Source organism: Salvelinus alpinus, chromosome 35 (assembly GCF_045679555.1).
Source record: "Salvelinus alpinus chromosome 35, SLU_Salpinus.1, whole genome shotgun sequence".
Lineage (NCBI taxonomy): Eukaryota > Metazoa > Chordata > Actinopteri > Salmoniformes > Salmonidae > Salvelinus > Salvelinus alpinus.
The window spans coordinates 12,858,145-13,002,323 of record NC_092120.1 but is presented as its reverse complement, the minus strand read 5'-3'; the positions used below and the strand labels follow the sequence as shown (position 1 = coordinate 13,002,323).

The following is a 144,179-nucleotide window of genomic DNA, read 5'->3' as shown; positions in this document are numbered from 1 at the left end:
GGAGTTCAGCAAACAAAAAAAGACACGCAACTACAGAGGACAAACATGGTGGGCATTTCCTTTTTTCTTTTTTTAAAGTATTGAATCGATATAATCGGAGCTAGATTCCACAAAGCCTGGTCTCGGGGGAAGTTCATCAGAAATTGAATTCACCATGTAATGGAGTTCAGTATGCTAAGCATACTACAAATACAGAGGTTGTGAGTTCAAATTGAAGTGATCATGTCAAATGTATTTACATTGATTAAAGATGTTTTCACAATTTTAGCTGAACAGCGTACCACTTACCGTAAAACCCCCGGTGGTGTAAAGTACTTAAGTAAAATACTTTAAAGTACTACTTACGTAGTTTTTTAGGTATCTGTACTTTACTTTACTATTTATAGTTTTGCCAACTTTTACTTTTACTTCACTACATTCCTAAATAATATACTTTTTACTCCATACATTTTCCCTGACACCCAAAAGTACTTTTGACAGGAAAATAGTCCAATTCACACACTTATCAAGAGAACATCCCTGGTCATCCCTACTGCCTCTGATCTGGCAGACTCACTAAACACAAATGCTTAGTTTGTAAATTATGTCTGAGTGTTGGAGTGTGCCCCTAGCTACAGTTGAAGTCGGAAGTTTACATACACTTAGGTTGGAGTCATTTAAACTAGTTTTTCAACCACTCCACAAATTTCTTGTTAACAAACTATAGTTTTGGCAAGTCAGTTAGGACATCTACTTTGTGCATGACACAAGTAATTTTTCCAACAATTGTTTACAGACAGATTATTTCACTTATAATTCACTGTATCACAATTCCAGTGAGTCAGAAGTTTACATACACTAAGTTGACTGTGCCTTTAAACAGCTTGGAAAATTCCAGAAAATTATGTCATGGCTTTAGAAGCTTCTGATAGGCTAATTGACATCATTTGAGTCAATTGGAGGTGTACCTGTGGATGTATTTCATGGCCTACCTTCAAACTCAGTGCCTCTTTGCTTGACATCATTGGAAAATCAAAAGAAATCAGCCAAGACCTCCACACGTTGGTTCATCCTTGCGAGCAATTTCCAAACGCCTAAAGGTACCACGTTCATCTGTACAAACAATAGTACACAAGTATAAACACCATGGGATGAAAGTACTTTGGTGTGAAAAGTGCAAATCAATTCCAGAACAACAGCAAAGGACCTTGTGAAGATGCTGGAGGAAACAGGTACAAAAGTATCTGTATCCACAGTAAAACGAGTCCTATATCAACATAACCTGAAAGGCTGCTCTGCAAGGAAGAAGCCACTGCTCCAAAACCGCCATAAAAAAGCCAGACTACGGTTTTCAACTGCACATGGGGACAAAGATTAACATGGGGACAGAGAAATGTCCTCTGGTCTGATGAAACAAAAATAGAACTGTTTGGCCATAATGACCATCATTATGTTTGGAGGAAAAAGGGGGAGGCTTGCAAGCCAAAGAACACCATCCCAACCGTGAAGCATGGGGGTGGCAATATCATGTTGTGGGGGTGCTTTGCTGCAGGAGGGACTGGTGCACTTCACAAAATAGATGGCATCATGAGGAAAGAAAATGATGTGGATATATTGAAGCAACATCTCAAGACATCAGTCAGGAAGTTAAAGCTTGGTCGCAAATGTTTCTTCCAAATGGACAATGACCCGAAGCATACTTCCAAAGTTGTGGCAAAATGGCTTAAGGACAACAAAGTAAAGGTATTGGAGTGGCCATCACAAAGCCTTGACCTCAATCCTTTAGAAAATGTGTGGGCAGAACTAAAAAAGCATTGGCGAGCAAGGAGGCCTACAAACCTGACTCAGTTACACCAGTTCTGTCAGGAGGAATGGGCCAAAATTCACCCAACTTATTGTGGGAAGCCTGTGGAAGGCTACCCAAAACGTTTGACCCAAGTTAAGCAATTGAAAGGCAATGCTACCAAATACTAAATGAGTGTATGTAAACTTCTGACCCACTGGGAATGTGATGAAAGAAATAAAAGCTGAAATAAATCATTCTCTCTACTATTATTCTGACATTTCACATTCTTAATTTTAAAGTGGTGTTCCTGACTGACCTAAAACAGAGAATTTTTACTAGGATTAAATTTCAGGAATTGTGAAAAACTGAGTTTAAATGTATTTGGCTAAGGTGTATGTAAACTTCCAACTTTAACTGTATATGTCAATAAAAAATAAAAAATAAATAATGTGCCGTCTGGTTTGCTTAATATAAGGATTTTGAAATGATTTCTACTTTTACTTTTGATACTTAAGTACATTTTAGCAATTCCATTTACTTTTGATACCTACGTATATTTAAAACCAAATACTTTTACTCAAGTAGTATTTTCTGGGTGATTTTCACTTTTACTTGAGTCATTTTCTATTAAGGTATCTTTACTTAAGTATGACAATTGAGTACTTCATCCACCACTGAAAACCCCCACACCATTTCATTACTTCCCTTAAAAAACATGTCAAATGTGAAATTTCACATCTGAAATCGCATTTTCACATGTTAAACTGAAATTGTCACATGAAAACAAGAGACACATGAGGTCAGTTGTTCACGTGAAACCAAATTTTCACATGCGTTAAACATGTTAACCTCACCTTTTCACATGAGGAGAATAACATGTTTTCACCTGACATGTGAATTGCAGATTGACATGAAATTTGCAGTTTTACATGGGAAAATCTAATTCTCACATCAAATTAGCATTTTTACATACAAAACTTTCAAATGTTGGTACGCGTAGTTTGATGGTATCACATGTTGAAATTTTGACATTTATTTCACATGCAGTCTTGTTTTTACATGTGTAGTTTCGTCACTGGTGCCTTTGGTATCTCTATTCTCAGATTGACTCCTTCTTACAAACCAATCTCCAAACATTACTAGACTGAACAAGTTTATCTGGAACTGCCTCAAAGACATTTCCCACAATGGAATATTAGTGTGTATTAAAGTAAGCATTGGTTTAAAAAAAAAGATACCCTGAGGCTTATTTCAGTGGCTTTCATACTTACAGCCTTTCACATTCAGTGCAAACACTACGCATTGAATGTTGTCAGTCTATTGTATCCTAGCTACAAGGGCGGCTCAATAATCTTCAGCTCATGAAAGCACAAACATCTGAAAGTGACCATGACTGCACTAAAACGCAATATACTGTCCTTCCTTGATAGCTTTGACTCAATGCTAAGGTATTTTTCTTAGAAATGCATGTAACCCCCCACAGCCTCACTGTGAGAGGTTGAACACAGAGGCAGACAAATTTCACATTTGGGGACTGGTACTTTATGATTTTAATCCCTCCAGATAATTGTGGCTGAAGAATAAAGAAGACAAACCGTTCCTTGAATAAGTTCTTGAGACACACAGACATACTTGTGGTCACGCCTAAAGCCACACTCAAACTGTCTTATTATAAATGTATTGTCTTTGGATTTTCCACCTACAACACTGGAGCCAATGCAGGCACCTGTTACAGACACACTAGATTCATTTGAAGGTGTGTGAAGAAATTTGCTCCAGATTGTGCAATTCATGACAGGTGTGTCTGACACATTCAGGTTTGTTGGTTACATTTTTAGGAGAAATATGGGCCTGAATTGTTGTTTTGCTGTCAGGAGTTTGGTGCATAATATATCTTAACAGACTTGAGTTTTATGATACATTTTACTGTTTATATAACTGAGCGGACATGCAATGTTTCTCAACATTGGTTGTCAGCCATATCTGAATAATTTCAGACTACATTATTGCTGGTAACAGAACAGAAAAAATGGAGACAGATGTTGTAACTGCAGGCAACAGATATTAGTGAGTGTGGTGGCCTTTTAATTTGGGTTTGGTTTAGGGGTTAAAACTGAAAAATGAAAACTGAACTAAAATATAAACGTTACAGTTCATATAAGGAATTCAGTCAACTGAACTAAACTAATTAGCCACTAATCTATGGATTTCACATGACTGGGAATACAGATATGCACCTGTTGGTCACAGATAGCTTCTAGGGGCGTGGATCAGAAAACCCGTCAGTATATGGTGTGACCAGATGCAGCGCGACATATCTCATTCACATAGAGTTGATCAGGCCGTTGATTGTGGCCTGTGGAATGTTGTCCCACTCCTCTTCAATGGCTGTGTGAAGTTTCTGGATATTGGCAGGAACTGGAACATGCTGTTGTACACGTCGATCCAGAGCATCCCAAATGTACTGAATGGGTGATATGTCTGGTGAGTGTGCAGGCCATGGAAGAACTGGGACATGTTCAGCTTCCAGGTATTGTGTACAGATCCTTGTGACATGGGGCCATGTATTATTATGCTGAAACATGAGGGGATGGCAGTGGATGAATGGCACGACAATGGGCCTCAGGATCTCGTCACGGTATCTCTGTGCATTCAAATTGCCATCGATAAAGTACAATTGTGTTAATTGTCCGTAGCTTATGCCTGGCCATACCATAACCCCACCTCCACCATAGGGCACTCTGTTCACAACATTGACATCAGTAAACTGTTCGCCCGCACGATGCCATACACGTGGTCTGCCAAATTCTCTGAAACAGCCTCGTCTTATGTTAGAGAAATGAACAATAAATTCTCTGGCAACAGCTCTGGTGGACATTCCTGCAGTCACCATGCCAATTGCACGCTCACTCAAAACTTGAGACATCTGTGGCATTGTGTTGTGTGACAAAAATGCAAATCTTAGAGTGGCCTTTTATTGTCCCGAGCATAAGGTGCACTTGTGTAATGATTATGCTGTTTAATAAGCTTCTTGATATTCCACACCTGTCAGGAGGATGGATTATCTTGGCAAAGGAGAAATGCTCATTGCTAACAGGGATGTGAACAAATTTGTGCACCAAATTTGAGAGAAATAAGCTTCAGAAAAATAGTAGAGAGAATGATTTATTTCAGCTTTTATTTCTTTCATCACGTTCCCAGTGTGTCAGAAGTTTGCATACACTCGATTAGTATTTGGTAGCATTGACTTTAAATTGTTTAACGTGGGTCAAACGTTTTGGGTAGTCTTCCACAAGCATCCCACAATAAGTTGGGTGAATTTTGGCCCATTCCTCCTGACAGAGCTGGTGTAACTGAGTCAGGATCTAGGCCTCTTTGCTTGTACACGCTTTTTCAATTCTGCCCACAAATTTTCTATGGGATTGAGGTCAGGGCTTTGTGATGGCCACTCCAATACCTTTACTTTGTTGTCCTTAAGCCATTTTGCCACAACTTTGGAAGTATGCTTAGGGTCATTGTTCATTTGGAAGACCCATTTGCGACCAAGCTTTAACTTCCTGACTGATGTCTTGAGATGCTGCTTCAAAATATCCACATAATTTTCCTGCCTCATGATGCCATCAATTTTGTGAAGTGCACCAGTCCCTCCTGTAGAAAAGCACCCCCACAACATGATGCTGTTACCCCCGTGCTTCACGGTTGGGATGGTGTTCTTCGGCTTGCAAGCCTCCCCCTTTTTCCTCCAAACATAACGATGGTCATTATGGCCAAACAGTTATATTTTTGTTTCATCAGACCAGAGGACATTTCTCCAAAAAGTACAATCTTTGTCCCCATGTACAGTTGCAAACCGTAGTCTGGCTTTTTTATGGCGCTTCTTTGTTGAGCAGCCTTTCAGGTTATGTCTATATAGGACTCGTTTTACTGTGAATATAGAAACTTTTGTATCTGTTTCCTCCAGCATCTTCACCAGGTCCTTTGCTGTTGATTTGCACTTTTCAAAGTACGTTCATCTCTAGGAGACAGAACGCGTCTCCTTCCTGAACAGTATGACGGCTGCATGGTCCCATGGTGTTTATACTTGCATACTATTGTTTGTACAGATGAACGTGGTACCTTAAGGCGTTTGGAAATTGCTCCCAAGGATGAACCAGACTTGTGGAGGTCTATCATTTTTTTCTGAGGTCTTGGCTGATTTCTTTTGATTTTCCCATGATGTCAAGCAAAGAGGCAGTGAGTTTGAAGGTAGGCTTTGAAATACATCCACAGGTACACCTCTAATTGACCAAATGATGTCAATTAGCCTATCAGAAGCTTCTAAAGCCATGACATAATTTTCCGGAATTTCCCAAGCTGTTTAAAGGCCCTGTCAACTTAGTGTATGTAAACTTCTGACCCACTGGAAAATTGTGATACAGTGAATTATAAGTGAAATAATCTGTCTGTAAACAATTGTTGGAAAAATGACTTGTGTCATGCACAAAGTAGATGTCCTAACTGACTTGCCAAAACTATAGTTTGTTAACAAGAAATTTGTGGAGTGGTTGAAAAACTAGTTTAAATGACTCCAACCTAAGTGTATGTAAACTTCCGACTTCAACTGCATATGCATTATGGTTGTTTAAACAGTTGATGTTTTGTACAGTACAATACTGTACAATACAGTACTGAGTGATAGGCTGTATGAGTACATGTGATTTAATGTGAGTGCGTTCGATTTACCGGAGGGGAAGTATATGGAGCGGAGTGAGGAGGAACATTTATTTTTTTATTTAACTTATACAAAGATCAGCTCTGTGCTAAAAAATATATGAGACAACAAACTCTGATCTCCACTGTATTTGAATAAGTCTGGTCTAGGCCTTCTGGGAGGAATGGGTTTACCTTAATCTTAAACTCAACTCAAACAAATGAAAGCTGGAATTATTTGAAAGAAATAGCTTCCTGACATCCATTTGTTTACATTCATACTGTGTCTTATCCATGGTTATTTTTCATTTGGTTTTCAAGGTGTAATGTTCAAGGCACATGGAAGGTTTATTTATGTACAGGTGTAGGATCTTAATTTGACCAGTATTGTCTTCGCAAAATAATCCTGCAGCAACAGGATTTGAACGTTCAATCCATAATGTTGCTTGGTCGGTAGTTAGGCTATTAGCTGGACAAAAATTGGGTACATGAATGTGCAATACTGTTAATATAACCGTGAGTTAGTGTGGTTTATCAGTAAATGTTCCTACGGCATAGGAACATTCTCAGCAATAAAAGAGTGATCAAATTAAGATCCAACATCTGTATGAACTAGTTAGATATAGTACCATTGTGCACATTTTGCACATATGCGTTTCACTTGAATGTGGGAGGCATCTACCAAATCTGTTGTTGGATTTTGTGTTTATCATTCCTTAAATGTTTAACTAGGCTTTACTCAACTGTCTTTTACACAAACTGTTATGCAGTTTATTCAAATTGAAGCAAGTTAAGAATGATGATATTAATATTGATATTATATCAATTTCCTCTCCTTTAACTTCCTCTTCTCTTCAAAATACGATATTTATCATAGATCCTGCTGTACCCTCTGTTCTGGAATTGTAAACAATGTGCAGAATGGCAATAACATTTATAGAACCCAAGGTGTCATTTAATTCCTGGCATCCATCTGTTGTCATAACTTCAATCTTTGTTGCCTTGCTTGATTTCACTGTTATTCTGTAATGGTCATGGTTACTTTTGTAATGAGGGCCTTTTCAAAATAATTTGAATTCCTTAGTCACACGACTGCAAAGTGGTGTATGTACAGGTAACTGACAAAATAAAGGAAACACTTGAGTAAATGAGGGATACAAAGTAAACTCAGCAAAAAAAGAAACGTCCCTTTTTCAGGACCCTGTCTTTCAAAGATAATTCGTAAAAATCCAAATAACTTCACAGATCTTCACTGTAAAGGTTTTAAAGACTGTTTCCCATGCTTGTTCAATGAACCATAAACAATTCATGAACATGCACCTGTGGAACGGTCGGTAAGACACTAACAGCTTACAGACGGTAGGCAATTAAGGTCACAGTTATGAAAACTTAGGACACTGAAGAGGCCTTTCTACTGACTCTGCAAAACACCAAAAGAAAGATGCCCAGGGTCCCTGCGTGAATGTGCCTTAGGCATGCTGCAAGGAGGCATGAGGACTGCAGATGTGGCCATGGCAATACATTTAAATGTCTGTACTGTGAGACGCCTAAGACAGCGCTACAGGGAGACAGGACCTCGCAGTGGCAGACCACGTGTAACAACACCTGCACAGGATCGATACATCCGAACATCACACCTGCGGGACAGGTACAGGATGGCAACAACAACTGCCCGAGTTACACCAGGAATGCACAATCCCTCCATCAGTGCTCAGACTGTCCGCAATAGGCTGAGAGAGGCTGGGCTGAGGGCTTGTGGGCCTGTTGTAAGGCAGGTCCTCACCAGACATCACCGGCAACAACGTCGCCTATGGGCACAAACCCCCCGTCGCTGGACCAGACAGGACTGCCAAAAAAGTGCTCTTCATTGATGAGTCGCGGTTTTGGCTCACCAGGGGTGATGGTCGGATTCACATTTATCGTCGAAGGAATGAGCATTACACCGAGGCCTGTACTCTGGAGCGGGATCGATTTGGAGGTGGAGGGTCCGTCATGGTCTGGGGCGGTGTGTCACAGCATCATCGGACTGAGCTTGTTGTCATTGCAGGCAATCTCAACGCTGTGCGTTACAGGGAAGACATCCTCCTCCCTCATGTAGTACCCTTCCTGCAGGCTCATCCTGACATGACCCTCCAGCATGACAATGCCACCAGCCATACTGCTCGTTCTGTGCGTGATTTCCTGCAAGACAGGAATGTCAGTATTCTGCCATGACCAGCGAAGAGCCCGGATCTCAATCCCATTGACCACGTCTGGGACCTGTTGGATCAGAGGGTGAGGGCTAGGGTCATTCGACCCAGAAATGTCTGGGAACTTGCAGGTGCCTTGGTGGAAGAGTGGGGTAACATCTCACAGCAAGAACTGGCAAATCTGGTGCAATCCATGAGGAGGAGATGCACTGCAGTACTTAATGCAGCTGGTGGCCACACCAGATACTGACTGTTACTTTTGATTTTGACCCCCCCACCCCCCTTTTGTTCAGGGACACATTATTCCATTTATGTTAGTCACATGTCTGTGGAACTTGTTAGGGTTATGTATAGAAATCCCCAGTTTCCCATTATTTTGGCTACCATGGTTAGAAGTGACTGAAATGGCGTGAGTGGCGCAGTGGTCTAAGGCACTGCATCGCAGTGTTAGCTGTGCCACTAGAGATCCTGGTTCGAGTCCAGGATCTGTCGCAGCCGGTCATGACCGGGAGACCCAAGGGGCAGCGCACAATTGACCCAGCGTTGTCAAGGTTAAGGGAGGGTTTGGCTGGCAGGGATGTTCTTGTCCCATCTCGCACTAGCAACTTCTGTGGCGGTGCAGTGCACACTTACATAGTAGCCAGGTGTAAGGTGTTTTCTCCGACACATTGGTGCGGCTGGTTAAGCGGGCATTGTGTCAAGAAGCAGTACAGCTTAGCTGGGTTGTGTTTCAGGGGACGCACGGCTCTCGACCTTTGCCTCTCCCGAGTCCATATGGGACTACCAATTGAATACCACAAAAAAAGGGTATTTTATTTAATATAAAAGAAGTGACTGAAATATGGGTCTTACGCAGTGTTTTCCACCATCATCATCAAAACACCAAATTATGTAATTTATTGTGGAAGAATGGTGTCACATCCCTCTAATAGAGTCCCAGACACAATAGAATCAATGTTGGCATTGAAGCTGTTCTGGCTGCTCGTGAAGGCCCAACACCCTATTAGAGTTGATTGACGCACCCATGCATCACAAGGTGACATCATTTTAAATATTGAATAACTCCCTGTGTGTTTATGCTAGAGACTTAGTTTATTGTAGTGGCTGCAGCTCAATCCCCTCTTTCTGCCGATATAAATTATGCGCTTATTCCAAATCATGGGGCTTGTGAAAGTGGTCTTTTTCTACACATGAGATGATCCGGACAAGAAAATCGTCACAAAATCGTGTGTAAAACCCGAACCATTGAAACACGACAGTGTCGGTTGTTTGGCTCTATGACATTCACAGGCTTTATGTCTGAACTCTCTGTCTTCTCACAAAACCGACTGTCCAAACTAAAATGTCACCAAAGAGGAGACTCTCATGAACACAAAGGTGTTGGCTATTCTGCTCTATGAGCCACACAAGTTTCAGGGGAGTCATTTGAAGTTTCAGGGGAGTCATTTGAAGGTAACCCTGTACCGTAGTGTAAAAATGGCAAAAAGTGCATAGGGGGTAAAATGTGCCACGAATAACATGACCAAACATGAGTCTAGATTATTTTATTTATTTGTTTTCTTATATTTCTCAGATATAGTACCTCTGGCGTACCGGACACTCCACAGTTACAGGGATGGTTAAAAACAGCTTTATTGCCTTAGCAACATCAGGGAAACTGGGCAGAAGGGAGTGGTTCTTCAAATCTAGCAGTTCTGCAACATCTTTAATAGAGCCTCTTATTCTCTTTAATTGTGTCTTCAAAACATTACAGAAAGAGATGAACTGTATAGGAAGCTCTGTGACATGTCATCTGGATACTGGAGAACCAATAAATTGGCAGATGCAAACAGATTATCATCTTCAGCGGACAACAGTCGTTGAGGGCACCAAAAATTGGTTTGCGATTTTCTTCATACTGGTGAACCGGTGTTTGAGTTGTGTGGTTGCAATATCAACAGTCCTTTATCTCTGGTATGTCTCGGCATGCATCATTCAAGACTAAGTTTCAATTGTGTGCAGCGCAATGGACATACAGTATAATGCACAACGTCTCAGGAAGACTTTAGAAGACCAGAGGAGTCTCTCAAGCTGGATTTCATCTAATCGACTTTGATTGCAGCCCATTTGTGTATGCTATTAGCCAGACAAAACCTGCTGAGTTCAACAATAAATAATGGCTACATTTATCCTCGAGCTGAATACTTTTTTCCTCATTGTTGGGCTATTTGATGTGTAATTTTTATTAAAAGTTTATAATAGCAGCGAAATGGCAGCTAAATAATGTATATAGTGTCGTGGTAATTTCCTGTATTACTCAATAAAGAGAGAGAGAGAGCCAACCACACACAAGTCAGAGTTATATTATAAAGTACATTTTTAATATATATATAAGCTTCACCAAAGCCCTTTTTTGACTCTCAGATCAATTCAGTGTCTATAAATGAATTCTCTGAGAGTGCTTACAAAACAATTCTTAGTTTCATTTATAGCCAAGATACACCCCTCTCAACTTACAAAGAATCCTGTCCCCGAAAGAGGAGTATCCTATCGCTAGACAGCATCAGCTATAAATCATTGTTCAGTTTGATCTCCCAAGACAAGGTTTCAATCTCATGCTTGGTACTTCACTGTCTACCAAAACCTTACCTCATCCAATGGCATATATCAATTGTCATTTGAGATACTCCCATCTCAAATACACCCCCTCCTGGATAAGCTCAGAAAAGACAGTGAGCCTCTTAGGTCATATACTAGATCAAGATAAGGGCAACCTCAGAGGGGAAATACAATGGTTCCAAACACTGCCAAACTCCTTCCCCCTTTGAGAAAAGTAGGGAGTGACTGGCGTACAGACATTGTATGAGATAACTAACTGGTTCCCCATTAATAACGCCATCCCGTCACATGGTTTAAGATTATAGTTACAGACACATTCATAAGAAAACAACGTTCCATTCTGTCCTCCTCCCCTTCTGATATTCTACATAGCACCACATGGTTTAACAGATACATTGACTTATGAAGACAAGCCTGACCTCTCCCCTCTCTGGCCCCAAGTTACTAAGCCCTATCACAGAAGGGGAAAATGCACTGCCAATCCTATAGTCCAAAGGGCCCCATTCTAATGACAAGTATCTCACAAGCATATGATGAAAATAACATCTTATCTATGTTACTTAGCTAAATCTGATTCTGCCACGACAATAGCTATAGATAGTAGCCTACACTGCAAAATGAAACAATCCATAGTAAACTAGTGCTTTGAGGGTGGACTGACTTATTTGGCATTAATAGACTGGTTTAACACCCAACAACTTTCTATCCAAGCTGGGAGAGAGCACGAGGACTGCTCATGTCATGCAGGTTCAGGTAGGCTGTACAAGACAGTTGTTTTTTTATAAATCGGTTGCAGATTAGTATTCTGTTGTATCAAAAATACATTTTACAATCTGCAATGTTTAAATTTCCAACTTTAATTACTGAACCAGTGATTATATTATTGCCACCAGACAGCATTTTTAATGATGGCAGACTTGCGGCACTGTGTACAGCTTCGTGAAATGTTAAGCTTAACATGAGAAAATGACGACCAAATAGGCCTACCAATAAACATGTATCCGTTTGCTAAAGCAAAGCTATAGGCTACATGCCCTGTCACCACAGAAAGCCTATCATCGTTCTGATAGGCAGCCGCATAGATATGTCCTAATTTCAGCACCATGGAGAGTGGTTGGTAGTCTAAACTTTGTGAGTGACTCTCTGGCTGACACATTCTGTGTTTATTTTAGGGTCCAGAGAAACTGCGTTACGCCAGTGTATAGGACAGACACTTCAAAACCTTAATCCTTACAATTTATTTTTGGAATGTCTGTTTTGCCATATACAAATGTGTTAATTAATTTGTTTCTATGGGTTATAGCAGTAAAGGCCAAATTCAGTGTTTCATCAAATATATGCATATATATAAAAAATTATATACCTACAGGGGTCCTCAAATTCAAATGGCGAACAATTCCATATCTTAACTTAGTAGATACTGCGACCTATGGGCTTAGACCTAAAGACACTTTATGTTGGCGTTTTCGTTATTTTGGCAGTTACCTGTATATACCTCCAAGAAAACCTATGAGCAACCAATGGTGTATGTTTGTATGGGAATGACTGCCACCTGATGGCAATGTTAAGGAAAACAGTTTTGAAACTGTTGAGCTAAGACAGTTTATTTATTTTTTAAATTGGGGTGGGGGGGTTAATATACAGTAAGAAAATATCAAAATACAAAAAAGAAATCATATACAACAACCAATTCAGTAATTAACTTGATATAGTCCCCTTTAACTGTCCTTTCAGTTTTGTAAAAATGACAAATACAAAAACCATGACTCAAACTGCATGAAGACATACTTAATTTACTGTGAGTTGACACTGTATGTTAACTATATGTACTACATACTGTACGTATGAAACAAAAAATGTGTGGGGGGGGGGGGGGGGGGGGTGTATGATGCTGATGTTCCATCTATGTAGAATACATTTGATTCTATGTATTTCATGTGGAAGCAGCACCACTCTAAATCATCCATGACAAAATGTACCCTCGTGGACAATAAAGTATATCAGATCAGTGCTGTTTAAGCTGCAGGGTTAGTGGTGACCTCCTCGAGCAGAGGCTTATACTGCTCCAGGTCCTGGATGTTCTGCAACATATCAAAGCAAAGTTACACATTACTTGGGAGGACACAACAAACACTACCTTGGTTGTGTGTGTGTGTGTGTGTTTGTGTGTGTCTACAAATCCGTATTCTACTTCCATTTGTATGGCCGTTGTATTCGCTCTGTTCAAGGGTTCTCTGTTCATACCTCTTTTCCCTCCTTTCCATTCTTGTACAAAGCCTTGAGACCCAACACAGCAGAGCTGATGGTGACACAAAGCTGAAGGACTGCAAGCACGATGAGCATGATGTCCAAGGTATCTAATGGTAGAACAAACACATGGAGGAGGATTTGAACATATTGACTGGATTGTTTAGCAAGATAGCGGTGTTGGTGAACACTGGAAAATACAGAAACAGACTGGCATACCAGCTATTAGAATGTGCTTTAAACATGGAACCCACCATCTCTGTTTAAGAACACACATGTTCATTACTAAATTAAGCAGTTTGATCCATCTAATCAAATGTTAATATATTTGACTTAGAACAGACAAGGGACACCTTCCTTCCAGTTTACAATTGGCTCATTCATCCCCCTCCTCTCCCCTGTAACTGTTCCCCAGGTCGTTGCTGCAAATGAGAACGTGTTCTCAGTCAACTTACCTGGTAAAATAACGGTAAAATAAAAAATAAAAATAAACATGATGGATATCATTAAAAAACTTCATTCAAAAGCACTCACCTGTGCAATCTGCTTGGCATCTTTGCATTTCGCCAAGAGTCTATCCCTCTGCGGATGACTTGGTGGTTGTCTCACCTGGCCGCCATAGTAGTCATCTCGCCAGATGTAGTCATCATCATTGCAACTCCACCAGAAATGGCCGTTTGCCAGGTCTACAGAATACAGCACAATTCCAGAAATGGCCAGAGAAGCACCTGACACATTCATCAACATATTGATGCCCACCTAAAACACAATCAGAGAATATAAAACCAGTTTGACTCAATTGAGTAAACCACGGAGTACTAGTTGTCTCAAATATTCAGTTGATGATTATAATTCAACTGGATCAGATTGAATGATTGTTCAATGGATGAAGGGAATGAGGCTTAGGAATGACAGGAAAGAGTTAAGGTCAATGAACAACTCACCAAGCAGGGACTGGGGAACTTCTCAGCCAATATACACATGATGCCAACTGCTATAAACTAAGAAGGCACAGAAATATCAAAATCAAATACGCACAACCTACACATTATTTGTCCTGATAAAATAACAAAAAATTCACAAGAAAATACACAGACATTTGACTTCAACCCTTAATTTTATTTAAAAAAATACTACTTAAGTAGGCAGGCCGAAATTAAAAAATAAATAAAGTTACTTATATGTTTCCTGGTTTGTTTACTGTGGTTATAACTCCAAGTGAAATCATGTGCTTTCATACTAAACATGATAACATGGTAAATGATAACAAAATAAAGTAAGCTTACCACACCACCAAGCCAATAAGGAACCCTATACCCTGCCAGTGTAATAATCAGTGCTAACAAGGATTGCTCCCAAGCCAATGTTGAGTACTCCCACCATGATCTGTATAGTCTGTGAAAGAAGAAAATAATCATTTTAGATAACTCCCTCTCCCTTCTGATGACAATTGTGACCCAGTGGTGATAGACATGTATGTTGTGGTGTGTGTGTGTGTGTGTGTGTGTGTGTGTGTGTGTGTGTGTGTGTGTGTGTGTGTGTGTGTGTGTGTGTGTGTGTGTGTGTGTGTGTGTGTGTGTGTGTGTGTGTGTGTATTTTAGTTCACCCACCCCCAGAGCTGACTGGGAACTGGCTTGGAACCTCCTCTGTCCCTGGGACACAGAGCTTCCTGGGCTGTAGCACAGGGTCCCAAGTATTTGACACAGCAGGGGCCAACTGCTTCCTTCTTTAGAGTTCACGGTAAATACAGTCACCCCTTTGCCTTTGGTCACAGTCACTGACATGCTGGCCACTCTTGGTTACACAGCTCTAAAACAAAAGGAAGGCAGAACAATAATCTTAATATTAAAATAAGTGTGTATGCATTATAAGTAATCATGTTAAAAGGTGCACATTCATTCCAATAACATCTGATAATGTCTGTGTTGCATCTGAAGGACACACGTTTTTTTAAAGGACTAACTATTCATTTTGTTAGAGAATTTCTGGCATTGTACAGCTCTGAATCTGCTATAAATAAGGGCTCTCTTACTGACACTGCTACTGTGTTTATTGGGTCATAGTGGCAAACAGGTTCCATCCCATGTAGACAACATTAAAGTTAATCTACCCATTATTTTGTTGCTTTGCTTTCCTTCATTGCGGTAATCTCTTGCCTCATTGAAAGATGATATGGCATGTCATAAAGTGTGGTGATGAGTGGGTGTAGAGCCTCTGCTATGCCTGAGCAGGAAGTGCACATCATAAAACCCCCTCTTCTGGGAAATGACTTGAAACAGCAATTGTATGACCATGTTGCTCAATTAACTTATGAATTCAATCAATTCAGTACAGCTCAAATTTCTGCAGCACTTTACGGTAAAGAATTTAGGCTACCGATTGTTTACTTAGATATGTGGGGGAAACTCACATCATCCACATACAATGTATAGCACCCAACTGGGCAGCCATTTTGCATTAGAAAGTGCTCCACCCACTTTGTACCAAGCACGCTACAGGTATTTACAAATAGTGTTTAATTATTTTTAGTTAGCAGCAGAAAGTACCCATACCATATAATCTCCCAGTAAACCAGCTTAAACAGTACTGTAAAATAAACTACTATCCAGGAGTTACACATGCGTCTGTCAGTGGTGGAGTTGGTTTTGCATGTCCCGGTGCCCCAGGTGGGTGGAGATTTCACTTAAGGACCAATGGAATGGTCTAAAATGAGCATATCCATCCCGCTGACTCACGAGAGAATGTAAACCATGACAAATGTTTGCATAGATTTTATAACTGTTGAACTTCAATTTGCAGTATGAACTGTTCAATATAATCAATTTATTTACTATTTTGTAATTACATTTGATTACATCATTTATTTTTGAGACCATGAAACAACTACAAACCCATTTCAAATTCACTCAAAACATATCATTCAACAACAAATGCATATTTTAGAGAAAGTGAGCTCATCCGTTCCTGGCAATTGAGATGGACACCTCTATAGGTCATATGTGATCAGTGGCAGACCAGTCTGCTTGATGCACAGTTTGGTTTCATTACAGGGAAGTAGCTGATAGGGAGGGCTCAACCAGTCTCAGCTAGTTCCCAATAGTACCTCCTCAGTTTAGAGGAACTGAGAGGTTAACCCTTCCCTCAATTAATAATAAACATACAATGAATTCCTGTCATTTCCTGACAAACTGAAGAACCCTTGCTGTCTGTTTCCAAGAGAGTAATGCCCAGCTTAAAGCTGGATTTCTGTACAAATATCCTCTTTCCACTTGTCTCAGCCATAGTTGGCAGGTCAGACTTCACCCATATATCTTTATAATTTTTCCAACCAGCTCCTCAACATTCCCCCCTTAAGGCCCTTCTACTAGCCTGCTAGCCCTGGCCCGTTAGCTGTCTGGATTGCCGTGTCTCCAGCTCGCCTAACCTCCCACTGGTCCCTATGATCACTCGGCTACGAAAGCCTCTCCCTAATGTCAATATGTCTTGTTCACTGCTGTTTTGGTTAGTGATTATTGTCTTATTTCAATGTAGAGACTCCAGCCTTGCTCAATATGCCTTAGCTAGCCCTTTTGTTTCACCTCCCACACATGCGGTGACCTCACCTGGTCTAAATGATGTCTCGAGAGACAAAACCTCTCATCGTCACGCAATGCCTAGGTTTACGTCCACTGTATTCACATCCTACCATACCCTTGTCTGCACATTATGCCTTGAATCTATTCTTCCACACCCAGAAACCTGTTCATTTTACTCTCTGTTCTGAACGCACTAGACGACCAGTGCTTATAGCCTTTAGCCATACCCTTATCCTACTCCTACTCTGTTGACGTAGAGGTTAATCCAGGCCCTGCAGCGCCTAGCTCCACTCCCATTCCCCAGACACTCTCATTTGTTGATTTCTGTAACCGTAAAAGCCTTGGTTTCATGCATGTTAACATTAGAAGCCTCCTCCCCAAGTTTGTTTTACTCACTGCTTTAGCACTCTGCCAACCCGGATGTTCTAGCCGTGTCTGAATCCTGGTTTAGGAAGACCACCAAAAATCCTGAATTTTTCATCCCTAACTATAACATTTTACGACAAGATAGAACTGCCAAAGGGGGTGGAGTTGCAATCTACTGCAGAGATAGCCTGCAAAGTTCTGTCATACTATCCAGGTCTGTGCCAAAACAATTTGAGCTTCTACTTCTAAAAATCCATCTTTCCAGAAACAAGTCTCTCATCGTTGCCGCTTATTATTGACCACCTTCTGCCCCCAGCTGTGCCCTGGACACCATATGTGAATTGATTGCCCCCCATCTATCTTCAGATTTCGTACTGTTAGGTGACCTAAACTGGGACATGCTTAACACCCCGGCCGTCCTACAATCTAAACTAGATGCCCTCAATCTCACACAAATTATCAATGAACCTACCAGGTACAACTCCAAATCTGTAAACACAGGCACCGTCATAGATATCATCCTGACCAACCTCCCCTCTAAATACACCTCTGCTGTCTTCAATCAGGATCTCAGCGATCACTGCCTCATTGCCTGCGTCCGTAATGGGTCTGCGGACAAACGACCACCCCTCATCACTGTCAAACGCTCCCTAATCGACCTGGCCGGGGTATCCTGGAAGGATATTGACCTCATTCCGTCAGTAGAGGATGCCTGGTTATTCTTTAAAAGTGCATTCCTCATCATCTTAAATAAGCATGCCCCATTCAAAAAAATGTAGAACCAGGAACAGATATAGCCCTTGGTTCACTCCAGACCTGACTGCCCTTGACCAGCACAAAAACATCTTGATGCAAATGCAGTACGCCACGAATAACCCCCGCGATATGCAACTTTTCAGAGAAGTTAGGAACCAATATACACAGGCAGTTAGGAAAGCAAAGGCTAGCTTTTTCAAACAAAAATTTTCATCCTGTAGCACAAACTCCAAAAAGTTCTGGGACACTAAAGTCCATGGAGAATAAGAGCACCTCCTTCCAGCTGCCCACTACACTGAGGCTAGGAAACACTATCACCACCGACAAATCCACAATAATTGAGAATTTCAATAAGCATTTTTTCTACGGCTGGCCATGCTTTTGTAACAGGGTTATATTGGTGATTCCCCTTGCCACTTTATTGTTAAGCCAATGGGTCTTTGGTTTTAGTTTTGTCTTGCCTTCACCTACTCAACATGGCATCTTATTGGCTGGTTTGCGTAGCTTGCTTACGAGGGAGGATGTTTCAGTTAGAATCGTCCCAGTGAACAAGCACCAAACCAGCGGTAAGTTGTTGGTTGCAAAGCACTGTACATCAAAAGTGATTTTTATACTCCCAAGTGATGATTTAAGTGTACAATTTATATAAATGTGTTTGTAAATGTTATTCGAACATCACACATAAGATGCAGTGTTTTTTGGAGAATATTGGTTGTGCATTTTGGTTGTAAAGAATTCCCGCCAGTACTAGCTAGCAACTTACTGTGTCTGGTGGGGGGGGGTTCATATATTTTGTACAGTGCTTTGCAACCAACAACTTACCGCTGGTTTGGTGCTTGTTCACTGGGACGATTCTAACTGAAACATCCTCCCTCGTAAGCAAGCTACGCAAACCAGCCAATAAGATGCCATGTTGAGTAGGTGAAGGCAAGACAAAACTAAAACCAAAGACCCATTGGCTTAACAATAAAGTGGCAAGGGGAATCACCAATATAACCCTGTTACACTTTCCACCTGGCTACTCCTACCCCGGTCAACAGCCCTGCACCCCCCACAGCAACTTGCCCAAACCTCCCCCATTTCTCCTTCACCCAAATCCAGATAGCTGATGTTCTGAAAGAGTTGCAAAATCTGGACCCCTACAAATCAGCTGGGCTAGACAACCTGGACCCTCTCTTTCTAAAATCATCTGCCGTAATTGTTGCAACCCCCATTACTAGCCTGTTCAACCTCTCTTTCGTATCGTCTGAGATCCCCAAAGATTGGAAAGCTGCCGCGGTCATCCCCACTCTAGACCAAAACTGTTACAGACCTATATCTAATCTACACAGATCACCGACCATTTCGAATCCCACCGTACCTTCTCCGCTATGCAATCTGGTTTTCGAGCTGGTCATGGGTGCACCTCAGCCACGCTCAAGGTCCTAAACGATATCATAACCGTCATCGATAAAAGACAATACTGTGCAGCCGTATCCATTGACCTGACCAAGGCTTTCGACTCTGTCAATCACCACATTCTTATCGGCAGACTCAACAGCCTTGGTTTCTCAAACGACTGCCTCGCCTGGTTCACCAACTACTTCTCAGACAGAGTTCAGTGTGTCAAATCGGAAGGCCTGTTGTCCAGACCTCTGGCAGTCTCTTTGGGGGTGCCACAGGGTTCAATTCTCGGGCCAACTATTTTCTCTGTATACATCAATGATGTCGCTCTTGCTGCTTGGTGATTCGCTGATCCACCTCTACGCAGACGACACCATTCTGTATACTTCTGGCCCTTCTTTGGACACTGTGTTAACTAACCTCCAGACGAGCTTCAATGCCATACAACTCTCCTTCCGTGGTCTCCAACTGCTCTTAAATGCAAGTAAAACTAAATGCATGCTCTTCAACCGATCGCTGCCTGCACCTGCCCGCCCGTCCAGCATCACTACTCTAGACGGTTCTGACTTAGAATTTCTGGACAATGACAAATACCTAGATGTCTGGTTAGACTAAACTCTCCTTCCAGACTCACATTAAGCATCTCCAATCCAAAATCAAATCTACAATCCGATACTTCTGTACCGGTTTCCTCCAGCATCTTCACAAGGTCCCTTGCGGTTGTTCTGGGATTGATTTGCACTTTTCGCACCAAAGTACGTTCCACTCTAGGAGACAGAACGCGTCTCCTTCCTCAGCGGTATGATGGCTGTGTGGTCCCATGGTGTACAGATGAACGTGGTACCTTCAGACGTTTGGAAATTGCTCCCAAGGATGAACCAGACTTGTGGAGGTCTATAATTTTTTTCTGAGGTCTTGGCTGATTTCTTTTGATTTTCCCATGATGTCAAGCAAGGAGGCACTGAGTTTGAAGGTAGGCCTTGAAATACATCCACAGGTACACCTCCAATTGACTAAAATTATGTCAATTAGCCTATCAGAAGCTTCTAAAGCCATGACATCATTTTCAGGAATTTTCCAAGCTGTTTAAAGTCACAGTCAAGATAGTGTATGTAAACTTCTGACCCACTGGAATTGTGATACAGTGAATTATAAATTAAATAATCTGTCTGTAAACAATTTTTGGAAAAATGACTTGCATCATGCACAAAGTAGATGTCCGAACCGACTTTCCAAAACTATAGTTTGTTAACAAGACATTTGTGGAGTGGTTGAAAAACGATTTTCAATGACTACAACCTAAGTGTATGTAAACTTCCGACTTCAACTGTATATACACACACACATACATACATACATACATACATACATACATACATACATACATACATACATACATACATACATACATACATATATATATATATGAATTGACTCACAGCATTTTGCTCACTTTTCAAAAACTTTCTTTCCCCCCATTAGGTTTAAAGGAAGAAATGTTAGGTTCAATTTAGAGTGGACAATGTAAACCTCTATAATATCTGTTCTGGAATTAATGGGGACTTATTTTAAATACCTGTAGCCATACTTACACAAAAAGCAGTAACATGTACTGTAGAGGTGGCACAACAGACCTTTCTACTTTTCTAGATGGCTTTCCTATACCAAGACTGAAATGGAATGTTTCACCTATCTAAAGACTGGGATAATCACATACAGCTCCGGCCTAAGGAGTTTCACACAAGTCTGACCGCTGCAGATTGCCAACTAAATTATAGCATACTGATAAAGGATAGGCTGGTCTTATAGTGTTTACCTAGTGTTTTTCTTCGTCTTTGAGAAAGGTTAATCACACCTTTTTTTTATTTTATCAAATGGTACATTCTCAGCCTTGATCTGCAGTCGCAAATGTGAGACGAGCCTTGTTAAGAATGTCATTAGCTTTATTTCCAGCCAATTGGCGACAGATTTTCATATGGACATTCTCAAATCCACATAAAGAAAAAGATGCACATTTTCCACGTCGGTAGGTTTCCAGCCAATTGGATACAGACTGTCATGCGACTATTCTAAAATCTGCATAAAGAAAAATGATTTCCCCACCAAACAGACTTGTTGCGGATAAAAGTCCATGCGTGAGGATGTAGTGTACACAAAATGTACTTTTTCGCTTAAAGCTGCAATAGTTAACTTGTTTCTGTCATTCTCATTGAAAGTAAGTCTAAGATGTTTTACATGTTAGTCATTTAGCATACGCTCTTATCAGAGCGATTTACAGTAGTGAGTGCATTCTTTTCATACTAAGAAACGGTAGAACTGTTTTATGTGGGCTATGGCTCCCGGGTTTTATGGTTAGTTTTTGCGTCTTTTACTTTCGGTTTTGTAGGCTACACCAGCTTCAAACAGCTGACAATTCTATATTTTTGGTTATGGAAAATGTATTTCACAGCAGTTTAGATCACGTGTCAAACTCATTCCGCCGAGGACAGATTGTCGCCCGACTTTCGCTCCACCCATGTACTTGATTGACTAATTAAGGTTAGTAGTTAGTATGAAACTCCCCTCACCTGGTTGTCTAGGTCTTTATTGAAAGAAAAAAAACTAATACCTGCAGACACTCTGCCCTTCATGGAATGAGTTTGACACCCCTGGTGGGCCTACAATGATTATCTACACCAGGGGATCCCAAACTTTTTAACTCAGGACACACTGCGCGCACGCCACATCCAAATGTACTTTTATATGACAATTATTATATCAAATCAATTTTTGCGCATAAAGGCGTTTTCCATGCACCGCCATTTCTCGCATATTTTAACGACACAAAAAGATCCCACCATGTCCAATGAACAAATTATCTGTTGGCATTTATAAAATTGAAGCCTACCGAAACTTCCTGTTTCCGTAACAGCTTTCATTAACAATTTTTTATATGATATTACTTTAGGAAAAATTAGGGTCGCATTAGGTTTGATTGAGTTATTAGGCATAATAGGCTGTTATTCACCTTCAAACCTTAATTTTCATGTCATTAAAGAATTAAATGAATGCATGTGGGATTTTATGCTCATTACCGCACAAAAAAACTACAATACTTTAAAGGGACAATCTGCAGTTAAAACAATAACAAGGTATACGCCCCAACTCTGTTATGGTATGGTAAAAAGTTGAGGGATGGGCCTGGAGAAATGTAACCACTCTCATATTCATAAACATAATGGTGCAAGGACTGACCATCCATGATATTAACATTTTATTTTTAACCAAGTTTTTAGGATGCAGTGTTTGTTTACATTTACATTGTTTACAAACAAATATAATATTTAATATATAAAGTATTTGCCCACTTTTTTTCTCAGCATTACAATTTTAGATTTGACAGTGATTTAGATCTTGGTTTATATACATAATTGAGTAGCACACATACATTTTGGCCAAATGCAATGACACCCCCACACCACTAGACTTCAACGTTGCAAAAACCTAAGGTAATACTGCTTTCATCTCAGCTTGAGAATTTTGTTAGCTAGTTTTGTGATGTAGCAAAGATTGTTTATTATATTGACAAGATAGTAAAGTGACCGCTATAACAATGGAAATACATGTCCTCAAAGATGGAAGGCGGGCGATGCTAGAGCACGTGGCGCCATTCTAGCCAATGAGAGGGCCGATACAAGTGTCAACAATAGGCCATAGAGATAGATAGAAGACTCATCTTTGTGTATGTCCTATTATAGCGTCTGTAACAGCATTGGCAGCGCATTTGAGGCTAACTCCATTTTAAAGTAGTAAATTACCTTCATCGGTTGAAAACTCCCAACTCATAGGAATCCCCACCTAGTTGACCACTTTAACGGTAGAAGCCCTCAATGGCAATGTCCATACTTGAACGTGTTATATGATGAGTCCTCTATCTACCTCTATGACAACAGGCACAACTCCGATATAAAGTCGTTTTTTTCAAACTTGGCGAAATGCCACGTCTGGTACACCATTACGAAACTTCTATTTGATCAAATAATCCTCACATAGCAAATAAAATATAGACGTTTTTGTTGACCAAATTCGACCCTTAATGACCATACAAACAAATCTTATTTCCGTGGACAGATTTTGGGCTGAGTAAAACCTCTCGCTTCGCCTCTTCCTCTCTGGATGTAGTGAATTCGAAGAGGAGTAAATATGGCGGAGAACAGCGGCACAGATCCCACTGTGGATTCCAACGTTGTTGAAAATGCTGCCTCAGACGGGACCATGATCGTGGTCACGGTAAAAACTCCGAAAGATAAAGAGGAGATAGCGATCTCGGAGGATTCTTCTGTCGCACAGGTATTCGCATTTATTTACACAGTCAGTTATGCAAGTCATGCTGTGGCTAACAAGCATAAATCGAAGTTAGCCAACTATTACCTAGCTGGTTTACGATGTTAATTGGGAAGAATTATCTAATGTTCCTGACTAGTAATATTTATTTTCAACTTGTCCATTTCCTTGAAAATCGGTTCCTAATAGTAGATTGACTCGTGTTTTGCACAATCGGCACTGTGTAAAGACATGTATAGCAAGCATGAGCTAGCTAACTACGCAACTAGCTAACGTTAGCTTGTGAGTAAGCTAGCCAACTACGTCTCTGTCAGGCTCATCTAGCTAGCTAACTTTAGCTGCGATCAGGCTAGCTGATAACCGGCTAGCCAACGGAGGACCCGGCCATTGCAAAAGCCAATCGGGAAACGGGTGGGTATAATTTGTGTAACGTTCCAACAGGAATCTGTTCCAAAAACTTCGTAAAGTACAAGGTTGCCAACAAACAACGCATACAAAGTGGCAGGATCAATTCACCTAGTTGCCGAATAGGCATGCATCACCTCACCACGTAGCTTATTCTTAATGTTTGTCCATAGGCTACCAAAGTGAAGACAGACATTTTTCGGACTAAACGTGGTGAGTGAAAATTTGAATGAAATAGCCCGCTCCCTACCCGGTGTCTTATTCTGCCGCTATACAACTTTGTATGCGTTGTTTGTTGGCAACCTTGTTATTTACGAAGTTTTTGGAACAGATTCCTATTGGAACGTCCCACAAATGATACCCTCCCTCGGGAAACTGATTGTTAAGTTCACGGCTGCCGACATGGGTAATGCTGTATTTGGTGATTTCCTAAACCATTAACATTTGACCTCATTGTTCTTTATAAAACTTAAAGGACAACTAGCAGATTCACATAGTTAGCTAACGTTAGCTAGCTAGGCCAAGATAACTTTTTTTACCAACACTGAATGATTTGGGTGTGTACCTATCCTCTTTATTCCCATTTGTCTTCACCGGCCACTTCATTCTGTCTCTTGCATACAGTTTAAAGAGGAGATATCCAAAAGGTTTAATGCCAAGCAGGACCAGCTGGTGTTGATTTTTGCTGGCAAAATCTTAAAGGATGGAGACACACTGAACCAACACGGCATCAAGGATGGACTCACTGTTCACCTTGTCATCAAGACTGCTCCCAAGTAAGAAGATTTTCTTGCCCACTATTCTAGTGACACTATTTTGTGTGTGTGAGATAATGGGAACATTTAGGTTGATAATGACCATGCTTTTTCTCCAGGGCTACAGTTGGTGGCACATCCCAGTCCTCAGCGTCCAGCTCTGGGACCCCCCAGGCCAACAGCAGCGTCAACCCCAGCGCAGCGCCCAATGACAGCACAACACCAGGCACTGGGCCTACCCCAGCCTCTACACAGCCACCCAACTTACTGAGTTAGTGACCCAGTCCCCACCAAACCATCTCACAGAAAGATGGCCATATCGCCATACAACTACTAAACATCCACACAACTAGGCACTAACCTATATCCTTCCAGTAATCCACCGCCCCCTTGTGTCTGCATAGGTGGGTTTGGTGACCTATCTAGCCTGTCAGGCATGGGCATGGGCTCGGCCAACTTCATGGAGATGCAGCAGCAAATGCAGAGACAGCTGATGTCCAACCCGGAGATGCTGTCTCAGATCATGGACAACCCTCTGGTGCAGAACATGATGTCCAACCCAGACCTGATGAGGCAGATGATTGTGACAAACCCTCAGATGCAGCAGCTGATGGAACGCAACCCTGAGATCTCCCACATGCTCAACAACCCTGAACTTATGAGACAGGTTAGGTCTGGAGCTCAGATGGGTCCTTTGCTCGAGGTGTCATAGACTTGGTTTTGGGGAGTCATAGTGTGTCTTGGCTTTATTTGAATCCCTCTAAAGAAGCTACGCTTGAAGAGCATATTACTCAAACCATTTTGCTTGTTTATGTAGTTAGCTTGCAATGTACTTTAAATGTAAAAAGGGTCTATGTAACAGTACAAATTTACATAGGCCCAAACCCTTAAACTAGACCGCACCACTCTCAGAATGGTGGGAGGAATGGATGTGAGGTGGATCATGCACAGATGCATAATGTTAACTCCCTTCCTCTCTTCAGACCATGGAGTTGGCAAGGAACCCAGCCATGATGCAAGAGATGATGCGTAACCAGGACCGGGCGCTTAGCAACCTGGAGAGCATCCCTGGGGGCTACAACGCCCTCCGGAGGATGTACACAGACATCCAGGAGCCTATGTTCAGTGCCGCTAGAGAGCAGGTAGCTATTATTCCTGCAAATGCCATATGTAGACATACAATTGTCTTGAATCTTTTTTCCATCCATAGTTTGGAAACAATCCCTTCTCTGCTTTGGGGGGCAACTTGGACTCTGGCGTGCAACCCTCCAGAACAGAGAACAGGGAGCCCTTACCAAACCCCTGGGGACCCCCAGGAACGACCCCCTCAGAGATCAGGGGGACTGGCGCCTCCACGACAACAACCTCCTCCGCTGGCGGGACTGCACCTAGTGCCTCCAACCCCCTGGGCATCAACGCCGCTGGGCTGGGCAACGGTAACACCACTACATCAGAAGAAGCACTTTCACCTTTTAGTCAATCTGCAAAACTATATTTCCCCTTACACCTGTATTAACATACCACCCTTGAGTATAACCCTTGTTTTGCTGCTTAGCTGATCCGTCTGTTTCTCTCATTCCACTCCCTATAATCTGTCCAGGTGTGTTTGGTAGCCCTGGCATGCAGAGTCTGATGCAGCAGATCTCTGAGAACCCCCAGCTGATGCAGAACATGCTGTCTGCGCCCTACATGCGCAGTATGATGCAGTCGCTGGCGCAGAACCCTGACCTCGCCTCGCAGGTCTGCACAGCTTCAGCCCTCTCTGCAGTAGGATTCAGAAGTCCTGATGAATATTCTAGGCTATTTTGTGTGGAGAGTAGAGTCATTGCTTAATCCTTTACTAATTCCCTCAGGCAATGCTGAACAACCCCCTCTTTGCTGGAAACCCCCAGTTACAGGAACAGTTGAGACATCAGATGCCAGTCTTTCTCCAACAGGTCAGATTTCTGTCTCCAGTTATACACTTTAGTTCCATATACTGACAACAACAACAAAAAAGACGACAGAGTGTTATGGAAGGTGCTGAGTTTCTGACTGAGTAAATGGAACATCATTTGGGTTGACCAACTAAATGGTTATTTTACAGATGCAGAATCCTGAGTCACTGTCTGTGATGACTAACCCCCGGGCCATGCAGGCTCTCATGCAGATCCAGCAGGGCCTGCAGACCCTACAGACGGAAGCCCCCGGACTCATGCCCAGGTACTGTACCATCTATTATCCAGTAGATGCTTACTGGACATACTCGTGCTTTATACATTTTATTTTATTGATGATGCCACTTAAACTATGGTTCTTCTCCTAGTTTGGCTCCTGGTGGGATCCCAGTGATTCCTCCAACCACAGGAGGCAGTGTGGCCCCAGAAAACCTTCCTCCCCCAACACAGGGCTCAAATCCCACCGCTGCCACTAACCCATCCCAACAACAGCAGCAGCTCATGCAGCAGATGTTACAGATGTTTGCTGGAGGAGGAGGCGGCTCATCGGTATGTCATTGAGCTGCAAACATAATTTCTGACTTTCTACTTGGTAACTATATTTTGCTATTATCCAGTGGGTTAGCATTAGCTTTGTGTTTCTACTGGCCTCATTGACCTAAAACCAATTAATACTGACACTGAGACTTGTATCCTAACATTCACTCAAATAGGACCCCAGCAACATTTTCCATGTAGGCTCATATAAAAATTGACTTTGGTTATGCTCCCCTTTGCAGACCCAGACCGTAACCCCAGAGGTGCGGTTTCAGCAGCAGCTGGACCAGCTCAGTGCCATGGGCTTCATCAACCGTGAGGCCAACCTGCAGGCCCTCATCGCCACGGGGGGAGACATCAACGCTGCCATTGAGAGACTGCTGGGCTCCCAGCCCTCCTAACTCCCTTAGCCCCCTGAGATTACCGGGAGAGAAGGGTTAGGGGGGGGGCTGGAGTGGGAGATTACAAATGAACACAGTCCATCACAGTCTGACAAGCCCCTCAGATAGACTCAATTGAATTCCAATTACTATTCATCTCTTTGGCTGATCTGTGAATCGTAGGAAAGATATGGGGGCAGGAAGTGGGTGTTCAGATTCAAGTTTCTATTGGAGAGATCTCATATCAACCCTGTGGAATGATGACATCGCTGCAAAATGACGCCACCACTAACATGACTACTTCCTCTGTTGACTATGGGAGATTATTTCTGAAATGACTGTGCCCATTTGCTGGACATGCATGAGGTTGCCGACTTAACCCATCTTAATGGATTGTGTTTAGCCGGTAACGAGTTGAAATTTGGAGGAATATGAGTGTTGAAATCATAGGTCAGAGGAATCCCTCATTCTTTCATTGTCATGGGAACCTGCTTGTTTTTACTTAATTTCACACTATCATGCCTGATTGACTAGTATTTATTACAGGAGCTGTAGAAGTTACCTTCTCTTTTCTTTACCACTCACCTTCAATTTACCTTCTGCTTTAAGAATTTCTTGACATCCTTCAAAACTGATACAGGCTGTTGGATTCTCTGTTTGAGCACTATAGTGCTCCTGGTTCAGCTGTTTGCTTACACTTTCAGCTTTTTTGGAAGGGATGATTTTCAGATTGGAAGGTCAAGCAAGGTAGCTGGTGAGCTCTGCAATCAATGCTACATTGAGTCAATGAATGCTATTGAGTGTAAATTATTCAACAGTTTAGGCTCTGATTATGGGTTGTGATAAGACCTCAATGTTTTAATCTGAGCAATGATAAAAATGCAGGCACCTTTTACGTTAACCATTTTGTGTATTTTCATACAAGCAGCGGTTTAGTGCCTGATAAAAATGTATGTATTGGGTTCAGCAATATATTCAAAAATAATTTGTGAAATCTATAATGACAAAGTGTACTAATAGCATAGAGAATAGTTTTTCTTAAACCCATACATATTAGTTGCAATACCTACAGTTAATGAACATCTGTTCAGCTCTGCCTTTTTCTTGGAGTCACTCTGTTATCTATTCTAATAATACCTTTCAAGAAACATGATCAAGTGTGTGGTGGTGATTCATTTAGTTCAGAAGCATGGTCTACACCAGTAGTCTTCACTCCTGATCCTGGAGGGGTGCACCCTATGTTGAATGCAGATTCTCAATCCTCAAAATGCACACTTGTTCACCCCACCTCAGATTTAAAAGCACTGGACTGGACTGCAGTGAGAAATGTGGTGGAAACTCCATTTAGCCCGAGCTTATGCCAACCCTTTTGGCAAAGTAAAATTGGAATTGAGTGCAAGCCCAGCGCAAACACATGTGATTCAGCTATTCATTATCTTGATGAGTAGTTAATGTTGTAGACTTAGCCTGTTCACACTGACTGCAACCCCCTAGGACCAGGTGTGATTAACACAAGTCTACATTGTGTATGTTATGAAATTATATGAACTTGATATGGATGATTTGTCAACTTGTATGGGAATTGTTGTGTGTAGTCTGAGAGGTGGGAAAGTTATAGTGGTGACCATGCATATTTGGTAGATCATTAAAGGACCAAGCTTGAAAATATAAATTGTGAACTGTAATAAACATTGAAATATCTTAATGGCAATTAAGCATTAAGCTGTTTTAACATTCACCAGAGAGGAGTTTGGATTTGTTTATTTTCCTCCATGATGACAAAATGTATAAAAGCATGGATTTCTTAGAACATCAATTTATGATAATTTCATATAACTTTGAAGATCCTGGTCTAAAATGGTGGCTAAAGGAAAGCTGTGTACAAGTTATAAACAAATGACTGGGGCTAGTTCAATCTCATCAATTATGCTTGGGCTGTGAAGTTGGAAGCAATGCAATTGTTAGACTCATCCAGCCTCACCGCAAAGAGGTTACTCGGGGTAGCTATTCTTTTTTGTTTAACTGATTGGAATCTCATGTCTGAAAATATGATGGGGATATATGCCATTTTGTGCCCTTGATATACCATATTGTGCCTTTATTCAATAACTGCAATTAGCCCCAGTCAGGATACTGTAGCTAACTCTGTTCTTCTAATACAGATTCTCCCCCAGTACCCTTACTTGGACAAGTGTTTAACATCTCAGGAGCAACATGAAAAGGATATCAATTCTATAATTGGGGCAGATCTGAGCTGAATTGGTGCAATTGAATATATTATTCCAGTGAACGGTTTCAATCGTCTGGAACGCACCCAGTGCCATTCCCATAATGCCTTACGATTTGTATCAGGAAGTTGAAGGGGTCAGCTGACTGGATTGTGTTGTTATTGAAGAAGTCACTGAACTGGATGATAATATACATTTCATAATAATTTCGCCTAAATTAATCGAGTTGCTGCGAAGTATTGCTCACCCAACCATGTTGCGGCCAAAAGCATTGACGCAAGTTCTCAGCCAGGCAAATACAAGCGGAGTACAAAGCACACTGTAAGTATTGAGTGGCAGAGGCACGTGAATATAGCGTTCTTTTCTGCTATCTAGCTAAATTGGCTATATATATATTTTTAAAGATTACTTTTAACGACAGCTAGCTACATGTAGGTAAGTCTTACCTAACACTCTCCTTGGCTAACGTATTTACATGTTCTCCCCGCAGATTGTTAAACAATGAAGGGTCTCTTTTGGCTTACTCTGGCTATGGGGACACTGACGCTCGAGTGACCGCTGCCATCGCAAGCAACATATGGTCGGCCTATGACAAGAATGGGCTTCAAGCTTTCAACGAAGATAAACTCAAATTCATTCTGATGGATTGCATGGTTAGAGTTTGAACCATATGGTCTAGTTACTATGCATGAACCAAATTTATTTTTGTTCCATAATTCTGCCTTGTTTTGATTATCCATTGACTATCACAGTCAGAGGCTCCAGAGAAAATCTGTTGTATGCCCTATAACGTTAGTTAAATAGTGGTAGAAAATGATGACCTAGGCTAGTTGGCAGCTTGGGAGGTAGTATCACCATCAAAGGTCAATTGAAATTTAATGTGCATGCATTTTTATCTATTCCTTTCTGGTCTTCTCTTTGCAGGAAGGCAGGGTGGCCATTACACGGGTAGCTAACCTACTGCTGTGCATGTATGCCAAAGAGACTGTGGGCTTTGGAATGCTTAAAGCCAAGGTGAGGAAGAATACTTTGAGTGTGAATGACATTGGTATGTGAATTGTGTTGTATTTGAAATTACAAAACACTAATGACTTATTCCTGAAGAGAACAAGTATGTACAGTTGAAGTCGGAAGTTTACATAAACAAGTTATGACGCCAACCTAAGTGTTTCAATCACTCCACTAATTTCTTGTTAACAAACTATAGTTTTGGCAAGTCGGTTAGGACATTTACTTTGTGCATGACACAAGTAATTTTTCCAACAATTGTTTACAGACAGATTATTTCACTTATAATTCACTGTATCACAATTCCAGTGGGTCAGAAGTTTACATACACTAAGTTGACTGTGCCTTTAAACAGCTTGGAAAATTCCAAGAAAAGTGTCATGGCTTTAGTAAGCTTCTGATAGGCTAATTGACATCATTTGAGTCAATTGGAGGTGTACCTGTGGATATATTTCAAGGCCTACCTTCAAACTCGGTGCTTCTTTGCTTGGCAGCATGGGAAAATCAAAAGAAATCAGCCAAGACCTCAGAAAAAAAACTGTAGACCTCCAAGTCTGGTTCATCCTTTGGAGCAATTTGCAAATGCCTGAAGATACCACGTTCATCTGTACAAATAATAGTACACAAGTATAAACACCATGGGACCACGCAGCCGTCATACCGCTGAGGAAGGAGACGCGTTCTGTGTCCTAGAGATAAACGTACTTTGGTGCGAAAGTGCAAATCAATCCCAGAACAACAGCAAAGGACCGTGTGAAGATGCTGGAGGAAACGGGTACAAAAGTATCTATATCCACAGTAAAACGAGTCCTATATCGACATAACCTGAAAGGGCGCACAGCAAGGAAGAAGCCACTGCTCCAAAACCGCCATAAAAAAGCCAGGCTACGGTTTGCAACTGCACATGGGGACAAGATCGTACTTTTTGGAGAAATGTCCTCAACAATAAAAACAAAAATAGAACTGTTTGGCCATAATGACCATTATGTTTGGAGGAAAAAGGGGGAGGCTTACAAGCCAAAGAACACAATCCCAACCGTGAAGCACGGAAGTGGCAGCATCATTTTGTGGGGGTGCTTTTGCTGCATTAGGGACTGGTGCACTTCACAAAATAGATGGCATCATGAGGGCGGAGAATTATGCGGATATATTGAAGCGACAACTTCCTGACTGATGTCTTGAGATAAAGCTTGGTCGCAAATGGGTCTTCCAAATGGACAATGACCCTCAGCATACTTCCAAAGTTGTGGCAAAATGGCTTAAGGACAATAAAGTCAAGGTTTTGGAGTGGCCATCACAAAGCCCTGAACTTAATCCTATATAAAAAATATGTGGACAGAACTGAGATGGCGTGTGTGAGCAAGGAAGCCTAGAAACCTGACTCAGTTACACCAGCTCTGTCTGGAGGAATGGGCCAAAATTCACCCAACTTATTGTGGGAAGACTATCCAAAACATTTGACCCAAGTTAAACAATTTAAAGGCAATGCTACCAAATACTAATTGAGTGTATGTGAACTTCTGACCCACTGGGAATGTGATGAATGAAATAAAAGCTGAAATAAATTATTCTCTCCACTATTATTCTGACATTTCACATTCTTGAAATAAAGTGGTGATCCTAACTGACCTAAGACAGGGAATTTTTACTCTGATTAAATGTCAGGAATTGTGAAAAACTGAGTTTAAATGTATTTGGCTATGGTGTATGTAAACTTCCGACTTCAACTGTATGTCATTTAAAGAGCACAGATCATGAGCACAGATCATGTCTGCATACCATACTAAGCATATTTCTCCTGTATGTGTGGTATTTTTAGGCTGAAGCGCTGGTACTGTACCTGGAGGAACCTTTAACCCAAGTTGCTGCATCATAGGGGAAGTCTGGCTGGAGCGTTGTCTTCAATTTTGTCTCCCCTGAAAATACATGAACTTGCTGATGTGAATGCTTCACCTGGTCTTCATGAACCACTGCAATCTGTGTATGAATGAACTGAGTATTTATCTTCTGATTACTATATTTATACTCAATATGCTCTAACTTAATGCTTGAGTTTTTAGTAATTTGTCCTTTTGTGGCATGCAGTTCAAAAGTCAAGCTCATACATTGTGTAAGGCTGGCTATGTAAGTCTTTGAGATTCAAGAGGACTGCTGAACATGCTGACACATTAACTTTAAGGCATTCACTGTTTACCCTAGTCAGAATCTTACATTTGTCTGTTGCTGCCACGCAATAAAATGTATGATATCCCTTTGTAACAGGCTATCCATATACTATTGTTTTTTTTCAATGGAAACATAAATGGTTTTATGTGTTTGATTTATATGTTTGATTTTTAGTTCCAGGGGTACCAAGTTGTTTTTTTGCGTTACAGGTTTGCTGAACAGACCTAAGATTGCATCACCTTGTCAATTGTTTGACAGTATTGTTCTTACTGATATATTTCTGTTTGACAATTCAGACCATTATCAACACTGTTTCTAGGTCCCTTTTACTGTTGCTTTGTGTTCCTGGTTTGAAATGAACAGAACCAGGGGTTGGTTTATTCATTAGTTGCATACTGTAGCAAAATGTTTTGCAATGGAAACAGTTTTGCAACAATTAGGTTCTATTTGGCAGGTAGGTCCCTCCCTGTTTCGTTTGCTTCCGTTTGGTTCATAGTGAATACACCTCAGAGGAAGCTATGATTTTCTCTCACCATGAAAAAGGGATAGGGAAACAGTAATTTCCTGAAGACAATAATTTGGTTTGTCCAGCAGGTGGCATGTAGCAATTGTTTTCATACAGTTGCTCATGCTGTTCTACCTGTTCAACCTGCCATAGACTTACACCAAGCCACTCCCCCAACCCCCATCATTCCTCAGCAGAACTACCTTATGACACAGCGGAGCAAGTTCCTTATAAACAATCTAAGTTTATATTAAACATAGAGGGGGACAGGTGACTTGCAAAGTATTTGTGCAGCTCTTTTAAATCTGAAGATTAGGGTGAGTGGCTTCTGGGCCAGTGTCATCTTTCCTTTCTCCCCTCACACTTTGAGAGCTGGACTTGAAGACAAGGCTTCACATTGTGGCACCACTGAAGGGGTACATCATGGGTTCAGATGAGGCCTACAACTTTGTCTTTAAGGGTGAGTCCATGTTCTTTCACATTTAACAGATTGATGTCCTTTACATAATGTAGCAGACACTCTTATTCAGTAGTGATTGCATGCATTGTCAGACTTTTTTTGCTTACTGGTCCTCTATGGGAATCAAACTCCTAACCCTGGCATTGCAGGTGCCATGCTCTACTAACTGAGCCACAATAATGATATAGTGTATATGTCAACAGAGTGACTCTGAAACCTACTTTTTCTGTAGTTAGAGCTAGTGCAGTGTTGTTCAGTACAGACAACCATTGGGTTCTGTCACTTACTGTGTGTATGCTAAGGCTAGAAGCTAAGTGCCAGCACAGTATCAAAAGCACACAGTAGATTGTTAGTAACACATCTACCACACAGATAGGATGCAGGTCACTCTCACCTGTGTTGAAATTACAGAAAAAGTCTAGGACACACCCTGTTTCAGAAGCAAGTTGTCTTGCATAGTGCATGCACTCAATAAATATTGGCAATTATGTTTACGCCAGTCCTGTAGTGCAGGGCGTCTCAGAGTAGGAGTGCTGATCTAGGATTGGTTTAGCATTTTAGGTCATGATGAATAATCCTGTATGGACAGATCTTAGATCAGCACTCCCACTCTGGGACAGTTTGTGGATACAGGCCCAGGTCTAGGAGTTTTATCCAGTACTTTGAAGAATGCTTCTAACCTTGAGGTTCATTAATAAGCTACTGTATTTTACAAGTCAAGACAGTGCTACTTCAAGAATGTTGCTATTTCTATGAACTTGAATGCTATTTCTCTTTAACTGAATACATTCTCGACCCCCAACTGATATTGTGGTGAGTTTCACAAGCTTGTCAATGTCATTCCAGGAAAACACGTTCCTGAATGTTTGAGCCTATCACTCTTTCCATTATGTCTATAGTCACACTAGAGAAACATGTGTACTGTTACACTAAATGACCTACTAAGTCCTATACGCTGCAGGCATGGTAGAGAAGGTGATGTTGTGCATGATGAGGTGAAGTGATTTGTCGGTAGGGAAACAAGAAAACCCAGTTGGTTGGGCCAGGGGGAAGGTGACGAAGTCAAATTTTGTGTGTTTTCACTGATCCACATGTAAGTTTCTGCCATTCATTCTACTATAACTTTTTATTTTTGAAACCATCCAGACATAATGAAGTAAAATCTAAATGATTCCCTGCTTTGATTGTCTAAAAGTAAATGCAGCTTTTGTATCTAAATAAGCTGAGGGAACTGCTCAGTCATAAATCAATTGAAGTAAAACTGAATTATTACATGAGGAGGAGTTTTTTCTGCAATTTACATAATCCCCTTTTTCCTCAGAATAAAGTCAAACCAGGCCAGTAGAGTGCTTCAAGGCCTCTTGTCCTATTTGCCATGGAAACCAGGGGTTTTGTTTGCATAAGAGGTTACTGAGTATGGGAGGGGAAATGGCCACATTTTCATCTCACCTACTAAAAACTAAAAGCAGAACAATGATCTGCCAATGGAGTGAACAATTAGCCAAAACAAACCAAAGTAGAACATCTCGCAAACATTCTTTCCTGCTGCCTGTTTTACACCTCAGGTTAAATCTAACTTAGGTTCAGAGACCAGAAACCGGATAGTTGCTTTATAATGTAAATCTGGGAACATGAACAGGAATGACCCCAACATTTTTGCTTTTGAAAAATAACGTATTGCCTGTTAAAAGCTCTGTAGCATAAATCAGCATGCTGGGAAGAGAATCAATACTTGCATATACTTGCATATTTGGGGCAGCAGGTAGCCTAGTGGTTAGAGCGTTGGGCCAGTAACCAAAAGGTTGCTAAATTGAATCCCAGAGCTGACAAGGTAAGAATCTGTCGTTCTGCCTCTGGACAAGGCAGTTAACCCACTGTTCCTAGGCTGTCATTGTAAATAAGATTTTGTTCTTAACTGACCTGCCTAGTTAAATAAAAGTTACAAAATCTTATCCCCACTTGTGGTTTGGAGGGCAATAAATATAATATGTATTAGGTGACTGTACTAAATAAACATGTCACTTTTTTTTAACCTTCTGCACACTGCTCTTTTTCACATTCTTGGTTTCCTGGGTACTTACTACTTAGATCTTCCTTACTGGTGCGTCATGGAACTTGGATGCCTATCTTGGTTCAGCTCACATTCTCATGGTTGAGATTAAAGCAGGAATTGGTGTTTGGCTCAGCTCAGTCGGCTGTGTTGAAATCATGGTGTTATTGTGTGTTGTGGTCATATTTTCCTATATGTTTGTCAAGTAAGCCAAGGCTGGCTTTCTGAGTCAGCTGCTCACACTCTATAAGCAAACACATGAGTCACTGAAACATACAAGGGGGCTTCATTGTTCCTTGTACCTCTTCTGTTTGGACTCAGTAGACTGATTGCTCACAGCAAGATAGATATAGGGAAGTATCAGCGTAAACTGTACCACCAGATTTTTTTAGTCGTTTCCTCTTTTGAAGGCCTGTTTCATTACAGGAAATTCCCCAAGAGCAATGCAATAAATCCCATCCTCGCTGGTTCTCCTTTGGTTCTCTTCAACAACTGACCCATCACTATATATACTACATATCTCTTAACCTACACAGCATAATAATAACATATTAGCTCCCATTTCCTGGATTATAATTAATACGAACAAGCATGATAATTCATTTTAAAGACACCTGAGCCATGATTTTGATGCTACTTCTCAGATGGTTTGTTCTACATTCCTCACTTAACATAATTAGCCCAGTAACCATTTGCACGGGTGTGGTGCTGTTTCTGTCATAGAACATCATTGTGAAGAGAGTCCTAATGATATAATGGGAACAATGAGCAGCAGACTAAGACTGAGGGTTTAGGGTAGGGTTAGTGAAATTGAGTGGGCTGTTTGAGGACACACCTAGGCCTCACCTAAGAGTTACACTATGTGCATGAAGTTCAGGGAGCAGCCTTATTGTAATTATGAGTTGGTATTAATCAATGGGATGACATGAGTGAGATTATAACAGTAAAGAAAGAGATACATTGAAGAATCATTGTTTTGTGTGTAAAAACCATTACTTACTCTCATTATTGTAATTCCATATGTGTTGTGCCCTGAAATGGCACCTTGAGGTTCTACGCCTGATACTATTGTGCGTCTGCACTATGGCAAAATAAAGTGTTCTATGTCTAGGATGAAACACGCCTAGTCCCCTTTCTAGATGATAGACATACCATTCATTCACATAATAGGGAGTCACTGGGGATGTAAAGCACATATTCAAACATCTTTCTGGTGCACTAGAACTCATTCCCTCCTCTCGCTCCCCCTTCTTTCTTCTCCAGTGGTTCTGATAGGTGAGTCCGGCGTTGGCAAGAGCAACCTGCTCTCCCGCTTCACCAAGAACGAGTTCAACCACGACAGCCGCACCACCATCGGGGTGGAGTTCAGCACACGCACAATTGAACTGAAAAGTCTCATCATCAAGGCTCAAATCTGGGACACGGCTGGGCTGGAGCGGTACAGGGCCATCACCTCCGCGTGAGTACTCTGGGTGAAACTGTGGACCCACGTACACACACAAAGGGACCATTTCTCACTATTGTGTGGGTATCTTGGGTGGTATTATAGGCCCAAACACGCCACGTGGACAGGCACTGGTTTCACATTTTTCCCAGATAGCCTGGAGGAACAAACAGCAGGTTCACTGTTCCAGTCATTTACTACTTGTGCATTTTGGTCTAAATATCCATTTGGCTGGACATACTCAATAAACATCCAGACTCAAACATGTTTCTTCTCTGACTTCTTCTCTGACTTTTGTAAAGATTCTGGAAGGGTTAATGGCATGGAAACACGTTTCAAAACAATAAAACTGTGTCCATTCAATTTAATGACAAGACAAATCTGAGGATATGCTATACCACTGCAGGATTAGTTCTTCTCTGTCCAGAGTTTAGTAATTACTTTACTGAATAATTCCCTCATGTACATTTCCTTCCCTAGAAATGTCTTTCTGTAATCAAAAAACAAGTCTATTAGAATATTATAAATCTTTCGTCGGTTCAATCATGTATCATACTATGGAGGCCTACATGGCATTTCAAGAGAAACATGGGATATGGATACTCAGAGGCATCACCCATCACATACTGTATCAATATGAATAAAAACATCAGGTTATTGGTAAGGTGTTGACTTATCTCATCACCTCTTTTGCTTTCATATTTTCTACCTAGTTATTATAGAGGAGCTGTCGGAGCGCTACTGGTCTATGACATCACCAAGCATCTGACCTATGAGAGTGTGGAGCGCTGGCTTAAGGAGCTCTATGATCATGCAGACCCTCACATCGTAGTCATGCTGGTGGGCAACAAAACTGATCTGGGGTCAGAGCGATCAGTGCCCACTGAGGAGGCCAAGGACTTTGCGGGTACAGCTGCCAGGCACAATGAATATATCCTAGGATAAACACAAAGCATTTAACTTCAAAATGTTGTTCCCTTATATAGTGAATTGTGGTTTTGCATTGCTAATATATTAATATTCACAACAGCCAATCGGCCAATAGACTTTATTGGTCCAAACTTATTGGTCCAAGGCTTGAGCAGTGCTTGACTTGGGAGCTGAATACCGGCACCTCAAATGTTCTACTGCTTGAGCTCCTGTTCCTCAAATAGAATATTAGTTCAAAGGTATTGTTGAGCTCCTGCACCTACTGTAAATATAAACAGTACCGGCACCCAAAATGAGTACCAGAGTCTATTTTAGTCCATGTCAAGCACTGGGCTTGAGTCACTAGTTCACCCCAAATTTGACAAACCTAAATTATGAGAAAATACTCTGTAATTCTTGCTCTTTGCAGAAAAGAATGGCCTATTGTTCTTAGAGACATCAGCCTTGGAGTCCACAAACGTTGAGACGGCATTCCAAAATGTCCTTGGAGGTAATTTACTTTATATATTTACAGTACCAACCCTATTATCGATTTGTTTGTTTTTAGCTCTCTAGCTAACCTTGTTTTTTTGGTGTAATAGTAGCGCAATCAATGCTCAGTAATTCATCCGTAAAACTGAGTGGAAAGTTGGCATTGCAGAACAAAATGCTTGTGCCACATTTGTTTTGTGTAAGCAGTTGTGTCACTGGCAGTTTGTGGTCAATGTTTTTTTGTCACTGTTTGTTGCACCAGAATTCATACTGTATCCCTGTGCCTATTCCATCAGAGATCCACAGGAAGGTGAGCAGTAAAGAGGTGACCCGGGGGTCCATTAGTGCCGTGTCTCTGGCCAGCCCTGTCCCCAGAGCTGCAGGCGACCCTGAAGAGAAGAAGCCCTGCTGTACGAACCTCTGATGGGACAAACCACCCAGTGTGGGGGGGTGGCTAAAAGGGGTGACTGTCGAGCAGTATGGAGCTGCCTGACCCACCCACCCCTATTACGACCTCATGTGGTATAGAGCACTCCATCTTCCTCTAGTTATTGTGCCAAAAGTGTGCACATCTGATTGAAAAGAATGATGCCGAGCAAGACCACTTTGATGTGACACATTTACATGGTGGCAGACAGAATGAGTTTTCCATTCCTAAAGATGATGTAATGTGTATGTATGTACATGGCTGGATGTCCATGATACATTTCCCCAAAGAATCCAGAAATCATTTGAATATAAAAAATGTCTCAAACAAAGATTTTGTGTAAACTTTTAAGATTCAACTTTGCTTGGAAGGATACACATTTTTTTGAAAAAAAGGTAGTCAACTGATGTACAGAATATTTGTATTTTTAGTGACTGTGAGGTTTGACAACAGGTGCCAAAACCATGTTTATAATTTTACACAAAGCTTGATTAATTAAATTTGCTGTCACTGTTGTTTGTGCTCTGTTTACTTAATGTACAGTAACATGTCATTGTTTTATTTTATGCTTAAATTGTTCCAAAACGGCTTATTCTTATTGTGAGGTGATTTTACAACAATACAGGAATATTTTTTTGCACTCAAATGCTAGGTTCATTATTGCTTGCCTTTTAATTATCACTTTTTACATTTGATTTCCTTCACAATAATAGCCAATCCATCATACACACATTCCATTATAATACATCTAAAAATGCATATGCCAATAAGTATAATACACAAACAGCAACTGATAGATGAGAATATAATGGAATAGCCTACATTTTCCATCTGTGGGGATCACTTTTGAATCTAATGAAGTTATCCCATTAATGATCAGACATTGACCATATTGATCTCATAAGTAGCCCTTGGCTAAACCTATAATAATCATAATACATTTAATTTGTAGTGCTTTTTTCAGACCCAAGGTGCAAAAAATACAATAAATAGGCTGATAGGCCAACATCCAGATTGACAAAGAAGTATATATTAATTGCATATATTTAGCTGCATAAGCATAGCCTACAGTTCACGTGGCGTCATTATGATACCGTGCCAAGGATCAATTAAACCTGAGGCTCATGGTGCTTTCAAGACAACTGGGAACCCGGAAAAAATTTGTTCAAATCCTGACGTCAGTGATCTTCAGGTCGAAAGTCGGAGCTGTAAAAAGAGGCCCGAGTTCCCGACCTGGAATTTCGAGTTGGATGACCGTTCAAAAATATTTTTCCCAGTCGGAACTCGTTTTTTCCGAGTTTTGTATTTGTATTTATTATGATTCCACATTAGCTAGTTATACATTTTAAAAACATTACAATACATTCATAACATATTAAGTGTGTTCCCTCAGGCCTCTACTACCACATATATATAACACAAAATCCATGTGTACAGGGTTTGTATGTTATCGTGTGTTTGTACGCATGTGTCTATATGTGTGTTGCTTCACATGCTGTTCCATAAGATGTATTTTATCTGTTTTTTTAAATCAAATTTTACTGCTGGCATGAGTACTTGATGTGGACTAGAGTTCATTGTAGTGATGGCTCTACGTAGTGGCCTCACATAGTCTGTTTTGGACTTGGGGACTGTGAAGAGACCTCTGGTGGCATGTCTTGTGGGGTATGCATGGGTGTCCGAGCTGTGTGCAGTAGTTCCCAGTTGTCTTGAACGCACTGGAGTCCGAAGTCGGAGATTTCCGAGGTCCCAGGTGTTTTGAACGCGGCATCAGCATACCTGGGAAAGCTTGAGACTGAAGACGTCACCCAAGAAGCGATGAGTAGGATCAGTGGAGGCAAATCATGAATGACAACAATGTAGACCAATCACAGGAAAGTCAGTGACAGGTATCAGTCGTCGATTGGCCAGTCGAAACTGGGTAAAGGGCGGGGCTAGAGACTCGACGTTACGTCGCTCGGAAATGGCACAGTACAAGTGGTGGGGAAGAGGAGTCGAAAGTTTGTGAAAGATAGTTTGTTGTCTTTAAAAATTTCTGTCAAATAGGTTACATATAGTCGAATAATATATTAGAGGTGTTGACATAGTGCGAATGTACCTTTTTGATTCGGTTGTTCGTTCTAAGGAAGCGGTCGGTCGCGAGATAAATGGTCAAGAAGTTTTGTCGAATTGAACAGAGAAACCACCACGGGAGGGTTTGAACATTTCACATTTATATAGGTAGAAACGTTGAAGAAATGACGAATAGAGAAGACGAATATGACTATCTTTTTAAAGGTGAGTGTGTTTACGATACTTTACTAGGACATTGCCATTTTTTTGAGTGTAGGGATTTCGACCTACAGTTGGTTCAGAGCTACACCGCTTTCAATGTAATACATTTCTTTTGTCGCCGCTTCCGCCCTGTCATAATTATTCGGAGTGTTTTGCTGCAACTATGTAACGAGCGCTGCCAAAATCAGTTCTCAATGACACGAGGAAATGAGTAGCAGTACCAGTTACAGTAACAACTTCACTCTGAATTGCTGAAACTATTGTTTCCATTCAGTAGAAATATGGCTACAATTGTGTAGTAGGCTAGTTGATTGCAACGGCACTAAACACTGTCAGTTAATAAGCACCAAGTAACTATCCATTAAGTGGCATCTGTTTAGTCATCTTGTGGTGGGCCTATGACGCAATCATCAGGAGAGGAAGTATTGGTCAACAGGAGTCATATAGCCCACTGACTATGGCAGGATGACACCTCAAAATACTACATTTACTCAAACAGATTGCCCTAAGGTGACCAGTGACCACATGGTTTAGTACCATTCTGTTTGTAGGGATTCCATTGACCTGGTGTGGTGGGTCACTCTGGGTTTAGAGAAAGCAGTCATCTCCACGATCTGTTTACATCTGAATGAAGTGGAGTAAAGATGACCGTGGCCTAATTCATCTAACAGATAGCACAGAGTGAAATCTTATTGGCCCCTACTCAACATGACTTGTCTCGACCTTATGTTCTATGTTGTTTAGTCGTACCTTTCCCAGACTTTTCTGTGCACATGCACTGTAGCCTATTGTTAGGCCTACATATGAGAATGTGTAGGCCTACATTTGTAAGAATACAACAACAGTTGGTATGTTACAATAATAGTGGATACTTACTGCTCCCCTGTACTCACTTACACTAACTACTTCCCTCGTGGGTTGTTTTGTCCTGCACAAGGGAAATAAAGTGCACGGGGTCCTTTGTTCAAATGTAGAACCCCAAACAAACATGTTGTCAAACTGGAAAGACCTGCATGAATCGTGTGTGTGTGTGTGTGTCTGTCCCTATACAGAAGGCCTCTGACCATAGTGAAGATAGATTAGATTACACAGCTAGAATGCACTGCCCCATAGAGCCTAAAGTGAGGACTGTCAGTAGGTCACATAACCAGTAGGTTCCTCCCCCTCCAGTTTCCTGCTTTTAATTGCTTTCTTTACTGCACCCTCAGTGTTTAGGCATGAGTCAGTCAGGTGAGTGGTTGAATCACTGCTCCCGACTAGGAGCTTGTAAGTGTTGCACAGCAAGTTGACCAGCTTTCTTGTTTAAAGGACTCCTACTGAGTGCTCTTTTTACAAATAACATATGCTCTCTTGTTGATTTGACTTCCAGATAAGATAGGCCTACTTAAAATAACTTCCTTATACTGTATTGGGAAATAGAATTTGGATTTTTAAGGAAGCTAGACTACACTGTTTAGGCCTATGCTATGTAGTGATGGCGTCCAAGAATAGAACAATGGTTGTATCTTTAGAACTCTGGAATGCAGCCTACACAATACCGTAGCCTAAATTGGTGATATTATGTTTCTGGTGACAAGTACACTGAAAGTTGCATAATGCTGCTGTTAGTTCCTCTGCCACCGTATTATCACTGTTACCAGATAGCGTGACCTGAAGATAGGCTAGTCTAATGGAATTGTAGTTCAGAGTCCTTCTTGAAAATGACAAGGATGTTCTTGGAACTACTTAGTAACATGGGAACTGGGACTAACTGATGTGAAAGGAGCAATGAATTTCCTGTGCAACAAGTTTACTTTTGTTAGGTTCTCCTAGCTTGAGTCAGTCAGCACAATCGTCAATTGGTAGGCACGTTTCTAACTGTCTTTTGCTCCACTGTAGCATTTTCATGTGATGAGGTTCCATGCTTAGCTTGTATGATTAACATAGCCTACATTCTGTGGGAGTAGGACATTTGTCAATAAGGCCTCATCAACACACAACCAGTTCCTATTTCTTAATAACAGGGTGGTGAGTTTGAGTTAGGATTTTCCTCCTGACTCACCTGGATTTCAGTCATTGTAAAATCCTCTTTCCCAACACCCCGCCTTGTGTTTGGAAATGAATGGGTGTCAACGGGAACAGGTGCCAAATGTTTAATTGGCCCATAAGGGCATGGTTCAGTGGTGGTGCTAAGTGAATAGGCTGAACTACACAAGGCATCATCTTCTTGGTCAATTAAATCAAACTTTGGTCATTCATGACAATAGCCTAGGCGCTACCTCACAAAGGTCGAAACTTCACGTCATGGGGCTTAGTGTATAGTAAAAACACATATTGTTTATTGAACTACAGTCAAGTATAGTCAGGCCCTCTCAGTAGACCATTAATCACTAACAGAACAGCAGACACATGGTGCGACCCAATCAGGAGCTGTCATATCTTCTACCACAATTTTTTTTGTCAGACATGTTTTATCCCTACTGAGTGTTCCTGTTCCTACATCGTAGAAAATAAGTTGTTTGTCGACCCCTGTACAGTGGGTAGCGTAATGTATTGTTATTCTGGTGGTGTCTGTCTGACTCATGCCCTCGATCCTCTCTGCGTGCTTCAGTGGTGCTGATTGGGGACTCTGGAGTGGGGAAGAGTAACCTGCTGTCCCGCTTCACCCGCAACGAGTTCAACCTGGAGAGCAAGAGCACCATTGGGGTGGAGTTTGCCACGCGCAGCATCCATGTGGAGGGCAAGACTGTCAAGGCCCAGATCTGGGACACGGCAGGACAGGAGCGCTACAGAGCCATCACCTCAGCGTGAGTATTAACACTGCTCACACACATAGAGATTTGTTTGTTTTTCGTCTGTCTGCCAGGCAGGCACCTTTTGACATATTTGCAGTGTTTAGACAGCCCAATTCGGGTCTTTATTTAACTAATTGGTCATTTGACCAATCCCGTCAGATCCTTTTCACAAATGAGCTCTGAAAGATCTGATGTGTAAAGAGCTGATGGGATTGGTCAAATGACAATCAATGTAAAAAAAAATATCAGACTTGGGCTTCCTGTGTAAACCCAGCCATTGAGGATATTTGTGCGTACTGCACATTCCAGCCTACTTCTGCTAATTTTCAAATGTTCTCATCTTGTTGACAACTTTGAGTCCTTTGCTTATGATGTATGCAATAGCATTTCATGTAGGGAACGACAAACTATATCTACCACTCCATTGACTCAGCCAATGCTCAGCTGTTCTGTCTACCACTGCTCCCAGTAAAACTTATTTCCCTCCTCCTGTCCTCTGTGTAGGTACTACCGTGGGGCAGTGGGGGCTCTGCTGGTGTACGACATCGCCAAGCACCTGACGTATGAAAACGCTGAACGCTGGCTGAAGGAGCTGCAGGACCACGCTGACAGCAACATTGTCATCATGCTGGTGGGAAACAAGAGTGACCTGCGCCACCTCAGGGCCGTGCCCACGGATGAGGCCAAGGCCTTGGCAGGTATCCTCACATCAACTAGTTTTTTATAGCCATCTTGTTAATCTGTTTGTGCTGATTCTTCCACAGCATTACAAGCCAAGGGGACAGTACAGGAGAGTTGTTTCTCCCTCAATCATTTTAGCTTTTTTATTCACAATAGCAGTAGACATAGAGATACGGCAATCTGAACAACACAATACCAATGTTTTGGTAAATATGTCCATAATCTAGCTTTCAAAATTGGAATAAGGGCATTTTAAACACATTTCAAAAATAATCTGGGGAAAGTGATGCACTTGAGCCTCGCAGTGGACAAGGGAATACCTTCCACTGTCTACTTTCCCCTTAGGGGCTGCTCTTTGATGTGGAGACAAGAGTGCCCATCAGGCTGCCTCTGTCAGTGGTTAACAGCCCATGGTTCTGAATTCACATACCCAGCAATAGAAAAAAAGCCAGTCAAGTTGACTCCATTGTGATTTTAGCTTCTCTCCACACTCCAATGTGACATTTCCAGCTTATCACACTTCTTCTTTGTAGCTCTGCATAATGTTTCAAGTGTTTACTTATGACCTTGAGTCTTATTTCATGCATGGAATACACTTTGACTTGTAAATTGCTCTTGATAAGAGTGTCTGATAAATATATATATAATTGAATGAAATTGTTCTAGAAGACGTCATTGTGTAGAGTAAACAAGCATGCCATGTGAAACCACAGGCTCTCGTTCAATTTCTGCTATTGATTTGTCACTAGGGTTGGCTCATGCAGCACGACTACAAAGGGTCACCGACATCATGCCATTTTTATTTGCTCTATCAGTTAGCTTACACTGTGGTGGCTGTTGCAAATTATTTATTTATTTATTTTTCTCAATTTTCACAGAGAAGCATGGACTGTCTTTCCTGGAGACCTCGGCGTTAGACTCCTCTAATGTGGAGCTGGCTTTCCAGACTATTCTCACAGGTTAGTGTACATTATAAACTGGGTAGTTCAGTCCCTGAATGCGGATTGGCTGACAGCCGTGGTATATCAGACCGTATACCATGGGTATGACAACATGTATTTTTACTGCTCTAATTACATTGGTAACCAGTTTATAATAGCAATAAGGCACCTCAGGGGGTTGTGGTATCTGGCCAGTATACCACGGCTAAGGGCTGTGTCCAGGCACTCTGCATTGTGTCGTGCTTAAGAACAGCCCTTAGCCGTGATATATTGGCCAGATACCACACCCGCTCGGACCTTATTGCTTAAATATACCATGCAACACTGCCGTTGCATGGTATATTTGGACTGCCGTTGCATGGTATGCATGGACGTTTGGCATTTGCCAGAGAACACCAAGATTGGCAAATTCGCCACTGGCGCCCTGTGCTCTTCACAGATGAAAGCAGGTTCACACTGAGCACATGTGACAGACGTGACAGTCTGGAGACGCCGTGGAGAACGTTCTGCTGCCTGCAACATCCTCCAGCGTGACCGGTTTGGCGGTGGGTCAGTCATGGTGTGGGGTGGCATTTCTTTGGGGGGGCCGCACAGCCCTCCATGTGCTCGCCAGAGGTAGACTGACTGCCATTAGGTACCGAGATGAGGTCCTCAGACCCCTTGTGAGACCATATGCTGGTGCGGTTGGCCCTGGGTTCCTCCTAATGCAAGACAATGCTAGACCTCATGTGGCTGGAGTGTGTCAGCAGTCCCTGCAAGAGGAAGGCATTGATGCTATGGACTGGCCCGCCTGTTCCCCAGACCTGAATCCAATTGAGCACATCTGGGACATCATGTCTTGCTCCATCCACCAACGCCACGTTGCACCACAGACTGTCCAGGAGTTGTCGGATGCTTTAGTCCAGGTCTGGGAGGAGATCCCTCAGGAGACCATCCGCCACCTCATCAGGAGCATGCCCAGGCGTTGTAGGGAGGTCATACAGGCACGTGGAGGCCACACACACTACTGATCCTCATTTTGACTTGTTTTAAGGACATTACATCAAAGTTGGATCAGCCTGTAGTGTGGTTTTCCACTTTAATTTTGAGTGTGACTCCAAATCCAGACCTCCATGGGTTGATAAAATTTGATTTACATTGATCGTTTTTGTGTGATTTTGTTGTCAGCACATTCAACTATGTAAAGAAAAAAGTATTTAATAAGAATATTTCATTCATTCAGATCTAGGATGTTATTTTAGTGTTCCCTTTATTTTTTTGAGCAGTATATATATCTCAATTCTTTGTACTCTGAGAGCTTTGTAGTCCATTTGTTCAGTGGTGACTCATCTTCCACCAATAGATGGCAGCAAAATCCAGGTTATTACGAGGCCTCTACTGTAAGATTACTCTGCAGTAAATTGAACAGTACCTGACATTTAAGGTCAAAAGCATCTGTAATTGGCACACTCAGACAATGACACTTTGTGTGAGCCTCAATCAGATCTGCTGTTTGCCATGAAATGACTAAAGCATTTTTTGTCTTGTCGCAATATGTACATTGAAATACAAATGTGAGCTATCAAATTTTATTAGTTACATGCGCCGTCTACAACAGATGTAGACCTTACAGTGAAATGCTTACTTACAAGCCCCTAACCAACAATGCAGTTTAAAAAAATGAATAATAAATAAAAGTAACAAGTAGTTAAAGAGCAGCAGTAAAATAACAATAGCGAGACTATATACAGGGGCTATCGGTACAGAGTTGATGTGTGGGGGCACCGGTTAGTCGAGGTAATATGTATATGTAGGTGGATTTATTAAAGTTACTATGCATAGATAATAACAGAGTAGCAGTGGTGTAAAAGAGAGGGGGGGGGGGGGCAATGCAAATAGTCTGGGTAGCCATTTGATTAGATGTTCAGGAGTCTTATGGCTTGGGGATAGAAGCTGTTTAGAAGCGTCTTGGACCTAGACTTGGCGATCTGGTACCGCGTGCCGTAGCAGAGAGAACAGTCTATGACTAGGGTGGCTTGAGTCTTTGACCATTTTTAGGGAATTCCTCTGACACCACCTGGTATAGAGGTCCTGGATGGCAGGAAGCTTGGCCCCAGTGATGTACTGGGCCGTACGCACTACCCTCTAGTGCCTTGCGGTCGGAGGCCGAGCAGTTGCCATACCAGGCAGTGACGCAACCAGTCAGGATGCCCTCAATGGTGCAGCTGTATAACATTTTGAGGATCTGAGGACCCATGACATCTTCTCAGTCTCCCGAGGGGGGAATAGGTTTTGTCGTGCCCTCTTCATGACTGTCTTGATGTGCTTGGACCATGTTAGTTTGTTGAAGTGGACACCAAGGAATTTGAAGCTCTCAACCTGCTCCACTACAGCCCCGTCGATGAGAATAGGGGCGTGCTCGGTCCTCCTTTTCCTGTCGTCCACAATCATCTCCTTTGTCTTGATCATGTTGAGGGAGAGGTTGTTGTCCTGGCACCACACGGTCAGGTCTCTGACCTCCCTATAGGCTGTCTTGTCGGTGTTCAGGCCTACCACTGTTGTCATCGCCAAACTTGGGCCCCTGGGTTGAGGATCAGCATGGCGCATGTGTTGTTACCTATCCTTACCACCTGGGGGCTGTCAGGAAGTCCAGGATCCAGTTGCAGAGGGAGGTGTTTAGTCCCAAGGTCCTTTGATGAGCTTTGAGGGCACTATGGTGTTGAACGCTGGGCTGTAGTCAATGAATAGCATTCTCACCATAGGTGTTCCTTTTGTCCAGGTAGGAAAGGGCAGTGTGGAGTGCAATAGAGATTGCATCATCTGTGGATCTGTTTGGGCGGTATGAAAATTGGACTGGGTCTAGGGTTTCTGGGATAATGGTGTTGATGTGAGTCATGACCAGCCTTTCAAAGCACTTCATGGCTACAGATGTGAGTGCTACGGGTCGGTAGTCATTTAGGAAGGTTACCTTAGTCCCTGGGCCCAAGAACACTATGGTGGTCTGCTTAAAACATGTTGGTTATACAGACTCGGACAGGGAGAGACTTGCCAGTTGATCAGTGCATGCTCGCAGTACACGTCCTGGTAATCCGTCTGGACCTGCGACCTTGTGAATGTTGATCTGTTTTAAGGTCTTACTCACATCGGCTGCGGAGAGCGTGATCACACAGTCATCCGGAACTGACTTTGGTTGAGGTCATCTTGTCTGCTCTTTTCAATCTCTTGCTGATTTAGAGGCAGGGAACTGACTTTGGGATTCACCAGCCAGTCAGTGGCATGTATGGGTCAGTCTGAAGTTAGTTTTGCGTGCCAGACTCAAGAGTAATCCTAGGGAAGGTGCAGAAGTTCAATCCCCAGGAGCCACGGGGTGCTGCTGGTTTCTATGATAGCTTGTCTCCATTTCATGTTTGTTTTGTTATTTATTTACACAACCCTGTAAAGTCAAATGCTGTTAGGTCCCAATTGCATGACCATCTTGTTCTCAGTTTTGTATCCACTGTAATCTTTGATGAAACTCTCCCTTTCTCATCACCCAACAACCCAACAGCAACTGTTGTGTCCTCACCTGTCTGTCTGTCCGTCTCCTGCAGCCATCTACAACATCGTGTCCCAGAGGCAAATGACGGGCCGCAGCGACGCCGACTTCTCCCCCAACTCCAATGTGGTGCCGATCACGGTGCAGCCCACGCAGAACGCTGCCAAGTCGAGTGCCTGCTGCCAGAACAACTGAGGCCTCACCACCGTCAGGGACAGACGGGTAGACGGGGCGGGAGGACTGGGAGACGAGGAGGAGAAACCTGGAGACAAGGATACAGGCAGACAGAAACAAGTGGAGAGATGCATAGGGAGACAGAAGGACAGGGAGACCAAGGGGGGCAACCAAGTGTTTCCATAGCCTCAATGCATTGTTTCCTCTGAGAAGTCTGTCCCCATCTAATTCAATAAGCTTTATGGTTACGCCTTGGCTTGATTGGTTTTAAATATGAAAGAGGACATGAATTGAATTAATTTACATGAATTGAGAAATTTAGCATGTTAGGGTATGGTCCGCCATATCTTTCCAGTTTTTGTCTCACTCATTGTGAACTGATTCCCCCCCCCCCCCCCATTGTCAGCTCAATTTAATAAGCCTGTGAACACACCCAATTCCCCAGCACAGAAAAAGGGCAATAAGATTCGGCAGTGAAGACCTGACTTCACTGAAGTGTAACCCCCCCCACCTCTCCATTGTCAGGCAGCTCCTCCCAAACGTATTTGCGTTTGTCCCAATGATATTTATTTAACACTATATTGAGGTCTTGTTTGTGCTAACATGCAACACTGGGTGGGTTTGATCTTAAGCTGCTTACTATATATGACGGGTGTCCTCTCTTTTTGTTCTTGATTTCACTGGTAATCAAATCCTTTTATGATGGAGTTATTAAATGTAACTACTCTTGGCTAATGGGGAAACGAGGAGTTAAGCCATCTCATCCCAAATGTTCCTGGTCGAATGTCAGGCCAATCTAAACTGCACAAAATGGGGGTCCTTGGAGAACTTTTCATGTCCATTTTATCAGTGCTCTTCGACTTCCCTATTCGTCTTTACACAGAATAAAGTTTGCTCTTCAGATTTTTTTGTGATCAACATTTTCCTCCTCCCTGTTGAAACCCATTACAAAGTACTTTGTGCACAGCAATATTTCTCACATAGGCCTATGTCTTTTTTGCTAACAAAGCAGTCTTGCTCTTTTGGGTGTTATCCTTTATCACCGTGAACCATCCTTTTCCGGTTTAACTGATTTGCTGTCGCTTTCTCCGTGACTGGAGATATGTGAGGGTGATGAGGGGATATTGGTTGGAGGAGTGGTCATATACCATGGTCTCTGAGTTGAGCCCTCCCTGCGGCCTGCTGTCCTAGATGGATGGACAGCTCATGTTGCAAGAGATGGGTAGCAAGGGCACTCAGCCTTGCCCGCTGCTGCGTCTCTGATGTACACAAGTTGGCTTGTTTTACTGTAAATTAACTCCTCCACCCCTTATCCACTGTATGTAACTGGAACCGTATCATGCCTTCTGGGATATCCCTTAAGAGTTTCCCAGGTCTCTTTGTATGGTTATATTTTCTCTCTTTTCTGGGTGTGTGTAGTTCTGTCAGTAGGTTGGTAAGAGTAAGCACTAGGGAGGATACTAGCCCTTATAGATCTGCTAGTTTGGCTAGAGGGGAGGTGTGGGGAAAGTTTCAGGGTGCCATTACCACAGCCGAAGGTCAACAGTGTAAACAGTCATTATCCTGCTGAGTTTTTTTCCTTGTAGCATTCCCAATAGTAAATTGGGTGGTGAAGGTTAGGTTTTTAAAATGTTAATTCTCATGTGTACATTTAGATTGCATATGTATAAATGTAATTTCTTAAGTCTTGCTTCTTATTTAATGCCTTAACCATGTGCCTACTTTTCAATGAAAAATGACTTACTGTGGAGTTACTGTATGGTACTTCACTTATGGTACATGTTTGCCATTTCACAACTGCAACTTTATAAAATACTCAAGACAAAGCAAAGAGCATCCATCGGAAATGATTTCATTTTTGTTTTATTAGAAACATTTACAATACATCTTGAATCTTTGAAAAAATAACAGAAACCAAAACTAATATGGTGCAGATACAATAATAAAATGTCAAAAATTATTCACAAAAACATGTGCTAAGAAATAAACCTGCAATATCACATGCCTCTTGCGGGCATGACACACTGTAACAGTTCAAAGAATACTTTTTTAAATTTTATCAAAGTGACGGCCAGCCACATGGCAAACCCTCTCTCGCTGATCACAGAGAAACCAGAAACTAAAGCCAGGAGATGCTGACCCAAAACTAATGCACAAAGACCACTATAAGACCGGTATGAAACACTTCTACGTTGCCGGGAGAATCTGAAGAAACACTACCAAAGACAAACTGTCAGACTGTGGTGGCCCCTTCAGAAGAGGACAACGTGAAGGCTGGAAGGTCATTTCAGTCCCCGTGCTTCAGTCAGTTGTGGCGGAAAATATACCGTCCTGACATGTTGAATTGTACGACAAATGTTCACTTTTAACTACCTAGTTTTGGGATTGAAATAAATAAATTTTAGGTTCATCCATACGTGATGGAATGACAACCAAGCTTTCCTCCCCTTTTATAGAACTGTGATGAGAAAATGAAAAGGACAAAATACTGACAGTGTCACATGGGGACTGAAACGGCCTCTCTTCGCTTCACCTGAAATACTTGTCCTTTTTTTCTGTTTCTGAAGGGGCGCCAACTATGAAAATCTACAAGGAACAACCAGCCCCAGACCCCTTGTGTTAAAACCAAACACATAGGATCTGTGGTGTTTATCCAGTCTAGGTGACCATACAAGATACATGCAAACTAGTACGGATATGAATGTGTTGGTGTGTGTGTGGCTGGTTACCATAGATCTACTACACAGTGTGCCTATGTGCTAAACTATTGATCACTCAGCTCAGCTCTCACCCTGTCATGTTTTCACGAAACTTAAGCCCAATTTTAAGGTAATCATTCATTAAGGCTTTGATGATGTCCTCTCTTGCCTTACCAATCACAAAGGGTCCCAAGTAGTAGACATATGAATGTGTGTGTATCTGTATACGTTACATGTGCCCTTGCGGGACACCTGAATCACTCGTTCTCAGCATTGCAATCACAACTGAAGCTGTGTTAGCATAAAAAGTTAGAGATTAATAAAAGCAAGTTAAGACTCCAGAGGAAATGTGTAATGGGGCCAGTCAGTATGGGGTTAGTCAAAGGGGAAAAGGTAAGCAAGCAGCATAGAGAAAGAGTGCTGATGCAAGAAATAAATGTGTAATTGAGGCACGGAATTGATGCTCAGTGACTAAAATACCTCCAAATCCTAAAAATATTATATTATTTTCTGTCATAATTCCAATGTGAATGCACTGGTGTCCTTTGAAATAGTGCATATCGGAAGTTAAAATATAAGCTATGGGGAACCCACATCAACTCTTATTTCATTTACAATGAAATACAGTGGAGGTGAGTCCATAACTTTCATAAATAAAACATTTTTTTTTTCTTTACCGTTAGCAGAAACCAACTTTCCTGTGTTTAGAAATATATTAACTTCTTGTATTTTTAACTAAAAAACACATTTCTTGAGGTTACTCATGTTTTCTTCATTTTGAGATTTTCATAAATAACATCCAGAAACTGACTTATTCCCCGTCTTTCTATGAAATAATAACCCATGTTAGCAAAATAGATTTAAGAAACTGTAATAATATTTTTTTTTTAAAGTTGCTTTCTATAAATGTATGTGGAAGAACTCAAATATAGACTGCGGTGAAACCTTCTCACAAATTCTTTCCAGCTCACTTTAAAATGTATAAACCAATAGGTAAAAGGAGTGCACTGGTAATTTATTTTACATTTAAATGCATTACTTGCTCATCTTGCGATTATGATAGATCGGAATAATTGCTTAAGTGCATCAATTTAAAGGATTTCCTATCACTCCTTGAAAGGGGTGCTATTATTGTTATACATAATGCATAAAGAGTTGTACATTTAAAGAGAAGAAAACTGTTCAGAGTTTCTATGGTTACTTTAATATATTGTAAAGAACACTAACAATTGAAAAAAATAGTTAATGAAATAGACATCCCCCTAAGAGTTATCTCACCGCCATCTTTGTTTCTCCACTAAAGGAAGTGGAGTACTTCATATACTGGGTGCATATATCAAGCTACACCTCATCTTATAAGACAGTCATTATTTAAATTTCTATATCAATTACACCTCAAGGTAAATATATGGAATTAAATATATGTCCATTTGAATTTCTTTAAAGCTTTTTTATATACCTTGTGGTTATGTTGATGAAATATGTTAATGCCATGGGATCTTAATTTTACTGTTACTCTTATGTACTGTACTAAACTTCAGCTATCATACTTCGACATGGAGAATAGAGTTAACTAGAAACAATATTAAATTAAAACCGCAGTATTATTTTTGAACTCTAACAAAGGTACTGCAGGGTATTTGTGTAATCTTAACAACTTTCTTATGCATTATTCAACTATTGTTCAGTCGGGGGTCTTTGAGACGAATCTAGCCCTTCAGCTGCAATTCAACATGAATTTGAACAGAATTGTAAACAAATACAAATCTCTACCTGTTCTTTTTCTAATTTAGTATGTGTTCCTGCCCCATTCTGAAGAAACATAAACTTCCCAAGACAAGTCCAGCCTTTTCACATTAACAGCTGTGATGATAAAACAAAACTTATTGACATAATTATTTATAAATCTAAGTTGGCAATAATACCAATATAAATACAATGTAAGAGGGATTGGTGTCTTTGGGCAGTGATTGGGTAGTTGATCACTGAAGCTACTGTAGCATAAAAAAAGACCAAACTGAAACAGGATGTCTTTATTGAGACAAGGTCCATTTCAATATTGACTGAAGCTTGTATGCTGTATGACTTTTGACAAAACTATCACGAGTGGGTTATTAAAAACAAAAGCTGATTATTATTGTATTGACCTCAGCCACCTTCATCAATAAATCCAAACTATGATAAGGGCGAAATGTGTTAACATTTGTAGAATTGTAAGCTTATGATCAGCAATATCATTCCTATAGATGTCCTCGAACCTCTTCCAAGGTTTTGTTCTTTGGCTACCTTTTGACCTTTTATTTTAAATCAGCTAAAAGCTGGATAATGACAACTACTTATAACAGACAGCATAAAGAAATAATTAAATTGTGCCATCAAATCAGTTACAAAACATGTTTTGGAACCAATCTAAAAACTGAAATATATTCTCATGATATGCTTATGGTAACTATAAACGTTTCTCCCTAAACATGAATAAATACAGAGTAATACATGTTAAATAAATGCTACTTTGTCAAGTGATGAAAATGTTTGGCTCAATGCATTGGGCATCAGAATATGTTCATATGGTCTTCGACAGATCCTATGGAAATAATCCAACCTTCTGTTTTACCATTGCGTCTACTTTAGTGTGTGATTTAAGTTGTCACTTAAACACCAATCTATCACCATAGGAGTTATGAGTTCCTGCTTTCGACAGACAGGAAATGCCTCAATTGTTCATGTTATGTTCCTGAAAAGCATTGTATGTTTACACTGAAAAGCTTACTTTTACAATGCAATTGGTTTCTTCCAAATAATAGGTATTGTGTTCTCAAAATTCCACAGATACTAAGAGAAGGAAATCTTGAGGTTGCACTGGTGGTGGCACACCCTGTATTTGAGGTATGCTTGCAGTCTTATTAATATTCAATGTGAAAAAGACGGGATTAAGCAGTCAAAAATTACTAAAAGCAAGACGTAGGAAGGCAACAAAAACATGCTCTTGTGCCTGAAACCGATACTAATTAATTACATTTCTCGTCCTACATTGGCATAAATCCATATGCATTTTTAGAAGATAGACAAAAATGGAGTAATATTCAAATGAATCAAGGTTGTGTTATGGATGGCGCTGAATTCTTTGAACTTACTAAACTGGCTCTTTTGTTTACTGTTGCAGTATTGACATTATTGCTTTTCATCCTAATGTACATAAAACCTGATTCATCCAAAAGGATCTAGGAATATTTTAGAACACGTCTTTACATATTTGAGAGAATGTATCGGTATCTGTCAGTGGAAACATCAATACAGCCCTGTATTCATCATTACAGTATGTGGTATTGTGGTATTCTTATCTATATATTTGACTTGATGAAATGCTTAAGTTTATTAGATCCACACATATAAGTAGCCTATCAATATATGTCTTTATGTTTAAGGATGAGGGGACATTATATATATATATATATAAATCAAAGTGATCTTCAAAGTCCATAAACAAACAAATTCAAAGGGATATTTTCACCTTGTAAAAATAATCAAAATCCCACTTATATAGCAGGCATTTGACTGGACGTAAATTACTGATATATATATACACAGATGCGCAGAATCCTTTCTCATAAAGCACAATGCAAATTTCTCCCACAGCCTCTAAAACAGTGAGACTCTCTAAAAAGCCCTCTACATTAAACCAGTGCAAACTCAACCAAGTCATCAGTACTGACTGAATGGATGAGAGGTCTCCCATAATACCACTACTACAAGGAATAACAATAATTATATTATAAAAACATGATAGGGAAACCTTATGTGCATGTCTTTCAAAATCTATGAAGAAATATTCACCATCAGCGGTCAGTTTGGTATTAATTATATGCGTTTTCTCATAAGGTGCTTTACTCTATATTTTAATGTAAAGTCTTTATGAGCCTAATTTCCCAATTCCATTTAATCCCACCCAACCAGGTTGATTCACATTATTTTCTGACAAATAGTTTCGTGAAAGTTTTTTTTTAAGGGGCAATACTATTGAAGGCCTACTGTATGTCACTAAACTTTCATGCCAAAGTGAAAGAAATATTAATACAAAATATTAAGGCTTAAAACAAAATAAAAAAGAATAGAAAATACTATATTCATTTGACAGCGTTATACTGCCTTGAAATTGTCATTGAAAGTTCAGACCAAACCACAGTTCTCCCCATTCATAAATATTCAATTCATTTCTATATATGTAATAGAATTTAGATACTCTGAAAGTACAATTTCTTCACAGTCCACGGACAGCAGGAGTGGTCTGCTGACAATACAATGGGGGAAATGGGGGCTCTGTTGCTGCCTAGACTTGGGACAACAGTCTATTGTAACTATTCATCATATTTTGATGGACAGAAGTTGAGCAAAAGTGTTCTCCTGAAAAAACGCAATAGAGCGATCTGATGCAGTGTTAGTGGGAGACCAGCTGAATCACCAGCATGTCCTTGTTCACCTGCCACCACCAGCAAACATGAGGCAGCAGCCTTCTAACTACCCCTTCACTGAAGACACACAAATGACCCCTCACAAAGACTAGATCTGCAGGTTCTCTTTTCTTTGGGAGCAGCCTTCTCTCTCTCCACCCCAAAAAGCCCCCCTCTTATCCTCCAACGGCTCTAATCCCCCCTCCCTCCCTCTGAAATCCCCAGGCTGGGGCTAAGGCAGAGGCAAAGGGTGTGTAATTTGATTCAGCATGAGTGGTGGCTAAATGGGGCGTTTCCTCCGCTTTCCTGTCAATTACAATCGTCTGATTTCATTCTGAAAGCCCAGTGCTAGCCTGCCATTGGCTAAGCCTGTGTGTTTGTGGTGAGTGGGCAGCTGCAGGATGTCCCATACAGACGGGAGATAAAGAGGGGGGCTCTCTATGGAAACTTCGATCTGCACTCACTCTCTGTCACAAAGGCCTCCATCCAAATTGTGGTGGGGTGATGAACTCCAAGTGATCAGACTCCTCGTACTCTTAAATTATATATGTCTGCATGTTTTCACACCCTTATCGTATTGAGAACACATGGAGACATCTAGTTCAGTGGGAAATTTCAAAGAATTGGATCTCTGTGTCAGAATTTTACACTAGGTAATTACTGTATCTACTGACACTGTTGATATCCTTTCTTTCTCCAAAGTCCCCTCACTCTCATTTCAGAGCTGGCAGCCTGTTCAGTTGGTCTCTTTCTTTCATATGCTGCTTTTTTCCTGAGTGTTGGGACAAAGGAGGCCCCTCTCCCCAGTAGGGATAGCTCAGAGGAGCAGAGAAGGAGGGGGATATGGAAGGAGGGGTCCCATTCGCCCAGCTGCACCCAGACTGGACCTTCTGTGCCTGTGACAGAGGGATGGGGCGGTCAGCACCAGGGTCCCCCGCACGGTCCGCACCTGGACCGGACAATTTGCCTAATTATCAATGAGTCTCTCCGGGCCGTGTCCGAGCACTCCGGGCCCACGCCACCACTGGGCATAGACAATACGCCCAACACAGGGAGGCAATGCATTGTGGGTCGGCAGTCATTACTACCTTCAATAGCCAACGATCGAACAGTAAGCGGGGGGGGGGGGGCACTCCCAAAGAAAATAGAAAAAGAGGGGGCTAAAAAAGACCTCCAAGTTGAGGTCACACCCACAGTGCGCTATTAAACACCTGCTCCTGCACAGCTCTGATAATTATAGGCCTCTGAGCTAAAATACAAAGCTGCTGGACTGGGATGGCGAGGGAGCTCTGTGGATGGTGGTACTGTATTCTAGGAGCTTTTCGCCCATTTAGGCACACTCTATTACCAATTCAGAGAACAGCTCAGTGTTTTCCTCAGCTTCTGTCCACTCTAATTGCTGACGCTCTAACTGCGCAAACCTCAGAGAGATGCCTGTCAAAAGTGGCTCTCGTTTTTGTCCTACATCGTTCAGATAACAGCTAAATTACCACATAAGACAATAAAGTGGGTATTAGTTGGCTTTGAAACTAGTCCGTCGGGGAGACGGATCTCCCAAATTAGCCAACTGGAAGAATTCCAAGGCTTTTGGCCTCACAAATGAAATCAGTGCTTAACACCGGCGAAAGAAACATGCTTTTCAAGTGCCACGAGGAACAGGCATCGCTGAAACTTTTCACCAAACTGCAGTGATATTCAAGGTGTAACAGAAGTGAACATTTCAGCAATACAATGTGTAGCATTCATTCACCTCTTTGTGAAAAATGAAATCTATAAAACATATGTGCATAAAGAAAGGCGTTTGTCTGCTATTCTGTCCTATATTGTTACCATTCTTACAGGTGTTTAGGGAGGACTACCAGGTATAACAACGAGCTTGTAAAGGGATACAAATGTCAGAAAGGTGACAATGATGGAATAGTCTGTCTTTCAATTGGAACAAATTTAGACTTTCAATGACAATATCACAGTTTGTTCCATTTATTTTTTTGCCACATTGGGGGATTTACCTTTTCATCAGTTACGTCATTTTTCTGGATGATTGACAATCATTAATCTGACTATCCAAAACTAAGACGATTGTAAGGTGCAATGAAAGATTAAATATTTTTCCTTCTGTTTGATTTTGACTTCCTATATCATTCAGGTACAGATAAGATACCAGGGAGTTAAACTGAACCTCAATGATCACCTCCTTCCATTCCTCCATATAAAACAACTTCATGGTAAAATAAATCTGAATCGTAAAATGTTCACGTTCCTATCTACTCCGCCCACACTGTGATTCGTGAATGAAAAACAGCAGCAGTAAAAAAAAAAAAAAAAATGCTAGGTACTATACTTTTCTTATAAACAAAACTTTTATAAAATATATATGTATATATATATATATATAAAAGAAAAAATTCAAAATATTTCTTATACTTTTTAGTAAAGCAAGCAGTGCCTTCTAAAATATCTGCTTGTTTGTTTAAAATTTTCTGAGAAAAGTATAATAATAATAATCATAATAATAATAGTAAATAAATGTCAAACAAACACTGTGATAAAACGAATGATAAAAACTGACGTGGTGTTTTTTAGGAGAATATTCGGATAGCCTGAGAGACCAGGGTGTGGCACACCGGGCACTCTGGATGGTTGAGCTCACAAATGCGGATGGCACACTCCATGCAGAAGAGGTTGTGGCCGCAGGGCACCAGGGCGGCCGTCACTTTGCTCTCGAAGCAGGTCATGCAGTCCCGGAGGATGGCCGGTGGCGAGTCCGGTACAGGGAGGCGTCCAGGGAACCCCACGCCCGAGGTTGGCTCGCTGTGGGCACGGCGGGCCTGGGCATGAGGCGAGCCAGACAGAATAGTGATGCTGGTGCCCGAGGAGTTGCCGTTGTTCCCTCCACAGGGGTCAGAAAGGCCTGGAGAGAGTCTGGTTAGGGGCAGGGGCAGGCCTCCAAAGCTCTTGGAGCGCTGCTGGGCATAGAAGGCCACCTGTTTTGGGTAGTCTGGGTCTCCCCAACTCTGGGTGCCCTCTGAGCCAAAGTAGGAGCAGGGCTTCTCTCCAGGGCTGTTGAAGTTGCCCTTGCTGAAGATTACCCCACCTCCTTCCCCTCCTCCAACCATGGCATCTGAGAAGTTCTGGCGGAAGCTACTGGTCAATGGCTTGCGCTGGCCCCCCTGCAGACCCCACACCTGCTGCAGGCGACTCTCCAGACCCCCGGAGCCTACTGGGCTGCCGCCATCCGGCCCCAAGCAGTCATTCTCGTTGTTGTGGTCGTGCAGACCTCCCGTTCGGAATGCGATGTGCGCCTCGATCTCCTCACGGGCCCTCTCGGCGTTGCTGGGTGATCCCGTGATCTCGAAGACAGGGTCACGGTCTCGGCTAGGGGTGACGATGTAGGTGCAGGTTTGCTGTTGGATGCGTTTGATGGTGGAACCCTTGGGCCCCACCACCAGCCCCACCACGCGGTAGGGCACCCTCACCTGGATGGTGGTCTGGCCTGGCAGGGGCGCAGGCGGGGAACCGCTGAATGACACACCAAGCTTGTTCCGGGACGCTCGGAGCATGGAGAAGTGCTCGGCGGCAGAGATGATCTCGCGCCGGGCCAGGGCCACATCCTCCTTTCGGCCCGTGATGAGAAACACAGGCTCCTCGCCCCTCACGGGGGTCTTGATGTAGGTGTTGGTCTTGGCCCGCAGGGCTTTGATCTTGCAACCTGCAGAAACAAAAAGGCAAAGTTTGAAAATGGCCAAGGTCACAATGATTTCATTTTTCTGTTACACTCATCAAATATAAGGAGTTTGAAATAGCTAAGATTGTTACTACTACATGGTTTTATGTTTTCCTCTTCTATGGAAACAAAGACTGAATTGATAGTTGACCTTTGACATACCTTTTTAAAAGATGGCAAATTTTGGTCTAAAATGCCCGCAACTTCAGAGTTTTTAGACAGTCCAGAAATGGTCACCAGTCTTTATCCCCTTTACAACATTTTACAGTATGACACTTTTTTTCCCATTTCTGCCAAGATTATCATTACTAAGTCACATGTTTTCACATGACATCAAGTCTCAATCTGCTGTAAAATCTGAAATAATTGAAGAGACTGTAGACATCAAAGTATTTTTAGAACACCCCATTATTTGATTTCCTATGTACAAACATTGATAAACAGATGAGTTATTGTACCTGTTTCCAAAGGACATCAGAACTATTCTGTGCTATGGCTACAGTTATGGATGCATTCAACAGTGTTGCCACGAACAACCAGCCCCTCTCCTTGAACTGATAAGTCTGGTACCTCCGGCCCACACAAACATCATTTTTGGGTCGTTTATTGCAGTGCATTTGCTCTGTTTTTGATCAGTGTGTAAAAGCTGACTATATTAAGTGCTTTTAGCGAGATCCTAGATGTGAGAGAGTACAGGCTAATGCTATTTCATGTCAAATTACCTTAGTCTCTAATACTGAGACGTTGTAATAATGCAGAGGGGAATAAAAAATGAGTAATTGTAGAGTAGGGTTGTTAAGAGCACTTGAGGTCAAGAGGGATATGGTAAACACAGTCGTACTCTGTATATTACGCCTAACAGGAAACGGTATGCAATGCCCCACTAAAGCAGCCAGTGGTGTCATATATACGCAGGTGTGCAGCTACAGTTCTCATTCTGAAATGCAAGTTTATGTTCCACCCCTAAGAATCCCAGAGTGTCTCCCCTTAGCAGGGTCTTTAAGAGGCGTATGTATGTCCGTGGTCTGGTAACAATAACTAGCAATTTATTCAATGGTCAGGTCTCAGCTCGTCTTTCTGAGTAGCACTACAAATCACAGCACACCATTACATCAGTAGCCTAAATACACTTTACTTTACTTACTTTATTAAATGTCGTTTTTTCAGGGACAGTGCACATTAATCAACATTACTGTAAAAGTGCCAGTTTTAGCCAACCTGCTTATTTTCAACTGCAGTCCCTGGGCAGGGACTTTAGCAGTGTGGATCAAATGTCATGATCACCTCTATCCGAGGGAAATGTGCTTCCCTAATGCTACTAAATAGCCCCACTTACTAGGGCACAAACTTCAGAAGCCTAGATGGCACTGACTGAGTGACTCAGTGAGGCTCTGGGGGCTGAAGAGTTCAAACTACAATTATGATTTATTTATTGAGGACGATGGCGGTGATGATATTAGTTGGGGTTCAAGCATGATGGTGTTAGAAGGAACACTCAAGCTTTATAATATGTATGATAGTTATAACTCATGTAATAACCACAATGTTAATTATATTAAACCATGTGTTAACTTAGGATAGATGTAAGGTTTTGTGATCCTTTGTAGCAGGAAGGTGAATAGATATTTAAGTTGAGACCAATAGGCAACGTAAAACGTAAAACTATGAACAGAGGAGACAAAGAAAAGTACTCCACTGGAACCTTTATAATTTCCTTCAGGCAAATGACAAAGATCATTCTAGATCAATCCACAACTGTATGCCATGTCTTTCATTTGGAGAGCATGCTTTCCAGTACTGTGTGCATTGTTAGTGGCGCATGCACAGCAAACCCGCCGTTGACCTAAAGTCGTAATAATATAGCCCTAGACGACACAAAATCATCCTCCAGAATCAATTCAAATGACTTTGACAAAGGACAAAACGATAATATTTGCTTCTCCAGGACGGAACATTAACTTGCCAGATTCACCAGGCAGTAGGCGACCCTGGGAAGGAGGGCGTTGAATGTGAACTAACTAACGAGGCCCTGAATCAAAAGGAGCTCATCCCAAATCCCCCAAATCAGCACTTCTCAGTCAACACAAAGCCCTCTGCTGCACTTGTGCTCACTGGATCCACCCTCTGGCTGTCTTCAGTTACCCCATTAAAATGTGAAGCTTACACTTCAGAGTAACGAACAGGAGATGCACAGGAAGATGAGGGCACTTAACGGCACAACAACAACCAGATCCCCACATCTGTGGAAAAAATGGAGTTGAAGCAAATGGTCTCTGTTGCCTTGGACCCAGTTGACATTGTGGGGACCTGTTTATTTGTGTAACCCCCCAAAACATGAATTAGGATTCACTGGCTGAATTGGTTCCCCTTACCCCCCCGCCCCCCATTAGGTAAGGGAGCCCTTGGTTTGGGTGTCTGGGTGTGACTCCCTTTCAATGCCCAGTGCCTCTGACCCACCCATTTATCCTTGCTTGTCTAACCAACCCCTCTGTATCTTTTGGACTCATCACAACAATAGGTGCAGTCAAACAAAACCACCCATGTAGCACAAAGCAATAAATAAAAATCAACAGCCTTGAGTTGCTGGTTCTGAGAGTTGGACAGGTTACAAGCAATCTGGAGAATCAATATATTTACAGTCTGATAAATAGCCATTTTGAGTTGATCACAATAACAATATGGGCAATAGGTTTTAAAAAGGCCACATATTTTGTTATTATTTGTTCTTATCTTATATCAGAAAATAGAAGAACCACACAACATTCAACTCGACACGATGGTTCAACTTCTGGCTGAGTCACGCTTCGATTCCTATGATCATCCCAAGTGTCTACTGGTAACACCGCCTAATAATGTACCCCTCCCCTCACCCTCCTCTCACTTTCACACCTTTGTTTGACAGCTGCTGTCATTCAAGTTCATGTCGAGGTCTTCGACAATTACTCAATACACAGATATATCCATCTTAAATCTGGGAATTCACTTTTAAACTGCTCAAGAAAAGAGAAAATAGAGAAACACTTTTGCCATTGTCTAATTGTGTCACTGGGGCAGTCAGCAACAAAAACAATGAACATAATTAGAATTTACGAAACCGAAAACAACAGCTTGAAAACGTCAATCGTTACTCAAATCCAAGTTATATTCACAATAAAGAGAATAAATCATTTGTAAACATTTCAGGGCGAACGAGATTCCTCCGTTACCAGTAGCACGTTGCGTTTTTTTTAACAGTCTCGCGCGTTCAGACGACAAAGGAAGCAAGTGCTATCCCTGCCTGAAGTGTGCGTCTGTGAGCTGACATTGATGGCTGGATGTAGAATAATGCGCCCATGAGGTAACGGTTACAGTCCTGCTTTGTGTCTCCCCACATTTGAAATTCACTAGACGGACAATAGAACCGAGCCTAGTTGCAACAATGGTGCAGTTTCTGCCACTGTATGTTAACTTGAAACAGATTTGTTACCATGGTCAAAGAGTGGTAGAATACAACAAAAAATAACACCACTCCCTTTTCTATATCAATAACACCAGCTAACGTAACAGTTAGAGCATTATCAAAACACCCTACAAACTACAGGGAGACACATTTAGCTCAGAACAGCAACATAACTTTCAATAGGAACATTTGGTTGGAATCTTTACCTTGTCTCCCCACTATTTCGGCCACATGTTCTGAGCTGGGCACGGGGACGCATTCTGTTATGTTGCAGCCTCGTCCTTTCGTCTCACTTGAAGAACCCTCGTACAGGACACATAACTTGTTCTTCCCTTGCAAAAGCCCTGTGTCACCACCACCTCCGCCAATATTATTGGTATGGTTGTGATGGTTATTGTTATTGTTACTCCGATCCTGTACTCCCGTTCCAGGAGCCCCGCCACCGTCCTCGCCTTCACCAAGCCCCAGTAGAGACAGCTGGCCCAGCGCGACCCTCAGGGCACGGGAGTCGTCTTCTTCCTCGTCGGGTGGCACAAGGAGACCTTCGCTTCCGAACCCGGAGCCGGCTAGATCCCCGCCGTAGCCCCCATTTTTCTCCATGATCCCTGCTAGAACCAGCAGGCTAGGCATGGCTAACAAAAGAGTGTGAGACAAAGACAGGGGAAAGAGACTGGAGAAACAGCACCCGTGCCGCCTCCCCGCCCCCTCCTTCTTCCAATTCTCCCTCTGCGCTAGTCCCTCCCATAGACCGGCCCCTCTCTCTGTCTGCTATAGGCCTACTTGCGATACAGTATTCTCCCAGCTCTAGGCAAACGGGACACAAGGCCGTCTGCACGGAGAGGGACTAGGCGATGTATCACTCCACCCCGTCTGGTATACAGTCCCCTCCTTGCTGAGACAAAACGAGCCGCCCTCCCGTTATACCATTCCGTCTCAGGTTCCCAAGCCTGTGGCATCTCAGAAACCAACCCCCGCGTTTTTCCCCACCTATAGAAAAAACTATACAAATATCCCCTCCACCTTTTCTTTGTCCATATCAGCCATGCGTTAGATCCAAGCCACGCTACTTATTCCCCATCCCTGCAATGCAAGACCGCAACGATCTTTGTACTGTATGCTACTTACACAAGGATGCATGGACTATAGCCTAATAATTCCCCCTCAATAAAATGTCAAAAGTGGATCCATTTAGGATTGTTTCCCGATTCAAGTGACTATTTGGGCACCAGAGTGTACTGTTTTGGTATATTTCCAATGTTGTATTATCTATGGTGGGACGCACAGCAGTAGCCTAAGGAGGGATCGATGGACTTTGGATGGAGTTTATTTGTGGAATCTTAACGACTTGGTTCACTGCATGGGGAGGATTTGCGTTATTCTTACTATCGAGAATGAAGGAGTTAAGTGACATTTCGGGGTCCGCCCACCCCACTCGTTGTGGGTTGCGGCAGGTCACCGCGTTGTTGTCTCGGGCGCCGTTGCGCATGGGGGCTGTAACGTAGGAGGAGGGGGTGAGGAGGAGAGGAGAAAGGGAGTTGTCAGACAGGCGTTGCAGACCCTGTGCAGCAGGGATCTTAAAAAAGGTCCTTACATATTTCCCATAAGCAGAGCTCTTGCTTGCAGCATTGCTTGCCTGGTGCGAACAAAGAACCGCGTTTGCCTCGCGAAATCTACATACCAAAATGTCCTCTAGAGAAGCCACGCCTGGCGGCATGGTTGTATAATAACACAAAGACACATGTGCTTAGTAGTAATAATAATAATACAAATAATAGTACAATTCATTAATTTAATGGATCTCCAGTGTTTTAATTTAAACGGTCGCCAACGTCTCATTTCACAAGTGAGCAATACAAACTCTCAATAGTGAATTGGAGCGGAACAGTATCCTATCTCTAACGTAGCCTTTAGTGCCTGTCGCGGGCGCAGTGTGGGTGCGCATGGCAGTGTTGTGGCAAACTGTGGGGGTAATCACTGTGCTTGCGCTCTTACCAACGACGATACGGTTAATTTGATCGGTAATTGACTGTTTCCATTACTTCTGACTGTGCATCTCGCATAAGCAATTATGTTATCTTTCTGTTTCTGGTGTCCTTCGAACTAACTGTGGAAACCTTGACGTTTGTCACCAAAGCCACCCTCAAATGGGTGATATGTTCAGCACTGACAAAACTATAGTTAGCCTAACCGATTATGAATATCATCGGCTGATTTGATGCTCTCTTTGTATTCTCAGAGGGGATATGGTTTGGCTGGACTGGCTTAACCAGATTATTTGAGGGCTTGAACCCCACTGAGTGAGTTCAATTAATCACTTGTCACCATATACTGTATGTGGCCTTGTCATGCATTACACTACTGATAACAACAACAACTCTCCTTCATTTGGGATGTGACAGACTGGGTATGTGATCAGACAGTCTGCCACTCATTTCATGGGCACAAATCCCTATACAATAACTATACCTAGTAATGTGGTAATAGAGCAGTAATACATGTTCATAATGAATGTTTAGCCTAGTACATTGATAAAAACACAAATTTATAACCATGATGATGTTTACGCCATAATTGTTTTTACAACCATTACAATCTGAGTATGTTTGAAACTGAGAAACAATTACTGAATGAATAATTATTTATTTATTTAGTTATATGCCATTTATTTAACAGGGACCGTTTGCATGTATCAGTAAACATTTCAGTGTTCACATCAATGTACTGTAAATGTGCCAGAGTCTGCAGATTAGCGCGTTTTTTCATCCATCATCTCTGTAATTAGTAAATAGTTAAATGAATCCCTTGTAAAGACATTTGATTGAAATCCCCCAACTTTCTCTTCTGGACACATGAGACACTGACTGAGTCACTACAGGTGAGTAGGCTATGTCATGTGTTGAAGTACATTGTCACAACAAAGGTCAGTTCAGGTGCACCTGTGCATAATCATAGTAGAGAGTCTAGACTCTGACACCTGTCCTGGGTGCTAATCAGAAAGGGGTGCTCTCCCAAGGCTGGCCCATGAGGAGAGGGGAACTAATATGTACAAGGGAATACAGGATTAGAAAACCTGTATTAATCCACCTAACCCCAATGCAACTATGACAACAACAGCACCAACAGCCTGATTGCTGGGGATGAGTAAACCCAGCGGAGAAGCTTGAGGACTGGGCAGAGTGTGAGGATGGGGGAAGAGGCTCTGGGGCAGACACTGGAGAAGGGACAGCTTCTCAGTGACACACAGAGCCGGTGTTGTCCAAGAGGTCATCTGCCTCCATTAATGGGGTCTGCAGGGAGCCCAAGGCCCAATCAATAATGAGGACTGATCAGGGATAATCCTCCCCCCATCCCAGTCTGTCTGGGTTAAGGGCCTGTTTGTGATGATACTGTGTTCCTTACTTTATTTCTCTCTGTAAACCTACATTTAGAGACCCGGATCTGACCCCACCCCAGTACAAGTTTCACTCAGTATGCTGCTAAAAGTTCAGACACAGCAGGCCTGGTTTACATCCAGGCATTGTTACCTAGTAGTTTGAGTGTACGAACTCATCAGCTGCGCGTGTATGGAGGATGCTTGATAAAACCCAGAGTGCTGAGGTCATGTTACATGCCCACATAAAAAACTCTCAAGGATCTTGACCATCTGGCTGTTTGATTAGGCCTGTCTCCCTTCTGCACCCTCTGAAAGGGAAGCTGCATCTGTGGGGACGTGCTTTGGTTTACTGTGCCACAGAGACAGACACCAATCTCTTTGTCCAACAACCCATGCAAACACCGTATCCACCTATGGACAGTGTCTGTCTTTCAAAGTGGACTTAATGGAGTGTAAAGACATCTTTAAGAAACCCCCAAGGGGCATCCCTTTGACTTTCATGTCCAGATGTCCTTTCATGACATGTTGGGTGCCCCGCTGTCGCCTGAATGATGCTATGAGCACAATGGAGATGTTGGCCTGGCGCCACATGGTGATGTCATACAGTGAACCAGCACTTGTGGATGACGTAACACCTCCTGCATATGATGTCACCATGTCATATCTTGCACTAATATCTCATTCTAAGCCGACTATAGCCTAAAATGCCCTGCGTTGCAACAGCTTTGCGCAGACAAGACGGCAATAGAATCCTCGGTAAGAGGATCAGTTTAATATTGCAGATTATTTCACATAAACCATAATCAGTTAGCTTGACTCAGACAAACATGACACTTATCAACATGTTATTCACTTAAACCTCGTCTTTGCTTATTCTAGGTGAACAAAGTCATAATGCTTAACAAAGCAGTGTACATACATAGAACGTTAGGTTACAGACGTAACCTTGGTTCTCTGAGTAGAGTAAGGGGCCGCCAAATTACTTATGGGAACTCCTTCCCCTTCACGTGATGATACTTACTAGCAAAGATGTATACAGTCACGCCACACCCTTACTGTACCTACATGACCTGTCACTATAAAAGACGGTGTGGCATGACCTACTGTCTATTAATTCACTTGAACTCCACGGAGGTGGAGGAACAACATGAAAGCTTGGCGACCCATTACTCTACTCAGAGAACCAAGGTTACATCCATAATCCAACATTTTCTTTAATTTTCGTAACTGGTCACCAAACAACCTATGGGAAAGGCTGTACCTCAGAGGTCTTTCGGACAACAGAGTGGGATAACTCACCATTTAACTTATTCCAGATGAGTCCCTGGGATGTCCTTATTTCCACTACAGGATGCAACATAATATAATTACTCAACAGGGTAACACAACATTTCAACTGTGGTGTACAACTGTATACACACGCAAGCTGAAAGCTAGAACTTACAACGTGAGGCTTCAATTGGGTGCAACAGCATCAAGCGTGGAAAGCCTCTGTATAGAACATCCATCTCACTGATGGTTGATAAGTACAAGGTTCACAGTACGCTCACTTATCTGGGTTGACAGGGCGTGCCGTGTCCAGAACCACAGACCCCACTGATGGTGTGGACATAACATTGAGTCTTTAGTTCCTCATGAAAGTCATGGTTGTTGCCCAACTTGCAGAAGCACAGATAAAGTCCAGGGAGGCCCCTCTGAACAGGGCCAATGAAGTGTCCATACCCCTGGTGGATTGTGCTACCACGCTGTCTGGATTTGGTCTACCTTCTGCAGCGTATCACTTTGACACTGCATTGGTAATCCAATGTACCAGTCTCTGCTTCCCCTTTGTGTTATCCCCATAACACACAAAAAGCTGTTCTGTTTGACGAACAGTTCTTGTTGCAGCAAGATAGGCACTCAATGCCCGAACAGAGAAAAGTGTTTGTAACTAACAACTCTCCTGTGAGAAGTGGGGAGACGGGTGAAATGCTGCTATGATTAAGGGCTGGTTAGCATGTGATGATGAAAGCACCTTAGGAAAGAATACTGGATTTGGCCAAAGCACTGCCTTAGATCCATCTTCTGCTAAAGTAGGGCATGAAGGATGGATAGAAAGCTTATGTAATTCTCCAACACGCTTGGCTGAAACAATAGCCAATAGAAAGGCAGTCTTGACTGAGAGCTCACATAGCTCAAGTGAAGAGTGGCTCAAATGGTGGGCTCATAAGTGACAGTAGGACAACATCTGACTCCCATGAGGGTGCTGAAGGAGCCTTGGGGGGCCGTAGCCTGTGGGCACCTTTCATGAATTGCGATACTACAGGGTGTGCCCATGGTGATGCAACTGCAGTCTTGTCATGACCCATAGAGATGGCTTCCACATACACCTTCAATGTAGATGGAGACTTCCCTGCAGCCATAAGCTCCTGGAGGAAAGTCAAAATGACAGAAATTGGGCAGGAAGATAGCGATTCTGCTTGGTCGACACCACCTCCTGAATACATGGTTCGCGTAGAGCAGGCCTGGGCAATTCCAGTCCTCGGGGGCCTGATTGGTGTCACACTTTCCACCATTCCTAGCAAACACAGCTGATTTAAACTAATTGCATTTTTAACTGAAGATCATGATTAGTTGATTATTAATAGAATAGAATCCTCGGTAAGAGGATCAGTTTAATATTGCAGATTATTTCACATAAACCATAATCAGTTAGCTTGACTCAGACAAACATGACACTTATCAACATGTTATTCACTTAAACCTCGTCTTTGCTGGTTTTATTTGTCTCTGACTTTATCCAATTCATTGTGTTTGTTCACTGAACACGGTAGAAGTTGTCAATGAAACGGCAGCATTTTCTCAATGAACGGCAATCCATAAATACAGCCCCATAAAACTTCTCTGTAAGTGAGGCTGTTAATATGTTTCTCTCACTACAAGGCAAGCTCCATTTACTGTATGTGAGTGAATGTGTTTGTAACAGGAGAGTGGTAGGATTGGTGTGACAAACATATCCACACCAAGGTTTATTCAACACCCTCTTTCGCTATTAAAGGCATGATCCTCCCCAACAACTCCCTGGACAGGCATACACTCACTCACTTTCTCTCTTGTGCACGTACACACACACACACACAAAGCTAGTCTCAGCTGGGAATATGAGTCAGGTGGCTATGACTTCATCGCTTTTCTCGGGTATTAGGTCACCCCCCCCCCCCCCCCTCTCTCTCTGAGCAAACTGATCACATCGGTGCTCAGCAGGTAGTGACACACCTAGTGATGAGTACGGTTCACCTCACCTCATGTTTCCCACTCTCTGATGATATCACCCATAAGATACTGAAGTCAAGCTTCAGCCTTAAAGTAACTGTCCAGTGTTACCAGATTTCTATCAATATGGCCTATAATTATTTACAGTATGTGTAAAATAGTTTCTTTCAAAAATTGGTAATGAAGTATGTTAAAAAGCAGCTTTTCTGTGTTTTTTATTTTTAAATTCCACTGGCTCTATACACAGTCACTAGACTATACACATACACACTACAGATGGCACCACTCCAACACACACATACACGCCAAACACACACACACTCTTTTATACTCTTTCACGCACTTCACATGCGCTGCTGCTACTCTGTTTATTATATATCCTGATTGCCTAGCCACTTTTATCCCTACCTACATGTACATATTACCTTAATTACCTCATACCCCTGCACATTGACTCGGTACTGTTATATAGCCTCGTTATTATTTTATTGTGTTACTATTTCTTGTTTTATCACATTTTTAGTTCATTATTATTTATACATTTTTTCGTACTTTTTAACGCTGCATTGTTGGGAAAGGGCTCTTAAATAAGCCTACACCCATTGTATTCGGCGCTTGTGACAAATACAATTTGATTTGGAATGTTTTGGGAGTACCCCAACAGAATGGTGTGAGCGTGTACCGATCATTAAAAATATTAATGACAGTAGACTGCTGATTGGCCAGCTCATCATTCTCTATGAGGAACTAGCAAGCATTTTTTGAAATGGTCTGTTTGAGATACAAGTATTTTTTTCCATTATTTGGGATATGAGTTAACAGAATATAAACTTTTAAAACGGAGACTTTCCCTAGACAGTTACCAGTGGTGGAAAAAGTACCCAACTGTCATACTTGAGTAAAATATCATTTAATAGAAAATGACTCAAGTAAAAGTAAAAGTCACCCAGTAAAATTCTACTTGATAAAAGTATTTGGTTTAAAATATACTTAAAGTATAAATCATTTCAAATTCCTTAAATTAAGCAAACCAGATGGCACCATTATCTTGTTTTTTTAATTTACGGAAAGCCAGGGTCACACTCCAACACTCAGACTATCAGGGATCAAGGTAAGACCCAAGTGCAGAATGTGTGAAGTAACAATGTTTATAATAACCACAGGGGCAGGCAAACGACAGGTCAAGGCAGGCAGGGGTCGATAATCCAGAGTAGGAGCAAAGGTACAGGACGGCAGGCAGGCTCAGGGACGGGCAGAGTCAATAACCAGGAGGATGGGAAAAGGAGAGGCTGGGAAAAGACAGGCGCTGACAGGACGAACGCTGGTAAGCTTGACAAACAAGACGAACTGGCAACAGCCAAACAGAAAACACAGGTATAAGTACACAGGGGATAATGGGGAAGATGGGCGACACCTGAAAGGGGGTGGAGACAAGCACAAAGACAGGTGAAACAGATCAGGGCGTGACACAGATATAATCTACAATCAAAGCATGTTGGTTTAGTGAGTCCGCTAGATCAGAGGCAGTAGGCATGGGATGTTTGGTTGATAAGTGTGTGAATTGGACTATTTTCCTGTCCTGCTAAGCATTCAAAATGTAACAAGTACTTTTGGGTGTCAAGGAAAATGTACGGGATACAAAGTACAATATTTCTTAAGGAATGTAGTGAAGTAAAAGTAAAAGTAGTCAAAAATATAAATAGTGAAGTACAGATACCCCAAAAAACTACTTAAATGGTACTTTAAAGTATTTTTACTTAAGTACTTTACACCACTGACAGTTACTTTAATCTCTTGTACTTTTTCTGGTCTTTTTGTGTGTTTATTCTAGGTGAACAAAGTCATAATGCTTAACAAAGCAGTGTACATACATAGAACGTTAGGTTACAGACGTAACCTTGGTTCTCTGAGTAGAGTAAGGGGCCGCCAAATTACTTATGGGAACTCCTTCCCCTTCACGTGATGATACTTACTAGCAAAGATGTATACAGTCACGCCACACCCTTACTGTACCTACATGACCTGTCACTATAAAAGACGGTGTGGCATGACCTACTGTCTATTAATTCACTTGAACTCCACGGAGGTGGAGGAACAACATGAAAGCTTGGCGACCCATTACTCTACTCAGAGAACCAAGGTTACATCCATAATCCAACATTTTCTTTAATTTTCGTAACTGGTCACCAAACAACCTATGGGAAAGGCTGTACCTCAGAGGTCTTTCGGACAACAGAGTGGGATAACTCACCATTTAACTTATTCCAGATGAGTCCCTGGGATGTCCTTATTTCCACTACAGGATGCAACATAATATAATTACTCAACAGGGTAACACAACATTTCAACTGTGGTGTACAACTGTATACACACGCAAGCTGAAAGCTAGAACTTACAACGTGAGGCTTCAATTGGGTGCAACAGCATCAAGCGTGGAAAGCCTCTGTATAGAACATCCATCTCACTGATGGTTGATAAGTACAAGGTTCACAGTACGCTCACTTATCTGGGTTGACAGGGCGTGCCGTGTCCAGAACCACAGACCCCACTGATGGTGTGGACATAACATTGAGTCTTTAGTTCCTCATGAAAGTCATGGTTGTTGCCCAACTTGCAGAAGCACAGATAAAGTCCAGGGAGGCCCCTCTGAACAGGGCCAATGAAGTGTCCATACCCCTGGTGGATTGTGCTACCACGCTGTCTGGATTTGGTCTACCTTCTGCAGCGTATCACTTTGACACTGCATTGGTAATCCAATGTACCAGTCTCTGCTTCCCCTTTGTGTTATCCCCATAACACACAAAAAGCTGTTCTGTTTGACGAACAGTTCTTGTTGCAGCAAGATAGGCACTCAATGCCCGAACAGAGAAAAGTGTTTGTAACTAACAACTCTCCTGTGAGAAGTGGGGAGACGGGTGAAATGCTGCTATGATTAAGGGCTGGTTAGCATGTGATGATGAAAGCACCTTAGGAAAGAATACTGGATTTGGCCAAAGCACTGCCTTAGATCCATCTTCTGCTAAAGTAGGGCATGAAGGATGGATAGAAAGCTTATGTAATTCTCCAACACGCTTGGCTGAAACAATAGCCAATAGAAAGGCAGTCTTGACTGAGAGCTCACATAGCTCAAGTGAAGAGTGGCTCAAATGGTGGGCTCATAAGTGACAGTAGGACAACATCTGACTCCCATGAGGGTGCTGAAGGAGCCTTGGGGGGCCGTAGCCTGTGGGCACCTTTCATGAATTGCGATACTACAGGGTGTGCCCATGGTGATGCAACTGCAGTCTTGTCATGACCCATAGAGATGGCTTCCACATACACCTTCAATGTAGATGGAGACTTCCCTGCAGCCATAAGCTCCTGGAGGAAAGTCAAAATGACAGAAATTGGGCAGGAAGATAGCGATTCTGCTTGGTCGACACCACCTCCTGAATACATGGTTCGCGTAGAGCAGGCCTGGGCAATTCCAGTCCTCGGGGGCCTGATTGGTGTCACACTTTCCACCATTCCTAGCAAACACAGCTGATTTAAACTAATTGCATTTTTAACTGAAGATCATGATTAGTTGATTATTGGAATCAGGTGTGTTAGCTGGTGCTGGGGGAAAAGTGTGACACCAATCAGGCTCCCATGGACTGGAGTTGCCCAGGCCTGGGGTAGAGGATCCTCTGGCTGCCTGAATTATCAAGCAGCCAGCATTGCAGCATTGCATTGCATCAAGCATTGCAGCTACAAGGCGGTCACGTTCGGGGGCAACACCCACAACTTCACTATGCTGGGTTTGGGGTGCCAAAGCTTACCGTTCTTGTGACAGGAGGTTCGCTCAAAGAGGGAGTTCCCATGGTTGGGAGGTTGTCAGCTGTACAACGTCTGAAAAATGGTGATGCTGTGGCCAATGTGGAGCAACAAGTAGAACTGACTCGCTCATGAGACTGATCTTCCTCAAGACCTGAGGGAGCAAGGGAGTTGGTGGAAATGCATACAGCAGACCTCTTGGCCATCTGTGTGGCCAAGGTGGCCTAATTGACACTTTATTGAGAACCAAATAAGACAATAGTTTGAGTCTTGCGATGTGAGCAGATCGACGATGGCCCTTCCGAATCACGCCCAGATTATCTGTGGGATGTATCATCCAGACTGAAGGAAGAGGGCCTCCTCTGGAGAGGTCTGCTGCCTGATTCTCCACCCCTGGCAGATGTATTGCTCCGAGGGACGTAAGGTGTCTGTTTGCCCAAACCAGAGGTGCCTTTGCTATCTGGTACAGTGCCATTGACCTCAGTCCGTCCTGGTGGTTGATGTGTGCAACCACGGTTGTGTTGTCTGTCCGTATCAGTACATCTTGTCCTCTCAGTACCGGGAGGAAGTGCCAGAGTGCAAGGTGAACCTCCTGGCGCTCCAGTACGTTGATGTAGCCATTGTCCATGGTGCTGACCATACACCATGGACCACTGACTGGTTCAAGAATGCTCCCCATCCCTGTAGGGAGGCATCTGTGGTCAAAGTCACCCGGTATCACGTCTACTCCCGCTCCCCTGCTCCTGTGCTTGACATCGCCGGTCTACTAACTACCGGTCCTGGCAACTCATCATTACGCACACCTGTGCCCCATCATTAGGCGCACCTGGACTTCACCACTACCTTTATTACTTCCCCTTTATCTAGCACTCTGATGTATCACCCATCAGGCAGTATTGTTTCTGTTTTCATGTTCAGATGCTACTCCTGTTTTTGTATTCTATCTATGTTCATTCTGATTAAACTTACCGACTGCACCTGCTTCCTGACTTCCTGCGTCTTCGTCACACCTGGTTGTGAACTGTGGCTAGGAGAACTCCACTGGGAGTTTGAGGTGCTAGGGGCCACCATTGTATTGCTCTCCAGCAACTCATTGAAATGGTAATCTTTTTGTGTTTGTCCCTTCTGTTATACCAGCGCTGTATTGGCCGCATGTGGAGCAAGCCTAATGATACAAAATGGACTGCAGCAGCTAGGTGTCCTAGGAGCCTCTGAGTCTCTAGCGCTGTCACCTGTTTTCTCAGTTTGAATGTTGAAAAACAATTTGTCAAAGATACCACTCTTTCTGTAGAGTGTTGCTCGCATGATTTGGTTGTCCAATGTCAAGCCCAGAATGTGCACACATTGAGTGGGGACCAGATAACTATTTTTTAAGTTAATTGTTAGTCCCAACTCAGAGGTGATGTGAGACCATGGATGTGTGTGCCAAGGCTTGGCTTTGTGACCCTACACATATTACACATCGTGTGGAGTTCCCATAGGTTGTTTGGCGACCTGTTTCAAAAACAAAAGAGAACCACAGATAAATGTAGGTAATAAAGTAGTCAGTGTAGCCTCCAGTATCAATGTTAATGCAGATTCTCTATTCACACATTTTTTATTTCAATTCTATGAGCATGGTCATTATTTTCTAGCAATTAGAATAGGTATATTAAATCCAGACCCTTGTAACAAACAACATTATGGATAGATTTCAGTTATTGCATTTTATGGAAATCTGATGACACCAAATGCTGTTATACTGTATGCAAATTGATCAGTGCAATGGGAAAAAGTGAAAATGTCATCTAACTCATGGTAGATGGGCATCTTAAGGCTAAATTCATCTTAGAACCATAGGATATTATGGTTCTAACGATGAACTTAGCCTTAAGATGCTCTTCAGAAACCGGGCCCAGATCTACCATGGGATTTTGGGCCCAGATCACAGCCTACTACGTTGGCTGATCATTTAAGAAAAGTGTCAATTTAAACTAAGAAACAAATAGAGCTCGCCTACAGATAATTTGCCTCATATTTAGCCCCATTTTCTATTCAAAACAAACGGTTCTACTGTGAAAATATCGACAATTCAGGTAGGGTGCTCGCCTCTTGAATTGGAATATTTCATATTTAATGAAAATAGTTCAAAAGTATTTTTATGCAACCTCCTACCTGCCACTTCACGTATCTTCGGGGAACGTTTCTCGCACACACCAGCATTAATTACAGCAATAGTCGCCAGGTAGCGGGCGCGCCAGAGATAGCCAGACTTGTTAATTGGGCCAAGGAACAGAAGTTGGGTTTTGGAGAAACGCCATCAGTGCGTGCTCTGCAAGCAATACAACGGATGAAGGCACAGCAAAGGTGAGGTGAACAGATAGATGTGGTTATGGACAGCGAGAAAGAAGGGCCAAGTACAGTGTGAAGATGTGTGATGAGGAAAAATGGTACCAAGTACAAACCGTATTCCGCTGTCTCTGATGGCTCAGAAATGTTACCTGACTACAGTGGGGATGAATTACCTGGGATGGCAGGTATAGTGAAGACCTCCGAGTCCGAGCCTCGCCCCGATGGACATGCAAAGGATGATTCGGGCCCAGTGGGAGTGAAGTTTTTGTAGAAAGTGGATCCCTGCCTTTTGGCTGATCTACATGTAGTCTTAGGCTGGGTAGAAAAGAAGTTGGGTACTGTTAAATAGGTGAAGGTGTGAGGACAGACGCTAGGAGACGAGAAGCAAGTACAGGGAGTGAAGATTTAATGGATAAACGGACATATAACGAAACAAAACCAGCGTCTGGACAGGGAGAACAAAACGGCATTAATGCAGACACGGGGAAGAAACTGAGGAAGTGACATATAGGGGAGGCAATCAATAAAGTAATAGAGTCCAGGTGAGTCCCATGAAGTGATGATGCGCGTAATGATGGTGACAGGTGTGCGTAATGATGGGCCGCCTCGAGTGCCAGGGAGGGGCAGCGGGTACAGGCGTGACAGTACACCCCCCTCTAGGGGCGCCACCCGGCATCCCACTTGGGAGAGCCTGAAGGGCCGGCTGAGGCATGGGAGCCTGATGAGCCAGCTGAGGCGTGGAAGCCTGACAAGCTGGCTGAGGCGTGGGAGCCTGACGAGCCGGCTGAGGCATGGGAGCCCGACGAGCCAGCTGAGGCATGACGTGGGATGGGAGCCTGTCGAGCCAACTGAGGCAAGAAAACTTTTCGAGCCAGCTAAGGCATGGTAGCCCGACGAGCCAGCTGAGGCACCCCCGGTTCCTTCGGCACCCGGACCCGGACCCGACGTCACCAACCCCAACAAAAAAGCAAACTTGCTGATCCTTCCAATATTGGTGTCTGCATCTTATGACGAAAGACACTGGGAGACGAGAAGCAAGTTCAGGGAGTGAAGATTAAATGGATAAACGGACATATAACAAAACAAAAACATTGTCTGGACAGGGGAAACAAAATTACATTAATGCAGACACGGGGAAGAAACTGAGGAAGTGACAGTATAGGGGAGGCAATCAATAAAGTAATAGAGTCCAGGTGAGTCCCATGAAGCGCTGATGCACGTAACGATGGTGACAGGTGTGCGTAATGATGTGCCGCCTGGTGCCCTCGAACGCCAGAAAGGAGGAGCGGGAGCATGCGTGACAGAAGGTAGCTCGAAGTGGACTTGTGATAACTTTCTGTGTTTCTTCCGTTCAGAGGAAGCAGACACTTCACTTCACATGACTAGGGACAAGACCTGTGACTTGCTTTGCTCTCCGGAGCAGGGCACCTTTGACTGGAGTGGCATTAAATGTTGAGATTAGGCAACTGAAATGGAAAATTCCCTGTTTCTGTGACGCCCGCCGTTTGGTTCGAAGCAGTCCTTGTGGCAAACGAGGTGAAACTGACAAGACATTACATTGTCTGTCCTTTTGAGTTTTGAAGCAGACCTGATCAAGTCATGTAAAGATATGCAGTTATCCAGTGAGAGCTTTTCTGCCAAACACATTAAGGTGTTAGAGATGCCAAACTTATGATCATGTTGCAGCAGTGTGTAGGAGGGAGAATCCAAAATGTGAGAAGTGTGTAGGAGGGCATGGAACAAAGGAATGTGTAGTATCGGTGTAAAAAACTGTGTGTGCCAATTGTCGGGGTGCCCATGTTGCTAGGGATCAGAAGTGCCCGGTGCGAGAGAGACAGGTTGAGGTTGCCAGGGTTAGAGTAGAACAGAAAGCGTTGTATGCTGAGACAGTGAAAAGAGAAGGGGATGATAGGTCAAGGGTGAGAAGTAGGCCTAGGGTCAATACAGAGTGATATGAATTTGTGCTTCAGTAAGGTTTGGTTCTTAGAGTTCATTGCCATGGTTATCAACTATACCACAGAAATGGAACATAAATCGCAGAAAATAGATGTTGTGGTGGCACCTGCAGAGAAGTACTTGGGTGCACGAGGTTTTACTGCAGAAGAGTTACAAGGTTTGTTGAACGTAAGAGTCCCGTCCTCCCAGGCCACTGGCCTGGTGTAGGATCAGTTAGATGATTATTCTTCACATTTTACTGGTGAAACTGCATCTGCACGTCAATCATTTGATTGATCTCAATCAGTTTCATGGGAATAGCCTATGCATTTCGATCTTCTTGAATTACTGTTTCGTGAGCGAATTAGAGCAGATGGTGTCATCAAACTATTAGCCTTTTTTGTATTTTGTTTCAATGAAAGCATATATTCTTCCTTGTGGCTCTGTTGAGTTTTGTCTTTTGAGATTTGTTGCTGTTGTACTATTCAGCTTTGGCTAACCATCCTAAAATCTAGTTAGAAATTAGGGGGTGTTATTGTTGCAACGGTAACATTGTAGACATGCTATGCTATTATAGTCGCTTCTGTTATGTGATCTTGTGAGACATTGATTCAGCTTTGAACAAAATTTACTAAATGAGCACCATTGTGAGAAGTGATAATCTTCTACTTGTAATAATATAATAAGTGATGAGTAGGACTATTAAATATAGCCAACAGTGTTATTTTAAACAATTGGAGCGCCCTTGGTAGTTCTAAAGGGACAGCGCTAAATGAATTTTGATTTGATTTAATTAGCTTGAACACATGGTTACAATATACCCTATTATAGAATAAAAGAAAACAGAGGTGAACTATCAATTCATAGAATTTATTTGCATATATTTAATCATCAAATAAATTGACCAAGTAGTGAACATAAATTGCAGGCAATTTGTTTTAAAACAGCCATAAAATCAAGTTTTTGGTGTGGTGTAGCCTAGTCATGCATCTCAATGAACTATAATCTAAATGCATTATTACCTCCAACTTGGCCCGATTCAAATTTCCAATTTCCCACCCTGACATACCAAGCTATAATGGGCCCTATGTCTCAACCAATAGCCAATATAGGCTAAATATCCCGAGCAGGGCTAAAGGAACATCCAGAAAGGGTCAGGCTCTTGTGATTTGTGGTAGCGACTCTGGTTCAGGTGTCCTCAGCAGAATGGTGTTGCCGTAACCAAGTGGTCACATATTGTTCTGGGTTCCACTGCGCAAGAGGGGGTCGGTGGAGTTGTATGAACATCAAGGTGAATTTCGATTTTTTTTCAACGTTCTGATTGGCCAAAGTTTTCAAGCCTCCAGCGGGCCTTCGCAGTGCACACATGTAGCCTACAGTTCTTCATCATTCTCACCAACGCCAGAGAGAAGACAGGGAAGAAACCATAATTTACACTACCTACCTCTAGGCTGCTGTAGCCTACATATTTACAGCGCATTCAGAAAGTATTCAGACCCCTTCCCTTTATCCACATTTTGTTACATTACAGCCTTATTCTAAAATGGATTTAAAATATGTTTTTCTCATCAATCTACACGGAATACCCCATAATGACAAAACGAAAACATTTTTATTTTAAAGTTTTTGCAAATGTATTAAAAATAACAAACAGAAATACCTGATTTACATAAGTATTCAGACCCTTTGCTATGAGACTCGAAATTGACCTCAGGTGCATCCTGTTTCCATTGATTATCCTTGAGATGTTTCAACAACTTAATTGGAGTACACCTGCGGTAAATTCAATGAATTTCACATGATTTGGAAAGGCACACACCTGTCTATATAAGGTCCCACATGTCAGAGCATAAACCAAGCCATGAGGTTGAAGGAATTGTCCGTAGAGCTCCGAGACAGGATTGTGTCGAGGCACAGATCTGGGGAAGGGTACCAAACAATGTCTGCAGCATTGAAGGTCCCAAAGAACACAGTGGCCTCCATCATTCTTAAATGGAAGAAGTTTGGAACCACCAAGATTCTTCCTAGAGCTGGCTGCCTGGCCAAACTGAGCAATCGTGGGAGAAGGACCTTGGTCAGAGAGCTCCAGAGTTCCTCTGTGGAGATGGGAGAACCTTCCAGAAGGACAACCATCTCTGCATCACTCCACCAATCAGGCCTTTTGGTAGAGTGGCCAGACGGAAGCCACTCCTCAGTAAAAGGCGCATGACAGCCCGCTTGGAGTTTGCCAAAAGGCACCCAAAGGACTCTCAAACCATGAGAAACAAGATTCTTTGGCCTGAATGCCAAGCGGCACGTCTGGAGGGAACCTGGCACCATCCCTACGGTGAAGCAAGGTGGTGGCAGCATCATGCTGTGGGGATGTTTTTCAGCAGTTTTGATAACCATGTACATTTTTGTAGTCTTGCATGATGTACCACTTCCCTTTTTCCACATTTTGTTACGTTACAACCTTATTCTAAAATGGATTCCATTTTTTCCCCCCTCATCAATCTACACGCAATACCCCATAATGACAAAGCGAAAAACAGTTTACATTTTTTTTTTTAGCAAATGTATTAAAAATACCTGATTTACATAAATTTTCAGACCCTTCGCTATGGAGCTCAATTAGCATTTTTGAATCTGAGAGTAAATAGAGCTTAAAATATTGGTAAACATCACCTTGTCTGAGAGAGATTTACATGGTTATCAAAAATTCACGCCAGGGTAAGCCTACACAACACACAACACTTATTTTAAGTGTTTCTAAAATTCCCCATGGGAAAAATTAACGCTGAAAAAACGATTGGAACTATTTCCCTGTTTTAACGCAAGATTCTATGGGTATTATGACACCGCCACTGTGGGGCTCTATTTGGTTTGTCATTCTATCATTTTTCATGGAATTTTTGTGGTAATTGAATGTAGTTGATTCGGAATTCATAAGAATTAATTTCCCGTGTATTCTCAAAATTAAAAAGCTTCCTCAGTTCTACACACCTGTATGTCGGTGTAGGGTTAGTGGTGCCATTTTTTTCCTTTTCCCCGTTCCTTTTTTATTTTTGTATCACAAAATTCATATAACCTGACTGACAACACACTACCGCACAGTAGGTGGCGGCATGCTCAAGCAAAATGAGCGAACGCCATGATACCAAAGAAGAAGACATTGGCGGGCGTAGCAATGTAATTACTCAAATTTGCAGATGGCTGTAACACTATATGCCATGTAGTTTACATCAGTATTTCAAACAAATTGTAGGCTATTTAAATGTAACATCCGGGTGACAAATGCGCAGGTTTTTGAAGTGGCTTTCTTTCATCTGTCAACAAACCAAAAAGTCCCCACCTGGTTTTGGTAAGTTTTATCAAAGAAGCCAATATGGCCATATGTCTGTTGAGGTGAGTTTGTTTATCCGCAAATATATAGGTTACCACTTCTTTTCAGGTGAAATGGTTTGCTGTTTTCAATCAGCATTTTTCCGTCAAGTTTCTTTCTATAATATGTTTCCTAAAATGTAATTCCTGCACTTCACGTCAGTCAGCGTTCTCATTAACAGTTGGCCGGTGGGTGGCGCCTATGCCTTTGTTTCTGCCTGTGTTTACTGAAGGAGGAATAATTGTCTGGACTGAATGGATAACAGAAGGCAGGAGGGGGCGCGGCCACGTGTCTCTTAAACGTCAAGTACTACCTACCAACATGTTCATTCCAAACGAATGGAATGATGAGAGATGAATTACATTAAATTCCCGACCCATATTTGGACCTGCTCATCATCATCAGTCTCAGTAGTCACTCGCTAGATATTCAGTCAGCCTCATAAACAAGTTGTTAGGATTAGGAGGTGGCACATTGGAGCTCTTTTCCCTTTTGAGCCCTATACCCTCTTTGTCTGTTCCTTTGGGACACTTCACAATCACATGTTCCTAATTATGCAAATGGACCTTGATCCTTTGTCCCTTGAGGTCCTGTATCTTTTGGACCCACCCAAAGGGAGGATGCTGCACAAAACAAAGTTAGCACATTGTCTGCCAATGTAGTCCTACTGTACTCTGCTCTGCTGATACATTTTGTAAATCAGGAGCAGAAGAGTAGAGCATCTGAAGTGAAGCCTGCCATTCTTCCCCTGAGGGTAAAGGATATACAGTTAATACTAGTCGGACAATGCATCAAAAGCTATTCATACACCATGCAGTATAAACCACCGTAGCATACATTGAACTTTAATACAATGTAGGCTAATGTATATTTAAAAAGTTACATTATTTTTTAACTTTGTAGAGATTGATCTTGGTCACAAAACCACATTTGATTAAAAAGGTTTGCGAGATGGATATGTTTGCAGCTTTGGTTGCTCAATAGTACATTCACAATTCACACTCAATAAACTAAGGCAGATAGATGGGCTACACCGAAGCAAACAGCCTATAGCAACCTGTTTCAACTGCATGTCAAAAATGATACTCTGTAGCTGTTTGTTCATTTTTCAAGCTAACAAAATAAACCTAGGTGGAATTATGAAATAGACTAGGATATGCCTTGCAGTGAGAAATGTAACAAGTGATACTACTGTTAAGGGTAACATGAAATGATACTGTAATCACGATTCGGGTGAATATTCCATACTATGTGATTGCTATTTACAGTTTTACTGTGGCCTTAGAAGATACGAACAACATGTACAGTAGATTTCCCAGCGTTCTGTACAGGTGGCTTATTAACGATTTGATGACGTTACAGCATGAACAATAGGCTGTTTTCTCCATAGTGCAAAGGCTGTTCATTTTGTTGAAAGAGTTGACACGGTGGCCAGTGTCTGATAGAGCGTTTTAAGAATGATACCAGGACAAAGCAAGAGCAGATGTGAGTACAGTATACCTGCTGGTCATAGCAACTGTGATATGAAAGTAACTGTAAATGTACCATACCCAGTCAAAGATAGTCTCTGTATGATTATACTGTGATATGAGAATTATTGCAGCATTTATTCAAGCCCTAAATGAGAGGCCATGAAGGAAACGAGATGAGGAAAGGAAGTAATTTTATTTTTCTTTGGTTTTGAAACAGGAATGTTACTGTAGGGGATGTTCTGAATATTTGCCTGTAAACTCTTCAAGTCCCCTCTTCCATTAATTGTTCAGGGCCAAATTCTTACCCCTCATTCCTGTACGTAGTGCATCAGCATTCATTTGTAAAATAAAATAAAAATAAAAACATTTAGATTGCTCAACAGAGTGCCTTGGGATTTTTGCTGCCCTCTTGGAATGCTATAGGGGCATGGAAAAAAATAGTGAAAGAGAATGAAAAATAAAGGGCTGACTGCAGAGTTAACATGCCTTTTGTTTCCTCTTATGTCTCGTAAGTTGCATCCTGCCTGTTGACTGGAGGAGTGCCTCAGAGTTGGAGCATTCACTCCTGGCCCTGGATTTCAGCGGACCCACTTTGTGTGTTGGTTTTACATCAAGCAACTGCCTTCATCCAAACCCTGAAATGAAGTCCGATCTCTAATTGTTTGCGGCTGTGAGGATACCAGTATCATAATATTTTTTTCGACTGCAAAAATGAGAACACGAAGCAGACAAGTCTTTGGTCCTTTAAAACCCAACCACATAATATAGTGTGCTATAGTTTGGAAAATAAATAAATGTGATTCTGGATGACATAATGTTTGTTTCCAAATTTAGGGCTGTTTTCCTAAAGAAGTAAAATCCGCTTCGTGTTTGATTTCCTTGCCACAACACTAATGAGTATCGCGATACTGGTATCGTCCCGTTCATACCATTGTTAACCATAAAATCCTTTGGGTTATGTGCTTTGTGCGTGTACCAAAATGAATTGAAGCAAACCCAGTGGCTTCTTAGGACTAGTTTTTTTTTTTTGTCTTTATGGTTCAGGCACAGATGCAGTTCAGGCAAAGAGTTTGCTATTTGCTGCTTGTTAGTATAGTCCAATGCCCAGTATAAGAGTTTGAGGTAAATACTTAATTTGGAACAAGCTTGTTGTTTGTTAGGGGCAGTGGTGTAAAGTACTTGTATAAAAATACTTTAAAGTACTACTTAAGTTGTTTTTTGGGGGGGTATCTTTACTATTTAAATAGTACTCAAGTATGACAATTAGGTACTTTTCCCACCACTTGTTAGGGGAATGCCTAAGGAGGAAGAACAGTGAGCGGGAGGGAGGGAGAGAAATGGGAGAGAGGGAGGTGTAAAATAAGAGGGGCACCACTGAACACAGTGAGCTGTTTGTGCTGGGATATGTGACTCAGCGAGAGAAGGCCACAGAATTACAGGTCCTTTCCACTGCTAGGGCCTCGCCAGGGTACTCCCATAGCTACTGGGCCTGTCCAATGCCATGCCCACACTCTCCATCCACAACGCACGCACACACACCAGAATAACCATCCTCTCCTGACATTGGACTTGATTGGACCTGTTCTTTCATTAACTCCACCCCGAGGCAATAAATACAAGATCCATCTTCGAGCAGAGATGATAAAGAGACCTGGGAGCTTGAAGATGACCCATGGGAATTTCTGTATTGGTGTACTGTGCTGTACCCTTCATTGGAAATATAGGAGTAACACAGACTTTTCTTTGGGATTCTTGATCTTTTGATTTAAAAAAATGGTGCAAGCGCAATCTTTTTTTGTGAGCTGACAGTAAAGTGATGATTTGCAATTACAGACTAGACTAATTTGTACAGCTCCGTACAGTTAAAGAATGGATAAGGGCGGATTTTCCATCCAACCATTTTTCTCTGTCTGTTTGCACTTGAAAGTGGAGCTTTCACTGGCCACACGTGCAAGCAGTTGGGATCACTGTGTCTGTGAGCCCACTGTGAATGAAAGAGAAAGGAAAAGAGAGTAAGAGAGAGACACCAGGGAGCTGAGTAGTTGCTGTGCTGTGTGTGGGCTCTGTCTGTACTAGTCCAGCCTGGCTCCTCCCTGTCCCTCCCTCTCCCTCCTTCCCGCTCTCTTTCTCTCTTCAGAGATACATGTGCAGGGAGAGACTGTGACGCAGCCATTCCAGAGCGTGAGCCAAAGGCACACAGACAGCACTGATCCTCCTCCCTATACTCCACAGGGGCACCCCAGACCCAGAGAAGAACACCTATCTACAACACACAGCGGCAGCTGAACTTCCAGAGAGGTCCGGCTGTGCAGACACACACACTGCTCCATCAGGAGGCTTCCACTCACAACCTCACACTCAGGTAAGATAAAGACGTTTTGGCTCTGGTTGCACTTTGACTGACAGTGTGGGCTGACATTCACAACTAACATAGATGTCAGAATAGGTTCCTGCTTGTACTTTGATCTTGACGGCTACAGTATACAGTTCAAATTCCATTTCACTTTCGTTGTTGACCAGTTGGGGGCGTGGGTAACAACTCGGCTGTGACCTTTTAAAGTATATGTCATTCGGTGTAAGTTACTTTAATGTATGGTTATTGGGAAAGGTAGTGTAGTTACTCTTTCCAAAAGTACCTCATTATCTATGGAAAGGGCTTGACACATACATTATATGGAGTGTTAACATGTTCACATTTATCAGTTACTTATTTATCGTATGTACTGTATTATTGCACAAGTAATGAAATAGATGTCATCTATCTGTTATTGAGTGATTCCTCACAAAACCATACTAAAAAGACCATGATTTTGGGGATTTTCACAAAATGTAATCCATACAATAGTCCTTTGGAAGAAGGGTTGTTGACACACACTGAGTTTACAAAACATTAGGAACACTTGCTCTTTCCATGACAGACTGACCAGGTGAAGCTATGATCCCTTATTGATGCCACATGTTAAATCCACTGCAATCAGTGTAGTTGAAGGGGAGGAGACTAGTTAGAAGGATTTTTAAGCCTCAAGAGAATTGAATGGGTGAATGGGCAAGACAAAATATTTAAGTTCCTTTGAACAGGGTATGGTAGTAGGTGCCAGGCGCACCGTTTTGAGTGTGTCAAACTGCAACGCTGCTGGGCTTTTCACGCTCAAGTTTTCTAAGTGTATCAAGAACGGCCCACCACCCAAAGGACTCCCAGCTAACTTGACACAACTATGGGAAGCATTGGAGTCGACATGGGCCAGCATCCCTGTGGTACATTTAACACCTTGTGGAGTCCATGCCCTGACGAATTGAGGCTGTTCTGAGGGCAAAAGGGGGTGCAACTCAATATTAGGAGGGTGTTCCTAATGTTTGGTACATTCATTGTGTATTTGTATCTAAAAGCATAATTGAGAAATAATCAAAGTTGGCATATTTATGACATTTTGGGCTTACCAAGGCCTCCTTTAAGACCTCAGTGTTTCATCTGTAGATGCTACAAAGCAAAAATTGGTGGCATATAAAGCTTCACAGCTTGCTCTGTAATATGAGTAGTATTTAAATTTCAATATTATATTTTTTTCATGAATTTATGGATATTGAAAATATAATTTTTTAAATGGCTAATTGTCAATATATTGTGGAAACATAATATACTCAACTGGCATATCAAAGTTCCAGAGTGGAATCTCGGCTAGTTTTTTTGGACTTCGAAATCCTTTTATCCAGTACTTTCTGACAGTCATTTCACTGGTGCCTCTGCCCGTTTAAACATTGAGAAAGTGGTTCTTCATCTCCTAATCAGGGCATCCTGCTGTGTTTTATTTATGTAGTGAGTCATGGCCGTGGTATAATGACTGAGGTTTAGGCAAGCCGAATGTAAGTGGAGGGAGAAAACCATTGGACAGATTTCTCAGAATCAATGACTGGCATAATTAGCAGGCTGTTAGTACTTCTTCACTCTGTCTCAACAAGCAGTTGGCTGACAAGGGCGATGATGCAGCTATTCTTTACTTGTATAATGTTTGTTCATTGTTTTGTATGCTTCTGTAGTTCTTGAATACATATTTTGTATATTATCGTAATTGCCTGTTCACTGTGCAGACGCCAGACGGTGGTTGACTTGCTCAGGAGAGAGCCAAAGTTGCTTAACCACCCAAACAGCATTTTAATAAGGCTGATAGTGAGAGAGATGCATAGCTGTTACACGCCTAAGCCCCACCCCCCCACCTACTTTACTATTTTCTATTTGGGCACATGTAAAGTCACATGGTTCCATCAGTCTTCGCTATACTTGTTCTAACATTTGCTCTATCTGATGTTAATTAATGAATGAATCCTTCCTACCACAGCCTGTCTCCCAGCACACCACCTGAACCACTTGCTGGATGTCCACTATGGAAACGGGTCAGAAACGAACCAGCCGCGGCGGAGCCGCCACCCAGCTCACCCCAACTCGCATTTCCCGCCTGCAGGAGAAGGACGACCTGTGCAACCTCAACGACCGGCTGGCCGTCTACATCGACAAGGTGCGCTCACTGGAGATAGAGAATGCTGGGCTGCGGATGCGCATCACTGAGTCCGAGACCGAGATCAGCCGTGAGGTGACGGGCATGAAGGGGGCCTATGAAACGGAGCTTGCCGACGCCCGAAAGACCCTCGACTCGGTGGCCAAGGAGCGTGCCCGACTGCAGCTGGAGCTAGGCAAAGTCAAGGAGGAGTACAAGGAGCTCAAAGTCAGGTAGGACACATTGGGTTGACAGGGTTTCCCCTATAGGTCATTTTTTCATAGGCACCGTGCAAAGGCTGCAAATACCAAAATGTTCAATTGAATTGAAGCCAAATGTTCTAGGTGGGGGGCAAGAGAGCTTGAGATGATGGGGTGGCATGAGTATTATTAGGGGAAACGCTGGGATTGGGACAGAAAGGCAGGAGGTTTATGGGTAATCCTGTATCTGAATGTGGTGTCATAAAGGTAGTCTATTGCCATGCTCCCTGTTGTAAGTTTCTGGCCGAGGGACATGTTGGGTTTTGGCCAAGGGACTAATTAATTTAGCCTGAATATGAATATGATTGTGCTTCAGCGTGTAATCTCACTGACACACATTTACCTGCCTACAACCTCCTACATGACAGGGAGGGGCATATTCAAACCAGAGGACGAGACACCATCTCATTTCATTACACATCATTTGTGGTGGCATTATTTCCCTGTACTGGCTCTGACTCATCAACCAGTGCAGGTCTGCTCTTACTCCAGTCCTTCACTACGGTCATTCTCAGTGAAGTAGATTTCCACTACTACAGCAGGTTTTGCTCTCTCTTCCAAACCATAAGTACACCAGCCCTGAAACCATTTTCACCCTGGACTGGATACCTAGTACGCTGGCACATTTGTCAGAGCATTGATCAGATAAGCCTTTAGTAATAAATCATTTAATTTAACCCATTGCAACCTTTAATTCCAAGGCAGTTTGCCACGGAGGGTGTGAGTGCTAGTGCTTCTAATCGACACCACCTATTATTTAAACTCTGACTTGTAAAATCCTTTAGACAGAGGTGTGGAGAGCGACATGCCAGACATTAGTTGAGTACATTCCTGGTGGTTTGCAGCAGGTTGGGTAGGAATACTGTATTCCCCCACAATGTCATTACTAAGGGCCCAGCCACGGGGCCACGCCCCAGACAAACAGATCGCTCTTTTTAGCTTGACTTACGAGTGTAATGACACAGTCAACACTCCCACAATCCCATGCATGCAATGTGTTGTTACGCAACACTTTTCAATCAAACCCTGTAAGCGGGTTTCCACGTTAAGATAAAACATGCTTTAATCCAAACTCTGGTGTTGTAAGCATCATTCTCCAACCAACTGAGCAATCTGAACTGGCTGGGTAGGTTACACTTAGACCTTGGGGAGAACGTTAAAGGGATCTGTCTACCAGAGTTTAGTCGGTAAATGAGTCCACAGACAGAAAATGGCACAACTCTCTCCTACTAGCAGGCAACAGCCTGCAATGACTCCACAGGAATGTTTGAAAGTCTTGGCAAAGTGCAAATCGGGTTGGAGTGCGTCTGAGGAAATAAAAGACGGTTGAAAGAATTAGTTGTATTTACTTGTTATTTTACTCTTTTACTTTGTTTCTTTAACCTACCCTTGTTTATGCATGGGGCTTCCCTCCGAAGGGAGTAGCAAACAGAGAATAGGAATATTTTCAACTGCAAACACTGTCTTCAACAGCTTCTCATTGACATGCCTCAGTGAGTTTCAACACCGTGCAATTGCAATGTTGAAGCAACGGCGTCTGTACAGAGACGTGAGGGTGGAGTCTTGGTTGTTTTCGCTGGCTGAATGTTTCAATTCATGTTTGCAGTGTATTCGTCAAGACAAAATGTACAGTATTTGGTGTGCCCAACGTTGCAGGTGAGGGTGTGGCACTGGGGTGGGTTTGTGTTTGAGTGCCGGCCTTGGTCAGGGTGTGGACTTATGGATCTTGACTTGAGGATGTTGAGTGAGTTAGGCGGTCTGAAGAAGTAGATGCATTTCAGAGAGTAGTGACTTAAAAACCAAGGCTGGTTTTTGAATGGATGAGTGAATGGAATTTTACAGTTCACTTAAATTCTCTTTCCCATTGTGCCGTAAGGTCCCTAGCTGAGTGAAGAATAGCAACATCGCCTATAACTATTGTTTTCCAAAGGAAACCAATCATTTGTTACACGTGTAGTGGAAATGTATCACTCAGGCCTGCGTGGGCAGACTCGGTCTCTTACGCTGCAGCCGGTGTTTGCCAGTGTTTGGTTGCCATAGCAGCCAAGGAGTCTTGGCATTGGTGTGTGACAGGGTGGTGAATCAGAGGTTTTTCACTGCCCTGGGATTGTGGAAAGGGAAGGGGCTGTGGCTGTGGCCTATCCTTAGGTCTGGACCTTTGCGGCAGTGCAGCTTTATTAATAGTTAATACGTATCATCTAGTTCCCTATCAACACCATGTTATTACCACTGGCTGGTGCCCTGTGAGGGCTTGCAAGAATAATGCAAGTAAATGTAACTTTCTTATCAGAGACATGTGTGTATATATATATATATACACTGCTCAAAAAAATAAAGGGAACACTTAAACAACACAATGTAACTCCAAGTCAATCACACTTCTGTGAAATCAAACTGTCCACTTAGGAAGCAACACTGATTGACTATAAATTGCACATGCTGTTGTGCAAATGGAATAGACAAAAGGTGGAAATTATAGGCAATTAGCAAGACACCCCCAATAAAGGAGTGATTCTGCAGGTGGTGACCACAGACCACTTCTCAGTTCCTATGCTTCCTGGCTGATGTTTTGGTCACTTTTGAATGCTGGCGGTGCTCTCACTCTAGTGGTAGCATGAGACGGAGTCTACAACCCACACAAGTGGCTCAGGTAGTGCAGCTCATCCAGGATGGCACATCAATGCGAGCTGTGGCAAGAAGGTTTGCTGTGTCTGTCAGCGTAGTGTCCAGAGCATGGAGGCGCTACCAGGAGACAGGCCAGTACATCAGGAGACGTGGAGGAGGCCGTAGGAGGGCAACAACCCAGCAGCAGGACCGCTACCTCCGCCTTTGAGCAGGAGGAGCACTGCCAGAGCCCTGCAAAATGACCTCCAGCAGGCCACAAATGTGCATGTGTCTGCTCAAACGGTCAGAAACAGACTCCATGAGGGTGGTATGAGGGCCCGACGTCCACAGGTGGGGGTTGTGCTTACAGCCCAACACCGTGCAGGACGTTTGGCATTTGCCAGAGAACACCAAGATTGGCAAATTCACCACTGGCGCCCTGTGCTCTTCACAGATGAAAGCAGGTTCACACTGAGCACATGAGCACATGTGACAGACGTGACAGAGTCTGGAGACGCCGTGGAGAACGTTCTGCTGCCTGCAACATCCTCCAGCATGACCGGTTTGGCGGTGTGTCAGTCATGGTGTGGGGTGGCATTTCTTTGTGGGGCCGCACAGCCCTCCATGTGCTCGCCAGAGGTAGCCTGACTGCCATTAGGTACCGAGATGAGATCCTCAGAGCCCTTGTGAGACCATATGCTGACACATGCACATTTGTGGCCTGCTGGAGGTCATTTTGCAGGGCTTTGGCAGTGCTCCTCCTGCTCAAAGGCGGAGGTAGCGGTCCTGCTGCTGGGTTGTTGCCCTCCTACGGCCTCCTCCACGTCTCCTGATGTACTGGCCTGTCTCCTGGTAGCGCCTCCATGCTCTGGACACTACGCTGACAGACACAGCAAACCTTCTTGCCACAGCTCGCATTGATGTGCCATCCTGGATGAGCTGCACTACCTGAGCCACTTGTGTGGGTTGTAGACTCCGTCTCATGCTACCACTAGAGTGAGAGCACCGCCAGCATTCAAAAGTGACCAAAACATCAGCCAGGAAGCATAGGAACTGAGAAGTGGTCTGTGGTCACCACCTGCAGAATCACTCCTTTATTGGGGGTGTCTTGCTAATTGCCTATAATTTCCATCTTTTGTCTATTCCATTTGCACAACAGCATGTGCAATTTATAGTCAATCAGTGTTGCTTCCTAAGTGGACAGTTTGATTTCACAGAAGTGTGATTGACTTGGAGTTACATTGTGTTGTTTAAGTGTTCCCTTTATTTTTTTGAGCAGTGTATATATATACTGTCCCAACAAATAAATACAAAGTGTGCATGTTCAACAATATTCTTAGTCATTCAAATATTATAATACCCCATTGCTGTAGGCCCTACAATATACAGTGCCAAGCCCGGTAGCCCTGTTTTGATGTGTGCTGCAACAGATGTAACTGTCACTTACCATGGCCTGTGACTGTACACACCTGTTCATAGACATGCCATTGGGCCACGCCACACAGTCGTTCGTCTTTGTGTTGCAACAGACACATGCAACTCCCCTGAGGGCAGACCACCGCCATTGGACTACTAGGATGTAAACTACTCGTCTACAACCCAGTCTAGCTTGTAAATTATTTGCCAGGGGGGGATAAAAACGAACCTTATTTGGCTAAAGCATGTTCCACTGTTAGGATAGTGTAAGAATCCCTAGAACACAAGCGGGCTAGCCTAAAATATTGACTGCTCAACTAAGACGCTGCAATATGATTTGCTAAGCTACAACATGAGCCCCAAGGCTTGGCCCACACTCCCACATTCGTCAAGGTCTAGTCATCCACTGTGGATTCTCCTCCTCTAGAACATAAGAGGGGCGGCTGACGCTAGTCTCGTGCCACAGTGCCTTCCATCTGTGGCTGTGAAACAGGAGCATGTGTGGGGGAACCTGCTTCTGGTCGTCATTGGCAGAACAACCCCCTGTCTCCCCTCCAGAAGATGAATAGACGTCTGGATGAATAGACTGCTTTGTGTTGACAATATACAGGGAGACCCATGCCGACACTGCAGATACGGTGTTCTCTCTAGATCTTATTGTCGGTTCACCTATTTGAAAAATGCCACTAAATTCTGTCCAGTTTACAATGTGAATTATATTGATAAAACCTTTTGCTTTTTGACTTTTTCTTCACTCCCTGGAAGTAAAGATGGTTCACTAATCTATTGCAGACTGTAAAGCAATGAACTGATTTTGTCAAGATTTGTAGGCATTCGTGATCAAAGGTGGCGGAATAGGCTATACAATTGAGGGATTTCAAAAGTCAATAGCCGTGCCCATTTCCGTATTTCCAGACTCTTTTCCAAGGTTGCTGTGTGCCACACCTGTTGGCACAGAGTAACAGAACAGATAGCTAAGGGTGGGACAGGACAATAGATATTTTGATAAGATCTTCTGACACGCAGGCCTATGTTTTGTCTGTTTATTGAGGGTACGGTATGCAGGATAAATGTTCATTAGAATTAATATGGTTACAGTGTGAAGTATTCCAACATATTTCCTTTTTTACTTGTCATTTCATTCCAATGACATGAATGATGGAAAATCTAATGTTAAGTTGTTTTGTGTTGGAGTGGCTGCCATGCCAACTTGTAGCACTTTGGGGCTATCAGAGAACACAGCAGGAAGTACACTTCATATAGGACAAAGACATTTCCTTCATTAAGAAAGTTCCTTTCTTTTCTGCGCTCGCGCACACACAGCATATGCTTTACTATCTTTGTGGGGACCTAAAATAGATTTCCATTAACAATCCTATTTTCTCTAAACCTAACCTTAACCCGCAACCCTAAACCTAACCCATAAACTTCAAATAGCCTTGTTTTGAGGATTTCCAGTACCCACAAGGATAGTAATACAAGGAGGCTACCAAGGCAGCCCAAATATTTTCTAAACACAGTTTGGTTTCCACTAGTAACCAAGGACTATACTGCTACTTTTAGCTCAGGGAAACTCTACACAATTAGTTGACGTGTAATGCACTCTACTTCCATTTAATCATGTGAATGTTCTGCCTGGCCGACACACGGCCGGACAACAGGAGGAACCCATTGAAGTCCGAAGTGTTTGAATGAAGTCATTCTGTCCTCAATTGGACAAGAGCAAACATGGTCTCCCCGCCAATGAACGATGATGTACCGACGCTGTTCAAATACTCCCAGCGAGTGTTATAGCAAAATTGTTTGTCTTCGTGAACAGCCAGTACTCTTTGTTTTCATGTCGTTGATTATCATTGAGAGCATTTGAGTGTTTTACTGTGTCAGTAGTAGTTAGTTCAGCAGCTGTTCAACTCGTTTGACTAGTAACGAATAGGGAGCTTGAAGGCTGACATCCAATGGATGCAGTTATACAACATGAAATGTTGTTAATAGTAAGTCTGTTATGAAGGCTCTTAAATTGATGGCTATTCTCATACATTGTTTTGTCTTTCAACTTAGTGTCCCCTAGGCTCTAGGGCTTTCCATAGGCATGAGTGTGGCTAGTGGGAGTATACCTAGCCTAGTCCCGTGGCTACTCGCTCCACTGGCCCTAACAAAGTACATGGCAATGGAAAACAGATGTGCTAAGACTGTGAATGTGATGTCTGCTATATAGAGCACTCTTTGTTGGGCTAAATTGAGTTTTTATAATTAAACAGTAGTGTGTGGCCTTTAAGTAGACCAGTACTGTGTTCGGAGAAGGCATTGGCGGGCTGGAACGAGTGTATCAGAGTTTCCATAGCACTTTGATTATTTTCAAGACCCAGCCAAGCTGAATGAGTCATCCGCTCGCTTACAAGGTAAATCACTTTAAGATACTGGGCCTCTGCACACAAGCTCACGCCACACAAACACACATCATACTTAGACGCACACATTGCATGTACACAAATGCAAATTAAAACACACACAGAAACACACATCTCAAAGTAAGTTACACTCAACACACTGGGAAGTTCCCATTTGGTAGTGGATGAAGTGGGTGCGACCCCCAAATGTTCTAATCAATCAATATGTCTGAAGCGTTTTCATTTCCTTCAACAGAGTTTGATGTTTGCATGGAGCATTTTGAACATTCAGGAATATCTCCAGATGTTTAGCATTTTGTGTCACTAACCATCACTCTTCTTTACTGGAGCCTATACAAGCCAAGCTTTAAAAGGATTATTGTGATGTTTAACCAGATGCAGGCCAATGTTGACCGATGCACTGTTATAGACTACTCCTCAATGCAAGTGCTCACTAGGGATATGTTTACTGACGTTTACATACCGTAGAGCAGAAGGGAACTAATCTTTACCTATTAAAGTTGGATTATGTAACTTTTTTGGGCGACCTGACCAAATTCACATAGAAATGTGGGTTATAGATCTGTCATTCTCGTTGAAAGCAAGTCTAATAAGCGGTAGATCTGTTCTATGTGCATATTTCTATGCTCCCTGTTAAGTTTAGTTTTTGCATCTTTTACTTTTCGGGTTTGTACACCAGATTCACCAGTATACTATACTTACTTGTTTTGTTTTGTCACAAACTGAAATTTGGCAAACTATTAAAATTTTTGCAACCAGGAATGTTAAAGCTAACACTGCTCCTCCTCATAGGCACAACACAGTCTGCTGTATTAGTTCCATAATGCTAACATTAGCACCACTCCCCATCTATTCACATGGCACCACAGCAGAGCTTTCATTGTAACTCAATGTAGCTGCATGGGGTAATAGGCCTCAGATCAGTTAAGCTTTAATTCTGTTCAGTGGCGTATCCAGAACATTTTGAATGGAGTGGCCAAGGTGGGACACAGACCCAGTTTAGGGGGACCATACCATTTTGAAAAAAAACAAAAAACAAACTTGAATTATGATGGCGAACAGCACCCCTCTGTCTCATTATCTGTAACCCATGTATCTGATGCTGTCTGGACATGTCATACTCTTTTTGGCAGAGGGGTGCTGTTTCCCTTCCTCGTATGCTTTTTCCTGTGAAATGCTCGGTATGTGTCATATCAATATATTCAGAGAAGACCTATCAGATCTCAGAATTTCTTGGGGGGATATTGGGGTGGCCAACCAGATTTCGGGGGGGGGGGGGTGCACACCACTGGCTCTGTTTGCTCTGTCAAAGCCTTTCACACACTGTTTGTTGTTCATCTACATGGAGCGTAGAGTTCTACCTACTGAAACTTGACTGAAACTCGTGATACAGACTACTACACGTTTTTAAAAGACATTTAGAGGTGTAAGAATTGATATACGTAGCTACATAATTTTTTGTGTGTAGGTAACACTCCTGACAGTTGAAGAATTATTAGACGAGTGGTAAAAGACAAGGACAAACTGGCTAATCTGTGTTCTCTAGTAATCTACCTTATCAGGGCGAGATAATCAAATCAAACAACAATAGCTAACATGCTGAATGAAAGGGCAGCAGGCTTCTGACTCATGTCATGGTGAATCACTAATTAATAATTCAAAGCGGAACCAGGCCTGTGTCACTTACACACAGAGCCAGTGCTACAAAGAAGGCCTTATCTGTGGGAGAGATGCTTTCTTTTCCTCATTGCTGGCCATGTGTTTGAATTGGGATATTATGAGAGGCACAAGCAGAGACATGTTCAATAGACATGACTAGGGGGAAAAAACATTTTGAAATGGGGGGGAGGGGGATATTTTTCTGTTTCAAAACATTTTGTACCTACTGAACACGACCCATGTGTAGGATGTTTATGTGACATGAAATGGCCTCCTCTCCATATCCCCCCTCTCGCTGCTTGTCTATTTGAAACACAAAGGAAGATATCAGTCTTGAGCACCATGATGTTGGTGGTGAGATACTAGGAATTATTTTCCCATCTGCCCATATGGATGTGGTGAGTGGGTGGCTTCTGGCTATGGCTGGGTTGTTTTCCCCTTGTGATTTATCTCTCTTTCTCACACACACACACACGGAATGAAAACAATCCCTTCCCGTGTGTTTTTGATCCCAGAAGAGACCTGATCATGTGCCACAGCCTGTACGTTGTATTGTATTATTTTATTTGAATGTCAGATCTCCGTGTTCTCTTAACAGTGCTTCTAAATGATGTTCACATAAACAACCTTTTTCGTTGAAATAATACTATGACATACTTAACCATTTTGTTGAATCAATACAGAAGTAACAGTTGAACCAATCCGTGGTCTGAATACTGAACTTTAAATGTGAACCGCACATTTTTCATTTAATCAATGTTGTTTTCAGAGTTCTCCTGAAACTCTGACACATTGTATAGTCTGGCTGTTGGTCTTGGAAAAACTCTCTACTGCTATTTCTGGACCTTGTTTGCACTAAGACCCCATTATTCAACAGCCTTTTCCCCCTCTGTATTCTCTGTATCATAAACTTACCACTTTGGGATTGGGAAAATGGGATTGGAAAGGATCGCTATTAATAGAGATGGGAGCCCAAAGATGGTCTTTAGGGACGGAGGACCCCCCGGTAATTTCCAACTTCCAAGGAACCCCACCCACACGTGTTCACACATGTCAGCCAGACGGGCGGGGTGTCGTTCCTTAGTAGCTCACCGTACCGTAACAGATCAATCAACAATTACAACTCTGTGCACTGGAAGACTGTGTAGTAACACCGGAGAGGGAGATTACATTCTCATTCCTAACAGACCCTCTAATAGCACAGAGAGGCCAGAGGGCTTTTTGCACTGCCTGATTGACTGTGTGACTCCATTGAGATTTGTCCTTTCCCATTCGTGGGGTGATTTAGCATTGACCGCCTCACTACGGTGCACTGATAGGGAAATGGCTGTGTTTACAAGGTGGGGGAACTGGGGAAAGTAATTTACTGTGCGTAACAGAGTGAGAGTGGGGTGTTGGACTTGTAACCGAAATGTTGCAAGATCGAATCCCGAACTGACAAGGTAAAAATCTGTCCTTCTGCCCCTGAACAAGGCTGTTCCTAGGCCGTCATTGAAAATAAGAATTTGTTCTTAACTGACTTGCCTAGTTAAATAAAGGTAAAATAAAAATAGTCAAAGTGGGTGTGGTAATATAATAAGAGGACCAGAGGATGGGTGCACGCGCACACACAGTATAAGAGCATTCAAAGTCTATAATCATGCCGCTGTAGTAGTTATGTGTAAAAAGTCATTTGGATGTGAACTATATGTATCCCTGGTTAAAATATAGTGTCTAGTATTGTTAGTTTCCAATGAAGTGTCTACCTTTTTAAAATATGATATCGGGTGCATACAATGAATGATCTGTTTAACATCAACTTCATGGGAAACAGCCTTTAAGACTTTGGGCGTATTCTGCATGATACATCTGTCATATTGTAGTAATTATAGGCTAGATTTTCCACCAGGAGCCTAGCAGGAAAGCTTTTCCAAATAGGCCTATAAAGGAGGGAAGCTTTTCGACAGAGTTTAGCTCGGAAATATGCTCAAAGTAAGCAAAAAGTATGGGGAAATGCCATACTTTAGGCCTGATGAGTAGGCCTCTGTTGTCATAGCAACGGCACAGCAAAACAGCCAGGATTGTGGGTTTTCCGTCGATTCTGTTTTTTGGGGCGGGCTCGCTCAATTCTCGTCAATGACGTGGACAAAGATAGCAGTGAGTCACCCAAGAGTGGAGGCTGAACCAACACATTCCTCTGTTTTATTATTCCTCCCCGCTCGCTCACTCACTCACTCTAAACTGTCTTTCGGCAGTAGCTCTGCTGCTCTCTATGTATACTGGAAAACATTTAGACAGAGCTCTTTGCCCTTTTTGAAGTTGTGTGGGCTTTGATATAACACTGTTGTCACAACAACAATCTCTCGTAGACAGATTCTGGTGGACAGATGAAACGGCGTGAATCTGTCAAGGATCACATAATTATTTGATTACCAGCAGCAGTAGTTCCTGGTTTTGGTTATTCATCGTTGATTACTTGGACGAATCAGGATTGGGTGAAGGCGGTGCTTAAACGGGTGCGGTCGCTTTTCAAGCCCATGTGCGGATGATAAACGGTTTCCACTAGATTCCACAGCTACAAAGTAAAAATTGTCTGTAATTAAAAATAATCTAAACTAAAATGTGCATTTTGGCCATGATAAACACTGGGGAAATTAGCAGAAGGGAGGGGTTTGGCCGAGAGTTTCTGAGGGAAGAGCTTTCGCTTCCTTTGCACAAAGGTAATCACATTTGTTAACGCCATTCCCTCCAGAAGTTAAAAAGTAATTGACAGACTTTCGAAAGACAATTTTACTTCTGGGTAACCGAGATTATCACAACAGTAATGTGCACAGGAGAAAGTCAAGCTACAGTGTGTTCTAAATCAGACTGTTAACTGTAGGCTTCCTTAACTCCTTTTCTTTACATGGTTTCTAGATGCCTGGATCAATGGCCTATGAGTAATTGTGACAATTGAACACATCACACCCTATATGCTATAAATACAGTACACCGGTTTGGTTCTTTATCCCCTAAAATTCTGTTGTATAAACTGTCCACATCCAACACATGCTGTTTATCAAAACAGACTTCCATCCACACCGGTTTCTGAGGTGTGGCCCAGTTTGGATGGATGCAAATGTAAACTTAACTCGAAGTACATTTTGCTCTACAAATGTATTCAGTTTGCACACACATTCTCTCCCATTCACGCTCAGGCATGATGTTCTCCCATTGTTTACAGGGCATGCAATTCCATTAGGTTGACATCCTGGAGCAAACAAACGCAGTGCAGGCTTACTGGCAGTCTTAGATACACAGGCAGCCGTATCCTCAACACTAGAGCGGATCAACAATGCCATTCATTATCACCTATATCCTCAGCACTACAGCTGATGAACAAAGTTACTGACACACATCACACCCAATATTGCCATACTCAGGTCATTCACATTCTGTCATCACAGCCAGGCCTCCTGTATTACTATGGCCTATATCATCTTCTTAAAGCTATTCGATTACATTTTTTTATTTAACCTTTATTTCACTAGGCAAGTCAGTTAAGAACAAATTCGTATTTATAGTGATGGCCTAACCCGGACGATGCTGGGCCAATTGTTCGCTGCCCTATGGGACTCAATCACGGCCGGTTGTGATACAGCCTGGAATTGAACCAGAGTCTGTAGTGACGCCTCTAGCGCTGAGATGCAGTGCCTTAGACCGCTGCGCCACTTGGGAGCGACCAGCCACTCACATTCGAGGTCGATCGATTTATGATTTTTCAACGCCGATACCGATTTATTCGAGGACCAAAAAATGCCAAAACCGATTAATCGGCTGATTTAAAAAAAAAAAAATAAAAAAAAAAATATGACAATTACAACAATACTCAATGAACAATGAACACTTTTATTTTTACTTAATATAATACAGAAATATATTATATTTAGTCTCAAATAAATAATGAAACATGCTCAATTTGGTTTAAATAATGCAAAAACAGTGTTGGAGAAGAAAGTAAAAGTGCAATATGTGCCATGTAAAAAAAGCTAATATTTAAGTTCCTTGCTCAGAACATATGAAAGCTGGTGGTTCAATATTCCCAGTTCTTCAATATTCCCAGTAAAGAAATATTAGGTTGCAATTATTATACGAATTATGACGCGTCGACTATTTCTCTCTATACCATTTGTAATTCATATACTTTTGAGTATTGGATGTTCTAATAGGCACTTTAGTATTGCCAGCCTAATCTCAGGAGTTGATAGACTTGAAGTCATAAACAGTGCTGTGATCAAGCATTGCTAAGAGCTGCTGGCAAACGCAGTAAAGTTTGAAAAAAAGCTTACGAGCCTGCTGCTGCCTTCCACCGCTCAGTCAGACTGCTCTATCAAATATCAAATCATAGACTTAATTATAATATAATAAACACATAATTACGAGCCTTTGGTCATTAATATGGTCAAATCTGGAAACTATCATTTTGAAAACAAAAAGTTTATTCTTTCAGTGAAATACGTATCGTTCCGTATTTTATTGAACGGGTGGCAACCCTAAATCTAAATTTTGTTGTTACATTGCACAAACTTCAATGTTATGTCATAATTATGTAAAATTCCGACAAATGAGGTCGCAACGAGCCTAACTGTTGCATATACCCTGACTCTGCGTGCAATGAACGCAAGAGAAGTGACACAATTTCCCTAGTTAATATTGCCTGCTAACATGAATTTCTTTCAACTAAATATGCAGGTTTAAAAAATATACTTCTGTGTATTGATTTTAAGAAAGGCAAAAGATGTTTATGGTTAGGTACATTCGTGCAACGATTGTGCTTTTTTTGCAAGTGCGCCTTTGTTAAATCATCACCCGTTTGGCGAAGTAGGCTGTGATTCGATGATAAATTAACAGGCATCGCATAGATTATATGCAACGCAGGACAAGCTAGTTAACCTAGTAATATCATCAACCACGTGTAGTTAACTAGTGATTATGTTAAGATTGATTGTTTTTTATCAGATAAGTTTAATGCTAGCTAGCAACTTACCTTGGCTCCTTGCTGAACTCGCGTATCAGGTGGTCAGCCTGCCACGCAGTTTCCTCGTGGAATGCAATGTAATCGGCCATAATCGGCATCCAAAAATGGCGATTACCGATTGTTATGAAAACTTGAAATCGGCCCTAATTAATCGCCCATGCCGATTTAATCGGTCAACCTCTAATTCACATGAGATAATATATACATGCTTATTATTTACATTCTATATCACCATAGATTCAGTACCAGAGCTGATCCACATAGCCCATTTAGTCATAATAAGTGACAGCTCTTTGGTCTTGGCCATAGTGGAGTTTGGAGTGTGACTGTTTGAGGTTGTGGACAAGTGTCTTTCATACTGATAACAAGTTCAAACAGGTGCCATTAATACAGGTAACGAGTGGAGGACAGAGGAGCCTCTTAAAGAAGAAGTTACAGGTCTGTGAGAGCCAGAAATCTTGCTTGTTTGTAGGTGACCAAATACTTATTTTCCACCATAATTTGCAAATAAATTCATAAAAAATCCTACAATGTGATTTTCTGGATTTTTTTTCTTCTCATTTTGTCTGTCATAGTTGAAGTGTACCTATGATGAAAATTACAGGCCTCTCTCATATTTTGAAGTGGGAGAACTTGCACAATTGGTGGCTGACTAAATAATTTTTTCCCCCACTGTATGTGTGCACATCTGTGACATAAGAGCTAAGCCTATCTAAAACAGTGGCTCTTGTTGCAGTTCAGTGGAAATATTTCAGTACGGGAGCCGACCGGAAATAATTCCTTTCTTCTTAGCCCACTCTCCAGGAAAAGAAACCTTCCATCTCTCCCTGCCTGGCCTTGTCCGGCTACAGTACCAGCACATTCCTCACATGACTCCTTGTTCACATCCCACTGAGCTCTCCTGTGTGTCGCTGTCAGTCAGGCTTATCAGTACAAGCTGTTAGACTGATCCTCTCCATCCACACAGGTGGAAAATACGCTACATATGACCCCAGTGTCTGTCAAAGTCTAATGAGTAGAGCCCAATCAAATCTAGACATGGGTAGAGTTTCCTTAAGCCTCTACAAATCAAGAATACTGGTTGAATTAATTCAGATCAGACTAGGCAGTCTACTGCCACATATTGCTAAGTTATTATTGATTTAAAAATGCAGACAATGTTTTTAATGGGCCCTTTCTACAGACTTTAATTGCTGGATCTTGTCCATTATCACTGTAATATATGTATGGGTGTTTGTGTTCCTGTGCACGAAGGATGATGCGTTGGGTCTTTGTTTTCATGCAAATGTGGGTGGCCGTGATGGTGCCACCTATTAGTCCATCAATCACTCACCCTGCTGAACATGAGTGCTCTCTGGGCCTTTGTGAAATCTGAGATGGGACGAGGGCTACTCAGTGTGTGCCAGAGCATATTTCTACTCCATTGTAGACTATGTGTGTTCTTGTGCGGGGGTAGGCTATACGGGCGTGTACATATGGTTCCGATTTTGTGTGTCTTTTTATTGAATTCGTGCATACATTTGGAAGTAGAGAGGGTTGTTGTAGGCTGGCAGTGGCTGGGGGAGCATGAGGGCTGAGTGGTGGGTTAGTGGTCTGGAAGCCATCTCCCAAGCAGATGGGCGTCATTAGTGACCATGAACATTGAACTGCAGGGGCCAAATGTAATAACGGGGAATCTATTTCCTGCTCGGCTTTCACTGAGCGCTAGCCAAACTGGTATGAAGCTCAAGCTACCACTTCCCCATCCTCTTCTGTTTGGCTATATAGTTTTTCCACGGTCCGGGTCCAAGTTTCAGTTTTTTTTTACCACTACTGCAAATTGATGCCTGCTTTAGAGGTCAGACACAAAAAACGCGCACGTGCAAACAAATGTGAACGTTTTTGATTTAGGCCGTGGCTGCGGTCCGACTACTCCGGCGACTAGTGCTCGTTTTAATAAAGTTAGATCGAAGCTGAATCAATGTCTGCAAGATCACATAATGATAGTATTTGGCATAACTGAATATAATAGCAGAGTATAACGTTACTGTAAGGACAAAACACCACTGCATTTTTCTCTCGTGGCCAAAACGTGAGAAATACACAAGCAGGCTATGCTACAGTTTCTTAACACCATCTGCTCTCAAATCTGCTCACTGTTTATCATTCAAAAAAACACTGTAGACAACTTCGTAACTAAAGATCTAATTGCATATCCCCATGAAACGGGAGGGTAGCCTAGCGGTTAAGGGCATTGGGCCAGGTCACCAAAAGGTAGCTGGTTGGAATCCCTGAGCTGAATAGGTGAAAAATCTGTTGATGTGCCTTTGAGCAAGGCACCTAAATGCTCCTGTAAATCACTCTGGACAAGAGTGTCTGCTAAATGACTAAAATGTAACTGATTGAGCTCATGGTTGGAATGCAGATGCTGCATGGGCGTTTCACCATTAACACTTGAAGAATTATCATGTGAAGGGAAGGAGACCACAAAAATGTGTGAGTAAAGAAACGCATGCGCTGAAGCTTCAGGACCTTTTAGTCCAGGAAAAAAAGGCAGGAAAAAGTTGACTCTGCAGCCACTGTTTGATATAACTGGGATTCCCTCAGGAGTGCCTATGTTGGCCTTCATTTAGAACACGGTGAGCTTGATTCAATTTTGTTCCTGTCAATGAATTTATTCAATATGATGGGAGTTCAGTTAAGGACAGCTCAAGGCATTCATGAGTCTTTCACAGGTAGTGAGTATGTTATCCCAGAATCGCAACCTATGTGGATAATGTTTGTCAATGGGAAGTTTATGTACAGAGGTTACTAAACAGTTTGACTCTTTTGTAAGAGCCTAAATTCATAATAGCATTTATTGTAATCATACTGCATTAGACATAAGTTGCTCAAACACGGACCGTGTTAGTGAAACAGGAAACTGATGTATTTGTCTACCTGTGTATTTCTGTCTGAACAGAAATGGGAAGAAGGAGTCGGACCTGGAGGCAGCTCTGGCCCGGCTGAGGGATCTAGAGGCTCTGTTGAACTCTAAAGATGCCTCTCTGTCCACCGCCCTGGGGGAGAAACGCTCTCTAGATGCTGAGGTCAGGGACCTGAAGGCCCAGCTAGCCAAGGTAAGAGACCAGTGGTAAAGGCCTAATGGATAGCTTTGACAACTCTGAAACATACACATACTGCGTACTCTCTCCTCAGGTACAGGGTTCAAACTGCATATGATTGATTAAAATAAAAAATCTTCCAGTGTATATAAAGAAAAACTATTTACTTACTTTTAAAAACTGTCAATTGTGAATATGACTTTTGGGGCTAGTGCTGTAACAAGGGTCAGTGCATCACCGTGGATCGTTCTCAATGAACTCAGAAATTAATAATATTCCTACGCCACCTTCTGGTCACATCAGTGAACTATAGTTTCACCCAGTCATGTATTGACATCTTACATGCAGCTCCTCTATTCCTCCTCGCCGAAGCGATTTTGATAACTAGACAGTTGATTTCAGATCAACAAATTAGTCATGTTTGATCTAATCTAACAGAACCCTAAAGTTAAACATCAAACTTTAAACTCTGTCCCTTAGCTGGAGACCGGTCTGAGCGACGCTAAGAAGCAGCTTCAGGATGAGATGCTGAGGAGAGTGGACGCTGAGAACCGCCTGCAGACCATCAAGGAAGAACTGCAGTTCCAGAAGAACATCTACGGAGAGGTGAGAAACTCTCTTTTACCTCACTCTTACACCATCTCTCCTTTTCTCCCTTGACCCTTCACTCTGTCTCTTTTTACCTCAAACTTTATTTTTTCCTCTGATCTGCTCCTCATCTATCTCACTCTTTTTCTCTCCCTTATTTTGTTTCCTCTTCTGTCCTCTTCACTAGCCTTGTAAACCAGACTGATGGAACCCCGAGATCAGTCTGTTTTATGAGGTTACTCCTTCACCCCCTCTTCTATAACTCAAGTATGCCTGTACCGTCTATCTCCCTGCAGGAGCTGAGGGAGTCCAAGCGCAGGCACGAGTCTCGCATGGTGGAGATTGACAGTGCAGGAACAAGGCAGGATTACGAGAGTAAGCTGGCTGAGGCCTTGATAGAGCTGAGAGCCCAGCACGAGGAGCAGGTCCGCATCTACAAGGAGGAGATCGAGAAGACCTACACCTCCAAGGTAGGGAGCACAACCCACGGGTCCACACTGCCAGCTCAAATGTGGACTAAAAGTATATCAGTTCAAAACGGTAGTGTTATTTAATTTTAATTTCACTAAGCTGTCCATCCAGTTGAAATCAGTAGTACTGTCCATGCATCATTCAATATCTTTTCACTGGCACAGTGCCAACCTAGCACAGACACATACCGCATGGTTTCATTCTGACCCTGTGTGTGTCTCAGCTGGAGAACGCCCGTCACTCTGCAGACAGGAACAGTACCCTGGTGGGGACGGCCCACGAGGAGCTGCAGCAGACTCGCGTACGGATGGAGGGCATGTCCTCCCAGCTCAGCCAGCTGCAGAAACAGGTACGGCTCCACCCTGTCCACCTGTCAATCACAGAAGCCTCTTACCGTATATCTCCATACTGTGGAGCTCTGACAGCTGTAATCTTAGCGCTAGTGTTGGCGCTAATACAAAGTATTAGCACTGTTCATCTCATCAAATATGGCCCTTTGGTTGGTCTAACCGGCGTATCAACCCTCTGTGTCAGCTGGCGGAAAGGGAGGCCAGGGTGCGTGAGCTGGAGGAGTCTCTGGCCCGGGAGCGGGACATGATGCGCCGGCGCCTGGAGGACAAGGAGAGGGAGATGGGGGATATGCGCATGCGGATGCAGCAACAGCTGGATGAATACCAGGAGCTGCTGGACATCAAACTGGCCCTGGACATGGAGATCAGCGCCTACCGTAAACTGCTGGAGGGAGAGGAGGAGAGGTGAGGAGACATTACAGATATGCACAATGCACATCATGCGTACACACACACACACACACACACACACACACACACACACACACACACATACACACTGAAAGCCACACACAGACTGAACTAAATTAACTCATGTAACCTACACAACCACACTAGATTAGTATCAACAATCTTTTTCTCTGCCCCCCCCCAGACTGCGTCTGTCCCCCAGCCCTCCCCCAACCCGAGTCACCGTGTCCCGTACTACCGGCTCGGGGTCAGCACACACACTTACCACCCGTACCTCGGGCTCAGGACACAGCCACAGCGGCCGCATGGTCCAGTCCACCAGCGGCAGCCGCAACTCCTCAGGCACGGCCAGCGCCAAGAAGAGACGTCTCATTGACAACGACAGCGAGACCTCCAGCCTGGCGGGGGGTGCCGTGACGCGCACACGCATCGCCCAGCAGGCCTCCGCTAGCGGCCGCGTCACCGTGGACGAGGTGGACCTGGAGGGGAAGTACGTCCGCCTCAGCAACAAGGCCAACGAGGTATGGAGTTAATCGGTCAGCTTGACATACAATGGCTGCTTTCTGCTACGATGCGTCGCAGGCTTTCTGTTATGATCAAATGCACATGTTTTGTAAGGAAGCTACTGTAGTAAAAACACCATGTTGGGTGATGTTGTAAAAGGACAATATCTCTTTTCTACTTAGTGATTTTATTTGGCTGAAACAGACGATGCTTATCTGTTTTCCTTCAGGACCAGCTTCTGGGCCACTGGCAGGTGAAGAGACAGGTGGGGACCAGCACCCCCATCGTCTACAAGTTCCCCCCCAAGTTCAACCTCAAGGCAGGACAGACTGTCACAGTGAGTTAAACCTTCATCATGTCTGCACTGTCATCAACTATGTTTGTGTTCAGTTTTTAGTACACGATGTTGAGAAGTGTATATTCTAACAGTGATCAGCATGTTTGTCACAATGTGGGCCAGTGTGTAAAGTATCTATAGTATGTGATGAGGTCATAACAGAGAGTCCTGTACCTCTTCCCTCTGTAGATTTGGGCTTCAGGAGCAGGCGGCACCCACAACACCCCCTCAGACCTGGTGTGGAAGACCCAGAACTCATGGGGCAGCGGAGACCTGTTCCAAACCACCCTGATCAGCGCCAATGGAGAGGTGAGACACACACGTCACATGTTTATAGTTGTACCTTCCCATTGTCCCTTTGACTGTTCAGTCTTGCTCTTGGCAACATAATCCCACTTCCTACATATTTGAATGCATGTGAGATTCGATAAATTACCTTACTCACATCATAGCCGGTTGACAAATGGACTGTTCTGCGCCTCTTTCCCACAGGAAATGGCACAGAGGAAAGTTACACGCACCCTGTTCCAGGAAGATGATGACGATGACGTGAGTCTCACTGTTTATGAAAGTCGCAGGCTCAGGCCAAATAAAGTACTCATACTATACTTGCACTGTGTGGAAGGCTATTGAGCCAAAATGGTGTTCATGAAAATAGGTTAATTAATGTAGAGTACTTATTTAGTCACCGAACAAGGCCAGGGGTGTGCGATGATACACTTAAAACCTTCTCTAAAGGGTGACAAGAAAAATGGAAAGACTTATTTAACGTCACTGGGTGCCAGTGCTCAAATTGTAGGAGCCACAGTGGCTACAGTTGGTATTTACCAGTAATGTTGGAACCTTCTGTTCTCTGTCTCCCTCTGCAGGGCAACCACAGTGCGTGCGGTGTGGACAGTGAGTACAACCTGCGGAGCCGCACGGTGGTCTGTGGCTCGTGTGGCCAGCCATCTGATAAGAGCTGTGCCACCTCAGGGGTGTCCAGCGGCTCCTGCTCCATCAGCAGTGGAGGAGGTCTGCCTGAGGGCCTGATGTCTCCTCTCTTCATAATGGGCAGCAACTCACCCAGACAGGTACTGTAGGACTCCCATCTTTTTGATCATGTATATTGTTTTAACACACATTTTAAGACCCTTAACACACACTATTCCTGTTTCAAAGCACAAACACCCCTCATTCTCTGACTCATGCGCACAGCAACACTTATCCCAGTTTTCCTGTTCATCCTGCTGTTATGATAACATCCGCTTCACTTCCTATAACCCACCTATGTCACTTCCTGTCTTTCTCAGGGAGGTCCCAGACCGGAGAACTGTTCCATCATGTAAAGCCAGGCAGGCACCACCTTACCTGGACATGAACCTCCCACACATGGATGGGAAGACGCCTTCTTACTCTTTATTTCCTTTGTTTCATATATGATCTGTCTTATTTTGTATGCCATAATCGGTAGGTTAGATTGACTTTGGTGTTTGGCGAAGGGCTTAGGAGCTACGTATTCACTTCAGATATATGAGCTTGTATATTCTAGATATATTGCATGTGGACTGGGCAGACACTTGCACTGTTTTGGGCCATATCTAGCGAGAGAGGCATAGAAAGCACCTTTAACCATTTTTAACCATTACAGTGGACTTTGATCCATAGTGGGCTTTCGCGTCTCATGTCTAAGCTGTCAACAGTAAACACGCACAGCCGCAAATCCTGCTATGAATCCGTGGACATGAGGGCTGGAAGCAGGGATCTCTGCCCTGGTATTCCACATACACTACCATAGAATGTCCAGAATGTCACTAAATAGAGATGGAGTTAAGCCCCTCTGACTCCTATAGGATTATGGGGGTTTGTATTAGACTGAGCGATGGGATTGGTCATTCTAGAGCCATAGTTACAAAGAGGAGCTCAAACTTGACACTGCCATCAAGGTGTTTATATTTCTGAACACAAGACAGTAGTTTTTTTGTGGAACGACATCTAAATTATTACTCATGTAACAATCAGACTACTATGGTGATATGGATATAGGTTCCAAATTGTGACTCATTTTCACAGGCTTGAAAGAGGTTTGTAGTTGTTAAAGAAAGGAAACCAAACGAGATGAGCACACAGATATGGGGAAGACAAAGTAGTACTGTATTGTAAGGTCTTGACATGACTGATCTCTAGAAATAGTTTCCTCTTAGAGGATTACCTCTAACGTTGTCTGACCTCTAACGTTGTCTGACTTGACCTCACCTTTGTCTTGTATGAAAAACAACAATTACTGTAGGGCAACTCATCAGATCTAGACACACAAATATGATTTCTAGGGACTATTTTGCTGCATTTTGAATCTGAGATAATTGCCAGATGGATTATAGTAATGTTACTGTAACGTTCTATTATGATTTTGCATTTTTAGTGTTGAGGGAATGTGGCAGCTTGAGAAATAGATGTTCTGGTTTGTCAGACTCTAAAGGCAGAAATTGTCTGAGTTGGAAGTGTGTTGATTTAAATTAAAGTACAATGCTTACCTTCTCATGACAGCATTGCAACAATGTGTACATTCTGTACCTTTGTTTGTATCCGGTGTAGTGTCAGAAAGAGTGGGTACAGATAGTTAGTAAGTAAGCCTTGGACAAGTAAGCCTGAATGGCCTATAGGGGTAGTGGGACTATATGGTATTATCTGGCAAAAAGTTGACTTTATTAATGAACTACACAGTGTGTTGCATTGCCAAACATGTTGCTGCCATATTTTCAGTGTAATCAATTACTGTGTTTACATTTAAATGGTGCATAAGAACTCGCTTTGACAAGGTCAGAAAGAGTATTTACTTGAGCAGGAAACCTAAATGAAACTTAAAACATCAATTCCTCATGATATGATGCCAATCCTCTATTCATGTATTGTAGTCTTGAGACTATTGTCCAGAGGCCTCTCTCCCACTAAAGGATTATAATGGCTGTGTTTTTCTGAGCTTAGTGGCTTTGCTTTTGGGTATGTTTATACATTTTGTTGGGGTGGGGGCTTCTTATTTCTTTACAACTATGTCAGAAATGAGCTATAATCATCTACAAAGATTTATCCACTGCATATTAGAGGCATGTACTAGTCTGGCAGCCTTTTTTGTAGGATGTATAAGCAGTAAAGATTTTCTGAGAATACTTGATCGTTTTTGCAACGTTAGTTTTTTTGTACTTCAGACACATTTCTATCACTACCAAATAGGAGAAAAGGTGCTTATTCTCACTGTTAACCGAAACACCTTAGAGAAGCTCAAAATGATTTACTTTTGTCACTTTCAGTATTTCTTTTCTCATCATGTCTCAAGTGCCTTATTGATACCGGCTAGTGATCATTGAAAATTGTATTCTTTTTGCATTATGAAGTGTCAATTCCAAAGATATGCAGTATTGTCTTTAAAGACAATGGAAATTATAGATTTACAGAGTGTTGGCTATACTTGCATATTTGTACGGAAATTGTCCTAGTACATAATGCTCAATTGAATTTGTAAGAAATGATTATGCCTAATATGGAAAAACCATGCAATCCAGGTAGAATGTAGTAGTGATTTACAATGTTTTGCCTTTTATGTTCGAGACCAGTAAAATTATTTTCCCAACACATGCTGTCTTGTGGTTGACTTCTTAATAAAATTGTATCTGTGGATTGATGTGTGATATTAGATTAAGTAGCTACTGGAGTACAAAATACTTCTGAACAAGTGTATACAATGTTCTGCCATTTTATGTACATTATATACAACATATTACATTGAAAAACATTGAGGCGCTAGCTGTACAAATGTGCTCTGGATTTCCCCGAATTGGAAAAGGGGTTTGAGAGGACATTGTACTGAACTACTGACATCATGGAGATATAAAAATGTATTTTGATTGCTGTCCCGGTTTATGCAATTCTGGTCAAAAGCTTTGTATGCCAAATCATGTGCTCCAAGCCAAGTCCCTTCATCTGCAGTATGAAAATAACATTTGAAGGAATCCCAAGTTTGGACAAACTCAAATATATGCATGTATGCCCTCGGACTGTGATACTGGCATCCTCAAAGCCTATCCCTGCATGCCTTGGCCCTCGAGTCTGGATCACAAGTTAAGGTGGAGAAAATGCCACTTTAATCCACCAGGGGGCAGTGCTACTATGTAAACCCACTGACAGAAGCATCGGCATAATGTCTTTGTCAGGTTGCCCTGACTGTCACTGGTGCAACTGACTGTTTTGTAGCCTTGAATAACCCCAAGACAATTTCCTACCAATGTTTTTGAATGGCAGGAAAGTTTTTCTTCTGATTGTGATGTTCAGAGTAGGAATGGTGTCATTGGGGCAGTCTCCTGCATGTGGGAGAGGGTGGGCGGCGGACAGGTGGCAGGTCGTAGTGTCCTGGGATGTGGCTGTTCACAGGTAGGTCATAGTGATTCTGGGGCTCCTGCTCCGGGACCTGCCCAAGGGAACTGCGCTCTGAAAAATGTGAAATATACATATTGTAATTGTTATCCATCTACTGGAGTTTATATTTCTGATTGTCTTATGTTTACTAAAATAATGTGAATGCTAAATTCAGGATCATACTATAAAATATACAGTAGGATTCTCCTGGCATAGGAATGAGGTTATTGCTATGGTCAATCCATTCTCCAGCCCTCATACTGAGACTTTCCAATCCACTCCTGTGGTTTCCTCCCCTCTCCCTTTCCTCACATGACCTCTGTTTCATTTCCATGAAAACAGTACTGCCCATTCAACCATGTGTTACGGAAACCCATCCATCTCATTTGTCAATCCAACCCACAAACCCTTGTCTATTTGCACAGTCTAACATTTATTCATATTCTCTGAGTATGCTATGTGAAACCTAAACGTTTTACATAGTGATAGAGAATTTTCTGTTTTGCTGTTTTACATGCTAGCATAGCCAGATATTGCGTGTATACTACTGATTTAAATTGGAAGTATCTTGAAGGGTCCTGAACAACAGTATAGTAACCCACCTCTGCGTAATGTTGCTGTGCTGAATGGTGGAGGGCTAATCTCCGTGTAGGACCTGTCACGGGGCACGGTCGTCCTCATCTCCATGTAACTGCTCTCAGGAGGGCTGAAGGGCAAGCCGACCAGGTCTTTAATGGTGGCGTAGGGGTTCTCACTATTCAGAGAACTGCTGCTAGCTGCCACCACAGTGTCCTTCAGCTCTGTCACTAACAAGGGGCAGAACGTAAAAAGTTACTGACTGCTGACTGGCTCTGGGTCAGCCAGGTCACATGTAGCTTGTAATCTGGTGATGGGTTGACAGTTCAGGCATTATTTATGTTAAATATGCCACAAAAGGAAGGCAGGTGTGAAAATGGATTGATGGAAATGTTGCCTAGAGTAGTTCTAGAGAAAAGCAAGCATATTTCATGTTAACTTGGAGTTGCTGGAAATGAAGGAGAAAAGGGATATAGGAAGCATGGAAAACTACCTTTGTTGTAATATTTCCCAAGGCTGGCACTGTAGCTATAACTGCGGTCAATGCCGAAAGCTCCTGTAAACATTAAACACACATTTGGCATCATCTATTTTATTTATAGCAAACTCATAAAAGACAAAGCCTGTCTTGGTATTAAATCAATACCAGGTGATGAAATGGCTGAGGATGAAAGTTGGTGAAGAACGGGCAGTTTGAAACAGGCAGTAAAAAAGACGGACCTGGTTCTTTGCGAGCCTCATGGTGTTTCCAGTCTGCAGGCAAAGTGGCATTGCTCTCCACCCCAAACAGGCCTCGCCCTCTCTCCCTCTCCATGTTCTTCACGTTACAGAAGAGCTGGTTATTGGTGTTCTGTTTGAAAGACACCGATATTAACCAATCAGAAATCATTCAGCTCCTCTCAAACAAGTATATCCAGTATAAAGGACAGGGGTGTAACAGAGTTGACTCGAGGCCGAGGTGACGGTAATGACACTTGCTTTGATGGCGCGGTCCTGGTTGTTGGGGACGTGTGGTAGAGGGGGTCTGCCCCCAGTCAGTGTGTGGTAGCTGGGGTTGTAGTAGTGGTGGTAGCTGTGAGGAACATCTGAGGAGCAAGAAGGGACATGACATCAATAACCAGCACTGTATATAAAATACATTACTGTGTATGAATCCTAACCAAAAACTATAACCGCTATAGTATGGATACATTATGTGGTCAAACTGTTCGCAAACATTTGTTTTTTAACATCTTTTAAACCAACGCTGTATCAATACAGTACCTGGTATTGCGTATTCGGAGTTGACGGTGCGTGAGGTGGAGAAGGAGACTGTCGGTGTGTTGGCTTGCTTGTCTTTCTGCCGGCGGCGGTAGAGCAGTAGCAGGGCCAGCAGCAGCACCACCAGGATGACCAGCACCACGATACCCGCGATGGCCCCCCACGAGTCCCTCTCCCCCGGGGACACGGGCACCATCATACTCACAAAGCGTTCTGTGGAGCACAGAGAACAAGGGTCATCACCGTCACAGGCCCTCCAGTCATCACTGTAACAATGCTTAATGCTGAATAGCCTTAGGTAGACAATAACCAAAGTTTCATTACCGTCTTATTTAACTGAATTGTAGCAGATTCAATAGACAACAATTATAGTCTGGTAGCTATGGGAAACAGTATGTCATTACTAGCTTGTAAACAGATGTATGGTTAGTAACTGTTCATTGGGTAAAGGGGAGACCATACCATACCTTTTTTGCAGTCGGTCCCTGGTCCTGATTCACACACACACTCCCCTGTCTGTGGGTCACAGTAGAAGTTGGGTGGGCAGGAGCAGACTTGGGCACAGTTAAGGCCAAACATCCCAGGATGGCATTCTAGAGACACAGGGTGAGATTCAAAGTATGACTATTTGAACTCTTTATAAATAAATATTTGAACTCTTTATAAATAAATGTAATTGATTTCAATCAGCAAAGGTATGTGTGATACAGTATATTTTATAAAGAAATTGATTGAGCCAGACTTACGTAGAGTACAGTCAGGGCCTGTCCATCCTGGGGGGCAGAGGCAGGACCCATCCTGATGGTTGCACGTTGAGTTGTGGGCACATCTACACACTCCAGTACACTGCTTACCATAGAGACCCACTGGACAGGCTAGGAATTACACCAAAACACACGTCAAGGTTAAATATAATACACACATAAAATATTCAACATGTCAAGCACTAAAGTATGCCAAGATGCTGCGGGTCTTCTATATATATGCTAGTTTGACTATAGGTGAGATATGGGTTAGTGCTGACCTTGTTCACAAAGGGCTCCAGTGTACCCGGGGGTACACACACACTGGCCTGTGACATGGTGGCAGGAGGAGGAGTGGGCACAGGACGGGCATGTTATACTGCACTGGTCACCATACACACCCGCACTGCACACTGAAAGAGAGAGATTGATGATGATGCATAACAATTTAGCAACTTGACATACAACTTAGCATACGAATAAGACTGATGGTGATAGAGTGACATTTTCTACTTATTTATACAGGCATCAATATCAAGCATTTTCTGTACTCACTATGCTGACAGGTGGGTCCCCAGTAACCTTGGCGACAAACGCAGGCACCGCTGTGTGGCAGACAGGTGGCGCTGTTCTGACAGAAGCAGCTCTGATTACAGTGACGTCCCCATGTACCCTCTGGGCATGTCTGGGCACAGCGAGCACCTAGGAGAGAGAAGCACACACAAGACAGACAGAGAGAGAGCCACACAGAGAGAGAGAGACACAGACAGAGAGAGACACAGACAGAGAGAGACACAGAGAGAGAGAGACACAGAGAGAGAGAGACACAGAGAGACAGAGAGACACAGAGACAGACACAGAGAGACAGACACAGAGATAGAGAGACAGAGAGACACAGAGAGAGAGAGAGAGAGACACAGAGACACAGAGAGAGAGACACAGAGAGAGAGAGAGAGAGAGAGAGAGAGGTTAAAACCTGTAGATCCCATTGGACTGACTAATTTCCAGGACCACATCCAAGCTGACACAAACTCAACGGGGGCGTCGGTGCTTACCAGTCCACCCTGGCAGACACTGGCACTGCCCGCTGGCACCCTGGCAGCCGTCTGCGTTGAGGCAGTCACACCTCTTTAGGCAGCCTGGCCCGAACGTGCCCATCTGTAGAGTAAACACATGCCAACAGCGAAAGCATCGTCAAGGGAATCCCTGAACCATTTGGCCAGCACAGTCAGAGTCAAGCAAACTGTACTTTGGCAAGATACACTGTAAATACATCATAGTTGGCAGATTAACCTTACTGAGGAAAAGGAGGACTGAAGATAAGGGGTAGTCCAGAATATAGGCTTATGGATGCACAGAATGAGCTACAGTAAAGAGATAAAGATGGTGATTATAGCATGAGTAACATTATTAATCTATTGAAAAAAATCACAATTGGCCTATGTTACGTTAAGATTGTAACCTTTTAACAAACGTTATAGCTACAGTATTATATTGGCACTTACGGGGCATGGTTGGTCGCACAGGGGCCCCTGCCAGCCTGGAGAGCAAGTGCAGGATCCGTCTGCTGGGTTACACAAAGCCCCATTGGCGCACTGGCACGTGGCGTTGCAGCCCAGGCCCCAGGTGTCCTTAGAACAGGGTATGGAGCAGTACCGCCCTCGCCAGCCTGGAGAGAGACAGAGAGGGACATTTTGTAAAGGAATCATACATGTCTGTGTCTGTCAGCCTGTATGTTTGTCTAAACGTCTTTCTGTAAAGAGGAGCAGCCATTTTGGAACAAAATACAGGTATGCTTCTGAGACCTATGACTTGATTCAATCTGTATCGCTGAAGTTCAGCGTTACAGCATGATTGAAATTTAAAGGCAATGTTCCCACGTTAGCGGTGACTGCATTCACGGTAAACGCTGCACATGTCGTAACGTTTCAGCGACACAGATGGAATCGCGCCCTGACTGGTTCATACAATAAGGTAGCCACAGACATACTCACACCGTTGAGTATGTCTGTGTGTTTGTTTGTCCCATCGGAGTAGAGATGTTATGACTATTCTCTCTCAGTCAGACTGTCTCTTATCAGTGACTCACCCTCTTTGCAGAAGCAGGTCCCATCAATGGGAGAGCAGTCCACTGAGTTGGAGCAGGAGCACTCCAGAGAACAGTTCTTCCCATAGGTACCACTCTTACAGGGACTCTCACAGTGAGCACCCTACGCAACAGACATAAGCAGGTTATAACAGCTCACAACAACAGAAAAACAGAATATATGAAATATGAGTATACATTTTTGCATGCATGTTTATTATCTTAAGTAAATAACCCAAATAAATGATATTTTAGTTATTGTCAGTGCTGTCTGTCCTAATCACTCACCGTGTACCCAGGGGCACAGTGGCAGCGCCCGCTCACACTGTCACACACCCCTCCGTTGACACACAGGCAGGGCTCCAGGCAACCATGGCCGTAGTAACCACGGGCACAGGTCTCGTTGCAGTAAAGCCCCGCCCAGCCTGGCTGGCACGTGCACTCGCCTTTCAGTGGGTGACAGCTAGCCAATGGACAGAGGAGAACATGGTCACATGGGTGAGCACAATTAATACGCAATTAAACAAATCTAAGAGTTAAAAACAACAAAATAATTTAAAAACTATTATGGGCCTGTGTGTGTGTGAATTGTTATGTGGCAGTGTGTGTGTGTGTACCCCCTGTTGATTCATACCTGAGTGTGTGTGTGTCGTGGCAGAGGCAGGTGTGTTCACAGTGAAGGCCGTAGGTGCCGTGCCTACACATTCTCTCTCTGCACTGGGGTCCTCTGAAGCCAGGCTCACACAGACAGCCTCCGTCGATGTTATAGCAACGAGCCCCGTTGGCACAGTCGCACGCACCCTTACAGTCCCGCCCATAACTACCCACCTGACACTCCTCACTGCACCTGTGGAGATACAACACATACACACAAATCAGGACACGCTCCGCAACCAAAGTGGAATAACAAATCTCTGAATCAGAAACTATTCTATACAGTTGAAGTCAGACGTTTACATAAACTTAGGTTGGAGTCATTAAAACTCGTTTTTCAACCACTCCACAAATTTCTTGTTAACAAACTATAGTTTTGGCAAGTCGGTTAGGACATCTACTTTGTGCATGACACAAGTAATCTTTCCAACAATTGTTAACAGACTGGTTATTTCACTTATAATTCACTGAATCACAATTCCAGTGGGTCAGAAGTTTACATACACTAAGTTGACTGTGCCTTTAAACAGCGTGGAAAATTCCAGAAAATGATGTCCTGGCTTTAGACGCTTCTGATAGGCTAATTGACATAATTTGAGTCAATTGGAGGTGTACCTGTGGATGTATTTCAAGGCCTACCTTCAAACTCAGTGCTTCTTTGCTTGACATCATGGGAAAATCAAAAGAAATCAGCCAAGACCTCAGAAAAAACATTGTAGACCTCCACAAGTCTGGCTCATCCTTGGGAGCAATTTCCAAACACCTGAAGGTACCACATTCATCTGTACAAACAATAGTACGCAAGTATAAACACCATGGGATCACGCAGCTATCATACCACTCAGGAAGGAGACGCATTCTGTCTCCTAGAGATGAACGTACTTTGGTGCGAAAAGTGCAAATCAATCCCAGAACAACAGGAAAGGACAAAAGTACAAAAGTATCTATATCCACAGTAAAACGAGTCCTATATCAACATAACCTGAAAGGCCGCTCAGCAAGGAAGAAGCCACTGCTCCAAAACTGCCATAAAAAAGCCAGACTACGGTTTGCAACTGCACATGGGGACAAAGATCGTACTTTTTGGAGAAATGTTCTCTGGTCTGATGAAACAAAAATAGAACTGTTTGGCCATAATGACCATTATGTTTGAAGGAAAAGGGGGGAGGCTTGCAAGCCGAAGAACACCATCCCAACCGTGAAGCACGGGGCTGGCAGCATCATATTGTGGGGGTGCTTTGCTGCAGGAGGGACTGGTGCACTTCACAAAATAGATGGCATCATGAGGGAGGAAAATTATGCGGATATATTGAAGCAACATCTCAAGACATCAGTCAGGAAGTTAAAGCTTGGTCGCAAATGGGTCTTCCAAATGGACAATGACCTCAAGGATACTTCCAAAGTTGTGGCAAAATGGCTTAAGGACAACAAAGTCAAGGTATTGGAGTGGCCATCACAAAGCCCTGACCTCAATCCTATAGAAAATTTGTGGGCAGAACTGAAAAAGCGTGTGCGAGCAAGGAGGCCTACCAACCTGACTCAGTTACACCAGCTCTGTCAGGAGGAATGGGTCAAAATTCACCCAACTTATTGTGGGAAGCTTGTGGAAGTCTACCCGAAATGTTTGAACTAAGTTTAAATAGTTTAAGGCAATGCTACCAAATACTAAATGAGTGTATGTAAACTTCTGACCCACTGGGAATGTGATGAAAGAAATAAAAGCTGAAATAAATCATTCTCTCTACTATTATTCGGACATTTCACATTCTTAAAATAAAGTGGTGATCCTAACTGACCTAAGACAGGGAATTGTTACTTGGAATAAATGTCAGGAATTGTGAAACTGAGTTTAAATGTATTTGGCTAAGGTGTATGTAAACTTCTGACTTCAACTGTATGTATCCTATTTAATATCCTGTATGAAAGATACATGAACTGTATGATATAAACAACTTCTACCCAACCATGGGTGCAGGATGAGTATACGGCACATGTATCTGTCTCTACTGCAGAGAGTTAGATAAACACACACACCTGTTCCCAGTGAAGCCTTCAGCACACTGGCACTGGCCTGTCTCAGGGTTGCAGTGGCCCCGGTTGTGACACACACACTCTTGGGCACAGTTAGGACCAAACCTGCCCTCTGCACAGCGCTCTGTACACACCTCACCCTGAGGGAGAGAGAGAAAGACAGAGAGAAAGAGAGAGAGAAAAAAAGCGGAGAGAGAGAAAGCGTACATGATACGACAACATTAAAAAGGGATCTGATTGATAACCTCAAAATACAAAGATTTCCATGTTGACCCCCTGATGCTGTGTTTGAGTCCGTGTAGGATTCAGGAAACGTACCGTCCACCCAGGGGGGCACGCACAGATCCCCTTCCCCTGGCAAATGCCCCCGTTCTGGCACGGGCATCGCAGCGGGCATCGACTCTTTGGGCATGCCTTCTCACAGCTAAGGAACATGGAGGAAAGAACTCTGAGTGGCAGATGGACTCAGATTGTGTAGAGATGGAAATGTAGGGTACAAGTTAACGAGTTCCTATCTTTTTCAATTTAGTGACTGCACTTGCAACAAAAACTCAACTGTACACAGTAGAATTCATCAATAGTGGTACATTGCCTACTGGTGCTTATAGTCAAAGGGTCACCCACCAAAAACGGCTTCAGAAAAGGCCATGACCCAGGAAACAAAACTGCAAAGTTTCAACATCATTACGTAGATAATTGTATGAGTATGAGGACTGTGTGGTTCAAAACTTGTAAAAGTTGCGCATTGCTTAAATATTATGAATCAAAGATACAATTTCAAAATCATACCATTTTGGGTAATTTCCTCTAGCAACATGAGGTTGGCATGTTACACCTTGGGTTACATTTGTTCCACACTTTCCGTTGTCAATACTTGCAGAAAGCAATGTATGTACCGGACCGGGGAAATCATGGAATATTTTGAGATAAGAAGCTGTTGAAAGGTCCTAAATAGATTTTTTCTCAGATGCCCGAACAGCGTATTATGTAGTTGTCGGGACCTTGGAATGTTTTGAGATCTGTGTTAGCTAGCAAATGTTGTGCTGTCTTTAGTTTGGCTAGAAGGCAAAAGCAATTATGGCTAAATACAGCTGACAAAACATCTTATATGGGTTCATCTGGATCCGTGAAGGACCGGTAACGTGTTGCTTGAGCTTATGCATGGATGAACACCGAACGCACAAATAGTTCTGTGGACCAGCGTGCAACAAAAGTAACCAATGTGAAACATAGCAACAACGGAGCGTTGCTAGGGATATTATCCAAGATGCGCTATGATTTTGATGCTAAAGACGTAACTTGTACTAAAAATAACAAATTAATATGCAACTTTTACAAGTTTTGAACCACACAGTGTTCATATTCATAAGATTATCTACCTAGTTGTTGACATTTTGCAGTTTCATTTCCTGGGTCATGGATCAACACATTTTTTGTGGTTGGCCCTTGAGTGCTGTGCTGTTTTCTGACATTGGCAGTTGCCTCATATAAAGAGTTTCCAGTAATTCCTAGTGGTTCTCTACTCATCCTCAGGGGCATCTAAAACACAGGGTGTAACTAATGACTCATGCTCTAACCTAGTGTTTCAAGAGGGGCTCTTTTCCTGCATTGGTAGGATGGAATAAGGCCATAGGATATGGTATAACAATTAGTCTACTGCCTCTCCATTTTGTCTTTCCAACCTTAACATTCTATTTACTTTATATTGATACATATAGCTGTAGGCCTATTTGAGAGAGTGTTACTTCTACTACTCACAATGTCCCAGTGAAATTGTCTCGACACAGGCACTCTCCGGTCACTTTATCGCAGGAACCCCCAGTTCCACACTGGCACTTCTGAAGACAGCCCTTGCCAAATGTGCCTGGTGGGCAGGGGTCCTCGCAGCGGCGCCCAATGTAGCCTGGAGGACACTGGCAGGTACCGGTCACAGGATTGCACAGGCCACCGTTCTCACACTTACACAGCTGACCACAACCTGGACCCCAGTGTTTGTCATCGCAGGCTGGAAGACGCACACAGACACAGATGATAACAGACACATAAAAAAATAAACCCCATACAACAAAATATACGTAATCATATAAATGTATGCATAAACCAGTGGACTAGTGGGCCAGTGTACAACGTTTTCCATCTGATATCTCTGAAAAGGTTTTCTTTATATTAACTTAACCTGATGTAGTTGTATGGTGTTACACTGTATACTATATGTGATGTAACTGCAATGCACATGAACAAAAACAAATCCAATCCAATTCAATTCGGACCACTGGGACTGTCATGTTTCAAACCAACAACAACAGCACAGGAACCTGAGTAGAAGACAATGGTAAAGATCACTCCCCCAGGGACAATATATCTATCCATGTATAGTCATGAATTTCCAACAAAGAGACATAGTCTATGACCAACTCTAGCCCTAATAGCTCCAGAATCTCGTGTTACCGACTTGTGATTCACGATTGACAGGGCGATTTGCATGGAGCCAACAAAATGGATGAGGTTAAAATTGGGAATTTTACAGCGGCCTTTCGGGATGGCTCCGGTGGTTATCGCCAACCGGTGATTCGCACAGGGTTTGGATTTCAATCAGAGTTAAGGAGCGTCAGGGGGATCATTCCTGATTCCACGAGAACCAGGATCCCACATGGACACACACTGACTCCTCCAATGTCTCATCAATAACGCAGACTGACTGGGGCACAAACTCTATTCAAAGGAAAAAAAGATATCCAATACAGGTGATGTAACTGATGCTTTGCACACAAGTGATGATCTCACTAACCATCATGATGACAACCATTCAATGATGGATTTATACTTGTCTCATTGAGGTTTGTGGGGAATGCCATACAGTGTGAATGATCACAAACAAATCCTACTGTTCTATATGGATTCTAGTGCGCTTGCTTCATTCACAACTACTACTTCTTCCACTATGACAAAAATACTTTTAGACAGCTGAAGCAAGCACACACATTTTCTACAGCAACTGTACCTTTTCTATGTAGTTAATCATGGGATCTTCCACCCACCTCTCTTTCCTTCAGTCACAGACAGTATGTACTGTGTCACAGTTTCAAGCAGAACTTCTTTGACATATTAAATGGAGGGTACAGTATGGCCAAATTAGGGTTTGGAGCGAAAACTACCACATAGCAAAGAAATGTTTATTTATCTAACTCAGAACAGGACCCTTTTCTCTTTTCTTTGTTTAAATGAATCAAACGTTTACTCATTCCCTGTGTGGGCATGTGAGAGACGCCGAGAGACTGCAGTTGGAGTGTGTGTCACATTGAGTTATGGGAAGCTCAGCTGGAGCAGCAATAATGTTTACACAGGCGTTCTCCAGGACGCCAATGGAGATTTAGGACCTGCAGGGTACTAGGCCTTCTACTATCTGCTATCATCGTCCAGGCCTGACAAGGCTAGCCATGAGTGTGGGCGAGTGAAATGTAATGGATTGGACACCTAGGCTTTGAAGAACTGTGCTAGGACCAGCTGGCTGTGCCCAAGCCTCTGCACTTACCCAACTTATAACAGAACCCAGACCTGTTCTCACATAAATTGTCCATATGTTTGTTTACATCTGATCAGGGTTCAAAAGTGACATTTTTTCAACTGATGCGCTCTTTAAAACTGGCACGTCTCCATTGTACTGTAAATGGAATGCATTAAGATATGGTGGGAAAATTCCTCTCTTTCCCCAAGTGTATTGTCCGAGTGGTGGTGGAGATCTCGTCTGCATCCAACCACAGCATTATCTCCCACATATCTAACTGAACCACATCCTTCTGTCCCCCATACCCTTCTTTCTCACACACCCTTCTAGAGTATATCACTCTATTCTTAAGTATCAAAACTCAACCAGTCTTCTTTCTGTATCCAAACCCCCCCAACCTCACCCAATATGAATTATTCCATCGCAATCTCTCTTCCCCAACAATCTCTTATTAAAATACATTTATTTCTCTCTTTCTTCCTCTCTCAATCTCTCTGTCCACTTCTCTCTCTCGCTGCCTCTGCTCCCCCTTCTACCCCTCTCTCTTGGTCTTTCTCTCTCTCCCTCTTCCTCTGTCTTTCTCTCAGCTCTCAGTGCTAAACCTCAGCCTCTCTCTCATTTCCCACAGCTAGCTCAAAACACAGGAATCTATTCCAGGAAGTGTCAGCTCTCATTCTGCCAGTGGGCTTTATTATAAGACTCAGCAGTATGGGGCTGAGGCCAGCACTCGTTTGCCCAGAGAGAGAAGGAGAGAGAGACAAAGTGGAAGAGGGGTAACTTTTTCCATTTCCCCTTCCCATCATCCCCTCTGAAGGCATCATACTCCACAAGCTTATGTTAAGCTCTCCATTCAGCACTGTACTAGTGACCTGGTTGAGTTCAGAAGAACACTAGCATTGATTAACTAGGAGTTTCTGGGATAAATAAAATGTAAAACATTAATCCTGTGCTGAGATGAAGCTATTTTAATAATATGCAAACTAAACATTTTTTAGCATATGATTCCAAAAGTGTATACTTGCAAAATATGGAAAATATTGATTTACATCCCGGGCCCTGGGTCTAAGCATGCAGTATACGCTTTGGGGATGTTACATACTTGTAGCATAAAATGCATAAAAAGCATAAAATGGCAAGTGCGAGGAAGGGGAGGGAGTCAGACATAGTGTCCTCCTGGTCTAATAAACTGTTTTCTGGGCTGTGGCTTACTTCAATGACGCATCATTGTTTATTTGGTCCCTTGCTGTTTCCATTGGAAAGCCCTATGTGTGATTGAGTGTTGTGTGTGAGGATCAGTTTTTGAGTAATGGTCACTTGTCATTTCCTGCAGTGTGTGTGTGTGTGTGTGTGTGTGTGTGTGTGTGTGTGTGTGTGTGTGTGTGTGTGTGTGTGTGTGTGTGTGTGTGTGTGTGTGTGTGTGTGTGTGTGTGTGTGTGTGTGTGCGTGTGCGTGTGCGTGTGTGTGTGTTGATGTAACGCACCACTGGAACAGTCGTCGCCACGCCAGCCTCCTTCACACTGGCAGCGGTCTGGAGCAACACATCTCCCATGGACACACTCCTTAGTACAGCGGGCTAGTGATGAAAAACACAAACAAACACACTCTTAAGTAGACTAGAAGGTTGGTGGAGATATTATATATATTATGTAAGTCATGCATGTCAACTCTCCAGAATGTAACCAACTCAGCAACCAAGCACAAAATTGGATGAATTGTAGAAATCGATGGCAAAATATGTAGAAATGTAATTCATTGAAATGCTACTGATGAATCCAAGTGAATCTTCTAAGTTTGTTTTGATATGCTAATAAAGAAAAGCCATGACGTTAAACTTACGGACACATTTGTCTCTGCTCTCGTAGTAGCCAGGGCAACACTGGTACCTCCGGCGGTAGTCCATCTTCACCGCCTGTCTGTATGCTGTCTTATAGGTGATCCTGACCAACACAAAGTCAAATAGAGAATACTTCCTGTTACCCTCTGACCTTATGGACACAACCAGGAAGTAAACAAGAAGTGTGTCGGCAGACTGTGTTACCTGTGACGGGTGCATCTGTAGGAGGTGCGTGGCTCAGAGCAAGGTTCCTCTGTCACCTGGTCATAAGGGTGGGCATACGACTCCTTCACTGAGGTTGGGAAGCTGCATGAAAGGACAAAATGTACTCAGACATAATAATACATTGACAGAACGGACCCATCATGGTCTGGAGTTGAGACAACCTGAAGTTCATATTTTGAGCCAAGTGTTACATCTTCAATGATAAGTGCAACAACAAACAACAAGTTAGCTGCAATTAAACCTGCTGCTACTTCTATTTCTTTCTCACATGCTAAAATATGCTCTCTTCTATTCTGGTACAGTGAAATGAGATGAGCTACACTGACTTACCTCTCCCATACGCTACACACATTGGGATCCCTGGGGTTCAAAGACCAGGACAGGCCAATCAGAATGCTCAGAACCAGCAGGACGGTACAGGTCTGCAGTGACTGCATGGTCCTGAGGAGAGAAAGGGAGGAAAAAGGTTATGGAGGATATTTATAATGCCTATCCATGGGAGCAATAGCAGTGATAATATGCTACAAATTGAAAGCATGAGGACCAACATTTGAGGAGAGGGTTAGTTATTAAGAATCAGGTTATGAGCAGGAAAAGGGATAATCAATTACCTACCTTTTTTCTATTCTCATTAAACAGCACATCAAATCATACTGTCTATGTTAAACTGATACTTGTCCGTTTTTTGTTTGGCACTGCTTTTAGCCCGCCATCTGAGTTACAAAGATATCAAACACTTCACAATGTAAAGAATATGAACATTTATCTGAAACCTTCCTGTAGTTTAAAGCAGTATCACCCCTTGTAAAAGAGTTCATTAAACACTAAGCAGAGGTAAGGCAGCGGGCCAGCATTGAGCCGTTTACCCAGACCCTCCCCGTCTTGCTCCCTATTCTCCCCATTTGGCAACTTAGAACAGAGGAATCTGAACAGTGGTGTAAAGAACTTAAGTAAAAATACTTTAAGGTCCTACTTAAGTCGTTTTTTGAGGTATCTGTACTATACTATTTATATTTTTGGCAACTTTTACTTTTATTTCACTACCTTCCAAAAGAAAAGTATGTACTTTTCTCCATACATTTTCCCTGACACCCAAAACTACTTACATTTTGAATGCTTAGGAGGACAGGAAAATGGTCAAATTCACACACTAATCAAGATCCCTGGTCATCCCTACTGCCTCTGATCTGGTGGACTCACTAAACACAAATGCTTCGTTTGTAAATGATGTCTGAGTGTTGGAGTGTGCCCTGGCTATCCGTAAAAAAATGTAATAAAAAACATTGTGCTGTCTGGTTCGCTTAATATAAGAAATTTGAAATGATTAAGTATATTTAAGCAATTACATTTACTTTTGATACTTAAGCATATTTAAAACCAAAAATATTTAGACTTTTACTCAAGTAGTATTTTACTGGGTGACTTTGACTTTTTCTATAGTCATTTTCTATGAAGGTATCTTTACTTTTACTCAAGTATGACAATTGGGTACTTTTTCCACCACTGAATCTGAGAGAGAGCGAGAAAGAGCGAGCAAGAGAGACAGAAATGGATTGGGGGAGGAATGCGACTCCAGCTACCATCCTAGCTATTATCAATCAGAGCAGGAGAGAATACTCCACACTCTTCCGCCATGTCCCCTTCCACACTCACACCATCTGGATCCAATCAAAACGCAGACCCAGGGGAACGCCCAGTGATGGGGACCAGAGCAGGCTCTCAGGGAGCGGCAGAGAAAGTGGTCTTTTTCCCCCAAAACTCCCATGGACATTTTGGGAAGTTCAGGAACACTATAGCATGGGTCAACTGAAGTGCCATTCCCCTCATCGTGGGAAAGGGACAGTCTTTGGAGGATGGACTCATGTTGACATAAAATTGGTCAAGGCTATTTATTCCCTTCTGTTTTTCTAATACGTCCCCCTGACAAAGTTAGTGTACTATAGCTTCTCAGGTCACCAACGAGGATGAAATAAAGAGCTTGTGGTATTAAACTATTTCTATGACTATTCCAAAGGAGATATTTAGCATTTATTTCAGTCAAGCAAAGAGAGGAACAACAAGACACTTAAATAAGTCTAGGTCTAGCCCATAAGTCTAGGTTTCTTCCTCCCCTCACAACGTAAGGATGTGGTTTTTCAACAATGCCATGCTAGGATCCCTTTTAGGGGCTTTAGCCCAAGCATTTTCCTAATCAGAGTAACAAACAAACTGCAGCCACAGCCCAGCAGTCGCACTAAACCTAAACCTACAGCTGTAGTTATGAGTTGATTTGTCACAATGCTCCCTGTAACATAAATCAAGTACATTCACGATCTGCTGCTTTTGATATATCACCCCTCACAACCCTCCTGTTCTCTGTGTCAGGAGATAATACACATTCTGGCACACACTCTAACGCCTTAAAAAGCTGCACCACAAAAACAGAATTTTATAAGAACAGGCATATGGTTTTTATTAAGAGGAGCAATCGACTTTAGTAGCCACTTCATTGGACTGGAGTAAATATTTTTCATTAACTTTTTTCTTTTTAATTGAGCTTCATTAGACAAAGTCTTGAAACCGCATGGGAATGCTTAAGTGCTGAGAAAGAGAGTGTAGGTTTAATGAGTGCAGACGTGAAGAGAGACAGCTCTGACTGAAAGTAAAGTCAGCGCAGTTCACATGACATGTTTGGGTTACCTTTAAATTGAACGGTAGGTCGGTAGTCTTAACTGGTAAGTAGGTAGCATACCCCTGCTCAGAGAGGTAAAAGGGTTCAGGTCCTCTCCCCACCAAAAGCAGGCTTTTATTTGCTACTCCACCCATACATGTGGCTTGATTATAGAATCCTGCCCAAGCCTTTGCCGCTGAGAGTACACTCTTATTAATCTCAACCTACAGTTTATTAGCTTTTACCTTATCATATTTTTTCCATAATCTTTTATAAAAATCAAGATTCTTCTTCTGTGTTGCTTTATGCAACCAACGTATGATAAAAACATACACAGATGACAAAATATATTTATTATGTTACAAGTGATAAGTGCAGATGGGCACCAGATTTGGCTCTACATATATTTTAGCTCGTAGTCCGGGCATAGTCCGGTCCAGGGTGTATTCTGGACCAGAGCTACTGTACATCTCTACAGTATGTGCCTTGAATGGTACAGAGATGGTTCTGGACCTCTAACGCTGCAGCCTGCACTAGAAGGCTTTTGGGTTAGTTTCAATGAGCAAAGCAGACCATCTCAACTGGACTTTCATGCAGCCCAATAAAAAAAATGAGGATAGGAATACACAGTACAACGCACGCACGCACACACACACGCACGCACGCACGCACACACACACACACACACACACACACACACACACACACACACACACACACACACACACACACACACACACACACACACACACACACACACACACACTTTCTAATACTTTCATCGACAGCTCATTTGTTTTCATGTTCTTAAAACGTTCCATGCACAAAATGAGTCCCACACGTTGAAACGAGTACAGAGAAACTATTTATAGTATCTGAGTATACAGTATTCGCTAATTCATTGGACTTGTCTTGGCTCACAATGTCAAGCGCCCCAAAACTAAACAAGTGGCCCAGGCGTGTGCAGATCGTACCAACTGGAGAATGCCCTAATGTTTAAAAAGGGCCCCACAATGCTCTTTCTAGAACTGCACAGGGATTTCAATGAAAGCAAGGCCCAAATGAAAACAGATGTACTCGTGTCACATTAATCTTGCAAAACCGAGACACTCTTATGCATGTTGTTACCATTCAATTTCAGTCATTAGTCTTGCAAAAGCCTCAGAAATGAGACTAAAGAAAAACATTTGATTTGGTTTCACACCTCTGAAACCATTGCATTCAGTTTTCATTTAATGACAGCTCTGGAGGCTACTCACATATATTTACTGAAACTCCATGCTCGTCTTTTATTATTATTATTATTATTATTTCATCTTTACCATCATTTGAACCATGCAATATGCATGCAATAGTGATTCATTCACATTTACTCAGCATCCTAAAGCTTCTTGTCTTCCAAGACAATCCAGTCTTGAGTGGCATGGGGTCTTAATGGTCAATATTGGATAACAAGCTCCTTAAATAAGAGTAGAGACTTTTTAAAATTCTGTCAGTAAATGTTGAAATTCTAGACACTGCACATGGCACTATTTAAATGTTGCTTGCCTTTTCCCCTCCCCTCTACTCCTCTCTCTTTTTGTGGTTGAAATGTTAACTGAGGTAGAAAATATTAGTCACTCTTTGGAACGGAGCGTTGCAAAGGAAAATAAAATTGAGAGAAACGCATTGGCATTGGCTGTGGATTGGAAGATGGGGTCCAATTCTTTATTCAGTCCATCAATTATCCAATAAGATGAATTTGATAAGATTAGTTCATATTTAAATGTTGCTTGCCTTTTTCCCTCCCCTCTACTCCTCTCTCTCTTTGGGGTTGAAATGTTAATTGAGGTAGAAAATATTAGTCACTCTTTGGAACAGAGCGATGTAAAGGAAAATAAAATTGAGAGAAAAACACATTGGTGTGGATTGGTGACAGAATGAGAGAGAGAGAAAGAGAAAATAGAAAAGGAGAAAAGAGACAGACAGAGAGAGAGAGAAAAAGACAGAGGGGGGAAAGGAGGGAGAAAGAGAGAGGGATGCCAAGGACAACTCGATTTTCATGTAGAGGGGTGTAATATTTAAACCAGACTAAGAAACTAAGCTACACAATATGAAGTCTCAAGTTCACAGTCATTTCTCAAAGTTACTCCTGGGAATCTCCTGGCAGTGTAAAATGCTATAATAGTGTTACATGATCAATAATATGAATGCCATTTCTAAATGTCCAAATGTTCCAAATTATTGAAGCCAAAGAGAGAAAAATAACACAGGAAAACAGTTTATTCACTTCAGTATTGCATTCGCCACGTGTGCACTGCGCAAAAACGATGGGTTAAGCGTAAACAACTTGGCAATGAGGTCAATATCCATTCAACAGCCAACTCCTATATATGATTCTATGATACTTCTAAGGTAACAACAACCAATCAAAAGTCAATGTCACCAGCTGCACTGTTTTCATGATAGATTGTAGTTGAACATTATTCAGAAAATATGATTTAAAAAAGCTTCAGCTAAATCATATATGATTTTCAATACATATCACTTAGGTAACGTAACAACCAAAACGTATCAACACGATATAATTGGCTGAACGCTTCTGATTATCAATTCCCCTGATTAGTGATATCAAGAGTCTTTTTAGGAAAAATATAACCATTTCAAGCTCTAGACTTTGTGTCATCTATTTACATTTGAACTGTAAGAATAACAAATCCATAAAAGTGCTCTCAAGCTGACAAGCATTGCCAGCTGGAGTGAATAAGATGGAGAGCTTGATGTGTCACTCTAACCACAGCCTATAGTCCCGACTCTGCAGCATTAGCCCCCAGCCCCTCTCGCCCCTCTACCCTCCATTAAAACACAGTTACTGTAAACTAGATTTAAAACCCATAATCCTTTGCATCTGGGATTTCTTCATGGTGCGCATGAGAGATTTGGCTCCTTCGACCACAGCTAGGCTGGCACACACTCCCTAGACGCTATAATGCCACATGTTGGGTGGATGGGTGTAGGGGAAAAGGGAGTAGGCACCATGAACAACCCTTTGGGTGAATAGGAACTTGATGGAACAACTACACACCACCCCACACCCAATCTTTCAAATTCATACTTTCAGAAACATGAATGTTTTTTTGCAAATCAGAAATATATGTGGTGCGTAACTGTTGATTTGGTCAATTTCTCACATTTATCCATTACATATTTTATTGTTTCTTGAACATGACACATTTTGCGGGTGTTTACAGTGAGGCTTTGTACATTAAGGGTGGTACTGAACCACAAGTCTCATCCCCCACACACTGGAACATTCTGTGTGGAAGTCTTGGCAGCTCATATGCTGTTGATGGCTGTCGTAGGATTTGCGTGACAAAGGGATGATATGGAGGGAAAGAGGAGGGGTTCGTCTTTTGGGGAGTTACTTCTCGGAAGGCTGTATTTTGCTGAGTGAGCTTGGAGCTGCAGGGTGTGCTGTCTTCTGTAGGATTCATGCGAATGAACTATGAGTTCTTGAACTTTGACCTTTGACCTGAGAGAAAAAAAGACACCTTTAACTTTTGGGTGTCTGCTTCTTTTGTCTTCCTTTTGCAGACAATTTAAATTTGTTATTGTATCTCAGCAGATCTGTTTGATGCTTTCGTTTTACTGAATGTTCTCGGAAAAGCACAGACGCAAACATTTTGGATGGGATTCAACACAGCCTCTTCAATTCAGTGACATATGCTTAATGGTGTCTGCCAATCTATGCTAGGATTTGAGTCATAGAACATCTCTGTAATACTTCGTTAAATCAGGGTAGTTGCTATGGAAAAACAAATAAAATGGTCCCTATGTCAACTGTATGTCATCCATATGTCTAATTTCCTCAATCATAATGTTGTACTTCATGCTCTTTTCTTATTTTCTTCATGTTGGCTCTTTAACTCAACTTCTGTCTTGCTTTGGGATCAGAGTATTGTGGGAACCTCTAGTGAAGTATTCTAGATGATGTGTATCGTCCTCGGCTGATCTTCTCATGACACTACCAGACATAACACTCAGCTTTTCATCCATGTTTGTTTTCTTCTGGGTTCTTCCAACATACACAACAAGGCCAAGAGGTCAAAAGTCTTTGAAATCTTTAGTGGACCATCAGAAAACAAAAACAAGCCCAGCTAAACACTGTGATGACCAGTGATTAACAACTGACAAAGGCCCTCGTGTCTAAGTCAGGGATGGGCAACTAGTGGCCCGTTTTTGTAGGCCCACGGACCAACCTAAAAATATATATATTTTAAACTCAGTCGGGGTCTCAACTCACTGTTGAGAGTGAGTAGAATAGTAGAAATCACCACGTGCAATTTCGATTTCGGCGCGCATCATCTTATGTCAGTCACTGACAGTCACTTATTGAGCCCATGTCATCTAAAAAAAATTGGTAAATTTGTGATTGGTAAATTAGTCTAGCCAGTTATCTAAACTAGTAGTAATCATGGTCTAATTACAGACCCGGGGGGGGGGGGGGGGGGCATTGAATTTATTAGTCACTCTCACTCTGATATCATATTAAAAACTGCAAACATTTGTCTCCACCCTACGGCAAAAAATGTCACTTAGGGCCCCAACAAAATGTCACTTAGGGCCCCCAAAAGGCTAGGGCTGGCTCTGACTGCACGTGTTAGTATGGATGTGGGTACGCAGAACCGCGAGCCACTGCGACCCCTCACATTGAGTTCAGATTTTTGGTGGCCCCCACCCCAATCAAAGTTGCCCATCCCTGGTCAAAGTTTATCAACTGGCCACTAGTTCAACTTTTATGTCAAAAGATAAAAGACGAAAAGTAATTTATTGAACTTGACCTGTTTTTAACTTTTGATATATCACTTTTGGATGTCTGTTTCTTTAAAAATGTTATTGAACCTCAGGAAATCTGTTTGATGCGGTCAACATTTTGAACACGATTCAACACAACCCTTCTCAGCAACAGTCTCTTCAATACAGTGACATGCTGTACGCTTAATGGTGTCTGCCAATCTATGCTACGGTTTGAGTCATAAAACACTTCTCTAACGCTTCGTTAAATCAGGGTAGTTGCTATGGAAAAATAAAAATAACCTACAGTATGTCTGTATGTCAACTCTATTGCCTCACACCTCTTCTCTTCTTCTGCCTTACACACATAGCCGGACTACCGCATTTGGGGCCCTGGGCCACCGTCCTCCAGGGGAAATAAGCCATGGTTCAGAGAGAAAAATGTGCAGTTTTATAATGCTATTCTACACATTTTGTCATGAGGCTGAGAGAACATTTTGCAGTTTTAAAGCTAATTTCCAGCAATTCTACACATTTTGCTATCATATGCTATCTGGGGGAAACGAGGGACACGCACCTTATTCTTTTGTGGTCCAGGGCCTGTGTGTGAGCAGGGACAGATTACCGAACGGGCATGCAGGGTACATATTTTGCTAACATATGCTATGTGGGGGTCCCCAACCTCCAGGGGGGCCCAACCCCCCCAAAAGAAAAAGGTTGGCGGGCCCCAGACCTGGTGGTCGAGGGGCCCCTAAATACCAGATGATTGGGTCAGGAGGTCTACGTGATGGTCACACCTTTTCCTCTACTCCTAGAGAGCAGCTCTAGCAGTCTGATAAACCAGAGTTGGGGTGGATGTGTTAGACTCTATCCCTGTGATGTTGGTCATGTGGTTCTGGTATAGAAAGCTTATGTCATAGGCACTGTCAATAGGGTGACACTGAACAGACTGAAATAGATAACGGAGGTAGGGTTGATAAGGGTATCATGGTAATGCTGTTGTTTTGGGCCTTATGAGAACATCAACATGAGCTCTACACATGGCCGAACAGTCAGCCATGGAATATGTGCCTCATAGTGTTGTTAAGGTAATACTTGAAGCTAGTTCATGCATGGTCATTCAGACCTAATATATCCATATGATAAGGATGGTATGAATGCCTGGCCAATTGAAACGTGTTGTACTGACACTCTGGGAACACATTCTCTCTTGTTGTGTTGGGCGTTTGGCCAAGTTGAGGCCTCTCTCTCCAAGTTGAGTCCATCCCTGTGGCATCGCTCCACAGTGAGGGCTTGTGTGTTCTCGTCTGCAACCAGCTAGCCACACAGTGTAAACTACCTCTAGGGCCGGCACACTCCAGACCATAACCACAGGCAGAGTGACTGTGGTTTCGTCGGTCAGGGAAAGTGTAGGGGTCCTCACAAACACAAACACTCCGGAGTACTCTAGCCAGAACAAAAACACATGCATATGTACATGTACAGTACACCCCAAAACACTCACCTCAGATTAAAAAGCATAGTTTAGTGTCTTAATAGTATTTTTATGCAAGCTTAACTATATGAAATGGTGGAAAACCTAAAATGGAGGCCCTGGCTGAGGTTTTGGAGGGACATGACCATACAGAGCAGTAATTATATGTGCCGTAATGTCCTGGGGATCATAATGTGTGCGGAGACACATGCGCTTCTTGTTTTAAAAAAAAGGCTTTCCACAAACCATAACCAGAAAACACAGGCTTGATTGTAAACGCACACAGCAAGAACACGGTCGAAAGACCACACCATTAGCATTATTGTGAGACCATCGCAGAGATGGCTCCAGCAACAGTTCAGGATTCTGGATATGTAATTACCATAGAATCAAGTGGTATTATTCTAGAGACCACATGCGTGTACAGTGAGCTTTCATAGTGAATGTACCTCCATGCTGGAGACGAGCTGTTTAGTACAGTTTAGTTGGTATAAAAGAGCAATCCACTAATCCTATAACCCCATTCATAACCGAATCCTCAGCTGTAGATTCATATTTACCATAATTATCCTCAATAAATACTGTAACATCCTGACATACAGGTCTTGAATATCGAAACGATAAATGACTACATCATTTGAGAATTTCACAATTACACAATTTGTGTTATGACTTCTAGACATCCTGATAATCATGACCAGTGAAACATTCACAGGAATGTTGATTGTTCTGGTGTTGCAGTATGAATCATCATCAGTAGCTTGTTTGTTCAGAACTACCCCTTCCTTTGCTCTTCCTGCCATACCCTGTAGTGAAATCACCTCTCCTACTACAATAGGGTGGTGACATTACAACAGGAAGTTCCCTATAGTCTGAAGGTCTCTGTGAGTCACCCTGTGGTGCCCTGGAACGCACAATCCTATTGTTATACTACCCCTTGAATCACTTCACACATGATGCCATGATCCTGATGCTCGTCCAAGTCATTGGATGAAAGTTAGAAAAGGGCCTTGGCGCGTGACAGTGAAGAGATAGGAGTCTGTAAGGTGTGAAGGTTGTTTGTGTACGAGAAAGAGGTGTTATAAACTCAAGACACCAGTCATACCTCAACACATCACCCTCCTCATGATGTCACACTACACATATGAATGTACGTAATTCTATGAACAAAAGTGGACTTCATCATAAAGAATGTGTATGGTATTTTCTAAACACAAGTGATCGTCGCATACACAAGGCCGGACGTCAAGCACAGACAAAGAACAGCTTAACATACTTACACAAACACACTGGATGGATAGCAAGTGACGACAATAATATAGCTACCATGACCACCGCCAATTTGAGCTTGCCACTGCAGATTGCAATCTTTCAATATTCTTCGAAAATATCCTCTACCAGTCTGTCCCACATCTTATCTATTTTTCCATCATTTCCACCACAACAACGTCAATCTAATTTCCTCAATCATGATTTTGTTCTCCATGCTCTTTTCCTTCATGCTGTCACTTTCACTCAACTTCTCTGTCCTTTTCAGCAGTCCAGAGTATATTGTGGGAACCTCTAGTGAAGTATTCTAGATGATGTGTATCGTCCTCGGCTGATTTTCTCATGACACTACCAGACATAACACTCAGCTTTTCATCCATGTTTGTTTTCTTCTGGGTTCTTCCAACATACACAACAAGACCAAGAGGTCACAAGCCTTTTAAATCTTTAGTGGACCATCAGAATACAAAAAACCCAGCTAAACACTTTGACCAATGACTAACAACTGACAAAAGCACTTGTGTCTAAGTTCATCAACTGGCCACTAATTCAACCTTTATGTCAAAAGATAACAAGACCAAAAGAGAGTAATAATGTTATCTTGACCTGCTTCTAGGGTCTTCAAATGAAGTTTGGTTTTTCTATAGGCACTTCACTTTTGTTACGAAATCAATCCTCCTCCTTATGATCATCCAAGTCTAGAAAAGCCATGCCTGTTTTATGACCACACCGTAGTCTGTGCACTGTGCACATCTGGATTTACTACACTGGTGGTGGCAAATTCAAAAACACTCTCTGCCTCTCGTACTTCCTCAATTTTGCGGTCTGTCAATCAATACCCAATGAATCATCGGCCGCAGAGCAGCACTGGTACAGTATTCCAATAATGTTGTGTTCTGTATTTTCTCACTAAGGGAAACAGCCAAGCAGAATGTACTCTAACAAAAGGAAATGCTGAACTGATGTGGACAGCAAAAATTGCCTGGTCATCTAAAACACTTCCATCACACATCCACATAAACACAGATTGGCACATACAGAGACCTACAGTGACTTCATTGAGGCCTCACATGCCCTCCCCCACAACAAGTGTGTGCACTCACACTTTCCATCTCTAGCCACTATCCCCTTTCCCTTGGCTGAATCCCATGCATATTGCGTACTACTGTAGTCCCAGATGTTAGCTGCAGTCCCCTCTCCAGCGGCAGGGTGTGGTATCAAACCCCCTCTTCCTTGGCTAACACGAAGGCTAACGGAACCATGGCCTCAACAGGACCCACAGCGGCCCTGATAGGTTACAGTAACACAGATTTGGATGTTACAGTTTATCTTAGTTTAAATATTTCTTCAATATAGGCATGATAATTCCTAATATATAGGTTTCGGTGCAATGCAGAACTTTTAGAAAGACTAAAGACACCCCAAGGAATAAACAAAGATTTTCCACATTTAGTGTAACATGTACATTCATACACCGATCCTTCAGTATCCCATGGTTGAGTATCTGATTCAGTGTTCTCTTCAATAACACATGGTTCAAGTACCAGACATTTCATGCCATGGGCATTAGCTTTAAATGCCCAATGAAGCCGTTTTTATATCAATATCACATTTCTTGGTAACAATGAAGTACCTTAATGGAATGGATTTCCATTCAAATGGGCAAAAATTGCGTTTTAGCAAAAAAATATCTCTCAAGCAAAATATTTGCTAGGACTGTCTGGGAATGGTCTGAGTGGGAAGGGAAAAACTGAAAACTAGCTGTTATTGGCAGAGAGGTTTGGAACGCTCTTTGTTATTCGTCTATTAACCAATTTACCCCATGTCGCCATGGAAAGCCGAAACTCCCTCCCATGCAAATCTGCTGATTATAAGGTCTTGTGTATATTGTATTTTCAACCAGTAACTGTCAGGAAATAACACTGATCACATTTGTTCATACTTTTACAGTGTTAGTTTCATCAGCTGTTGTATAATATGATACAAAACACAGGAAAACAGAATTTTGAAGGCACTGGGCCTTTCTTTTTTTTTACTTCACAGTTCTTTGAAACTGAGAGCAAATTACAATAACAGACTACGACCATGCAGCATCTGCTTTCGATTAAGACAACCCTTCTAATGTAACTAGCTGGCCAGTTTATTTCCAGTCAGTGAGATAGGCTCGAGCTGGAACCCATTTGGGTAGCTGTTGGTATATATTTTCTCTGTTGTTGTTGTTGTTCATCTTCTTTAAATTTACAGGATGAGTTCTGGGCATCATTTCCTGTTTGGGGAGTAATAATGGTGTCCCATCTGGGCATTTATTTACCTCATGTACCCCCCTAAATGTAAAAAGCCTGCAGGGTATGTGGTTAGGTCATTATGCACAATGCATGAAGAGACACAGAGCTAAACACGTGCAGGCAGATGTGCATCTACAGACTCGTCCCTCTGTCTGCATTATGGCTGAATGACTGCACATCAGAAAGGTTCTGTGACATGCTAGCAAAAATAACTCAATGGGACAGTAACCAGGGGTAGAACTAAGAGGGGGTTGCGTATCATAAAGTATTTGTCTCTTTCTTTCTTTCTCTATCTCTACTACCTCTCTGTTTTTCCAGGAAGTTCAGTCTGGGCCAGTAAATTCCTCTCAGTTAAACCCAATTGATTCACTGGCCTGCCTCTGGCCTTCAGTGCGCTGCCTTTGGAGGGCGAGGAGGAAATCTGCTCCTTATTAATGTGATCCTTTTATCGCAGCTTTTTCTTCACAGAACCAAAAGATCTCCCTTTCCAGATGGGCCTGGTTCTGAGCATTTGGAAGTTAAAGCCCAAACGAAGAAAAAAGAACTTGAGCCACGTGTGCTACACTGAAGATGAACCCTTAAAAACGTTCCTATGCTTTGTCTTTGCGACTATGCTTTTCACAACAGTGGTGCTGTGACCTATTTTGAGACCTATAGGTGGCAGCCATGTGGGCGTTATGCATGTCAAATGTAAAGATATGGTAAAACAAATGTTTTGTGTCACACCTGCAGGTCTGCTCTACAGAACAGGAAGGCAGGGGGCAACTGGAGACAAGGGCTAGATGCACACCACCGCCACCACACAGGACATCCTGGGCAAATAACACGGGGGGCAGGCGAGGAAGGAGAGGGGCCAGGAGCATCCCTTCCTCTTTGGGTATGATCTTCGCTAATCAAGGAAACGGCAAATGAATGTAACACTTTTTTTTCTGTGTGCAAAGTGGGAACTAATCAGTAGAGATCTGAACTGATGTAAAAAAAATAAGTTGAAGTGGAAATTCGGCGTGCTCTAATGGTAGCCTAACAACTAATAACTATAAATGGCTATAGCTGTGAGTAGGTACTCAGTCATTTCCTTGTAGTTAACACACTGTAAAAGTAAGTGTTAATGCTTCTTCCTTTCCTTCAGCACTACTCCAAAAGCATCCTTTAAATGGGGTCATCTTGATCATATAGGTCATTCTTCTTAAAAAAATGTATTACTGCACTGTCGGAACTAGAAGCACAAGCATTTCGCTACACTCGCATTGACATCTGCTAACCATGTGTATGTGACAAATAGAATTTGATTTGATTTGACCATTTAAACAAGATGGCTCAATATCGACTCTACTAACTCATGTGCTCGCTCACCTCTTATAAAACACAGGGGCCAAGCTGTCTCTTGACCCAAATAGTTTGTTTGTTCTGCTCTGTTGATCTGATAAAAAGACATGAGCTGGCGCACACCCAGAATAATAGTTTGTGTGGAGGTGCTGACTAACGGCGAATAAACTATAAACTATCAAAATAAAGAAAGTCGCACAGTCCATGTATAGGGAATGTATGAGGAAGGACCCTGAGGAAGGCACAGTGATGCCGAAACGATGGTAAATACCCATTAAATTGCTGGGAGATTATACATGGAGTGTGCGACTTTCTTTATTTTGATAGTTTAGTGCTCTGTTTATCTGCCATGGTGCAAAAAGAAAACTAAGTTAAAACATCCCAGTCTCCCAAACCCCCACAAGTCCACATTCTCCTAGCTCTTCCCCTCGCTCACCGCTGTGAAGCGCAGGGAGACAGAACTAGGACAAACAATAGGAAGCGGATAGGAAACATCTTGCCTGTAATCCCAGGTCTGCATCCCAACCTTCCCTTCCTCTGACAAGTAAACACAACTGAGGAGGGATTCTGGCGGGTAAAATAAAAACTATCCTCTACCAACACCATCATACTCATCCTGGCATTGCTGTACCCAGAGTTTCCAAGAGCAAATCCATTGGGATGCTAACATAGACTATTGTTTTGAATAACGATGATGTTGACGAGGGATACTCTCTCATTGTGCATTTCTCTGTGACTAACTCTCCCTTTTATTACCTAACCTGAATAATGGAAATGTTAGTGAGGGGAGGGGATCTCATAAAACGCATGATGGAGAGCCATGGAGTCACTGCTCCACACAGCTGGTGGACGACTGGGTTGGCTGTAGGTCGGGAACTGGGAAAAACATCAAGTGGGCCTCTACCAATACATGTCAATGGGGTGCCAAGCATGACATAACAGTTATTTATTTTAACATTCAGAATTCACATTATATTGTAAATATGACATCTTATCCAACAGTTGAGAATATAAATGGCTCTTGCTTCATTTACATAAATGACCTCACACCAGCTGCTGAAAGCAACGAAGAGTGGAAAAAACACAACCATTTTCTCAAGACGGCCTGAGAAAGCAATGAGACATTAAAGGGGATACATTTCCTCCCTCTACAGCTCAGGTTTCTGTTTGTTACAGCCTTCCTCTATAAACACCGCATGAAACGAGAGGCACCAGAACAGGCCCCCAAATCTTAATTACACATGTCTCCACCACGCCTCCACAATACCACCCTTCCTACCCAACATCACCCAACCACCCAAACAACCATCAACACAAGCAGCTCCAAAGACACTCACCACAGTACAAGTACTTTGTGGTCACTCCATTAATTAACCCCTTCAGTCCCCTCCCCCTCGATCCTCTATCCAAACCAACTGTTCTTTATGAACGTTTATTTGAGCCAGAGCCTATAGTAACTGTCCATGTTCCACAGCAAAACCGGTCAAAACCACGTCTTGCATGGCTGCAGTCGTATCTGCTCCAAATTATCTGCACGGCTGCAGAGCATATGGGGTTGAGAGACTTATACAAGCATGTGGTAGGAATATTACATCTCTGTCACCTTCTTTTGAACGTGCCATTGCTCTTTGCTGTTTTCCATTACGATGATTTATCTGCACAAAAGACTGAAAAGACGAGATTGACCAATCATCAAATCATTCAAGTATTAATTTTAATATTGACAATCACTTTGGCTGGGGAAAAAATCCCTAGGAGGTTTATCAATTGGGAGATTGCTTTGTAGATTTGACATTACATTTGCTAGACTACGATGTCAAAAAACCTCGTAAGAACCTCTCAGATCCTCTGTACAGTATAACCATTCATCCACCTTCTATATAGACAATGTTTTGAGTCCATAAAGTAAAATGTTTGGATAAAAAACAAGCAAGGATCCACAACTACGATCTAAACTCAATAACAACACACAAATTGTGTGTGACCTGGTATGAACCTTTCATGAAAAGCCATGGCTTTCAAAAGAAAACCCATAGTGGTGTACTATGTGGCGTTACAATAAACCTTAATAAACAGAGGGTTTCTGCTATTTGGAAGACAAAATTAACATGAAGCAAATATACTGTAACTACATTTACCTCATCTCTACTCATTCTATTTCTACCTCGGCTCTGGTGTGTCTGGCCAGTGTCATCCCAAACCAAAACATATCCGATGGCTCACCAGACCTCCATACTTCACCTCTTGGATGGAGAAACAGATGGTCATAGGCCAGTCAGAGGAGAGCAATGGATAAACTCCAGCTGTTTGATTTAAGAGAGGAATCTGTCGTTACACCACAGACAGAAAAGAGATCACCAAATCTACATACAGTACTCACTGATGGCAGTAAGAGTCTGTAGACAAACAGACGCATATCCAAGAGGTGTACTGTAGATGTGCAGAGCAGTACGGTATGTATGGACATTTGTCACGCCCTGACCATAGTTTTCTGTGTATGTTTCTATGTTTTGTTTGGTCAGGGTGTGATCTGAGTGGGCATTCTATGTTGTTTGTCTAGTTTGTCTATTTCTATGTGTTTGGCCTGATATGGTTCTCAATCAGAGGCAGGTGTTTGTCGTTGTCTCTGATTGGGAGCCATATTTAGGTAGCCTGTTTTGTATTGTGGGTTGTGGGTGATTGTTCCTGTTCGTGTGTTCCTGTGTTTAGTGTTCACTATTTCGGGACTTTTGCTTCTTTATTCGTTTATTTGTTATTTTTGTTTGTTTCACGTATTCCTATTAAAATGGATACTAACCACGCTGCATCTTGGTCCGACATTTCTTACTCCTCAGACGAGGAGGACGAAGACTACCGTTACAACATTAGACAGAAAAATCCACACGGAATCTCGATTTACCCACTGGGCACACGCTGGTTGAATTAATAATGTTTCCACATTATTTCAATTAAATTACATTGAACTAACTTGGAATAGATGTTGAATTGACGTCTGTGCCCAGTGGTGATCTACTTTTGTAAAGAGGTCAGCTGACTACAGACGGATATCAATGTGTTTTCCTGAGGATTTTGGTGAGCTGTCTTGGAAAGCACAGTAGATGGGAGTTTAGGTGCTGTCAGGTCCAGGTGGCAGTGGCTTACTGTGTAAATCACATATCCTATCTTTCATTTCCAGGTGTTGAGTGCTAAAGTGTTTCTATGTGCAACAGCGCCAGGTTCTCCCAAGAGCCTCCATTCACAAGTTCTCTTTGGGTACTACACTAGAGGATTTTAGACCAGTTTGCAGTCCTAAGGTAAAGCTGGGTGAAAACAGACATATACCTTACCTTTAAAACAATAAGAAATAGCTATAGAAAGAGTATATGTGTCATCCAAAGAGGAAATGTGCTCCACATAGATATGAAAAGCACTGGGTGTGTCAGATCCACCAGAGGACTCACTATGATTGTCCCATTTGGTATGTTTTCAACTTGAAGTGTTGAAAGTTGGCTCACTCACTCAGACCGTGTCACAATGTGTCGCACACTGCTAGAAGTGACAGCCACCTCATCCCCACGCTTCGTTGCCATTAGTCATGAATCTTGCCTTGCCACAACATAGGCCTCCAGGTCAATTAAGATCTTGGAATACCCAAGAGGTGCTTAATAAAATGAAAAGACAACAGAGGCGGAGGCTGGCCGTTTGGCGTAAGGAAACAACAACAGACCTACTCCCAACCGACCTACTCCCACTGACTTCCTCTGCTCTCCATTCTCTAATGGAGGACATACTGCCTGCACATCAAAGGTTTGTGTGTCACAGATAGCAGGACAGCAGCTTTAGACAAGAGCTGTCCTAGTTATGACTAGTCAATAAACCAATCTGGAGGCCCAGAAATGAGTGTGTTCTAGCCCACATCTCTATTATGAGTTGAGTTCTACTGTTTTGTCATTACAGTCATTATACTGTACCTAGATATTTAAGAGTAAGTCTTGAAAAAACAAACAACTAGGCGTAGTTAAGATACAGTAACATTAATGCACCTATATTCTTTATTGCTAATATAATTATAGTTACTATACTCGATGTGATGAAAATAAACATCAGTAATAAAGATGAAAAACATTATATATTTATAACAATATGCAGGTTGAGGTTCACATTTGTGATGTTTGCATGGATGACATCCTGCAGTCCTCCTGACTTCAGATGGGGGGGGGGGGGGGGGGGTACAGGCAAGTGGAATCATCTTTGAAACAACTTGAACCCTAAACCAAACAACTGCAAGCCTGAACAAACAATACACATTAAGATGGCACTTTACGATAGTCAGATCATGTTTTGCATATCAAGACTGTAGGCTAATCCTTCTAGCAAAATATGAATTGACCCAGCTTAGTTATGAAGATTTAGGATATGGCTATGCCCCAGCAAACACTCATGACAATAAATACTCACAAAAACAGCATTTCAAATACAAATGTTCAGTATTCACGTGTTATTTTCTATCTACTAATATATATGGTAATATGCAGGCATGTCAGGATGTACTACTGTATGTGCTGTACTTCAGAGAAAAGAGCAAGACAACAGTATGGGAGAGAATTTAAAAAATCATACAGATCTAAATATGGCCGTTACAGTTTGAATAATCTGCGAATAATCAGGCATAATCATTTTACAATAGAGGCTTTATCGTTTGTTTTCTAAACGCATACGTTTTCTGCACTCACCTGGGTGAAAAGCATTTGTTGTTAATCCACTGTATTTGCGGCGATAGTCTATTTATGCAACGAAAAATTTCCAAGTAAACTACCTCAAGATATTATAATAAATTTCCAGCGGTGGAAAATGAGTTCCAGATGAAGTCAGTGAAGAAAGAGCAGTAGTATAACTTCACAACTTCAGTGCACTGGTTTCTGCCGCATCCATCGGGGGAGGGTCTGTTAGTCGCAGATTGTGGATTGAGAGGAGGAGAGGCAAGTAGCGAACTGAAAAATGAACAGGAAAGAAGAACGAGAGAGAGAGAGAGAGGGGGGGGAGACGGAGAGAGAGAGAAATATAATTATAGAATAGTAAACATTTGATTACAATTAGACTTTTCACAATAAACAAAAACTAAATTGTCAAATTGATTTATTATCTTGTCGGAGGCCTAAAGTATATGGTTGATACAGTTTAAGTGGGATTGAACTAATAGGTGATGACGTCAAAGTGCACGTTTTAATCAACTCTTTGTCATACATGATCGCTATTCATCACAGTAGCCTAGTTTAAGATCTGAAGAAGTGGATGGGGAGATATGGTCAGGAATTTGTGGTTCAGATTGTAATAAGGACCAATCGGTAATGACTACTTGATGGAAAACAGAAAAACTCATTGCATGCTAGATTAGGCCTTTAGTGCAGGTAGACAGACCTAGTGCATCAGTGACATCATGTAGATGCAATGTTTGATGAAGGCATCTTTAAATCATTTTTCACCACTGTACAGAACCAATAATTCAACATAGTAGGCCTGGTGTTGTATAGGCTTAGTCATTTAAATGTAATCCTGTTGAACAATTGCAATATGCATACTGCACATCATCCATTTTTTGCTAATTTTTCCCCTCCCCAGTGAGTCACTGAGTTTCAGGACAGGGAGGTTGAACATGACCAGACACTGGACACACGTTTTATTGACATTGGGTATTTCTGGCTAACAATATATGTTGTGACTGCTGTGATAACTGTGTGCCTGGGTGGTTCATAGGGACTGTA

At 42.5% G+C, this 144,179-nt stretch overlaps 7 protein-coding genes and 2 long non-coding RNA genes across 11 annotated transcripts; 5 read left to right on the top strand and 4 right to left on the bottom strand.

The window, feature by feature from the left end:
- Positions 1-12,780: 12,780 nt before the first annotated feature.
- On the bottom strand, positions 12,781-14,242 carry LOC139564539 (uncharacterized). The gene is made up of 3 exons (XR_011672767.1): positions 14,023-14,242; positions 13,486-13,598; positions 12,781-13,322 (listed from the first exon to the last, which is right to left on the bottom strand). It is a non-coding gene; the product is annotated as an uncharacterized lncRNA (long non-coding RNA).
- Positions 14,243-14,429: 187 nt separating this feature from the next.
- On the bottom strand, positions 14,430-15,294 carry LOC139564540 (uncharacterized). The gene is made up of 3 exons (XR_011672768.1): positions 15,099-15,294; positions 14,775-14,883; positions 14,430-14,489 (listed from the first exon to the last, which is right to left on the bottom strand). It is a non-coding gene; the product is annotated as an uncharacterized lncRNA (long non-coding RNA).
- An 8,339-nt stretch (positions 15,295-23,633) lies between these two features.
- LOC139564528 (ubiquilin-4-like) lies at positions 23,634-29,648 on the top strand. The gene is made up of 11 exons (XM_071384117.1): positions 23,634-23,897; positions 24,921-25,072; positions 25,171-25,322; positions 25,456-25,718; positions 26,035-26,193; positions 26,262-26,487; positions 26,652-26,791; positions 26,905-26,988; positions 27,138-27,253; positions 27,357-27,537; positions 27,768-29,648. The coding sequence occupies exons 1-11, from the start codon at positions 23,751-23,753 to the stop codon at positions 27,924-27,926; spliced, it is 1,779 nt and encodes a 592-aa protein (XP_071240218.1). The 5' UTR covers positions 23,634-23,750; the 3' UTR covers positions 27,927-29,648.
- Positions 29,649-30,169: 521 nt separating this feature from the next.
- LOC139564530 (ragulator complex protein LAMTOR2-like) lies at positions 30,170-33,400 on the top strand. Its single transcript, XM_071384119.1, has 4 exons — positions 30,170-30,454; positions 30,624-30,786; positions 31,058-31,147; positions 32,961-33,400. The coding sequence occupies exons 1-4, from the start codon at positions 30,387-30,389 to the stop codon at positions 33,015-33,017; spliced, it is 378 nt and encodes a 125-aa protein (XP_071240220.1). The 5' UTR covers positions 30,170-30,386; the 3' UTR covers positions 33,018-33,400.
- A 591-nt stretch (positions 33,401-33,991) lies between these two features.
- Positions 33,992-40,109, top strand: LOC139564529 (ras-related protein Rab-25-like). Its single transcript, XM_071384118.1, has 5 exons — positions 33,992-34,272; positions 37,586-37,781; positions 38,480-38,673; positions 39,106-39,186; positions 39,464-40,109. The coding sequence occupies exons 1-5, from the start codon at positions 34,236-34,238 to the stop codon at positions 39,589-39,591; spliced, it is 636 nt and encodes a 211-aa protein (XP_071240219.1). The 5' UTR covers positions 33,992-34,235; the 3' UTR covers positions 39,592-40,109.
- Positions 40,110-41,513: 1,404 nt separating this feature from the next.
- On the top strand, positions 41,514-51,783 carry LOC139564557 (ras-related protein Rab-11A-like). Its single transcript, XM_071384177.1, has 5 exons — positions 41,514-41,871; positions 44,459-44,654; positions 45,147-45,340; positions 46,202-46,282; positions 49,834-51,783. The coding sequence occupies exons 1-5, from the start codon at positions 41,832-41,834 to the stop codon at positions 49,971-49,973; spliced, it is 651 nt and encodes a 216-aa protein (XP_071240278.1). The 5' UTR covers positions 41,514-41,831; the 3' UTR covers positions 49,974-51,783.
- A 7,782-nt stretch (positions 51,784-59,565) lies between these two features.
- Positions 59,566-64,979, bottom strand: LOC139564556 (RNA-binding protein MEX3A-like). The gene is made up of 2 exons (XM_071384176.1): positions 64,469-64,979; positions 59,566-60,808 (listed from the first exon to the last, which is right to left on the bottom strand). Exons 1-2 carry the CDS (start codon positions 64,890-64,892, stop codon positions 59,679-59,681), a joined length of 1,554 nt encoding a protein of 517 aa, XP_071240277.1. The 5' UTR covers positions 64,893-64,979; the 3' UTR covers positions 59,566-59,678.
- Positions 64,980-82,097: 17,118 nt separating this feature from the next.
- Positions 82,098-110,967, top strand: LOC139564565 (lamin-A-like). 2 transcript variants are annotated; one of them, XM_071384184.1, is made up of 14 exons: positions 82,098-82,288; positions 86,014-86,143; positions 88,116-88,504; positions 104,556-104,712; positions 105,178-105,303; positions 105,582-105,755; positions 105,980-106,105; positions 106,291-106,511; positions 106,702-107,038; positions 107,251-107,358; positions 107,548-107,667; positions 107,851-107,907; positions 108,228-108,431; positions 108,651-110,967. In XM_071384184.1, exons 3-14 carry the CDS (start codon positions 88,152-88,154, stop codon positions 108,684-108,686), a joined length of 2,019 nt encoding a protein of 672 aa, XP_071240285.1. In that variant the 5' UTR covers positions 82,098-82,288; positions 86,014-86,143; positions 88,116-88,151; the 3' UTR covers positions 108,687-110,967. The 2 variants fall into 2 exon arrangements, with proteins under 2 accessions (XP_071240285.1, XP_071240286.1); XM_071384185.1 differs by lacking the exon at positions 82,098-82,288 and having other exon boundaries at positions 85,922-86,143.
- Positions 110,968-111,072: 105 nt separating this feature from the next.
- LOC139564564 (platelet endothelial aggregation receptor 1-like) lies at positions 111,073-143,374 on the bottom strand. Of its 2 annotated transcripts, XM_071384182.1 has the most exons (23): positions 143,151-143,374; positions 124,992-125,102; positions 124,641-124,742; positions 124,439-124,539; positions 124,083-124,175; positions 120,856-121,102; positions 119,416-119,521; positions 119,101-119,237; positions 117,047-117,259; positions 116,701-116,875; positions 116,416-116,536; positions 115,832-115,995; positions 115,382-115,484; positions 114,882-115,028; positions 114,608-114,739; positions 114,330-114,458; positions 114,051-114,176; positions 113,587-113,796; positions 113,302-113,408; positions 113,044-113,173; positions 112,817-112,879; positions 112,350-112,553; positions 111,073-111,819 (listed from the first exon to the last, which is right to left on the bottom strand). In XM_071384182.1, the coding sequence occupies exons 2-23, from the start codon at positions 125,096-125,098 to the stop codon at positions 111,677-111,679; spliced, it is 3,060 nt and encodes a 1,019-aa protein (XP_071240283.1). In that variant the 5' UTR covers positions 125,099-125,102; positions 143,151-143,374; the 3' UTR covers positions 111,073-111,676. The 2 variants fall into 2 exon arrangements, with proteins under 2 accessions (XP_071240283.1, XP_071240284.1); XM_071384183.1 differs by lacking the exon at positions 112,817-112,879.
- Between the last annotated feature and the right edge of the window lie 805 nt (positions 143,375-144,179).

Bases quoted from the DNA above. Each gene is read 5' to 3' on its own strand.
- LOC139564528 (XM_071384117.1), top strand. From the start codon at position 23,751: ATGGCGGAGAACAGCGGCACAGATCCCACTGTGGATTCCAACGTTGTT. The intron at 23,898-24,920 runs GTATTCGCATTT...TCTTGCATACAG, and splicing joins AGGATTCTTCTGTCGCACAG to TTTAAAGAGGAGATATCCAA. The intron at 26,792-26,904 runs GTCTGCACAGCT...TAATTCCCTCAG, and splicing joins ACCCTGACCTCGCCTCGCAG to GCAATGCTGAACAACCCCCT.
- LOC139564530 (XM_071384119.1), top strand. From the start codon at position 30,387: ATGTTGCGGCCAAAAGCATTGACGCAAGTTCTCAGCCAGGCAAATACA. The intron at 30,455-30,623 runs GTAAGTATTGAG...TTCTCCCCGCAG, and splicing joins AGCGGAGTACAAAGCACACT to ATTGTTAAACAATGAAGGGT. The intron at 31,148-32,960 runs GTGAGGAAGAAT...TGGTATTTTTAG, and splicing joins TTGGAATGCTTAAAGCCAAG to GCTGAAGCGCTGGTACTGTA.
- LOC139564529 (XM_071384118.1), top strand. From the start codon at position 34,236: ATGGGTTCAGATGAGGCCTACAACTTTGTCTTTAAGG. The intron at 34,273-37,585 runs GTGAGTCCATGT...TTTCTTCTCCAG, and splicing joins CTACAACTTTGTCTTTAAGG to TGGTTCTGATAGGTGAGTCC. The intron at 37,782-38,479 runs GTGAGTACTCTG...TTTTCTACCTAG, and splicing joins TACAGGGCCATCACCTCCGC to TTATTATAGAGGAGCTGTCG.
- LOC139564557 (XM_071384177.1), top strand. From the start codon at position 41,832: ATGACGAATAGAGAAGACGAATATGACTATCTTTTTAAAG. The intron at 44,655-45,146 runs GTGAGTATTAAC...TCCTCTGTGTAG, and splicing joins TACAGAGCCATCACCTCAGC to GTACTACCGTGGGGCAGTGG. The intron at 46,283-49,833 runs GTTAGTGTACAT...CGTCTCCTGCAG, and splicing joins TTTCCAGACTATTCTCACAG to CCATCTACAACATCGTGTCC.
- LOC139564556 (XM_071384176.1), bottom strand. From the start codon at position 64,892: ATGCCTAGCCTGCTGGTTCTAGCAGGGATCATGGAGAAAAATGGGGGC. The intron at 60,809-64,468 runs GTAAAGATTCCA...TTGTTTCTGCAG, and splicing joins CGAAATAGTGGGGAGACAAG to GTTGCAAGATCAAAGCCCTG.
- LOC139564565 (XM_071384184.1), top strand. From the start codon at position 88,152: ATGTCCACTATGGAAACGGGTCAGAAACGAACCAGCCGCGGCGGAGCC. The intron at 106,512-106,701 runs GTGAGGAGACAT...GCCCCCCCCCAG, and splicing joins CTGGAGGGAGAGGAGGAGAG to ACTGCGTCTGTCCCCCAGCC. The intron at 107,908-108,227 runs GTGAGTCTCACT...CTCCCTCTGCAG, and splicing joins AGGAAGATGATGACGATGAC to GGCAACCACAGTGCGTGCGG.
- LOC139564564 (XM_071384182.1), bottom strand. From the start codon at position 125,098: ATGCAGTCACTGCAGACCTGTACCGTCCTGCTGGTTCTGAGCATTCTG. The intron at 124,743-124,991 runs GTAAGTCAGTGT...CCTTTCATGCAG, and splicing joins GTGTGTAGCGTATGGGAGAG to CTTCCCAACCTCAGTGAAGG. The intron at 114,177-114,329 runs GTAAGTCTGGCT...CTGTGTCTCTAG, and splicing joins AGGCCCTGACTGTACTCTAC to AATGCCATCCTGGGATGTTT.